At 40.5% G+C, this 144,179-nt stretch overlaps 1 protein-coding gene across 3 annotated transcripts; it reads left to right on the top strand.

Moving 5' to 3' along the window:
• Nucleotides 1-35,983: 35,983 nt before the first annotated feature.
• Nucleotides 35,984-96,941, top strand: Eva1a (eva-1 homolog A, regulator of programmed cell death). 3 transcript variants are annotated; one of them, XM_027943832.3, is made up of 5 exons: nt 36,336-36,617; nt 61,053-61,138; nt 61,593-61,655; nt 68,125-68,295; nt 95,661-96,941. In XM_027943832.3, exons 4-5 carry the CDS (start codon nt 68,196-68,198, stop codon nt 96,032-96,034), a joined length of 474 nt encoding a protein of 157 aa, XP_027799633.1. In that variant the 5' UTR covers nt 36,336-36,617; nt 61,053-61,138; nt 61,593-61,655; nt 68,125-68,195; the 3' UTR covers nt 96,035-96,941. The 3 variants fall into 3 exon arrangements, with proteins under 3 accessions (XP_027799632.1, XP_027799633.1, XP_071457347.1); XM_027943831.3 differs by lacking the exons at nt 36,336-36,617; nt 61,593-61,655 and adding an exon at nt 35,984-36,041; XM_071601246.1 differs by lacking the exon at nt 61,593-61,655.
• The last annotated feature ends 47,238 nt before the right edge of the window (nt 96,942-144,179 follow it).

Raw genomic sequence — 144,179 nt, 5'->3', positions numbered from 1 at the left:
ACTTCCTTTTCAAGCACATTATTCAAGAACAGCTCCTGCTCAAAATGCACAAAATTTATGAGAAGATTAAGAGCTTGCTGCTTTGTTAAGCCACTAAGCTTTGGGATGGTTTGCTGTGCAGCAATAGATAACCAGAATAAGGGGCAGGTTGTAGGTATTCTTTTGTTGGTATTTGCTGACTCCACTCAAGTCACTGATCAGAAGACTCAGGGGTCTATGAAGTTTGAAAGGCTGGTGTATTATCCTATATGAGGATTTCTAGATGTCTGAATGTTGTCAGCAAAAGTCACTAAACCTGATGATCACAGGAATCTTTGGGGTGTAAGAATCAGGTTCTTTTTTCCCCTTCAGTCAACCAATTTTCTCTGATTCCCTGACACCAACTGGGTGTCCAATAACTCAATCCAGTTCTGACACTAACTCATAGTTAGCATCAGACTCCACGGATTTGACAACTTAGTCCCATAAAATTGCTGCACACATAAAGTAGATGGCACACTTCAGGTGCTATCGCCACTATGAAATCCCCAGGACACCAGTCTTTTTGTCAACTTTGCTACAAAGACAGGATTCCCAAAATCCCTCTTCCACTCAAGGATTATTGAACGATTAGAACAATTTATATAACTCAGAAAGTTGTATACTGAAGTTTATTATAAAAGATACAAATGAACAGCTGGATGAAAGAGTAGCCCCCAAATTTGGAAGGGTCTTGAGCCCTGTCTCCATGAAGTTTGGGGTGCACCACACCCTCAGTTCATGGATGTTTGCCAAATTGGAAGTTTTTAGAACTCCATCATGTAGAAAGATTATGGAGGCTTAATTGTTTAGGCACAATTGATTAAGTCATTGACCATTGGTGATCTCCAGGCCCTCTCCTCTCCCTGGAGGTCTAAAGGTAGTGCTGAAAATTTCAATCCTCTAATCATTTGGTTGGTTCCTTGGACTGAGTTCCCCTGGAAGCTGTCTAGGGGCTCACCAAGACTCATCTCATTAGCGTAAATTCAGGTAGGTTTGACACAAGCTTGTTATGAAAAACAAAAGACATTCCTATCACACCCATCACTCAGCTCATGAGTTTTGGAAGTTGTGTGCCAAGAACTGGGGATAAGGATCAAATATTTATTTATTTTATATTATGTTACAGGGAATTAAGTATACAGATTCTTGGGACCTATCCCAAATGTATATTGAGTTAGAATTTTCCATAGTGAGACCCAGACATTTCTTCTTTTTAAAGCTTCCCAGGTGAATCTGATGATCAGCCAGTTTTGGAAACTACTAATCACAAAGCATTTGTGAACAATTGGGGGACACATGCCAGCATGACCTACAGGCACATATTGTCCTAAATTAGACCATACTGGAATCTTTTCAAATCTTCAGATTCCTGGGTGGGATGAGTTATTTCTACTCCCTGGTTCAGCCAACCTAGGGCCTCAGGTTCTCATCAGACAGGCCCTTCATTTCACGTGTTGTTGAACTGTGATCCTTGGTATAAATGTCTCTGATGCCCGTGGACCAAGCTAACCTGGCAGTTCTTAGTGTTATTTGCCAACTATCTACAAATATCTACTTCTTTTGGGAAGTATTTTAGAAGATGGCATTGTTATCATAAGAAATCACCACTCTGTGTGTGTTATTGTTCCTGAAGTCCTTCCAGTGACTACAAATATCTTCTTGGCACATGGTAGGATTGCATTTTCTGGACCCTTGTGACGGAGGGGAGAGAGAGACCATATAAATAGCTCTAGTCAATGAATAGAAGGGATATGTGTCATTTATGGGCCAGAATATTTTATTATGAATGCACAACCCTCCAGAATTCTCTTTCTTTGCATCTGCATTATGAGTAAAAACGTTCTAGATGGTGGGATGTGGGTTCCTGAGCCACTCCAATGTCTAGGCACTCTTTGCTGACCTACAATGGATGTGTGGTGTCAGCAATAAAGGGATTTTTATTGTTTGAAGACACTGAGATTTGGGGGATGTTTGTTACTGTAGCACAGTCTAGTCTAGAATGACTGATGTAGTCAGAAGTTGTAGGCTTCACTCTGAAGCCTCCTTTCTCTTCTTTATCTTCTGGGTTTAAGGCATTCCCCTTTACCAATTTGAATTTTTATTTTTTTCTACTTCAGTGACTTGCTAACCACAAAGTTCTGTCTCCATTCTTGCATGAACAAACACTTTCCCCTCCAGTAAGTTTATTAGGGGCCTGTCAGTATTTTCAGAACAACCAGTAAGGAGGAGAACATGATGTTATCAGTTGAATGATAATAGCCTTTGTTTTCCTATCACATGGGACTCTGATAATTTTGAAGCCAGGGCATAAACTAACAAAGAAAATTCTACTTAACAACATTTAAAACACTGAAAAGGCTGTCTTTTAAGGTACATTTCACAATTTTTCAGAAAAGCCAGTGGTATGAGATAATCTCTCTGTCCATGAATGAGCATGGTTTCCCTACACTAAGTAAAGGTGTGATACACATTCATATGCTACATAACAATATTTCATTAAAAACCAGACTGCATTGGCTGGACATGTAGCTCAGTGATAAAGTACTTGTCTAGCATGAGCAAGGCCCTGGATTCAATTTCCAGTACTGTAAAAAGAAAGAAAGAAAAGAAAAGTTAACATATACAATGATGGTCCCATAATATTATAATGGAGCTGAAAATTTTCTGCCTAAAGATCAAATTTTATTGGCTGTCAGTCATATAAAGTACAGAATATACAATTATGGATAGTATGTAATACTTGATAATAATAAACAACTATGTTAATGGTTTATGTATTTACTGTACTTTTTATTGTTATTTTAGACTGTACTCCTTCTGCTTATTTTTTTTTTTTAAAGTTAACTGCAAAACAGCCCCTTGCAATTCCCTGAGGAAGTATCACAAGAAATCACCACTCTGTGTGTGTTATTGTCCCTGAAGTCCTTCCAGTGAGACAAGAAGTAGAGAACAGTGACATTGATGATTCTGATGTCATGTAGGCCTAGACTAATGTGTATTTGTGCCTTAGTTTTTAACAACAACAACAACAACAAAAAAGGTTAAAAATAAGGTATACCATATAGCCTAGGTGTGTAGCAGGCTACACTATCTAGGTTTGTGTAATTACACTCTATGATATTTACACAATGACAAAATTGCCTGACACCATTTCTCAGAATATATCCCCATCGATAAGTAATAAATGCATGAAAAAGTCAGTGGTGTGTGATAATCTATCTGTGGAATGAATGTGGTTTTCCTACACTATACCTATGTGTGTGTGTGTGTGTGTGTATACATATGTATGTGTATATGTGTGTACACACATATGTGTATTTATATATATATATATATATATATATATATATATATATATATATATATATTTTTACATATTTACATTTTTAGAGATAGTTTTCCTCTCATATTTTAGTAGAGATTTGATCCTTCTGGTAACGAAAGGGGAGGCACTTCCTTGTCTCCTAAGCCAGCATGCTGGGCTGCACCTTTGCAGCTGCAACTTGTCACTGATTATTATTCTTTTTCTTGAGGGGAGAACATAAACTGGAGTGGCTGCTTTCTTTCATCTGTTTTTTTGCAAAAAGAGTCATCAGTGTTTCCTGTGCTGGTATCCTGGGTGGTGAGTTTTCTTTATTCATTTAGCAGATAATTAGATTCCCCACTAGATCAATAGCTTAATTTGGTTTCAGAATTTAAAAGATTTTACCTTTTGTACAAGTAATGTGTATATATTTTGATTATAAATAATTCACATATTGCAAATAATGCCCAAATCATTCTCATCTCTAGGGTAAATTGTTATTATCAATTACATGTGTATTCCGTCAAAAATTTATGTACATACATATATTCTTCTAAAATTATATATATTTTTAATATATGAAATTTATTATGTGAATCATTCTGGAAAAGTGCTTTTTTACTTAATAACATACCTTATGAAACTTTCTATATCATTATTTTTTCTGTTTATTTTATGTAATATGAATATGCCATAGAATTTAATAATTTCCCTGTGAATAGATATTGTGGTTATTTCTTTCTTTTATTTTTTTGTACTGGGGATTGAACTCAGGGGCACTCAACCACTGAGCCACATCCCCAGTCCTACTTTGTATTTTATTTAGAGACAGGGTCTCACTGAGTTGCTTAGCATCTTGCCATTGCTGAGGCTGGCTTTGAACTGGAGATCCTCCTGCCTCAGCCTCCCCAACTGCTGGTATTACAGGCATGCCCCACTGTATTAGGTGACATTATGGTTATTTCTAAGATTTTTGTAATTGAAAAAAAAAATGCCCAAAATATCTTTACATATGTCATTATTTTCTAGAATTAATACAGGAAAATGGAATGGATTTGTCAAGAATCTGAAACTTTTAAAGATACTCTCCAATCTCCCTTCAAAGTGGCTGAGACCATTGCCCCTTATTGTGCCATCATTTTATATTAAGAAAAGTTTATCTCAAAGGCAAAAATATTTCATTTAAATTTGCACTTTTCCAATTAGTATAGATCTTGAGTTATTTGTTTTTCATTTTTATTTATTTATTATCATTATTATTGTTATTTATAGTACTGGAGATTGAACCCAGGAATGCTCTACCACTGAGCTAGATCTCCACCCTTTTTATTTTTTAATTTGAGACAGGCTCTTGCTAAGTTGCTGATGATGGCCTCAAACTTTTAATCCTCCTGCCTCAGCATCCCAAGTGGCTGGAATTACCAGTGTGCACCACCAGGCCAGCTAAACTGTTTATCTTCTGTACATTACTGCTTTAAAATCTTCTTTCATTTTCTTCTTCTTTTTTTAAAAATATTTTTTAGTTGTTGATGGACCTGTGTTTTATTTGCTTATTTATATGTGGTGCTAGGAATCGAATTCGGTGCCTCACACGTATGAGGCAAGCGCTCTACCGCTGAGCTACAACTCCAGCCCTTCTTCCATTTTCTTATTGCATTGTTTGCTCTCCTCCTCTTTCTTTTCCTCCTCCTTCCTCCTCTTCCTTTCCTTTCTTTCATGTAACAGGTATTTATTTCATTAATTTTGGAGGCTCAAGATCAGGTTTCCAGCATGGTTGGATTCTGGTGAGGGCCTTCCTCCTGGCTTGTAGATGGCTGCTTTCTCATTTTCTCACTGTCTTCTCATTGGAGTTCTTTACATATTCATCATAACTATTTTCTCTGAGTCTCTCTCTCTCTCTCTCTCTCTCTCTGTATCTCTCTCTCTCTCTCTCTTTCTCTCTCTCTCAGTACTGGAGATTGAATCCAGGTTTTCACCGGTGCTAGGTAAGTGCTCTGCCAGTATGTTATATGTCCAGCCCTGATTATATCTCTTTCAACTTTGTTTCATGGTTGTTTTTCTGCTTTGCCTCAATACTGTTGTTTCCCATTAGTAAGATTCTTCTGTTCTTTGAGCTTAGGAGTTTAAGCTTTGTAATGGTATTAGCTTTCCTGAACCATTTCATGATTTGTGATTGTGAGTGACGCTTTTTGTTTTTCCTTCTTAACTGTTATGCATATATTACCGGCTTGCAAGCATGCGTAGAATAAGGTAACAGGCAGGAGAGAGAGACATTCCATGCTCCAGAGCTTGTACTACAGTGTGCATAGTGAGGCCAGCTATATTACTTAGTTAGATTCTTAGCATGAGGACTACTCATATTTGCAGGAGGTGGTCAGTAGCCCAAGGGCAACAGACTGCTCTGTTGACAAACTCATTGCTCATATCTAAGTATAGACAGCTTTGTTGCTCTGTACCTGATCCAAGTGGTGAGGGTAGAAGGGTGGAAAGATGGGAAGGAGGAAGGTGAAGGATTCCACACATCTGGTGGATTTTATTATGGGACCCTGAATAGTGACCCGTTAGTGCTTTTGGGGTCCCTGGCTCCTACAGACTCTCTCCCGAGAGACTGTGCCCTGATTTTGCTTCACATTTTGTAGGTGCTTTTTCCTGTACGCATTGTGTTGTGGTGTTCTTCTTTAGTTTAAACCTATCTATGTCAATGTTTTAATGATTTTTCCTGAATTCTGGTCCACTGAGGGTACATTTTCCAGAATAAGCTATCCTTTCTGAGAATTTGGAGTGATGTGACAGGTTGCCATGTATGATGTCAGCCATTTACAAAAAAAAAAAAATTTTTTTTCGGTGCTGGATATTGACCTAGGGCTTCTTTAGAGCTAGACAATACTTTCCCATTGAGCTACACCCCTAGCCAGTCATCTTGAACCTAATCTTACCTAATTTATATTGCACTCTTCACTCTGATCCTTCCAAAATGTTAAATGTTCTTCTGAGCAAGAGGAGCAGAGAGCAATTGGAGGGTTTGTCTCATTAATGTCAATATTCTCATCTAGGCATAGTTTTGTTGCATGATTATTTAATTAAGCTAAAATAGGTAAGTATAAGGAAGAAACTGGACAAGGTAAAAAATAAAATCTATCTTCAAATTAATCTCTGGCAGCAGTATTGTCTACTGGAATTTCCCCGAAGGCCCTATCCTGACTTATGAGCCACAGGTGTCAATTGTGTTTGAATATAATTTACATATTTATATCCAAGTTGATTTTCAAGTCACAACACTTCTACAGCTACCACTCACTATTGAATCCTCTGGGAACAAAACTGTCCTCTAACAAACCTGGCTGAGCTAAGTGGAAACAAACAGATTATAAATCACACAGAGCGGCCTTGGCTTGTGGCTTGTGGCTCAGGGGCAATATTTTTCTAAGTTGCTCATGCCCATGACAAATATGTGCCCTTGCAACTTCTTGCCTAGACCTTGCTGCAGGTGGGCAGGGGAATTCCTGCTAATGAACTTGGGCCTTGGCAAGTAACCTTTAATTTCTCCTTTCTCTTTTACCTACTTCAAGGAGTCCAGCCTCTCTGTTTTCTGATCCCATCTATGTGAATGGGAAAGGATCAAAAAGATCAACTTGATATCTCAGTGAGTGAGTTTCAACCACTGTTTTATTTGATCCTGGGGGTTATACCTGCTGGGCTTTGCACTCCACCCCAGTAACATACACTACATAAGAAAAGCTTGGTTCACATGCTCAAGATGAGCAACTACAATGAAAAGAACTGACATTTACATTTACATCAACAGAGAAGATGGGTGACCCCAGCTTCCATTAATCTTCTATCCACAAATTTTCTCCTGTGCATGTTAGGTAACATTTTTCTATGTAATCAGACAGAAAACATGAGCAGCGCTGACTTTCCTTCACCATCACCAGAATGAGGGACACTATAATAACTTGAAATAGAAAAGAAAGAAGTCAGAGGAAGTTGTTGAACTTTGTTCTCAGGTCAAGGCTTTTAGGAAATGAACATACCTTTGGAGAACTCATTTATCAGGTTCTTGATGACTCAGAGAGTCATATCTTTAATGAGGTGACAAGACATGTGAACACATTAACCTTGAAACTATTGGAAGGAAAGTCAAGAGGACCTCTAATTTATTGACAAATGTGGAGATATTCAAATTCAAGCTGGGCATATTTTTCTTTATGGAACTTCTCCTAGTTCACTGTGAATACCGATTTGTGGAAATTTTAGGTATTTGGTAGAAATGAAGCCACAGTCATTTTTTTACATCAGAAAAGAGTCCTATTTTTTTTTAATGTGTCTGAATCATTCTTTTAAACTTCAATAGCTGCTGTAGGATGGAAATCACAGAATATTCAAAACAGCCAAAGAGTATCACTAACAGTGTGGATGTTTGGGTTAAAAGTGTATTGTATCCACCAGGAAGAAGTCACAATTCTGGAGTTTGGGGACAAGGATCTGCATATCCTAGACTAAACTGTGAGTGTATGCCACAGTTTTGATAATAACTTTAGCTTATTGATATGAATTCCATAACTAAAAGGACCAAAGTTGAACCAAGACTAGTACTAGGCCTGTAAATGTTTTGTAAAAGCAACAGTTAGTGAAATGTGTTTTGATTTGCTTTGTTATTGGAACTAAAAAAAATATTCCATATAGTTCATGAATACAAACACTAAAACTTAATATACAGTGTACACACATATGTAGTCCATGACTGGAAAAAAACGACATGCCCTGCTTGATGAAGTGCTTTGGAATGTTTCTGACTCTTGGCTGGTCTCTGTCACAGGATCAGGATTCCTAAATGCCAACGACTGTCTTGCAAGATGGGCACCAGTGTTGCTATCATTTGGCCAAACCAGAGCTCACCAATCCCCAGGCTACATGGGATGGTTCTCTCTCTGTCACCTGTGTGCAGAGGTTCCGTTTTTCATCCACATTCTGTAAGGAATCCTCCTGAGGAAGGAATTCCAAGCAAAGGCTCTTTGATAACTGCACACTTACATTTCGTGTTCTGTGTTTTGCCTGTGGCATGACAGCTTTGACTTGAATTTTTCTCTCCTCTGTACTTGACGGTTGCATAAAGCATTTTTGGGTAATGAGACTTAAAATCTTTGCTCTGGATAAATGCCATCCTTAACTATGTGCTTTTCAGCTTGGATTATTGCCACACCTATTTTATGAACATTTGTTTGCACCACAATGCAATTTTGGTTTATTGTCCAAGGTCAGGGACAAATTCTAACCCCTCCCCCACTGGTTTTGTTTTCTGTACTTGTGTACAGTACACTCGTCTCCAGCTGAGATGTCTTTGGCACACTTGTCTTGCTGGCCTTCTTGCCTCCAAGCCACTGCTTAGAAGCACAAAGACAGTTTCTTTCAAGCTCTAATGGATTTAGCCATAGTCCATATTCGTTAAAAAAAAAAAAAAATCCTTATGAGTTCTTGGATGTTATGCAATCTTTTGATTTTCATTCTCAGTCTTTTAACAACCTATAGTCAGTCAAAGCCTAGGGGAGAAAAGAAGAGATTTTGACCTTTAAACTGTTTATGTAATGAAACTAACTCACATCTTTTTATGGATTTTTTTAATTATAAAAGTAATATGAGCTTATTAGAAAGCAGTAGACATAGAGAAAAAGAAAATCTATAGAAAATGCATATTAGGGCTGTGGATGTGTCTCAGTAGTTAAACGCCTGTGGGTTCAATCTCTGGTTCCAAGAAAAAAAGAAAAGAAAATGCGTATTAGTTTCAAATACCACTTTTTTTTCCCTTAACCTTTTTCTTCATTCACTTATGTAGCATAGCAGCTCAGAATGATATTTAGCTTTTAAATTTCACACTATATTCTAAGTTTTTCATCATGTTAATATTAATTTGTAAGTAGGTGCAATAGTTTTGAGACATTTAATCATAGATGTGTTCCATAATTTAACAACTCTTAAACTGTTGATCATTTTTAGTTTCCAGATTTTCATTGGTATACATAGTGATATAATGAATCTTTATATATACGACTTTAAAATATATTTAAAATTATTATCCTATACTGGTGGTTTGTCATCCAAAACTCCAGAAGTCTCACCAACCTAAAGTTCAGATATTTAAAGGAGAAAAACAGAAATACAAATATACATCTTACATAACCATGATACAATGATACACTTACTAAAACTAAGAAATCGACACTAGTTGCATACATAGACTAAAGCAGACTTTTTTCAGATTTTCTCACTTTTTTGCTGATGACTTTTTCAGTTCTAGGATGCAATCAAGAATACTATATTACATTTAGGATTCAACTTTTAGAATACAATGACTAGTAGTTGATTCAGAATGATAGCTGAATGACATGGTTTGGGGATCTTATTTTGCTACCAAAAATGTCTTTTTCTTACTTCAATTCATAGAAGGCAGCCTTATTGTGGGTACATTTCTTTTTCTTTCTTTCTTTTTTTGGAACCAGAGATTGAACCCAGGGTGCTTACCTACTGAGCCACATCCCTATCCCTTTTAATATTTTATTTAGAGACAGTCTTTTTTTTTTTTAAGTTGCAGATGGACAAAATACCTGCATTTTGCTTATTTATTTATTTTTATGTGATGCTGAGGATTGAACCCAGTGCCTCACACATGTGAGGCAAGCACTCTACCACTGAGCTACAGCCCCAGCCCTAGAGACAGCATCTTGCTAAGTTCCTTAGAGCCTCACTAAGGAGCTTGCTGAGGCTGGCTTTGAACTTGTAATTCTCCTGCCTCAGCTTCCTGAGATGCTGGGATTACAGGCATGAGCCACTAAACCCAGCTGTGGGTGCATTCTTGAGTCACAGTTTCTTCCCTGCTTTTCTCTTTAAGTATTTTAGTGTAATTATCAAGTTCTGCATACATTTCTTTTTCTTTAGTTTCTAAGTCCCCTGAGTTTTCTCCCTATGATCCGGTTCCTCATGTGATCTGGCTCTTTGTGTGATGTTTGGCGGACCATAACAATTCTGATTTCTTGCAGTCTGGTAGACCCTCACTGGTGGTTGTTGCTAGAACTGGACACCACACTCCTGAAGTCTCACCGACACAGAGCACATTAGAATTTCCACTACCTCGTCCACATCTGGCTTCCATCTTCAACACTTGGCTTTGAGACGTGGTCGTCCTGACTCTAGTAACCCTTGAGCAGCTGTATCTCTCTTTACTCGCATGAATGCTTATTTGAATAAAATTCCTTAATCTACTCTGTCTTAACCCATGCATTCCCCAAGGGAGGGAGTAGGGAAAAAATCTTGGACATTACAATGGTTTGTGGCTCTCCCAGGCTCAGTCTTACCCAATAAAACCTTAGCCCTGAGAGAAATTGAATATTTTAATTTTTAATTAAATACTTTATTTCTTGAGGGGAAATTACATCTAATTAAAATTTTATCCTTAAGGGAGGTGATAATGAAAGTTATATAGTTATTATCTTCAATAAAATACAGATTGTTCTGATCTCACAAGATAATTTTAATTTTATGGGGACTTAAATGTGTATATCACTATGAATTGATTCAACAATAATCATATTAAACAGGCAGTACCTTGGTCACAAACACTTTGGTCACTCTCAAGATTGACATAGTTCAGTATGATTATTCAGAATTAAAGATTTTTCCTCATAGACACCATGATATTATTTAGATATATGATATAATGAAAGAGTCTGCCAAATGCTTCAATTAAATACAGACAGATTAGGATGAAAGGTATTTGTCTCATTTATTTATTTTTCTTATAAAATTTCATAACCAAATGAAATTACAAATAAACTTATTCAGGAACAATCATTAACAAATCTTTCCCAGTCTCTAACGAGCATTGAATATTGCTTATAAATCATCACTATTATCTTTTATTGAGCGATTGGTATGTACAGATTCAATGCCAAATACCTTTCATCCAATTATCCCTTTTAATTTTTTTTCTTTTGGGGGGGTAGTGCTGGGGATTGAACATAAGGCTGTGTGCATGCTAGGCAAGCACTCCACCAACTGAGCGATACCCCCAGCCCATCCCTTTTAATCTTCATAAAAAAAATCATATGAAGTAGCCTTAATATCTGCATTTTACAGAACTGGAAACTGAGGCTCAAAGAAGTTAAGTAAATTGTCAGGATTATTCTTGTCTGAGACAGTGACACTGTCCTTTAAAACCAGCCTACTCAAAAAGTCCATGTGCTTAATTACTACAAACACTACCTCTCACTTATTTCCATTTTCATCTTCACTAATACATTCTAGACTGCATCTGCTTGAACTCCTAGGATCCACTTTCATTATTTTTCTGGAGAATTATTGATTATTTTCTGCACATTCTTTCAGCCAACTGGCATGGCACAGATTTGGGCATGGAGAATTAATGTCACTTAATTGTTATTAGTTACCACTGCCAGCACCATTAGAATTAGAATTTAGTATAGAAAGAGTTTGAAAACAATCCAGATTACATAATGAAGTCCCTTTGGGCTGAGCATTTGCTAGAATTAAAAAAAAAAAAAAAAAAAGAACCTTCTATGGATCCTGAGCCTAAAGGAATTCAGCCAGTTTCAGCCAGTTTCAGAGTTAGCATGGCCAAAAATTTTTTGAAGCACTTAACTCTCTCCTGTATGCCCTGTTGAGGTTTTCCGAAGTCTTGTATTTGGGTTCACCTGGTATGTCTATGAAGAAGGCTCTGGAGGCAAGAAGATTCCTAAAAGCAGTTGACAGCATTTACTGTGGCTCTCACAGGACTTGGGGCCCTCTGACTGGCTCAGGGCCACTAACTCCACTATGGCTGTTTTCTCTCTGAAAAACTAGGGATTCTAGGTAAGTCCAACCTCAGTATTTGGTGCTAATCTTTTTGACTCTTAGCATTTCTTTCTTTCTTTTTTTTTTTTTTTTGCAGTACTGAGAATTGAACTCAGGGTACACTCAACCTCTGAGATAAAATCTTTTTTCTTTTTCTGTGTCTGACACAGGGTCTTGAGGCTGGCCTCGACCTTGTGAACATCTGTTTTAGCCTCCTGAGTGGCTGGGATTATAGGTATGTGCTACTGTGCCCAGATGTACATCTTCAAACATGAGAAAATATTAAATGTTTTGTGGGATTCCCATGTTCTCATAGAAAGGGCAGTAACTCTTTGGGAAAGAAAGCAAAGGAACTACAGAGAACAAAGGTCAATGTACACATTGTATAACGGTCTTCATCTGTTGGGGCACTATAACAAAGCATCATAGAAACTGGTAGCTTATAAAGAACAGAAACTTATTTCTCACAGTTAGGGGGTTGGGAAGTCCAAAATTAAGGTACTGGCAGATTTATTGTCTTGTGAAAGTCCTCTTCCTAGTTCTCACCATGTCCTCATGTAGTGAAAGGGATAGGAGGATCTCTTGAGTGTTTTTTTTTTTAATTTTTGTTGTTTTTGTTTTGCAATATCAGGGATTAAACCAATATGTACTCTACCACTGAACTACATCTCCAGCCCCCCGCCCCCACCGTGCTCCAGTCACTCTTTTTGAGATAAGCTTTCACTAAATTGCTGAGGCTTGCCTTGGACTTATGGTCCTCATGCCTCAGCCTCTTGAGTTGCTGGAATAACAGGTATGTGTGGCACCACCCAGATTGGAGGGTCTTTTATAGGAGCACTGTATTCGTAAACTTGCCAACACAGTGAAGAAATACCAGAGTTAACCAACGTAAAAGGAGGAAAAGCTTATTTGGGCTCAGAATTTTGGAGGTTTCATTCCAAGGTAGTTTGACTCTGTTGCTTTGGGCCTGCAGTAGCACAGTACATCATGGCAGGAGCACTTGATGGAGAAGGGCTGTTCATGTCATGGGGGCTAGGAAGCAAAGAGAGAGAGATGAAGGGGCCAGACTCCAAATATTCCCTTCAAGGGTACACCCCTAGTGACCTCACTTCCTCCCACGAGGTCCTGTGTCCTAATGGTTCCAAGACCTCTCAATAGCACCATGGATGGGGGACCAAGCCTTCAACACATGGGCTTCTGGGGGACCCACCAGATCCAACCTACAGCAGGCACTAATTTATTCCTGAGAGCTCAGCCCTCATTACCTAATTTCCTCCCAAAGTTTGCAACTCCAAATATCTCACATTGGGGGTTAGGCTTTGGCACGTGACTTTGGGGGCAACATAAACATTCAGTCTATAACACCAACTCTTAAGAATTAGTGAATGACAACATTTTATCACGCTTGCTTTTTCTTTTCTTTTTTTTCTTTTTGGTATCAGGGATTGAACCCAGGGGTGCTTAACCACTGAGCCACATCTCCAGCCCCTTTTAAAAATTTTATTTAGAGACAGGATCTTACTGAATTGCTTAGGGCCTCACTAATTTGCTGAGGCTGGCTTTGAACTTGCAATCCTCCTTCCTCAGCCTTGTGAGCTGCTGGGATTACGGGTGTGTGTGCCACCATGCCTGGCTTCATATTTTTCTTTAAGAGGAATTACAATAAAGCTGAGTTTTGTTTTGCTCACCTCCCAATTCCATTCACCTCCTTCTTTTCCTGATAGCAAGAATGATCATGAATATGTCATGTCAAGGTATAAATACACATATACTATATGTGTAAAACAATACTAAATTGTCTTTTGTAAAATTGTATAAATGGTATCCTATGGTACACATACATATGTTTCATGTTTTTGTAACTTTTCCACCCACCCAACATTTCATTGATGACATTCATTTTTTTTGTTATGCAAAAAATACAATTCAGTCATTTAAATTATTATGGTATTCTATCATACCTACATAGCAATATTTATCTGCTTTCTTTAGGATTTGCCTTTGGGATATCTTCAATGTTATGATTCCAAACAGAGCTGAAATGAACATTGCTCTGCTTTCTAATGTACAGTGCAGGACTTCCTCTGAAGCATTAACCTGGGCTTGGAATTTCTGACTTGCCAACTTCCAGGTTCCATTTATTATGAATGGGTCTCCAAGGTGATTGAGCAAATCATGCTTCTATTGGCAGTGTTTGACAATTCCTGTTTTCCCCCATCCTGGCCAACAGAAATATGTCAGACTTTCAGCTTTGTCTTGTTGAGAAATGTTAAATGAAAGCTGTGTTGTTTTCCTGTTACTAGTATTTTCTTATGGTAATAATCCATTTATGTACTGTGCACATAAAGAAGAAAAACTGCTCGACCCCTCTATTTTTTTTATTGCATTGATTTTTTCTTATTTTGTGGAATGAAGTATTTTCTGCATATAAATCCTTTATTGTTTAAATATGTTGAAACTGTCTTCCTAGTTTTTTTTTATCCTTTAAAAAAACACAAAGGTTTTAAACAGTGGCCTTTGTTATACAGAATTTTAGTTTTAATATAGACAAACTAAGTATTATAATGTCTGTTTTTTGTGTCTTGTTTAGGAGTTCCTTTCTTTTCCAAAGTCATATAGATACTTATTTTAAAAAAATGACTTAGCTGGGTGCAATAGTGCACACCAGTTATCCCAGGAACTCAGGAGGCTGAGACAGGAGGATCGCAAGTTTGAGGGCAGTCTTTGCAATTTAGGGAGATCCCACGTCAAAGTGAAAAATAGAAAAGTGCTGGGAGACAAAGCTCAGTAGTAGAGCACCCATGGATTCAAATTTCAGTACTGTAAAAGCAAACAAAAATTTGAAAAATTAGCTGGCCACAGTGACACACCCCTGTAATCCCAATAACTCAGGAAACTGAGTCAGGAGAAATAAAAGTTTGAGGCCAGCCTCAGCAACGAAGCAACTCAAAATAAAAAAATAAATCATATAAAGGGCTAGGGATGTTGCTCAGTAGTAAAGTGCTTCTGGGTTCAATCCTCAGTATCCCCCCCAATAAAATTTTAATTTTAAAATTTAATCTTTTAATAAAAAGATTAAATTTTAAAATTAAAATATTTCTTTAAAATGGAGTGAGATGATGATCTAGTGGTATTTTTCATCTGTGGGAACTTGCATATGGGAATCAAGTAGCTTTAGTTCCATTTATTAAATACTCTGTCTTTATCCTAATAATTTATATTGTCTTATCTGCTTTATACCAACGACTCTTCCATACTTGAGCTGCATTTGGTTTCTTTATTCCATCCATTTGTTCATCCATCTCTGGGTTGTTGCTGTTGTACTTGCTTACTGTCCTCCTGTTTTACTTTATAGTAAGACTGTATCACTTTTACTTCGAATTCCTTGTTTTTGTTCTTTTTCAGAATTGTCTTGACTACAACTTTTGTTTTCCCTTAAGCAACTTAAATCCATTCGTCTATTTCAAAAAAGTGCCTCTTGGAATTTTGATTAGAATAACATATAATGTATAGGTTAATTTGATAAGAATATTGTGCCAAATATCTTCCATTTCCTCCTTCAAACTCTCCTTTTCTATTTTAATCTCTTCTCTGGACAACTGACCTTCACTCAGTTATTTTTCTACACCTCAGTTTCCTGATCTATAACACGAAGAGTGCAAGAGTACCATCACAGAATTGTTATGAGGAATTCATATACTTAGCACATAGTAAATCCTATGTAATAGGCTATTAAATAAGTGAATACATTATCTAACAGGCTCAAAATGATATCTATTAAAAGTAAGGGAATTGGGCTGGATGAGGGGTAATATGCCTATAATCCCAGCAGCTCAGGAGGCTGAGGCAGGAGGATTGCAAGTTCAAAGTCAACCTCAGAACTTTAGTAAGGACTTAATTAAGTAACTTAGTGAAACCCTGTCTCAATTAAAAAAAAAATGGTATCTTAGGGTGGTTTTGATTTGCATTTCTCTGACTGCTAGAGATGGTGAGCATTTTTTCATGTACTTGTTGATTGATTGTATGTCCTCCTCTGAGAAGTGTCTGTTCAGGTCCTTGGCCCATTTGTTGACTGGGTTATTTGTTATCTTATTGTTTAATTTTTTGAGTTCTTTGTATACTCTGGATATTAGGGCTCTATCTGAAGTGTGAGGAGTAAAAATTTGTTCCCATGATGTAGGCTCCCTATTTACCTCTCTTATTGTTTCTCTTGCTGAGAAAAAACTTTTTAGTTTAAGTAAGTCCCATTTGTTGATTCTTGTTATTAACTCTTGTGCTATGGGTGTCCTATTAAGGAATTTGGAGCCCGACCCCACAATATGTAGATCGGAGCCAACTTTTTCTTCTATCAGACGCAATAAAAAAAAAATAATAAAAAAAAAGAGCTGGAGATGTGGCTTCGTGGTTACATGCCCCTTGGTTAAATCCCCAATACACACACAAAAAAAGTACAAGGAATTGTGAAACAAAATATTTTATTTTTTATTTGATTTGATTGATTTTTTTTTTTTTGAGTCTTAGCAGCTTATTTAATCTCTACTTTCCAGCTGGGGCCAAGGGGTCAGAGCAGTTTGACCAATACCCCCCTCCCCCACCCCACCCCATGACTAGACCTTGTGGGCATAGAAAAGCAGATTGGTAATCATCAGGAGAGTGGGGAATGAGAGTGTCTTCCCTGCCTGTCAGGGCTGGCTGGCACTGTCCTGATCACAGCTGCCCTGGTCTTGACTCTCCCCATGGTTCTACATGCAGAAGCTGAGTAAATGTAAATGTGTAATCACATTAAAGAGATTTTTTTTCAAAACCTATTTAAATTTAATAATAAATGCTGCATACATTGACAGCTAATTATGTATCCCACTCCTTGCAAGATTCTGGGTACACGCAATTTCAGTTAATCCTTGCTTGAGCAATTTGAGGCCAGATACTTCACTTATCCCATTTGTACAGATAAGGAAAATAGGCCCAGAATGACTCAGTGATTTGCACAAGGCTATGCAATTGTTGAGAGGTGGATGCAGGGTTTGAACTCTGTGCAGTATGACTGAGAAATCATCATATGAAACTACCAGACTGCTGCCTCTCCCCTGAACCTGAAGGAAGTCTCATGAGATAAAGTCTTTTTTTAATTTGCATTTGAATCAGATGGGGTATAATTTCTCATTTTTCTGAGTGTACAGGTTGCAGAATCACATTGGTCATACCATCACAAGGAATTGTGAAACAAAATATTTTAAATGTGAATCCTGAATATGCAAAAAATCTTAACATGGAGAAGAGTATCATAAATATTGGAAATGTCAATATGTTTTCTGAAATTTAAAATACAAATCAATATATGACATAAACTGTGCATCGGAAATTCTTCAGGGATAATTGGTGAGTTGGGATATACTGTAGCATGGTAGGAATCACAGAAAGCTCTAAAAAGCTCTGATGGTTAATTTTAGGTGTCACCTTGGCTGGATTTAAGGAATACTAGAGAACTGGTAAATTATCACTTCTAGTGTTATCTGTTAGGATGTTTCCAGAGAAGATTGGCATGTAAGTTGGTGGACTGAGTGGGGAAGATCTGCCTTTAATGTGGGTGGGCACTATCCAATCAGCTGCCCCTCCAAGAACAAAAATAGAGAAGGGAAGGTGAATCCCCCCCCCCCCCCCCGCCCGCCCCACTCCCTCCTACAGAAGGCCTTGCATGGAACTTCTCAGCCCCCATAATTCTGGGAGCCAATTCCCTTAATAAATCTTGTCTTATCTGTCTTTCTCTCTGTCTCCTGTTGTTCTGTCTTTCTGGAGAAACTCAATTAATGCAAGAATTAAAGAGAACAATATGGATGAGATAACATGGAAGGCAAACAAAAATGCTCCAATACAAATTGAATAGGGAATATGAAGTTAAAAAAAATAAGGAAACAACATACAACAATAACAACAACAACAAGATAATAAAGCAATCATAACAAAATGTCAGAACTAAAGGAAAACGTGAGTGTTATGACTTCAGAACATACAGAATGTCGAGTAGGATGAAATGAACTCAGAAATAGACATACTAATGGAATCTGTGGAACCTGAAAGAGATTCTTAAAAGTCGATAGAAAATAGAACAATTAGACTGGCAAAATATATTTCATTAATAGCTATAGATGCCAGAAGACATAGAATAATATCTTTGAAGTTAAGAAGGAATATCATTGTAAACCTAGAATTCTATGCCCAAATTTTCAATGCAAGGGTGGGGATAAAATAATTTGTGAAATAAAAAAAATTTCAAGAGTTCATGTTTTATAGACTCTTTTTTTTTTGGTACCAGGGTTTTAACCCAGGGGCGCAAACCACTGAGAACCACATCCTCAGCTCTTTTTAATATTTTACTTAGAGACAGGGTCTTGCTGAGTTGCTTAGAGCCTTGCTAAGTTGCTGAAGCTGGCTTTGAACTAGTGATCGTCCTGCCTCAGCCTCCTGAGCCGCTGTGATTTCAAGCTGGGGCCACAGCGCCTGGCTTTTATAGAAAAAAGTGTTACTAAAGGATGTGCCTTAGTAAGAAGGGACGTAAATCCACAAGGAAGGAATGGGACGTAAGAAACAAGGAGCAAAATATCAGTAAAATATGTTGGCAAATCTAATGAAACAATTTAGGGAAGGAGTTTTAAAAATGAAACTAATGTAAGAAAATGGTAGATTTTAGTGAGGAGATAATACCTGTACGACCTTTATCTTCTCTAGGCTGGGAATGGGTGACAATTACTTGGACAGGGCATAGGGTAGGGACACCCTTTTGATAACAATAGCCCTAACCAATAGTTTCAGCTTTTAGTAGTCTTCTTTCCAGGAGAGAGCACAGATCTAACCTCCTGTCTGTAAAAGGTGCTTCTGTATACCATCACCCTCCAGGACTTGAAATCCCTAAAGGAACAGAATTCCATCTGCTCATTTCTGGAACCATAGTTTCATAGCTTCAACCCCTGTTCATTACTTTCTCACTCATGGAAGTGTTTATTTTGTCTGGGATTATGCTGTATCTTATTCATATTTTTTCCACAGTTTTTTTTTTTTTTTTTTTTTTTTACTGTCTTTGAAGAAGGGAGAATTTCAAGCCAAAATGCATAGTACAATGCATGTTTCATTGGAGGGAGTTTCATTGAAAACTTCCTCAAATCTGAGCTGGATTACCCAGGCTCAGCTCACCATCACCACCACCTGCTTCCATTGGCTTCCTGCATCACCAAGCAGAGGTCAGGAATGATATTTTCAGAACCTTCTTATCTCTGTGATCCCAGATTAGCATTTCTATGAGAGGTATTTGCCTGAGTGTGGAAAGCAGAGGAGAGTGCAAGAGGCCACACTGTCTGAGAGCATTTGCTGGCAGAGGCAGAAGGCAGACGGATACAAGGCTCTTAGCACTTTGGGGTATGTACTCTCATGTGAATGACCCTCTTTGGTACTGCAGGCAGCTGAGATAGCCAACAGTGGCCTCTTGAGAATCTCTTACTCCAGAGCAGCTGGCTAAAGTAGGAGGGTAGGAGTTTCTAATACTTGAAACAGCTTCTAAGTGAGTGCTACAAAACTTCTTTTGTTGGTGATGCAGGCTGGGATCCTCACAAATGGCCTCTTTGACCTTTGTTCCCTACCCTTACAGACACATATAAAATAGTCAAATATCCTACTTTCACGTCTACAATACTTGGAGTAGATTTAAAAACCTCCAGGGTGGTCTCAATCAGGACTGGGAATGTAGCTCAGTGGTGGAGCATTTGCCTAGCATGTGCAAGGCCCTGGGTTCAATCCCCAATATTGTTTTCTCCTGATGCATATGACTGTGGAGTTCCCTTCCACATACGGGGTGGGCCTGTATAACCCATGAAATGAAGTGGAAGGTTTGGTGTGTGATTTCTGAGGCTATCTTTTAAAAGGCACTGTGGCTTCTGCCTTTTTCAGAATGCTTGCTTTGGGGGAAGCCAGTTGTTAAGCCATAAGAACACTGAGATGGCCCGCAGGAGAGGCACACCTGATGAAGACTGGCGGCTCCCACCAACTAGCACCAATCGCTAGCCATGTGAGTGAGCTACCTTGGAGCGGACCTGCAATTCTAGGCAAGTCTTCAGATGACTTAAGACCCAACCAACATCTGACTACAGCCTCCTGAGAGGTCCCAAGCTAGTTGAGCCTCTCCCAAATTACTGATCCACAGAAACCATGACAGATAATAAATGATTATTGTTATAAGCCACTAAATCTGGCGGGCAGGGAGAGGTTGTGCAGAAATGGATGATTAATACATTTTTACATTCACAGATAAATTTTCCCTTCTTATTTGTCCCAAGTTGTTTTATTTATGGACCCATATCGTCACCGAACAGTGAGAATTAAACCCATTGACATTTACTCACCTGGAATTATCTGACAAGCCCAGGCAGCGTGGTTTTTCAAGCTGATTGCCAATTTCCAACTGGAAGAGTTATTTGGATCTCCTATGATTATCAGCATGCCCTTTTCCTTGTTCTTACACAAAGAAGATGGCAGGTTAAAGAGTGGTCAGAATGTACTCGGTTTGATTCCCCTTTGTACTCTTTTTCTGGCTGTATAATCTTGACCAAATTTCTAAAACTTTTCTAGAATTTAGTTTTCTTGCCTATTAAATGTGAATAATAGTATCTACCTCACAGGTTTATAAGCAGGTAAAGATTTAAAAGTATGTAAAAACTTACAACCTTGTGTCTGGCACATAAGTCATCACTTATTAATGTCTTCTATAATGATTAGGATGATAATAAATACAGAACTTGGCTTTCAGTGCCTTTGACAAATCCTTTCCTGCTTTAAATACCTATTATATTAAATACCACTCCCCAAATTTGTATCAAACAGCAAGGGCCTTTTTATTATCTCTCCCAATTCTGTGAGTTCACCATGATCAGCTGGGTGTTCTGCTTCACATGGTGTCAAATCGGCCTGTGTTATCTGGGGACTTGACTGGGTTGGGATCTGCAAGACATGGTTACATGTTGCAAGGACTGGTCTGATTACTATCTGTTGACTGGGAGCTCAGTTGGGGGCTGGCATTTGTTTATTTATTTATTTGGTTCCTGGGATTGAACTCAGGAGCACTCAACCACTGAGCCATAACCCCAACCTTATTTTGTATTTTATTTAGAGACAGGGTCTCCCTGAGTTGCTTAGCACCTTGATTTTGCTGAGGCTGGCTTTGAACTCGCCATCCTCCTACCTCAGCCTCCTGAGCCACTGGAATTACAGGCATGTGCCACCGTGCCCGGTGGATTTAATTAATTTATTTTTTTTAAATGGGGTTTCTCTGTGTGGTCCATTCAGGTCTTGAACTCCTGAGCTGAAGTGATCCTCCCACCTTAGCACCCCCAGTATCTGGGACTATAGGCTTGCACCACTGCATCTGGCTAGTTCGCGTGGGCTTTTGAACCGAGGGTCTAGAGATGGCTTTTCTATGTGGCTTGGGTCTCTCACAGCATGGTGACTAGGTTCTAAGAGGCAGCACCTAAACAACAAAAGTTCCAAAAAGTGGGAAGTAAAAGGTACTGATTCCCTTAAAAAGGCTAGATCTGAAACTGGCCTCTCTGGTTTGAGTGTGTCCCCCAAATACATATACTGGAAACTTAATCTCTAAATTCATATGTTAATGGTATTCAAAGGAGGGGCCTTTAGAAAGTAATTGTGAGATTTATGGGACATAGGCTATACTCTCAAGAGTGGATTAATCCATTCCTGGATTAGTGGATTAATGGGTTATCAGTGGTGTGGCTTTGTTACAAAAGTCAGTTTGTCTCGGTCTTTCACCACCGTGATATATTCTCTGCGCTGTGACCCAGTAGGAAGGCCCTCACCAGATGCTGAGCAGATGTCGTGCCTTGCTCTTGGATTTCCCAGCATGCAGAACCATGAGCTAAATAAACCTCTATTATTTATAAATTATCCAGTCTGTGAAATTCAGTTAAAAACAAAGGAAAACAGAAAATTGGAACCTGGAGTAGACCATTGCAATCAGGGTACCTGAAAATGTGGAAGTGGCTTTGATGGGCAGAGATTGGGAGAGAAAACGAGGTATGGCCCAGAGACTTATTTGCCAAAGAGATGAGCACAGATAAAGGGGGCCAGGTGGCATTTCTTAACACAATGAGCAAAAGGCCCCCAGGGTATCTTGGACATCTCCGAAGCTGCCCCTTCCATCACAGATTCAGAAAATGTTAAGATCTTAGGGACAAAAAGGTCTTGCTGCTCTGAACTGCCTTGAGTGTCTGCTCCCCACCCATGTTCCAGCTGTGGCTAAAGTAGACCCAGGTGCAGCTCAACTCACTGCTCTGGAAAGTACAAGCTGTAAACCTTGGCAGGATCGCACCACACCGTGGTTCAAGCAGGTCCATGTGTGGTTCATGCCTCTGCTCCAGAGGGCACAAGCAATGAGCCTTGGCAATGTCCACATGGTGCTAATCCTGCAGGCATGCAGGACACACGGGCTGTGGGGTCACGGCAGCTTCCACTGTGATTTCAAAGGATGTCCTGAACAGTCTGGGGGGGCCAGGCAGAAAACTTCCATAGAGGTGAAGTCATCAGAGACAGCCTCTACTAGGGAAATGCCCATGTGAAAAGAGGGTCCAAGTTGCTGCTGAATGTCCCCACCAGGAAAGTGTTTAATGGAACATCAGGGGCAGGACAAACACTGAGTTCCCAGCAGTATAGAGCAACCAGCATGCAATACCAGTGGGGACAGCTGTCACGAGACTCTGAATGGAGAGAGCTGAAGTGTGGGCTGAGCCTTGCACAGCCATAAGGGTGGGACTGCCAAAGCTTTGGGGCCCCTGATCCCCATACCAGTGTGTCCAGGAAGCAGGACACAGAGTCAAGAAAGATTATTCTGGAGCTTTAAGGATTAACATGGTTTCCTCTGTTGGGTTTTGGACTTATGTGGGGCCTGTCACTCCTTTCTTTTTGCTTATTTTTCCTTTCTGGAACTGGAATGTCTATCCCATGTGTTTTGGAAGTAGCTAACTTGTTTGATTTTACAGTCTCATGGTTGGAGTGCATTTGCTGAAGGCATACTTTGAGTGGCACTCAGATCTAATTCAGATGAGACTGGACTTTGGAGTTTTAAATTGGTGCTGAAACAAGTTCCAACTTTTGAGACTATTGGCATGGAATAAATGCCTTTTGCATGTGAGGACATTAACTTTGGGGGCCAGGGCTGGAATGCTATGGTTTGAGTGTGTCCCCCAAATTTATGTGTTAGGAACATTCATATGTTAATGGTATTTGGAGGAGGGATCTTAGGGAGGTGACTGGGTCATAAGGGCTCTGTTCTAATGAATGGATTAATTCATTAATAGAGCAATATATTAATGAATTGTTGGGTTTTCATGGAACTGGTTCTGTTACAAAAGCCAGTTTGATTCTGTCTTATCATATGATACCTTTCACCATGAATGATTCTTCTTCTTTCTTTTTTAATTGCAACACTAGGGATTGAACATGGAACCTCAAACATGCTAGGCTAGTGTTCTCCAAATAAGCTACATCCCCATTCCTTTAATTTTCCCCCCTTTTTTTTTCCTTGCAGTGCAGGGTTGGGGGAGAGAAAAGGGAGAGACACAGATTAAGACAGGGTGAGGGAACCTTTTAAATTTTTCTTTTGAGACAGGGTCTCACTAGGTTGTGAGGCTGTCTTGGAACTTGCTGTCCTCCAGCCTCCGTCTCTTGAGTAGTTGGGATTGCAGGCATGTTCTACTATTTCTGGCCCCTTAACTATTCTTTATAAATGACCCAACCTTTAGTATTTAGTTCTACAAAAGAAAATGGGCTAAGACATTGACATAGTATCACATCTGCTGCATTTTATTTGCCTTGGATGGATTCAAGGATAGAAGCACACTCTATCTCACAATGAAGAAGGGGTGACAAAAAATTTACCACCATCTTTAAACCCACCCCATTTTCCAATTTCCTTTCTAGAATCTCCCCCCCCCCATCCTCTAAGGGGTTTCTATTTAAGTCAGATAATTCTATGAGCTCTCCCCAAATATACCTAGTTGTTCCTCTTCTCTCTGTCCCAGAGAATGCCCAACCCTCATAAAGCTTTTCCTCAGATGCCCCTATCCTCTGGGAGATCCCCAAACTGTCAGAACTGGCCATCATCCATCAAAGTCTCATGTGTAGTTTTATGACATCACATGTGCCTGTCATTTGGCCCTTTCCAGGTTTGAATCTTCCTTTTGAACATCATTTCCCACGGAGTGGGTTTTATACTTCGTGGCTTCATGCCTAAGCTTGGTATAAGATTTTCCCTTAATCACTGCTGGGTATTCTCTGAGCTGAATGATATGCCGTGGGGGGAGGTAGTGGTGGAAGGGAACTGACATTTATTGAACACTTGGGGTCAAGCGTGATGCCAAGTGTTTAGGCCTCCATCATCTCATGTGTTCTTCATGATCATCCTATAAAATTGGTGTTATTATTATTCCCAGATGACAGATGAGGAAGCCGAGTACTTAACTTGCCTTACTGAGAACTACCACTCAGTGGAGGACCAGAATCGAATTCAGGTCTGTCTGATGTCAAGGCCCTTATATCTTTCCTTGCATTGCCCTGCCCACAGCTTCCTGGAAATGACACTCTCTGGGAAAAGAAGAAACTGTGTTAGTAACTGCAGACTGTGGTTTCTAAAGCACTTGAACCATAAAGCCTCCTGGCGAGGGCATCCTCTCGTGAGCCCCCGCTGCGTGCAGGCATGGACTTCGCCTGGGACCAAAGCTAAACATTAACTCGCTCAAACTTTGCCTTTTCTTTCTTATTTTCCAACTCCCATGACTCCCGGTGGCTTTGGTCAAATAGACGCTATCCATTATTATTCCATCTTAAACAGCTTCCGGGCATCATGACAGCATGTTTGGAAACACTGTGGCATATTTGTGGTGATTAAACTTCACTGAAACATCTGGATTCCCGGCTTCCACAGGCCTGGTGGCTCCAGCACCACCCGGGAGCCCCCACTTAGGCCTTTATTTGAGGAATCTCAAGCGAGTGCTTGTGGCTCTTTCTCCCCAGCCTCAGAGGGGACAGAAATCGCTGCCCAGGCATTTCCAGAGGGTTTCGAGGGGATCAAAGAGAGAAAAGCAAACACGGAGGAAAAATGCGCTATTTATTCTTGGAACAAAGTTACATTGGCAGCCTTCTCCTCTCCAGTAATACTTGTTTTCCTGAAAGGATTACACTTGCGTTGGCTTCCTCCCTCGGGATTTAGCTGCCACTCAGCTCATGACCTGTAACTCCGATCTCCCGCCCTCTCCCAACCATGCTTTCAGTTTTCTCATAGGCTGGGCAAAAATTAAAGAGATTAAAATCACCCATGGGAGAAAGTGGGTTAGCGCAGCTGCTGTGAATGCCCTGCGTCAGCAACCCAGGTCAGCAGCTCGGATAAACTCGGCCATGTGAGCCGCCTTCCTGTGCCATAGATCGGGCATCCTGGGCCTTTCAGCCTCTCTCTGAGCAAGACATGAGGAGGGCGGGGCTGAGTGAGGAAGGATGCCCGGTGGAGATATCTTTTTTTCTTTCTCTCTCTCTTTTTTTTTTTTTTTTTTGGTCTGGGGATGGAACCCAGGGGCACTTTACCACTGAGCTAAATCCCCAACCCTTTTAATTTTTCTATTTTGTGATAGGGTCTCACTAGGTTGCCTAGGCTGGCCTCCAACGTGTGATCCTCCTCCCTCAGCCTCCTGAGTAGTTGGGGGAGACCAGGATTGTGCCACTACTCCCAGCGTCCTAGAGGTGTATTTAGAAAAACAATTCTATGTAGGTTCTTTATGGGCATTTCTGCTTTTAAATAAATAGTTAAATTCATGGATGGTTGTATGGCAGAATAATTTTCTGAGATATCTGAGTTTTGTTCTCTTGGCTATAGTTTTTCTTCTTTCTCCAGGAGGTAGCAAGTGCTTTGTGTTCCTCATCTTTCTGTGAGAGTTTTTGTTGAAGGGCTGAAAACAGACTTTCTAGTAGGAGAAGGATTCCTCTTCCGATCTGTGTTTTGGCTGGCTGCATTCATTGAGGGGAATTCTGCTGCTCTGGGCTGAGGTGGGAGGGAGGCTTTGCATTTCTAAGGATGCACAGCCTGAGGAGAGACTAGGAAAGTTCCCTAAAAATGGAAGTGTGGCATCAATGACAGTGTCCATGAAGTGTGACTACCTGGACTTTGCCTTCCCATGGCACCCTCCCCGGGGGCTGCTGGGAGAGATGAGAGGTAGAGGTGGGGTAGAGCAAGCTAAACATGAAGGACTGTGGCCTTGAGGACCCCTGTGGAAAAAATATCTAGGTTCGATCCTCAGGTGAACTTGCCTCGTGGTTCCATGCAGGCTTGGACAATAAGCTGGATGTGGTGTCCATGTAGACATGAATCTGGAGAGCTTTCTGTGCATGTTCTATATCCTGCCAGTCACCAGGGGCCTCCACTTGACCCTGGGGAGGGGATATGCTCCAATAAAGACTGAAATTACAGCGAGTAGAGCGCCCTGAGCAAATTAAATTCAATTTAGAGAAACAAATGTGATGTTTCTTGCACCCTGATTATGTATCAGGTGCTGTACTAAACTCTGGGGACAGAAAGATAAAGAAGCACAGAGCTCAGATCTGGGTGAGGCGACATAGCACAGAGCTCTACGATGGATATCAGCCACTGAAGACCTAGAAAGGATCCCTGCTGCTGCCTCTATTGGGGGGCAGAGAAGACTTCCTGGAATTGTTCACCTTGTTCTGAGATGATCTGGAATTCTTCAGAGAAGTACGGGGGCAGGGGGGTGGGGTGGAGTCGAGAACATACTGTACCAAGGTACAGAGTGTGAAATGGCATTACGTGTTGGGGAAACTGTACAGAGGCTGACGTGGCTGAAGCATAAGACAGGTTGTTACTGAGTGGATACAGAGGCAGGTAGGAGCCAGCCCTCTGCATTCTATGCTAAGGAGTCTTCACTTGACCCTGGAGATATTTTAATGATCAAACAGATGCATTTGTTATGAGTCAAAGTCAGTGCAAGAAGGTTGCAAAGGAGGAATGATCTCAGAGGTGGGAGGGGATCTCAGAAATGGGGAAATGCAGAAGTGAAGGGAGGAGAGCGTTAAGAAGGCTGAGAGCACCACAGATAAATGCAGACAAATGGAAACACAGACACAGAGACAGCCACTGATGACTTAATGAAGGCAGTTCCAGGCGGGACAAAAATTAGACTACCATGAGCTAAGGATCCAATGAGGATTCAGAAAGTGGTGGTGGATAGGGAAGACATCTATTTGTCTGAGAAGTTTTGTTATGGAAAAAAAATAAAGATGCAAAAAATATCTAAAAATATGAAAAGTCTATGCAATAATTTATTAACATATTTTATTTGTTTGATTTTTATTATATAGACAATTTATAACTGTATAGATGGAGACCTTGTGGTTAATGAGCATGATGTGGGATAGTTAAGCTAATTAACATATCCATCACTTCAAATGCTTATCATTTTTCATGATGAAAACACTTGAAATTTACTCTTAGCAATTTCAAGTATACAACACACTGTTATTAACTATATTCACCATGATGAGCAATAGAAGCGGAAAAAACTCCTTATTCCTCCTGAGAGTTTGTACCCCATTCTCCCCCCACAGGACTCTGTAGCCACCATTCTAATATCTGACTTGGTGCTCTTCGCTGTTTTATTAGATTTCACACGTAAGACAGGCTGTGCAGTTCTTGTCTTTCTCTGTATGGCTTTTTCCACTTAGCTTATGATTCTCTAATTTCCTTCATGTTCTTAGTAATAACAGAATTTATTTCTTTTTTTAAGGCTGAATAGTATTCTGTGGTCCAGCTTTTCTTTATCCATTCATCTGCTGGTGGACACTTAGGTTGATTCTGTATCATGGCTATTGTGCACAATGCTGCAGTCTACATGGGAGGGAAGACATATTTTGACAAATTGGTTTCAAATCTTTTGGGTAAATACCCAGAAGGAGGATTGCTGGAGCATATGTTAATTCTATTTGTAGTTTTTTTTTTTTTTTTTTCCAGGAACTTCCATGCAGTTGGCTGTAGTGACATTTAACATGTTTTAAATGATGGGGGATGAGGGGTTCAGGCATGTTCAAAGCTGAGGGCAAGGAGACAGTGGAATGATTAAAGATGAGGAAGGAGGAAGTGAAGCTGAGGAAGAAAGGTCTGGCAAGCAGGGACTTGAAGCACAGAGAAGACCCCAACCTGAATCCCATGTGCCCAGGGGACTTGAAGTCACTCATCCGTGTGAAAGCTCTGTTGCCCTGCACAGCTCATTACAAGTAGATCCTGTGCTGCCAGGGAGTAAACCATTAAAAATAAATCAATGACTCACCAATTATATACTATAGACATATTAATCAGATTTGATAATTTAAAGGATTCCTAGGAGGGACACTTTGGTGAAGTAAATGAATCAGCCTTTTATTTATTATCTGATCTTTGGGGTAAAAATGGGAGTTCATAACCCACTTGAATCTAATGTATGAAATATGAAATGTCAAGAGCTTAGTAATGTTTTGAACAACCAATAAAAAAAAATGATCTTAGGATCAAAATCTCAGATTCCTTGTTTACATCGTCAGTAGGTCCCTAAGTTGGTCTGATGCATCCACAGAGGAGGCTCACCAGCTACAGATTGCAGGTGCTCCTTTAGGAATGGAAATCACCCCAATTTGGACATTGCTAACCAGTTAGTTTGATTAGATTTTACACACCTGTGCCTAGGGACAGTCTGCTGTAGCACTTGCTACCGCAAATTTTATGAATCCGAAATGTATGCACTGTGGGGTTTTCAGAATCCCACACAGTCATCTGTTCTGGTAAAGTCTGCACTCCTACAGGAAATCAAGAGGTTTGGGATGATTTGTCTTGAGCTGTGTATGCCCATTTATCTTTCAGACCAAGATTTTGCAGAGTTATGGGAACTAATTCTGAGGAATTTGGGAGAATTGCAAGTAATCTTATCATGCAAAACTGAAATAGAGCTCAGTTTTCAGATCAGTTATGCTGTCAGGTTGAGCTGCTTTGATTTAAATTTATACTTTATTCCAAACTCTAGCACCTCCTTTTGTTCTAAATGCATAGCTCTCTGTATAAGATGGGCAGCTTTTTGATAGGGCATGGGACTAAAGTGTAGCAGGGTATCTCAATTTTATGAGTCAATGGTATTTCCAACTTAAAATAGACATAGATATTTATCTTATTGACAACTTTATGGACCATGTATATTATGACTAGGGATCTAGCTTGCATATTCTTAAAGAAGTATTAGCAATTTCTCTAGGCATGCTAAATAGTTTCATTGTCTCATTTTTTGTAATTGAAACCTCTCTTTTTTATGGTAGCTTCCTGTTGGTTAGGAAGGGACTGCTTTACAAAGATGATTTATTAATGTTAAGTTTCTGCTTATTTAACCTTGTTAGCCAAGATGAAGAAAGTAGAGGGGCTGTCAACCCTGGGCACTAGAATTTCCTTATAAAAAACATGGAGGGAAAGAAAAGAAGAACATTTTATATTAAGCTAGGTTTATGGTTTAACTGGCGAAATGTTTTGATTTAAAACCTATCATTAATCAGAAATAATGTTGTACTGGGCAGCAACTGGATAGAGAAATATTTTGATTTCTACTCTATTACTCCAAGCAAGAAGATAAAGTGATTGAACCAAGAGTATTCAGATCTCTCCTCCTCTGATTGGCAAATAATTCAATGAGATAAGCCTGCACTTTGTAATAGAGCAGATAAAGTCAATGCTTAATTCATGTTTTCTTCTCACAATTTCATCCTTTTGGGCAAGATTTTTTTTGGGGGGGTGGGTACCAGGGATTGAATTCAGGGCACTCAACCACTGAGCCACATCCCCAGCCCTATTTTGTATTTTATTTAGAGACAGGGTCTCACTGAGTGGCTTAGCAGCTTGCTGTTGCTGAGGCTGGCTTTGAACTTGCAGTCCTTCTGCCTCAGCCTACCAAGCTGCTGGGATTACAAGCATGTGCCACTTCGCCTGGAGGAAGATTACTTTTTAAGAACGGTAGGGAATGTGATTAGGGCACTGTGGGGGTGTAGCCGTGAAGTCTGTATTCCCGGGAACTTTTAGTCCTATTAAAAGTTGTCTTTGACAACTGAATGATGTTCCTGGAAAGAAAGATGAAGTCTGGAGGATGTAGTTTTTATAATTTGGTTATCTCCACCTCAGAGAAGGTACAACTGTAAATGTTGATTTATCTGGTGATTAAAGGCATCAGACTTTATGAAAATTTGGTGGAAGTTTGGATGTAAATAAGGGGTGCTGTGTTCTTTGACCTCTGGTGTCTGGGAGGTGTTAGTAACCAACACTATCAAATGACCAGCTTTAACTCAGAACACTGTCATGGGATGAATGAATTTAAAGGCCACTAGCTAATGACCATCCAGGGACCTTAACAGAAATCCCAATCCTTTGCCGGGGATGTAATGACATAAATGAATCAATTGGTTAAAAATGAAAGAGGTGGAGAAAGAGAGAGAAAGGAAGGAGGTGAGAAAGGTCAGTTGTTCTGCTGTCCTCAAACTAACATTTTAAACAAGTGTACATTTTCTTTTCAAGATCACTTTGGCTAAGATGAATAGATATGAAACTACCGTAGGGCAAAGCATTAAAAAAAATTCTTGGCCTCTTGATTTTTCCTAAAGTGACATCATTAATGGTGACACATTGGTGTCTCTGTCTGCACATCCATTAGCTTCTCATTGGGCCATGAGGCAATTTCCTTTGTCCCTCATTATTTAGTTTACATGACTGCCTTGCTCCTGCACTCCTGGAGATCATTTACTACTTCTGGAACTAATAAGAGCTGGAAGTTTGAAGGTTTCTTCTAAATAGCAGTGCCATAGTAGAAGCAGGCGTGGATTCTGGTTTCAATCATTTGTACTTTCTTAGGGTGGAACCAGATTCCCTACCCTTGACTATGTGGGGATGACTTTACTCTGACTTTAAAGCAGAGGTTAAGTCTAGGGATTTTTGTCCATTTGGCATTGTTTCTTTTTTGGATTGGGGATTGAATCCAAGGGTGCTTTACCACTAAGCTACATTTCCTCAGTCCTTCGGATTTTTTACTTTGAGACAGGATCTCACCAAGTAGCTGAGGCTGGCCTGGAACTAGCGATCCTCCTGCCTCAGCTTCCCTAGTAGCTGTGATTACAGGGATGCTCCACCGCACCCTGCTGGCATTGCTTAATATGCCTTGGATAGGGGAGTGATTTTGGTGTTTTCCTTTTCCTGATGACTTTTGGAAACAACCCATTCCTAGACTGAACTCCTTACTGGTTTATAATCTCTATCTGTGAGGACTCAGGTTTTTTCTCTGCATTTCATACAAAAGTGGTTCTGCATCCTGACTACATGCATGAATTACCTGTAAAGCATTAAAAAAATAAATATAAAAATAAAAAAGTTCTACCCTAGAGATTCTGACTCAGTTGTTCTGGTCTGGAACTCATCCTGCAATCTGAGTACACTTCCCAGGTGAGATCGGGTGTAATATGCAGCAAGGTTACCTACGGTATCTAGGACAGTTCTCTGTGAAGGGCAGGCAGTTTCCAGGAAGTGACAGAAATGTTGAATTGCACTGATAAATAAATGTGCTACACGGTTCTGGGGTGAGGACATTTCTGGACATATCTCAGTGTAGGCATCTTGGGGTCCCTGCAGCAGCTCATCATTTTTGGGTGATTCATGATCGTCTAAAGGTCTCACCCTAATTCAGCTGGAGCTCTGCTCATTTTGTGTGTGTGTGTGTGTGTGTGAGTGTGATTCACCTTTGGATTTTAGACCACAGTTTGCTCATCAGTAAAATGATGATAAAGTCTGGGGTTGTGCTTTTGTTTAAAGCAAAAACTAGCAAAAATTTGCCCCAGTGGGCTGATGTCAAATCATCAAATTGCTGTAATGGAAACACAGATGGAAGTTTGGAAATAGAAGCAGCAGAATTGTGGCTGGGGTCATGTCTAACAGTAGTTAATCAACAGGGCCCATGATGACATGGACGTAGTGATCCTCCCATTAGCTCTTATCTTCATGATATTTGAGCCTCTGAGGGAAAGCCACAGCCTACTCTCACTGAGTTTTGAACTACCATGCTTTCTCTGTATGAACTTAAGGGGCCCATGGGTCTAGATGTTCTCCATGGGTTGGCCTGTATGACGGATGGTGGTTCCCTGCTCTGATCACCAGTGACTTGAGAGCCCTATGGACTCTGCAGGGAAGTCCAGCCTATTGGCACCAACTTTCCACATCAGCAAGGCTGCTGCTCACTCTGAGAGCCCAGATCACAGCCCTGAGCCTGGACCCAGGCATGGATCCTGAGCTGTGGATCCTGGTTTCCTGCCATGAACCCCTTTCAGTTCCCCACTTCTGGTTAGAACCATAGCTGCACACTGCGCACACGGACCCCTCCTCTGCTCTGCCTGTGTTATCCTGTGCATTCCTACTCATCTTCTGTTCCCTGCCTGCCTCTGCCCTTAAGGCCATCCCAGCAAACCCTGCAAGACCTGGTTGAGCGGCTTCATAAGGCAGCCACTAAGCATCTGCCCTGTTCTAGCATAGGGGCTTAGTGTCCCTTCCTCCTGTCTAATCTGAAGTCTTATCTATTTATTTTTTTTATTTTTTGTAATTCTGAGGATTGAACTCACTATGCTTTATTGCTGAGCTACATTTTCAGTCCCTTTTATTCTTTATTTTGAGACAGGGTCTCATTAAGTTGCCCAGGCTGGCCTCCAACTTGTGATCCTCCTGCCTCAGCCTCCTGAATAGCTAGAATTACAGGTGTGTGCCTCCATACCTGGTTTAACTGGGAGTTTTAATCGGTATTTAATTCTCTAATGTCATTCCTCTAGGGATGGAAATTAGGTGGCTGCTTCTTTATGACAGTTGTGCTATCATGGAAGTACCACACCTATTATCTTGGGATAGATCACCCCAGTGTTTTCAGTTTTTCTTAGTCTGTGGGTTATCTCCTCTGATCTTTTCTCAGACAACATGTTGTGGAGCTGCCACACCAGCTTAATAAAAAAAGCAATCAAGGGAGCTTTCTTTTACAGGTGAGGAAATAGGTTACTGAGAGTTCTAATGACCTATAACCATAATAAGTGAATTTCAATGAGGATTCTTCCTCCCTGGAAGGAGGTGGGAAGGGTGGTGGTGAATGAAGTCAATGGTGGCAGCAGACTGTACTTAAGAAATTTGGGCTTTAGGAAGAAAGGTTCACCTCATGTTTCAGTGTTATTTATAAAATGAGAGAGAACAAGAGTAATTACCCAAAAAGATGCTTTGTGAAAATGAAAAGATATATATGAAAAGGTCTAGTACAGGGCTTGGTAATTGAGACTCTCCATAAAGGCAGAGGTACATGCACGCGCGCACCCCCCCGCCCAGGAAGTGGGTAGCTTTGAGGAGTTTTCTTTTTTTAAAAAAATATATTTTTAAATTTCCATTATGATTTCCTCTTTGACTAGTGTTTTTCAATTTTTATGTATTTATTTTTGTGATGCTGGAGATCAGACCCAGAGCCTCATGCATGCCTGACAAACACTTTACCACCAAGCTACATCCCCAGTTCCTGAGGGGATCTTCCTCCAAGACTCAGTCATAGCCCACAGGTCCTCTGACTTAGCTTCTGCAAGCATCTGCCTGTGTAGGATCCTGGAGCAGTCACTCCTTTCAAGATTTGTTTCCATGCCTGCTCTGGAGAATGATGTGTAGGAGCCCTAAGGAGGCTCTCTGGTCAGCAACAGATGCACCGATGTTCTGCTCCACAACAGAGGCAGGGGCTACCCTATATGGAAGCTCTAGTTCTTTCATACCTGTTATTCCTAAAAGGTGCTGAAGTTCAGAAGTTCAACAGCATTTGCTTCATTTTAACAAAATAAGGCAATGTTTATAAAGTAGGATGCTCAGGGGCTGGGGGTTTGGCTCAGTGGTATAATGCTTGCCTAGCATGCACAGGGCCCTGGGTTCAAATCCCAGCACTGCTAAAATAAATAAATAAATAAATAAATAAACAAACAATACTGAGCCCAATGGCTGATGTGTACTGTTTAACATATATTGCCAGTTCTTAGAAGTCAGAGTAATTTTACATCTAAAGCTAGACTGGGTCTGAGTGCTTCCAGGATCCTTTCTCCAGCTTGTGGGGAGGAAATGAACAGAACCAGTGGTCACTAGAACTTAGTCTAGAGCCCAATGGCCCCCTAGCAATTCTATATTCACCCACTGGCAACTATGCCATATTCATTCATTCATTCATTCATCATACATTTACTGAGCACCAGTTGTGTGTGGCCCTATGCTCAGTGCACAAATCTCTAAACTCTGATACTGGTGCTTGTTGTGTCCTGGGCTGGCAAACATAGCATTATGTCAGGAAACCTGACTCTGGCCGCTGCCTCTCCAGCTGCCTGCTGATAAAGTTGGTGAGTTAGGGAGTGCTCTGCTGATGGCACTTTGCATGCCGGGCTATGGAATTTGGAGTCAGTCAAGTGTGTGTTCTTTTTACAGATAAGGAAAGGGCATCTGAGGGAGAAGGGCTTACCCAAGTTCATGATAGTAATTTAGTGATTGTCTGAGGCTAGAACCTGGTTCCTTGATTTGTCTGTCTCTTCATGAGAGCAGGATAACTTGTATTTTCGCTTTCATTTAAACGGGTACTGTTTTCCTTTCAAGTCAAGGTGTCAAGTTAAATGGAGTAGCTCTTGAGTAGTCTAGTTGCTTCTCAACTCTGTATTAGATCACCTGAAGAGCATTTCCAAAATACTGATATGGGAGCCCCACTCCAGACTAATTAAGTATTTGTGTGGGTGGAGCTGGGGGTTCTTAGTGGTTTTAAAAGTTTCCCAGGTGTTTTTAATATAAAGCCAGGGAATGAAGGTCTATAGTCAGTGGTCTAGAGAAAAATGTTTCCAAATTGTAAGGCATACTTGAATCCTTGAATCACTTGGAAATTTTGTTAGAATGCAGATTCTGATTCAGTAGATCAAGGAAGTCCTGAGAATCTCCATTTCTAGTAAGTTTTCAGTGTTCTATTAATACTGTCTGTTCCTGGACCACACTTCCAGTAGCAGGTCCAGTTGGTGCCGAGATTTTGGTCAACCACTTGGGACTTGTTACTCCACCCAGGGTCCTGGGAGTCACTTCTCTCCTGCTCTCTTTCAATCTCTCCACATCTCCACCCCATACAGTCCTTCTTCATCAGATATGGGATTCTACTGTACTGCCCTCCTTAGCTCCTATCCTTTCTTGATGGACTCGTCCTACAGTATTTTTCCCTGTTCCTCAAGATCACTCACTACCTCGGCTCTGTCCTTTGCTGGACTGCCTCCTGATGGGGCTCTTTCCCTCTTGCCTCTGCCCAGTCTATTTTCACTCAGCAGAAAGCTCACCCACTCCCCGACCCATGACAGCATCCGTGGGGATCTCATCTTCCCTGCATTTGTGACCTGTGATGATTGTCTAGGAACAGGATGCCCTCCCTCTGGTTTCGGTTCTGCATTTCCAACACCGGAGCTCGGCCCCATCAGATTCTTAATAAATACTTGTCGAATTTAACGAATAAAACCTCAAACCTGAGTGAGCAAGGCCAAAGGCTTCAGCTGCTCTCTTTCCCATAAAAATGAGCATTCCTTCGAGATTATGCATCAGGCTTTAAACTCTTCACTCGGGGAAAAAAATACAGTTGATCAAATTTAACAAAGTAAGTGGCTATTTCCTGTCTGAGTTGGGTATTTTAATACGGTTCAAAGCAGGCGACAGGACAGAAATGGGAGGATGGATGCTGGCAAGAGCTTGGAGGTCTGCTTCCAAAACTGGGCTTGTTACAGAAGGGGGAACGGCTGGGAAGTTCGGGACAGGGTGGGGACAGCCGCTGGGGAGTCTCTTGGCTTTGGAGACTGTCGGAAGCGCGGGGAAGCAGGCAGGAGTTGGGAACGCAAACTAACTTGGCGCGGAGGGAGGCGCCGCGCGCCGCTGCCGTTCAGGTTTCTTGTCTTGCGAGATCCCACATGGGCCGCTGGCTTGGGGAAGGGGGCGGGGGAGAGGGAGGGCAGGTCCAGAGCCAAGGGGATGGAGGAGGGGAGAGATCGAAGGAAATGAGACAACCTTTTCCTCCCACGGACTCGGGCTCCTGCAGCGTTTGCGGGGCTCAGCACAGTTGTCCGTGAGCCCCGAGGCCCGGACTCCGTGTGCCCAGCTCAGGCCCGACCCGTGCGGGTGGCCGGGATTTCTCTCCGAGGCTCCGGTGCCAACCCAAACCCGAGCGGCGCTTTGTCGCGCGTCCTTTCCTCGGTGTTCGGCTCCGGGTGCCCCGGCTCAGCCCCCGAGCGCCGGGAGTGCAGCCCCCGGAAGTGCGCGCCTGCGGTCCTGGCAAAGGTAAGCGGCGCCCCAGAGCGCGCCCAGGGCGCAGGGGTGCCGGGCTTTCCCAGCGGGCCCCGGCTTCTCCCGAGCGCCCCCTCTTCGGAAACACCCAGAACACTTAGGACCTGAAACTGCTGCTTTGTTCTCGAACCCCTGCCCAGGTGTTGTATGTAGGCTGAGTCCCCCAGGGATCACTTGCTTCCTAGCATTTTCTTTTTCTTTTTCCTCCTCTTCCTACGATTACCCTGTTGCTCCCTTTGCTCCATACGTTTCTTTTTCGATATCAAACAACTCTTTGCTCCCCATCTCTGCAGCCTGGCTTCGGACTCCTGGTCCTTTCCAAATCTGGGCGCCTCTGTCGTCCGCCTCCAGGAGCAAGGCTGAGCCACCCGCTCCGCGACAGTGACTGGCTTTGACCTGGGGCCTGCCCGGGGTTTACCTGCATGAAATTTAAGTGTCGCCAAGTTGAACTATTTACCTGGCTTGTTTTGGAGGCACCCAGCTCCTGGCGCGCATTGGGCGCACCCCCACCCACCGACCCTGAAATCAGAGTGGATTGCGGAGTAAAAAGGCTGTTGGCGCCCCCTAAAGCCTCAATGGGATGATCTGCTAGTGGAGAGGGGTGCAGTCAGCTCCACACCGCTAATCTGCGGGTGAGGGGGTCTCACCTACTCGGGGGTGCCCTCGATATGGGGCTCTATGGAACGCGGAGGTAAAGGAAAGGTTCAGAAGGAGGGGACAGGATCGATCATGTAGCTCTAACTTTCCATTTTGCTCTAACTGCCTGAGCTCTCACATCAAGCCTATGAATAGGGTCTCCTATTCCTATTTACAAATAGGCGAAATGAAATGCAGTGAGATTAAGTAATCGCCCAGGGCCACACAGTTTGGAAAGGGCCCAGCCAGGATTTGGATCCCAGATCGTCTGTGCTGTACACAAAACCTAGTCCAGCGGTAGAGGGTTCCTCTGTACCGTCTGAGCGGCCTCCTGCTTGCTCAGACCACGGGGGACCAGGCTTTTCCCTTTTTGAACAAGTATGTCTTGATGTTTTTTGTTCAAACTCAAACATCCTTGCAATTGAGTGGCCAGCTGAATCTGTCTCATCCCTTCCTTCCCTGCCATCCAGCCTGTCACCAAATCTATAATTCTGCCACAGAAGGCTGGCTCAGGACAGGTCCTGGAGCCAGACCACCAGCCTTTGAATCCCAGCAGATGCTGATGCCTTCCTTCCTGTACTTTTTGTAACTGAATTTTCTCATCGGTAAAGTTGGGATGATAGGGTTTAAAGCAATTGTTTCAACTAGGGTTTTGATTTGCCCCTCAAGAGACATCTGGTAATGAATGTCTGGAGACCATTTTAACCATAAAGTGGGGAGGATGCTATTCACATGGGGTGGGGAGAGATCAGGGGATGCTGCTAAGTATTCCATGTTGCAAAGGACAGCCCATCACCCCTCAAGGAAGAATTGTCTGTTCCAAAATATTAATAGTGTGGGTTGAGAAACCCTAGCTTAATGTATTAGGTCACAGAGTGCCATTATTTCCAGCTCTCATCCTTTCATCTGTTCCTGTTGGTCTGATCATACCAGTCTCTGTCCTCCTGTCTCCCCTCATTCCAGAACCAGAATTTGTTGCTAAGCCAAATCAGAACATACTACTCTATTGCCTCATACTTTTTTCTGTTCATTTGTTTTGCTTTATTTACTTTAAGAAAATTTTCAATATTTTTATTGATGCATTATAATCATACACAATAGTGGAATTCATTATTACATATTCATACATGCACACAATGTAACAATATAATTTGGTCAATATCTTTCCTCAGTATTTTCTTTTCCCTTCTTACATCTCTCCCCCTATCCTTTACTAGTCTCCCTTTAATTTTTATGAGATCCCCCACCTTTCTTTTTTCCTCTCTAGCTTCTGCATAGAAGAGAAAATATACAATCCTTGACTTTCTGAGTTTGGCTTATTTTGTCTAAACTAATGCTCTCAAGTTCCCTTCATTTTCTTGCAAATGACATAATTTCATTCTTCTTTGTACTGGCTTATATTCTTGTTGGTCAGAAAGAACATGGATTGGCAGGTGTTTTTCAAGCATTAAAGGTGACTCCTCTGTCCAGGTTTGAAAATCATCGTCTTTACAAAATAAAATATAACCTTTGACTTTGTACACATGGCTCTTTGAAATTAGCCAGCCCTCCCACCCTCACTTCTGCCACTTTCTCTGAGCTTCTGCCATATCTCCTAACTCACTGCTCTTTTGGCCTTACTTTCTGGACTGTTCCTTTTTCTCCTTGATTGGCAAATTCTTTACCATTCTTTGAGACTAGAACTCAAGTCTCCTTCTGGATGATGCTTTCTAAGACAATTCTGTTGCTCCCTGCTGCTCCACCCATTCCACCATATCATTCAATAACTCTCTTATCGTGTGTACTCCACCATGTAGAGATCTCTTGCTTAGCTCTCAACTGGTCTTTATATACCTTGAACCTTGCATAGTGCTGTGTTCCCTGTTGGGGGACAGGGAGCACACTTTCAGGCTTTGGGGTCCATTTGCCTGCATTCATTTCCCAGCTCTGTCACTTGTTAACTCTGTGACCTTGAGCAAGTTAACTCAGTCTTTCAAAGGTTTATTGGTAAAATTTGAAGAAATATTCTGCCTTCTCTGTAGACTACTATAACTAACTAATGGGATCATAATTGCTCATGTTGGTACTAAGTGCCTACTCTGTGGTTTAAGTTTAGCATTTTATGAGTTTTTACTCAATCCTTAAATGTCTCTTTAAAATTAGTATTGATATTGTCCTATTGGAAAAGAAATGGAGACACTGAGAAGCTAAGTAGCTTGTCCACCATCATACAATTCATTAATGGTGGGGTCAGGATTTGCATAGACACCTGGATTATAGAACACTCACTCTTAACATTGTTTAGGTAAAGGACTTAACCCAGTGCTGGGAGTATAGTAAGCATTTGGTACATGTGAGCTGAGGTTTGTTGAGTGCATTAATGAGAGCCTGAGTTCGCTGGGTTTTCGTCTATATCACACTTGTGATCTAAGGCTACATATATAACTCCTGTTCCTTTCCTCTCCTTGCCGCCCTCACAGCCACAGAGGGGCAGGGCATTGAAGTAGTCTGTCACAGGCTGGGCCAGCACCACTGACCTCAATGCTAAATGAAGCCTATGTGTGCTTAGTCAGAGCTAGAACAGCATTATCTCTTTGGGGGTAGAGGTGGAGTCAACACCCCTGCTTGGAGGAGAGAGGTGTGGACATGGGTCAGGAACTTCATGACCCTGATTTTGTCTTTACCAAGCATGTGTCCTTTACAGTGTACATCAATTAAAGATGGTGAAGCCAATCAGTGAGTGGGGGTGGATGAATAAGCCCCCCAGCTGTCTCATCTTGTGCTTAATTAGATGCAAGAGAACAGCTTTTCACCAAGTATTAGGAGGAATGTTGATGTATTCAAGGTAAAACTTGTTCAAGGGATTTAATGACCCATATGGGGTATTGGAGAACCAGGTTTGGACCCTGAGTGAGTTATATGTGACACTGGATACTAGGTTACAGCTGATCACTTCACTAACTTAATCTTATTTTCCTAAAAGCAGTCTTGGCTTTGAAAGCTGAGCCCCCTCCTTGCTATTCCCTGGGCCACTTGCTCTGTAGACTAGGCTGCCTTGCACAGATACCTGCACATCTGTGCACTCTTTCTCTGCAGCTGTCTCACACAGCTGTAATTCCTCTGAATTTGCTTGCTTTTGCAGATTTTCCCCCCACACTTCAGTGGGTTGAGGTCACCTGGTATATGCAAGGACTCACAGTTTTGTTATAGACAGTGGAAAGACTCCAGTAAGGACTTTGTGTGTGAATATGTGTGTGTGTGAAGATGTGTGTGTGTGCGTGTGTGTGTGTGTGTGCGCACACGGGCGCATGCACTGGTGAATGAACCTAGGAGCACTTAAACACTGAGTTACCTCCCTTTTTATTTTTTATTTTGAGACAGGATCTCAGTAAATTGCTGAGGGCCTCACTAAGTTGCTGAGGCTGGCCTCGAATTTGGAGTCCTGCCTCAGCCTCCTGAGTTGCTGAGTTTGCAGGCGTGCACTACGGCACTGGCAGGGCCACTTTGAAGGGTGGAAAAGGGTGAAAACTTGTCCACGGATACATCTGAGGTTCTGCAGATGCCCGGTGTAGCATTGCCTTTCCCTTCAGGCCTCATACTCACTGTCTCCTGGAATTATCCCCTCCCCTTGGTCACCAGCTGGCCAATCTGAAAAACAAATTCCCCCAGGATGGTAGTGACTGGAGTGAAAGATCCAAAACCTTTGGGCATCACTTGTCTATACACTGAGATTTTTTACAGTGTAGCTCAGAAAATGAACTGGTCACAGGTGACGGGGTGGGAGTATCAGGCTTGGTGCCTGGTCTGCAGGCCTCTGATGTCACACCTTGTTGGCTGCCAACTTGAGTGGCTCCACTTAACTGACCAGTAGGCACATTTCTGATGAAAGCTGACTCCTGGTTCCAGGGAGATATCTTTGGCCCTTTTTTAGGTCTTGAGCTATGTTCTCTGTGAAACATATCTGCTGTTTGACTTGATGTGAAATCCTATTTGGTACAGGAAGGGGTATTTTGGTCTCAGGCTAGAGTGCTGGTAGAATCTTGAGGTGTTAGCATGACTTGATATACAGTACAAACAATAGCTCTGCGCTGGATGCCTGCGACCATGAAGACCTACCTGGTCCATGTCATCAAGGTCACAGTCCATGACATTCAATGGGCATGTGAACAGTTATCAGAAGGTCTTCAGTAGAGTGACAGACCTGAGCAGAGACCTGGGAGCACAAAGGAACCAGCTATCAGTCTGCTGGAGGAATCCAGAATGCCATCGCAAGAGGCTGTTTGAGCTGGGCCTTAATGCATAAGTAGGAGCTTGCTGGGTTTTGAATGGCTGGTGGTCAAAGGGTGTAACAGACAAGAAACAGTATGCGTGGAGGAGAAAAGTCCAGAAAGGGACTGGCAGAGGTTTAGGTATATTGGGGACTGGAAGGCTGGAGGTGTGTCTGGGGAGGTGACTTGGACCATTCAGTAGTTCAAGAGTCTGTTCTTGCCCTGTTGGGAGACAGTGGAGGGGACATTTACAGCTCAGGTGTGTTGAGCTCTCTGCGTCGCGCCTCTGCCTCCGGTCTCTGCTGGTCTTGTTTCCTCATAGGGCTGTGGGGCCAGAGTCCAGGGGCCGGGAGGGACACTGTCTTCAGTAAGCAGAGAAGCCACAGTCAAAACAAAACTGTGGTTGTGGGTGGTGGTTTTGTTTCCTTTTCAAAGCCCTGGCTGATGAACTATGCGGATAGCCCCTCCAGGGAGCAGGCTTTGGAACAATGACGTTTGGAGCATGGAAAAGCCTGTATAAATTGCTAAGAAATTGCTGACTTTCTCCAGATTTAGAGAGGAAGAGAGGCCAACAGGGAGGGAGAAAAGAAGTGGGGAGGCGGGGGAGAGAAAGAAAGACAGGGAGAGGTAGAGGGAGAGGAGGAAGAGAGATTCTGTTTTACATAAAATTCAGCCTGTGATCCAGCTGATCAGATGCTATCAGGACTGACATATTTCCTAGGAATTGTGTTCGCATTGCAGTTCTTCTTTGAACTTAAAACCTTTTTGCAGGCACTTTCATTACATGAATTCCCCACAGATGATAGGTATCCGGGGTTGTTGATTGGATAATTGATGTGACATCACTCTGTTCACAGTGATCCTCAGGCACATAGGAGATGCTTTGTGATAGATGAGTGAATGAATGTGTTAGCATGGAAGTCCCAGTCACCAGCTTCAAGATACAGCCTGCGTGTGGAGATAGACAAGAGACAGACAGACAGTACAGCACAGCGCCCTAGGGCCATGGGGAGAAGATTCAGATGGGTGCAGAAGAAGGCCTAGTCCAGCCAGGGATCAGGAATGGAGGCAGAGAGAAGGGTGCTGTCTTCTGGGGACCAACTCCCCCAGAGAATGTGATCTAATGGGTAGTTCCTAGTGGTCAATTATAATAGTGGCACTTGAGGTGGATGCCAAGGGCTTCCGGTGCCTTTGTTGGATTGATCCTTTAAGAAGGAAAGAGGGACAGACCCACAGCTAAAAGGCAGACCCAGAATCAGAACCAGTCACTGATTCTGAGTCTTTCACCACTGCCCTGGGCAGTCTTGGGGTAAGGTATGATCATCAAAGATGCTTTTAGAAAAGCTGTTTTCTAGACACCCAGGTCAAGGAGTTTGGGCTGCTGTGGTCAGGGCAGGGGCAGCCACTTCCTCCTTTATTCTCTCCCCTACCTGATGTCTAGGGGCAGTTAGAAGCTCTCCACTCTGGGGCTCTGTGACTTCTCTTCCTCCACTCACCCCGTCTTTGATCACCAGGGCGGCCTGCACTTTGTCCTCCACGTTGAGAGGAGGAGGAAATGCTCAGAAGAGAAGCTGCCATAAACTTGCCAGGAAACAGGGTTTTTCAGAACACCTGCTGTGGGCAAAGTGCCCCCCTCCCGCCCTGTACCTTCCTGCTTGTCACTAAGAAGGACAGTGGCTACAGGGAACAGACTTCAGGGGAGCTGATTCTTGCATGGACACCTGGGATCACGAGGGCTTCCTACACCACCGTCTTTCCTGGGCACACACATGACCTCATGACCTCATCTAATCCTTATTACCTTCCCAAAGCTCCACTTGCAAATACTACACAGCATGGCTCTCTGTCCCTTTGCTGGCTCATCTCATGAGGACAGAGCTCCCCACAGCAGCCCAAAGAAGGGGTGGGTGGGGTCTCTTACTGGCAGACACACGGATTACTTTCCTGAGGTCCCCTTTTGGGCATGCTCTCTGGCTGACCAACCTCTGACAGTGGCTCCTTTGCTGATCCCTGAGATGTGACGGTGAACCTGTGGATGGGTGCACGGAACATCGGGAGGGAGTCTGCACTGCCACTTGCCGGCTGTGAGGACTTGATCCCTCAATCTCTCACTAAGTCTGCCACAAGGGGCAGGAGTGGTTGGCCTGTGCATTCCCCAGCATTCCACCCTCAGAGCCTTAGGAAAGTTCAGGGTGAGGAGTGTCCCTGAGGGGACCCTTTGTACTCGCAGCTCAATGTTTGCTAACACCCCCAGCTGCCAGGCATAGTTCTAGGCCCTTGGGGACACAGAGATGAACAAGGAGTTTTTTTACCCAAGGAGTTTAGCGATTCAGTGCAGAAGGACAAAGGGATTGGAGATGGTGCTTCAACAATGTTTTTCTGCTCATCTTTCTCACCAAAATAATTTATTTGAAAGGATAGCGTGTATCTTAATGATTCCTGAAATACCACAGTCTACCGTGAACTCTGACATATAATAGGTGCCCAACCAAAGAACACTATCCTAGTCCATTTTCTGTTGCTATGACTGAATACCAGAGGCTGGGTATTTTATAAAGAAAAGAGGTTTATTTAGTTGATGGTTCTAAAAGCCCCCAGCTTGGCCTCTCGTGATGGTCTTCTGCTGGATCAGGACATGATAGAGAGAGAGCATGGGGGAGACAGCAAGCTTGACAATTCAGGTCTCCCTTCCCTTTCTTATAAAGCCACTAATGCAATCGTAGGAGTCCCACCCTCATGACTCATCTAATCCTTATTATCAACCCCCCACACCTGCAAATACTTTTAACTTGTGACTTTAGGGATTTAGTTTCCAACACATGAATTCTGGGGACATACCCAAATCATTGCAGTTGATCTGCCCTAAAATGCAGTACTAGAGGCAATCCCAGAATGCCATTGAGTGTTCCAAAGAGGGACCCCTAAACTCATGGACAGCAGGTGGGTGTAAGAGGACATGAATTGAGGAGATGCTGACATCCAGGCTGATGAGAGGGAAGGAAAGTAGGCAGAGGGACTGGGGAGATTGGGTGGCCAGGTGAGTGGACAGAGTATACTTCAAGAAAGGAAGTAGGTAGGAGTGGTTGGACATAAGGTAGGTGAATCCATAAAGGGGCAAATTAAGCCCAGCAGGAGGGGCCTTGCTACAGACTCTACTCTGGAGGCCGTGGGGAGCTACTGCAGGATTTCACACAGAGGAGAGACTGGGTCAGAATTTCATTGTAATAATAGGCCTATCTGGCAATAGAGTAGACACCAACGAAGAAAAACGACAATCAGGATACCACGGTGGCATAGGTGGCAGAAGCAGCCTGGGGTCTGGAGCCAGACATGCCTCAGTCTACTTCTCTGCCCCTTAGTATCTCTTTACAACTTGCTGTGTAGTATGCTTCTCTGAGCCTCTGTCTTCTCTGAGAACAGGGTCTCTAATTCTTTTCTTATGGATGGTTTGGCTGTTGGTCAGGGTCATACTGGGTGTAAGATGTGAAATATCTATGACATATCCATAATGGCCCATGATATTAGTGGCCAGCATTATTTTTAGTAATTAAAACGTTACTTACTATCATCCAGGTGAGAAACAATGAAGTTCTAAATAATAGACACTGGCAATCAGGGTGGAGAATCGGGCACCCACTCAAGAAATACTTGGGCAATAAAGTCACTCAATTTGGTGACTGATTGGCTGGGGGAGTAAGGGAGGGGCAGGAATCTAAGATGACTATAGTATTTTGGCCTGTGCAGCTCACAGTTAGGATAGTGGAGCTATTCATTAGGAGAGGTGATGGAGGAGGAGGTGGGGGAGGAGAAGGAAGCGTTTGTAGGAGAGGATGATGAGCTCAGTCTCAGACATGCTGAGTTTGAAGCATTCAGGAGAGCCAGAGAGAGATGTCTATGGGCAGATGGTTTTGTAGATTTTGATGTTCCGAGGAGTAGTCATGAAGAAGATTCGTGAGCAAACTTAACAAAGAGGTAGGGGTGTCATGATGTAGATCAGTCTATGAAGGAGAGTCATGGAATGTGGTTAGAGGAATTATAATGGCTAATGCTTATTAAGTGTTCTGAATACTTTATGTACAACCATCTCTCACCAATAATTGCCAGGGAGGACTACTGTTATTTTACAGCTGAATGAACTAAGGCACAGAGATGGTAACTTGCCTATGATACACAGCTACCAACATTGGACCTAGAATTATTGCCAGGAGGTCAGGATCTAGAGTCTGTGCTGGCCTCCTTTGAGAGCTGAGGGTCCTGGGGTCCTATGCTGTTCTCTGGAAAGGAGAGGACCTAGTAAAAGCATGAAGGGGACATGGAGAGAGGCAGGGGGAAATGGGAGATTGGAGTGTGGAAGAAGAGTACTCAGGAGGGAGAGGTTAACAGCATCATGTCATGCGCTGTCCCTATGAACTGGAACGTCCATAGATCTGGGAATTAGGAAGTTCTTGATGACTTGGTAAGGGGAATTTGAGAGATGAATTGGGCTCACAGACAAATAAGTGTAAGGTGAGACAGTGGAGATACTAATCTTAGGCAATTATTTCCAGAGCTCCGCTATAGAAGTTAGAAGAGAGAGAAGACAATGGCTAGATGTGTTAGGTAGAGGCAGGTTTTTAGAGGATATCTGCACAAGTTGACACGGAGAGGGACCAGCCTGAGGAGGCCCTGCAGAGTGGCCACAAATGCTCTATTCACACTGGGAAAAGTATCTCCATGTTCGCCTTTCCTTTCCACATTTTTAATATTTCTTCCTATGATCTGGATGGCTACCGTGTTGAGAGTTGGATATCACTGAAGAAGACCTGGACAGCATTTCAGATCTTTGGCCACATATAGGTGGTGCAGAGGAACTGTCTTTCGCAATGCCCAGTGGTGAATCATTACTTGTTCAATCCAGATATGATCAAATTCATGTATAGCCTGTCATTCACTGAATTTGCCTTTGAAAGAGTATCTGAGACAACAGTGTGCTTGGGCTCCATGTCCCGCTGGGGAATTGGTGTCTGCTCTGAAGACAGTGGGAAGGTAAGAATGATAGACTGATGGTGGGAGGCCGTGGCAGGGGGGAAGAGGACCCAAAGCACAGTGAGGGTGTGGGGAGGGGACACCAGCTTTGGACTGGACACAGGATGACTAATCCTTTGAGCAAACAGAAAGGTGGTTGAAGACAAAGGCAAATCTGTGGGAGGAAACAGGGTGGCTTATCTTGTAGGAAATGGAAGATATATTATAAGGAGTTTTGATTGAAACGACCCTGGATGATTTTACTGCTGCCATTTAAATTCTTACTGATGGGAAAGACTGGCATTCTCTTTTGAATGCTTTGAAACCAGGTTTAGAGAATGCAGATCTAACAGGCTCTGAGACAATATATTTATCTAGGAGCAAAGACAATCTCTGTGTTTTTGGATATCTAGGATTTTTTAATTCAGACACAGGCAGATACCACAGAGGGTTAATAGCTTGACTTAAGAAATTCAGCTTTGTGGTGGTTCGTGGCACCAACATCCCTGAGGCTTGGGGCTAGATTTAGGGTTTGGCTGCCAACTTCATAAAGTTGCCTTGGTTGAAATGGCATCTTTGCTCTTCTTGGAAACATCTCAGTGAAATGCAAACACCTTCACAGAGGGCCTTTTATGGTGATGCTCTCCCAAAGAGCCACTGTCCTGAATTAGAAAGGCCACACAGGAAATGGCCTCAGGATATTTGTGTGTGTGTATGTGTGTGTGTGCGTGCATACATGCGTGTATGCATATGCACGCAGGTACACACACACAGAGTTTTCATATGTAGCAACAATTTAGATGAGTTATTGCTAAATCTTGAGCCTTCAGGTATCAGGAAAAGTAACAGACCATCTTTCAAGAGTCACATTTTAAGCTTGGCGGTTCCCTGGATCTTGGAGGACACTGTGGGAGGCAAGGAAGGACATTCCTTGCCAAGCCTCTCCCCACCTCTTCCCAGCCAGGTTGATTACTGAGATGTGGGCATGCTCAGAGTGCCTTTGGCTGAGTGTGCATGTGATGGACAGACAAGGCTTTCTCCTTATGGACAGAGAGAGGGAGCTGAAGGTGTCTTGTTGAACTTTTCCTTGGTAGACAAGTAGATTATCTGAGATACCCTATGGCTCAGCACACATGTGTACTCCATGAAGATATATGATCCTGTGCGTGACTATTCCAATTCTACCAGGTATGGGTTTCCTATCATGGTTAAGGTCTATGTACATGTTCCACACTGATTACAAGAAAGAGTCAGCGGGCTGTCTCCATATTTCAAAAATCCTTATTTAAGCTATCAATGATGCTTGTGCCAATCCAATCTTTTGGACTGTAGGATGCCAGAAGAGTCTAGGAGATAGTAGGCAGTGTGCCGAGAAATTTGATTTCTTAAGAAAAAAAAAATTTTTTTTTTTTGGTCATTCAGTGAATTATTTATTCTAACAATTTGAACAACTGCTGTGTGGCTGGTTCTAGGCTGGGCAATGGTAAAGTAATAGTGATTCTGATTGTCTTAGTTCTTGCTTTCTTGAAACTCACCATTATTAGAGGACAGACATTAGAGAAATAAATACACAGATAAATACATAGAAACATACTTTGGTAAGTGCTATGGTAGGTAAGAACAGGGTGGTCTAGGAGGGAATGAGAGAAGACATTTTTGATTGGGTGTGACTTGGGAAGGGGATAGATATGTGGACCCCTAGAATTCTATACAATATGCTGTTTATTGGTGGGGTATTGCATTGTTTTAAAAGAGCTAAAAAGAGGAAGTGACCCTGGGATAGGGCTGAGAAAGCAGTTCTGGAAGGCTTTAGAAAGAAAGGGACATTTAAAAACAAACTTGAAGAATAGGTAGAATTTTTCTGTGTGGAAAAGAAAGTAGTGGTATTTTCAGTCAAGGGAACATGGTGTATTTAAAGAGGACAAAGGATGAGTGACAGTAGTTGAGCCAGGCCAGCTAACACAGTTAATAGGTTTTCTTTTAGAAGCAAGTCACTGGAGGGAGTGACAAGTTACTAAGGGGCCAGCAAATGGTTTTCTGGAAGGGACCAGAAAGTACATATTCTAAGCTTTGTAGGTCAAAATGCAATTTTTGTCACAACTACTCAGCTCTGTCACTACAGTGTCCAAAATGCCTTGGACAATATGTAAATGAGTAAACCTGGCTATATTCCAACAAAAAATTTACACCGAAATAAGCAGTGGGCTGGATTTACCCATGAGCTGTAGTTGACCATCCTCTGCTCTAGAATGACAATTCTGGTGACTTGGTGAAGGTTGGATTAGAAGGCAGGGAGAACATGGAGGTAGGGAGGACAATTAGGAGCTAGTGCTTTAATTCAGAGCAGCTGAGGCAGGGGACAGTGGGGAGAAATGGTTTGTAACATGCTCCAAGAACTGATCCTTCCAGTGAAGGAAAAATATTATGGACATCGTGGGCATGGGACTCAGAAAAACGCACACCTCCTATGAGGTCACCTGATAGTCACCAGACATTGTGCTTGGTCATTACCTGGATTTTCTCATTGTTTGGCATAATTTTTAACATTTCTTAGGAATGTGAAGTTGTGTTCCCCTTTGGTAACAACCTCCATCCCCTAACAAGATACCTAGCTGCCTCCTCAGAGAATGGCTGGGTGAATGAGTTCTGTGCTCCCAGCTCTGCTACTGCTTTCCACGCAGAACTTTTCCTTTGTCCCCCACCCCTGCCATCATGTCTGGTCACCACTTTTACTCTGCCCCAAGTCCAGAGACGTCGCTGCTCATTACATTCTTTCCATCGTGCCTACCTTTCAGCTGTGCTGGCCCTAGTGGTCAGCAGCCACGTTTGGCTACCCTGACTATCTTCTCCTTGTTCTGCTTGCTTGTCTGTAGGAAGATGGTTCTCCTAGGAAGGCCAATCTTCTTCAATGGCCTTCCCTGTTTCTCCACTCCCAAAATTTCCCCCTGTCCCATTTCCAAAAGCAAGGGACACACTATTTCTGCTTCACTGATGAATTCAATAAGCATTTTTTTCTTTTTGAATTTGTTCTAATTATTTATACATGATAGTAGAATGCATTTTGACACGTTGCACAAAAATGGAGCACAACTTCTCCTTCCTCTGGCTAAACATGGTGTAGAGTTCAACAAGCATTTCTTTTAGCCTGAGCACATCACTCTTATCTAGTTTCTACCTTTTAGCTCAGATGATCTGTTTCTTTTACCCTCTCTTGCTTAGTGTATTGGGTTTCTCCCATATAGTAAACAGTACAGTGATTTTCAAATGTTTTTTATCATTAAAACTCTTTAAATGAATTATCATATGGAATAGTAGTGAGTAGAGGGAAGACACATTTTTATTATCTATATAGTTTATTTGATAATTCTGGTTACATAATGCCGCAGTCTGGCTGGGCACAATTCACGAGCCACTTGTCAAGCAGGAACGAACTTTATTTTTAGAACGCACCCGACACCACTTGAGCTCTCCAGGAATTCCCTCAGAGCCCAACTGCCACCACCAGCTCTTCTGGGGAGCCTCTCAACCCCAACTCCTCCGGCTCTTGAGGCCAATTGCCTGGGTCGCGTGGGTGGAGCCAAAAGAGTCCCCCAATGAGCAGCTCCGTGGTCTGAAAGGGCGGGGAAACAGCCCAATGAGCATCACTGCAGAGGAGCCAATCAGCTGGAAGTTTGCTGGGGCCACTTCGGCTGTGGCTCTCAACATCTCCCCTTCTCTGTTTAATTAAACAACAAGCATGTGGCTTAGGGACCATGCCTGTCTTAGGTTGTCCAATAGTACATATGGTCCTTACCCATCATTGGATGAGCTGACCTCAAGGCATCAGCCTCCTGTCTTAGGTTGGTACCATTTGCAATTGGATCTTACCCATCATTGACTACTGGTCCAGCATACAGCCACACCTGTGGATAGGTCTTTGTACCAGTGGGGGGGTGAGGTTCTTTGCCTCACCTCTGTTGGCCCCCAAATTTTAGCTGAACGACCGTCACAAGCAGAAGGGAGGAGGATACACCAAGCCAATTGATGGCTCCTTTTGGAAAAATTGTACCACCGATGACACCATCAGCAAAAATACCCCAACACTACCACAAGTCGCTGCACCAACAGATAGTTCACAATGCATACAAGTGATACATAGTCGAGACAAGTTCTGCAAGCAGTTCAGTGATAGCTATTGCAGAAGCTGTAGATTGGTTTTATCTTTGTCTTCACTGGCACTGGGATGAAGATAGGAATTCTGGCAATAATGGCTAAAGAAAAAATTATGTAACATTCCAGCAGGCACTAAAAGAAAACAATTTTTTGAACAATTTACATTATCCTGAACAGAATTATTAAATATAATGAAAAGGAAAGGTGAAAGTAAGCAAACAGATCTGTTAACCTCCTTTTTTGTTCACATGTTAAAACAATCCTCAACACCTGTTTACCCAATTTAAATTAAACCATTTAAATCACGTGAATAAGAAAAAAATATTTGGATCCATTTTTTTTCATGAGCGCTCGTCAACATACAGCTCATTAATGAGAATGTTATGATAAATATGAAAATTTGAAATCAAGGATCTGGGATGATCACTGCAATCTCTTAGCATTTCATTCTCAAATGCACCTTTGGGTATTCTATTGGCTGTACCACCTGGGCAAGGTTGTGACAACTAGACATTGGAAGTGACAATATTTTTAAGCATGTTATCTTGCAGATTCAGGCTATTCTGATTTCAATGAACCACAGAAACTTGAAAGAGAAATATAGGAAAATTTGGTTTTCATCTTGACTCACTAACACTATGTAACAGTTGTTTGCATTCCTTAATTTTAAGGATCTAACTTGAAGAAATAGATGAACAGGTTCTTCCACTAATTGGTGTCTTCCATTTGGCAGAAAATACTTCCCAAAGTTATGTCATTATGAGATGTTATTATGACATGAAGTTTTTGTTTCCAGAAACTTCAGTGCCTGTTGCTCTACAGTAGTCACTTAAAGCCTTTTAACATGACAAAAATGCTTAATTTGGCATGTTGAACCTAAACTTTGGTTGTTCAGTTTTTATCATTGACAGACACTTCATTGGTCACAGGAGAAGACCTAATAACAGAGTAGCCTTACATTGCTGAGTTGGTCTTGTTTAGCTTTGTAAAGGTCTGCCAAGCAGATTACAACAGGCATTGAACCTACCAATCATATTTATAATGATGCAGCCAATTATGTGGTCACTTATTACAATATGGTTTACCATTATGTCTTTATAAGACTGTGCACTCAGTGGAAGTCACTGGGCATTGCCAGACATTTTAACTGAACGTGACACCTGGAAGCCAGGGTTCTTGCTTGTACAGTTTTACAGCATGAAAGGGCTTGCATGGCTCTACATTGTTAAAAGACATTTTGGAATTATGGATTTCCTAATTAATGACATGTCTATATGTGTTCAAACGTATTCCTGGTTTTGGCAGAAGCACCTCGATTCTGAAGTGGGCGTAAGCATATTCACCTGAGGCTTGTAAATCAATGGAATCTATAATTGTTCACATTTTGTTTGTGTGTTTGTTCATTTGTTTCTTTTCTGTGGCTGGGGATTGAACCAAGAGCACTGTGCATTCTAAGTGCACACTCTAATACTAAGCTACTCCAGCCCTTTATTATGCACATTTGGTATATCATACTTGAGTGTATCTATTTACAGTTTCCAAATATTTTTGAAGTGTAATTTGAGTCTAATGTTTGCAGAACCTTTGAAAGAAATAGGTGGATCTCATTGTATTGGAGAAAGCTATAAGACAGTTGTGGTCTCAAGTGGGACATTTGGCCGGGCTGGTTTGGAATGGCCTGCCTGTTGCCATGGGATGAATATCTGTCTGTCTAGCTCAGGGCTTTTCACCAATTCCCAGGTGCTCAGCAGCTTGTCAGGTCTGAATTGACTTGAAATTGGCACAGACCAGGTCCTGAGGGGCTGTGGGTATAACTCCCTCTGGTGAGAAAGGATCAGGAAGGTCTCAGGTGCAAGCTGCATGTCTACCCAAGAATCCACACAGTTCCCTCCTGCCAGGGAGGTTAGCACAGCCCCTGCCTAGTCATCCCTTTCCTCCAGCTCCCGTGGAGGGGGAGCTGTCTGGGCTTCCAGACTCCCTGTAGTCCATCTTTTTGAGCCCCCTGTTGACTTCCTAGTTACTCCTGGGCTTATGCTCTGGTTTTCGTTATGGTAATGGCCTTACAAGTCACTTTTGGTACTGCATAGAAAAGAATCAGATGACCAGGAATGTTTCTTGTTTCCATTTTCATTTTCTTTATTGAGCATTTTTTTTTTCTGTGAGTTCTCCACATCTGCAGGAGCCTCAGGTATACTGGACCTAGAAGGCCCAGGAGAGCAGACTGACGCCTTTGCTCAAGGATGCTGGTTAGGGATAAAATGGCATCTGGTGGGACATCTTTTTGAATGTCCTAAATTAAGGATCCATATATCTGCCATCATGTCCTGCTCTACTGTGCAATTCTAGAGGGAAATGTCATGGGGGGCTTGGTCAGGATTATTCAGGCTCATATTTGGGGTGACTGTAATTCTTTTCACATTCAGTGTGGTAAAAATGTTGTGATGGTCTTCCACTTCATGCAGTTATTGCCTGCCAGTCTCCACCATGGTTTCTTTGTTCTCCAACAGACACTTGCATGGTGCTCTCAAAGTTCCATTCATAGGTCTTTTCTCCCCACCTCTCCCAGTAGGTCCAGCCCCCCTTAGTGCCCAGGCTTATTGACTTGAGGCAGTAAATACTTCAGTAGGTCCCCTGTCATGGGCATAGATCTTAGGACATCAGTCCTAATGAGCCCACCGAGGGCTGATTGCAGGACCTTGCTGCCTATCTTAAATCCATGTGGTCCACTTACAGGACCAGTTTTTGATTGTTTTTGGAGACATGTTCCTTTTCTGAGGTTCCGCCTTATGTAGGCCTTCTGGGGACAGAAACTCCTTCCCCCAGGCTGGTATTATGTCCCCAATGTCCATGGACAGACCCCAGAGGCTGGAAGCTTGTCTTTAAAATAACTTCCTGGGTTAACTATCTGCTTCATCAACCTAGGGGACACTTTGTAACTTGTGGTCATTGATCATTTTCAAGTCCCATAGGGTTGGCTCAACTCTTCTGTCTGCAAGGCCTAGTGCCCAGTTCCTGTCTTGTTCTCAGGGTTGAGCCTTGGCCCTCTCCTCACACCCACCAGTGGCTCCTGGGAAGTGTGAGGTGTCCTGCAGGGGTTCAACACTCCCTATACCTTCCATTCTTTGGGTCCTTGGATGAATGCATCTTGCATCCTGCCTTTCAGGTTTTGAACATTCCTTTGGATTCTCATCTCTCTGGATTCTCATCCCTCTGTCATATCCTGGTTGTAGAGACCCATGACTGGACACTTGACCTGCATGCACACTGGAAGTCTTTGGGTTGCTGGTGTTGGTGTCTCCCATGTTGGTTGTTTTGGCTGCTAGTTGTAGTTTGATTTCGACAGTGTCAGCATTCAGTTCCATGGGAGCTTCCTTTGAATTTATGGTTTGGGGACTTCAGAAATGAACTAAAACTGGAGTGAGGGCTGGGAGCATCCAGGGCCTCCACCACTGATTTATTCAAACAGCTTCAATCACTTTCTTCTTATTCTGAAAACTTCACATAATTAAAATCATTCCCAGCCAAACACTAAATAAATTTTGCACATGCTGCTTGAATTACGGTGCAATCTTATCCCTGTGTGGCTTTCTCAGAGATTAATATTTCACTAAAACCATCCCTCTGGGTAGGCTGAAGCCAGCAGCTGTGGAAACTCAGCATTTGCTTTGTACAATGAAACTTTAGGACAGGGCTGCTTTTTACATTTTTTTGGATATGCTGCTCATTTGGAAAAATGTAAGCACTCTTGGCAAAGTCCATGTGGCATGAGCCCCAGCTTGTGTTTCTATCTGTTCAGATATAAAATGATGAGAAAATGCGGTTCTAAGTGCAATCACATAACACTGGCACATAAAAATTATAATTATCCTGTATTAAGAACTGCTTTGGCTTGGATGTGGTTTGTCCCCAAGGGTTCGTGTGGTGGAGGCTTGGTCTTCAGTGTGGCGATGTGGGAGGTCATGGAACCTTGAAGAGGTGGGGATTCATGGGAAGGCCTTGGGTCATTGGGGGTGGGCCCTTGGAAAGGATTCACATGGTTCTCTTGGGACTTCAGTTTGTCCCCAGCTGCCCTTTGGCTTCTTGTCTTCCTGTCTGCCCACGTGAACTCTCCCTCTTGCACATTGCCCAGTCTTTCTTGTGCCATCTACCATGAGGTGGTGCAGCCAAGGAGGCCTTTGCCAGGGTTGGTGCCATGCTGTTTGGAATTTCAGTCTCCAAAACTGTGAACATCAGTTACTATGATTTTTCTTCTTTAGTCTTATTAATATGACAAATTATATCAACTTATTTTTGAATACTGAACAAGTCTTGCATCCAGAGAATAAGGCTCACATAGTCATCTTCTAAAAATGTCACAAGAAAAAAAATAATTTTTTATTGATTATTGAAGTCTATTTGCTGATCCTATGTTAATGATTTTTTTTTTTTTGGTACCAAGTATTGAACTTAGGGGTGCTTAACCACTGAACCACATCCCCAGCCTTTTAAAAAATATTTTATTTAGAGTCAGGGTCTCACTAAATGGCTAAGGGCCTTGCTAATTTGCTGAGGCTGGCTTTGAACTTGTGGTCCTCCTGCCTGGGCCTCCTGAGCTGCTGGGATTACTGGTGTGTGCCACTGCACCTGGCTAAGAACTTTTTATATCTATATTCTTGAGGATTTTAAGTCTTCTGTTTTTTGTTTTGTTTTGTTTTGTTGCTGTATTGGGGCCTTATACATGCTAGATAAGCACTGAGCTGCACCCCAGCCCGTTTGTGTACTATCCTTGCCTGGGATTAGTATCAGGGTCATACCAGCTTCATGAAATGAATGGGTAAGTATTCCCTTCTCTTTGATTTTCTGGAAGACATTGTGTAGTATTTGTATTAAGTCTTTAAGCATTTGATAAAATTTTCCAGTGAAATGATCCAGGTCTGGAGATTTTTTTTTTGGAGGGGGGAAAATGGTAAATTTTTAAGTTTCAAATTATGTTTATTACTTAACAGTTAAAGTGCTATTTAAATTATCTCTGCCATCATGGGTAAATTGTGGTAGTGTGTTTCTTAAGGAACTGGTTCATTTTGTTTAAATTATCAAATATAGTGTGTAGAGTTTTTCTTGTATTTCTTTTTTATCCTTTTGATATCTTCAGGGTCTATAAGTGATGTCCCTGTTTTATTCCTGTTATTGGTAATTTTGTTTTTATTCCTGTTTTTGTCAGTCTTGCTAGAGGTTTATGAATTGAATCTAGTAGTTTTCTGTTATGACATCTATTTTATCTGTTATTAATTTTTACATAATATAACATTTTCATTTTGCCCATATTATTATATTTGAAGTTAGTTCCTTAAAGACTACGTATAGTTGGGTCATGTTTTTTGATCTACTTTGCCAATAGTTATCTTTAATTGGTATATTTAGATCATTTACATTTAATGTAATTATTATTTATTCAGGCTTAAGTTTGTCATTTTCTTTTTTTCCTCTGTGGGATTTTTTTTTTTTAGTTTTGGTTTTAGTCTTTCTCTGTTTTCTCTTTTCTTACCTGTATCACTTAACATTTGTTTTAGAATTTCTTTTTTATTTATCTATAGTGATTTCCAATGTGTGTCTTTGTCTAGTTTTCTTGGTGGTTGCTCTAGGTATTTCAATATGTGTGTGTAGCACAGTCTTCTGGTGTCATTTCACCAGTCTGAGTGAAATATGAGAAACCTTACCCCATCTATGTCTCTCTGCCTTCCTCCATTTATAACTTATATTATCTTAGGTATTTTCTTTATATTCATTTAGAATCATATCAGGAGCATCAAAGTTTTTCTTTGACTGTTCAATACAATTTAGAAAACTGATAACACAAATTTCAGATCTTTTGTCCTGATTCTGTAGGTCTCTAAGATTTTGTTAATTTTTTTTCCTAGTCTGTTTTCTCTCCATTGCTCAATTGAGTAGTGTTGTCTTTCAGATCACTGATTCTCTTCTCTGACTTCTCCATTATGCCATGGAGTTTGTCTACTGAGTGTTTTATTTTGGTTACTATATTTTAAATTCTATAATTTTATTTTTTCTTTATATCTTCTATTTCTTGTCTGAGACTTTTTCTTTCTTTGTTGAGGCTTTCAATTTTTTTTTCATCTGTTTCAAAGATCTTCACAATTGATCAGTGAAGCATTTTTATTAATGGGCATTTAAAAATCTTTGTCAGATAATTTTATCTTCTGTTGTCTTGGTGTTGGCTTCTATTAATTGGCTCCTTATTATTGCTTGATGAGGATGGGAATTCTGTATCCTAGTGGTCTCCTCTGATGTGGGGCTTGTGACAACACTGATGGTGATGAGAATACTGAGTCTCCACAAGGCCTCCTCTGATACCCAGCAAGGAAGGGGAGGGGCACCTAGTTATTTCTGGGTTGGGGTGTACTGTGGTTTAAATGTGTACTCCAATGTCTGTGTATTGGAAACTTGATTCCCCAATGCAGCAATGTTGGGAGATAGGGCTTAATAAGAGGTGATTAGGTTGTGAGGACTCCGCCCTCATGAATGGATGGTTGTTACTGCATGAATGGGTTAGTACCTGAGTGAGTGGACTTGCTATAAGAGCAAGTTTAGTCTGCCCCTTGCTCTCACTCTCACCCTCTCTTGCCCTTTTGGCTTCTGCCATGGGATGAAAACAGCAAAAAGTCCCTCACCAGATGCTGGCACCTTGATATTGCTCTTTTTAGCATCAAGAACTGTGAGACAACTAAATTTATTCATTATAAATTAGATGATCTGTGGTATTCTGTTATAGGTACACAAAATGGACAAAGACAGGATGGGGGTCTGAGCTTTCCATCTGGTCTCCATTGGTACTACCAGCAAGGGTGGCTCATTAACAACTGTCGTGGATGAAAGGCTCATCTCCCAACTTGGTCTTCTCTGACATCAATATGGCAGAGATGTGGGGGATTCTTTTTATATAGTTTCTTAAGGGTAGAAGTCTAGACTCCTCACTCAGACTTTGCTGGTGTGGGTGTTGTCACAGTTTTTTTTCCTGTGGTGTTTGGCTAGAGCAAAGTAGTTGTCTAAAAGCTTCCTGTCATGTTAGACTGCTCCTTTCCTGGTCTTTTGGCTAAAGAGAGCAGGTATTTGTTGGGTATCTTTTGGCTTATCTGTAACTGTTGGGTTTACTTTCTGGGTTGCTAGCTTCTTTAGTTACTCTATACCCTTGGTTTTTGGTGCTCATTATTCTTTACCTGGACTAGTTAACCTCTCTATGGAGTCTTTATGGATTTTTCCCATTGCTACTCATTATTGTATTTCATTACTCTTTCCAAACCTTCCCTATATAAGTTAACTTACATTGCTTTTATGTTTTATTTTGTTTCCATTGTATGTAGCTAGATTGCAAATCTCTATTGCTGGTCACATTTATTCTCTTCTAGATTCATTCAAAGGATATTCTAAATCTGTTGGTAGCATCTAAACAAATGTGTTTTTTCTTTCTTTTTTTTTTTTTTTGAACTCTCAGATGTTCTAGCATAGCTTTTTTTTTTTTTGTGTGTGTGTGTGTGTTCATACATGTTATTAGGGTGATGATGTCTAATTCATTCCACCATCTTTCCTACCCCCATGTCTCCTCCCTTCCTCTCCCTCCCCTTTGCCCTATCTAAAGTTCCTCTATTCCTCCCATGCTCCCCTGAATCCCCATTATGAATCAGCATCCTTATACCAGCATCTTCATATCAGAGATAAATAAACGGTTTTCAGTAGGGCTTAGTAAATATTTATTTACAAGCAGTGTTGGCCTTGGATATGATGGTATCTATCTGCAGGATAAAAGGCATGATAGGGTAGGCGAGCCATTCCTAACATTGGGTGACTTATTCCTAATACTGACCTCTGCCCAATCCTTTGTGAAGTTTCCAGGCATTGGGACTCCCATGGTCTGTGATCTTCATGTGTGTTTTGTCTGGGCCAAAGTAGGTCCAAACCCTGGTTCTGTAATTCAGCTGTTAGGCTCAAATCAAGACAGAGGTCTTGTTGGTGTCTTATAAAAATGCCACTGATGGTTCAGAAACTGTTGGTTCTGTTTTAAAGCCTGTTTCTGGCAGTATAAACCCCACATATTTTGACTCCCATCATGTGACACAATTTCTTTCAAAGCAGTTATGTGCCAGGTACTGTGCTAGCCACCATGAATGGGGAAGGATGAGACACAAGATCCCACACAGCAGGAGGTCACGGTCTCCATCCTGGAGCAATCGTTAGAGGTATAGCCTTGATTCCTTTACTACGGCCACTTTATCAATGATACTTTGGTAGATAGGCTGGTTATGAAGCCAACTTTTGCAGGCCGAGAACTGAATGATAGAAGCAATGAAATGAAGAAGTGTGAGTTTCTACATGTTTGGCTTTTCTAGATGTTTGGCTTTGAAGGGAAGGAGAGTGGGTGACAAGGAACTATAGGGGAGGTGAGCAAAGGGAAGATCATGTAAGGGTGGAGGCAATTAAATGAGTTTATAGTAGATAATGTCAGATTGAAAGATTGAGAGAGTGACTGGGAAAGAACAAGAAAGTATTTGAGAGTGAAAAATATACATACACCCATACAAATACACATACACATGTATACATGCGTGTACTCACATATGTACATATGTTGTATATATGCTTGGAAGACAGAGAGAGGGGAGGATGGAGAAATGAGTTTGCAAAAAGAGGAGGCATTTGGTCCTTTTTCTCTGGGGAATGGGAACACTGAGAGTGAGATTCAGGAATACATGTAGACTCTCTTAGCAACATCAAGGCCTTTGAATGGTGGATTTCATAATCTCAACCTTTGCTGTGATACAAGGACAAATGATTTTTTTTCAGAAGCACCTAGGTGGTGGGCAGGAGAGCAGGCAGGTGAGGACTGGAGTGGTTTGCGAATTAGACCTTGTAGGTAGGGAGGGCAGCAGAAGGGTCCTGGCGAGTACAGAGCATAGTACAGTTGAGTAGCCAGGCTGTGTGGACGACAGGTGAGCCCAAGATGAGGATGATAAACTGGATGAGCATAAAGAAACTTCGGAGAAGTTGCAGAGCACTGACCTTGATTCAGCGCATGGAGAAGAAGGATAAAGGTGCTGATTGAAAAGTGGGATTTCTGAGTGTGAGTCATTCATCCAGCCTTCACTGAGCATTAGCTCAGCACAGTTACTGTGGGAGGCTCTGGGAGCAGAGAGAAATTAAGACATGGTCCCTGCCCTTAAAGGGTTCCCAGCTCCAGCCTCAGAGCTAAAAACCTTTCTAGGTGATGTCAGGGTCCAGAATATGTCCCTGGAATTGATGTGCTGTGGTGCGTCGAAGGACAAATTGTGGGAACAAAGGAAGCCCCAGTGACTGGCAGGCTACCATGGTGGATATATCATCTGCAGGTGCTTATCAGTACTAGAGAGAAAATTGGAGTTTCTTTCTGCTCAGCCATTTCTCTGGGGTCATGTGTATCCCCTCCCCAGCCTGTATGTGGGAGCTGTTTTTCCTTTGGAGTCTTTGCCCTCAGACTCTCAGTGACTGCCCTTGATGGTTTTCATCAGTGAAGAATCACATGTCAAGGCCCTCAGAGCCTGCTTCTGCACTTAGGTGCATGAGTTGTAAAGAACTACCAATCTTCTGCCTCCAGTTTCCTTTTCTTGCTTGCTTTTAATTTCTTGTCTTAGGAGGGCACGACAAATTCTCGGTGGAGCCCAAGCAGCTGAGATTAGTATCTGAAGAGACATAAACAGGCAGGAGTCAGATGCTGCCAGAGCTGGTAGAATGTGGTGGTGATGAATATGTTGTGTAAGTGGAGCAGGGAGTGTTCATGCTCCTGAGCTCTGTGACTGATTCATTCCCCCTACACACTCCTAAATGAAGCTGGTGACAGAAAGAAGCTTCCCCAGCTGGACTGAATGGAGGCCTTCAGGATCGAAGCAACGGGCTGTGGGAATACACACATCAGCATTTATAGGTTTCCAGTACTCACAGAGCTGCAGGGGTCTGCATTTCATGGTTCACCTGGGCATGCTGTTTGGGAACCAAATTCCCTCCCTTCCTGTTCCAGAGAGATCAACCTCCAAATTTTGCTGATGAAGGGCCAGAAGCATTCTTCTTTAGCTGTTGAATGGCTTTTGGCTGATGAGAGGGAAGAGGAAGCACATGTCTTTGATCTTCTACCTCTTGTTTCCTTTCTGCAGTGACCTTGGGAGGTTGGCTTCCCTGGGCGTCTAATCCACATTCCAGATTAAACTTTGGCAATGGCCTTTCTCCTTTGAGGAAATGCTGCCCATCTCTCCAGGGATTAAGACACACACCACCAAAACTTCTCTCTTGGGTTCATGTCAACAGCTGGTTTACAGTATGATGTGATCTTCTAGATATGTGATGGCTTTGTGTCACCTCTTTTTTCTTACAGAGTCTGAGAAGTCAACTGGTACCATCCACATTTAGATCCTTTACTGGCTGAAACTAACATCAACAGGGATGATCTGCTCCTACCAGGTACTTCTTTGTTCCTGACAGCACACCATTCCCCTGGTAGTTAAAGCAATAATGAGATTACTACCCCCTGAGTGCTATGTAGTGAGATAGTCACCTGCATGGGGCTCACACATCAGGGGATGCTCACTGCTGCTACTGAAACATAAGATGAAATATACTCTCTCCAGGTACGTTTCATTTTATACTTTGCCATTTAGACATTACATTCAGTATAGACGGGTGGACTCAAGGCTTCAGAGAATATAAATCTGCAGCAATGGGAATGAGGTTACCTTTGAAACGAAAGCCAGTAAGAACAACACACCATGCATCCAATTAGCCATTCAATCTAAGGGGAAGTGTTTACAAGACAAAGTTTATTGTATCTTCATCAAGAGAGCAGCATGTGGTCAGGAAGACAAGATTCTTGGATGTAAGTGATAGAAAGAAGCTGTTTCTTTCAATTGTGCTGCAGTTCATCAGTAAGGAGGTGAAGAAACTTTGGGCCATGGGTGAAGGAAACCTGTTGTAGAATAAGGTAAGTCTTGGTTGCTGCTGTCTAGAGAGTGCACTGTGATGCTGGTTCCTAGAGTGTTCATTAGAAATGTTTTTTTCTTAGAATGGTGTGGGAATAATACAATGGGTTATTACTGGGAGAAAGCCTTCGCTTTGAAAATATATGGCTTAGTTATAATTCTACTCCTGCCAACATAGTCCCCAGCATTGACATGTCCTGAGGAGGACCTAATCAGATCTTGTGCCAGGTGGCCTTCCAGTTTAATTAATGAGCCAGTGTTGGGCTGGGGCTGTAGCTCAGTGGTAGAGCGCTTACCTAGCATGCGTGAGGCACTGGTTCGATCCTCAGCACCACACAAAAATAAACAAATAAAATGAGCCAGTGTTGGTTGATGATGCATTCTTTGGAGGACTTTGCTATTGTGACCCAGAGCCTGCTCACTTTTGGTCACTGGGAACATTGCTGATCCAGAGTTTGGAGCTGTACTGCTCTGGTCAAGGCAGTAGGAGTTGCTAAGCAGCCCCTGTTGGCCACCCTTTTCACTGTGTTGGTGATGCACATAAGAAACATAAGCCCTGAGAATTACTTAGGCTGGTCAATAAAGTAGGGATATTTCTTCTAGAGCAGGTTTCTCATCATTGGTGCTATGAACGCTTTGGATCAGGGGCCTGTTCTGTGTATTGTGGGATATTTAGTAGCATCCCTAACTCCTATTCTGTGGATCAATCTCCCACTCAGACACACAGTAGCTGTGACAACCTAAAAGATCTCCAGGTACTGTCAAATGTCCTCTGGGAGGCAAAACAGCCCCAGGGTTGAGAACTACTGTTCTAGAGCCAACCAGTGACCAGAAGCTTCCTGGAGGAACTGAGGATAATGTTGGACTTGGCAGTATGTGTGTGCTTCGCGCTCCTTACCTTTATGTTGGTAAGAGATGCAGAGATGTTTTAATTACGGGGTAAATTGCCAACGGGAAGTGTCTAGAGCTACCTGGAGCAGGTCCCTCTCTATTGAGGGAGGGCTCAGAGAGAAGGATTTGGGAGTAGAATTTGGCTCTAGGGTTCATCACTTCTGTAACACCACAAACCTGTCTCATGCGCAGCTGCCCTTAAAACTCCCCTCTGCTGCGTGTCCTTTCCTCTGGCCCCTGCTCTCACTAGGGTACTCTGTAAATGCTGAGAGCTGAGCTATATGCCAGGTTAGTAAGGACAAGCCCTCCCATCTCTGATGAGAATGATAAAGAAGGCACTAAGTGAAACTCACTGGGATTTCTGCTACTGTGTGGCATCATAGTGCTCAGGCTGAAGGGGTCACAAAGGTCCTGTAGAGCAGTACTTCCCAAACTCTCCTGGGCCTCTTAGGAGATTTTTGATCCAGTGAGTCTGGGATGCTGCCCAGGATTATGCAGATTGAACAAATGACCAAGTAACATGGATACTGCTGATCCTTGGATCATATTTTGAGCAGTAAGAATCCAGGCCAGGCATCTGCAAATTATGCTGTGGGCCAAAATGAGACCACTGTCTATTTTGTAAATAAGGTTTTATTGCATAGTCACACTCATTCATTGACATCATTGCTTCTCTACTGCTTGGCAAAATTGAGTAATTGTGACAGAGACTTCAAGGACCTTCAAAGCCTAACTAGTTGCCCTCAGCCCTTTATGGAAAAGAGGTGCTGACTTCTGCTTTCGGCTGTCTTGAACCATGTGGACCATGGTGGCTCTTCCAAGGAGGCTGCCCTTTAGGATGGGTCATCCTGAAGTGGTCTTTCCTTAGCCTTGATCTGCCTTTGTGGCCCCTCTTCCTCTTGCCCCTGGTTCCTGCAACTCTCTACATTGGTATCTGAGGCTTGGAGACTTGGGGGGAAACTCTGCACCACAGTGAGGGTCTAGCTTACATGTGGTCCTCTCATAGTCCTGAGGGAGTGCTGCTTGGTGGCCCAAACAGAATCAGACCTGTCAGACCTGCCCTCAAAGATTTAGGCATACAGACCTCGTGCCTAACTGCTCTTTTTATTCATCTGTCCTTTCGTCCTGCCAGCCAGCATTTCTTGAGACCCTCTTTTCATCAGGCATCATATTAGGTACTTGGTATGTGTCACCTCTTCAGCTTAGGTGACAAACATGTCAATTGGCAGTTCCAATTGTACTATTATAGATACGATAGGAGAAGAATATTTGGATACTTGATAGCCAAAGAGAGGCATTTAGGGAGCTCAGAGAGAGCTTCATTGTGGTAGACCTTTTTTGGATCATGAATTTGTAGTACATTTTACACAAATACGTTTTTCCACCTATTAATATGATGGTTTTTTTTTTCGGCTAATCTATAAAAGTGATGGGTTACTCCTACTTACTACCCAATTTCTTAATGTAAGATTTTTACTTAGAATGAAACCATATTCATAATGTGATGTGAGTTAGAATTTTATGTACTTCAACTTTAATACCACTAAAAAATAATTCTGCTGTCATTCCTATTAACTGGAAACCAAAACTTGACTGTAGGATTCACTACAAGAAGTAATCTTCAAAATTCACTGTCATACCTAACACCTTATTATAGTAATTATTAATAATTATTAAGTTAAAATTATTAATTATTAATAATTACTAATTTTAAATTGTGAGAGGATTTATATAAAATTTGCCATCTTACCTTGCTTTTATGTGTATAGTTCAGTGAATTAAGTTTATTCAGATTATTTTACAACCATCACCACCATTCCAACTCTTTTTTTTTTTTTTCCCCCATTCTTCTTCTTCTTGGTATTGGGATTGAACCCAGGGGTGCTTTACTTAAAATAAAAAATATTTTTTTTTTTATTTTGAGAGAGGATCTTGCTAAGTTGCTTAGGGCTTTATTAAATTGTTGAGGCTGGTCTTGAACTTATGATCCTCCTGCCTCAGCCTTTGGAGTTGCTGGGATTACAGGTATGCACCACCATTCCTGGCTCTAGAACTTTTTTCACTTTGTACCCTGTACCCCCATAATAATAACTCTTTTTGCCCACTTCCCCTGCTCCCTGACAACCACTATTTCACTTTCTATCCTTATGAATTTGGCTACTGCAGATTACTCATATGTGTGGAATCATGAAGTACTTTTCTTTTTGTGACTGGCTTATTTCACTCAGCATAATGTTTTCAAAGTTCATCTCTGATGTAGCATGACTTTCTTTCCCACTTAAGGCTGTGAATACTGCATTATATGTATGCCCCACATTTGGTTTATCTATTCCTCTGTAAATGGACACTTGAATGCTTCCATCTTTGGGCTATTGTGAGTAATACGACTCTGGACATTGTTTACAAAGTCTATTCACATCTCTGTTTTCATTTCTTTTGGGTATATACACAGAAATGGAATTACTGAGTCATATGATAATTCTATTTTAAACTTTTTGAAGAATCACCACTTTATTTTCCATAATAGCTACCCAGTTTTACTCCCCTCCCCTCCCAGCAAAAGTATACAAGAGTTTCCATTTCTCTATACCTACCATTTCTCTACATGGTTAGTAATGTTGAACATCTTTTCATGTGCTTATTGACTATTTATATATTTATGCAAAATTTTCTGTTCAAGTCCTTTGCCAATTATTTAATAGAGTTTTTTTTTGGTTGTAAAGTTATAGGAGTTTTTAAAAATATATAATGGGTATATATTATATTATATATTATATATAATATAATATATAGCATGGGTTGCCTTTCATGCTATTTTGTCATTTGATGCACAGAATTTTTTTTTTAATTTTATTTTTTTGTCCTGGGATTGAATCCAGGGAAACTTTGCCACTGAGTTACACCCCCAGCCCTTTTTAATTTTTTTTATTTTGAGACAAGATCTTGCTAAGTTGCTTAGGTTCTCACTAAATTACTGAGGTTGGCCTCAAACTTGCAATTCTCTTATCTCAGCCTCCCAAGTCTCTGAGATTACAGGCATGTGCCACTGTGCCCAGCTTGCTGCACAGAAGTTTTTAATTTTAATGGAGTACAATTTACCTATGTTTACTTTTGTTGCCTGTGTTTGGGTGTCATATCCAAGAAATCATTTTGAAATTCACTTCCTGCTCAATCTCACACCTACTCTTACCATGAGCGTCATCTTTCCACAGTACAAATATGATCATATCATTCCATGGCTTCCTCCCTATTTTCTTCAAAGAGTTTTATGAAAGTTTTAGCTGCTACATTAAGCTCTTTGATCCATTTTTAGTTCATTTTTTTTTTATTGTGGTGTGAGGTTAAGAGTTCAAGTTCATTCTTTTGCATATGGCTATCCAGTTTTCCTAACACTGCTGAAAACCTGGTCTTTCCCCATTGAATGGTCTTGGTACTCTTGTTGAAAATCATTTGAACATACATGTATAGGTTTATTTGTGCAATTCTGTTCCATTGGTCTCCATGTCTGTTTTGTACCAACCCCACACTGTTTTGATTACTGTAAAATTTTGAAATCAGGAAGAGTGAGACTTTCAACTTTGTTCTTTTGTTTTATTAAGAAGATTTTTCAAGATTGTTTTGGCTCTTTGGGGTTCCTTGAGATTTAGATGAATTTTAATGTGAAGTTTTCTGTTTCTGCCAAAAAATCAGTGGGATTTTGAGGTTTCCATAGAATGTTTGAATTCTCTCTTGAAGGAAACATTTGCTAGACAGATGAGGGGAAGAGGGGCATTTTAGGCAAAAGGAAGAGTATGATTGAACACATGAGCGATTAAAAAAAAAAGCTTGGTGCAGATGGGAAATTGAAAATCATCTGGAATTTTCTGAGCTTTAAGCAAGCTAGTTTCTCTGTGTCTACATGTGTCTGAGTTGGGTAGGAGATAAATTAGGAGCTAAGGCGGGTGTCAGATATTATGGAAGTGGATATTATGTTAAGAAGCTTAGTGGAGATGAGTTGAAAGGTTGTGCTCTGGAATGATGTGATCATATTTGTACTGTGGAAAGATGACACTCATGGTGAGAGTGGGTGTGAGATTGAGCAGGAAGAAGACATCAGCAAAACAAAGACAAGGTAGGAGACTGCTGAACACTTCCAGGCATGAAGAGGTGAGATCTGCACTATGTACCATTGGGGGCGGGGGGTGGGGGGACAGGCAGGAGGGACTGGATCTGAAACAGCCTTGTCTCACTGCACCTGGAGACAGAGTGTAGTCACTTCATTCTCTTCCTGGATCCTGGGGTCCTCACACCTGCTGAACTCAGGCTGGTATTTCTAACCCTCCACCTGTACCATCCGATTACCACCTCTTAGGAATTCAGAAGGCTGTTGAAGGAGACCCTACGCTGCCCCCCGGGCTCAGGAGGTCTCTCAACAGTAGCCAGACCCTTCTCAGAGTCCTTGAAGCTCCCATTCTTCATCCTGCCACTCAGGGGCTCCCAGATTTTTGTGGTTGTTTCTGTTGATCTGAGTTTTGTTTTATTTTTCCCTGAAGCCTGCTGGCACTTACCAGAGTGACAGTTGTCTTTTCTGTTGTAACCTACTCCCATCCATCTGTGGAATTTCAGCTCTCCAGGCCATTTCAGTGTGGCCCAAGTTACTGACCCCTGTGATCCACTGAGAGCCCAAGTTTCTTCCCTGGCCTCTCTGTTCCTCTGCTCACCCTGTAACTCAGTTCCCTGGCCTCAGCTCACAGCAGCCTTAAATGCAAGTACCAGGGTCCTTACCATTTCTCTCCCTCCATCTTTAGGGGCTTTTCTGGACGTGTTTGCCTAGTGAACTAGGTAATGACTATGCTGGGTCTGAGGACCATGATGGGGAAGGGATGTGCTCCTGCAGCCAGAGGCAGCATCACTGGACCCTGAGATCTCTGTCCTGGTTCTGACTCCTAGAGGGATAGTTCTGTCAGTGGATGGTCTGTGCATGTCTGTGGATGGCCCAACACAGGCACAGGCGGAATCATGGAGTTGGGGTCAGGGAGCAGGCTGAGCTCTTAAATTCTCAGGAATATTTTAGAACTCAAATGACTTTTGCAGCTCTGGGATAGCCAGCTCTGGCCCACTGCCAAGGGTACACAGTTTTTGACCTGAGGGATAAGGCAAACTGATCAAGGTACACAAGTGTCAGTGCAGGCTCCAGCAGGGGAAGAAGAGGAGTAGAGCAAACTGTGGCTTGGGGTTACAGTGCAGGGATTAAGGTGATGGAGATTTGAACCCAATGGACAGTTCCTCAAAGGTGAACCAGGGAGAATACAATAAAGAGTACTCGGACAGGGAAGAGAGATGTGCTAAAGTGGGAAGTAATGAGATGGGGAAGAGAGAGGAGAAAGGCTGGGGAAAACAGATATAAAGAATTACTGCATCCTTGAAAACCAAGAAGCTCGCTTGAACAAAGAGGACAAAACCCTGGGTCATTGTGGCTCCCTGGCTGGGAAAGTTGGCTGCATTGAGGAGATGGCTCTTTGTTCTTGAGCCTAAGCTACTTGGAACACAGTCCCTAGAAAGCCGAATGTACCTCATCCCTCACTTTATGTTTCTAAACAGAAGAGAAGAGAAAGAGTGTGGCCCCGTTGATTCAGCTGCAGCATCTCCGGGAAGTCTCTGCTGGATGCAGCATGAAGCTCCCCTTCAGCCACAGCACCGAGCCCGTGATCGCGGAGCACATGGAGATGGCTCTGCTCAGCAACATCCTGGCAGCCTATTCCTTTGTCTCAGGTGGGTGCCTGTTCTCTACGGGGTCAGGGCTGAGGCCTAGGTACTGGTCCAGGGCTATTTCCTGGGTGACCATCTCTGATCTTATACTAGGAGAAAAATGCGATGGAACTGTATGTAGCAAAGGCTCTGCCTCTGCTGAGTTTTGAAATGAAAGGTCTTCCTGTTAGAAGTGAAGATTGGCATTTTCTAATTTGGTGGATGAAGGGTTGGTTCTAGGAGCTTTATTTTGCTGGAAATATTTAATTTCCTTTCAGCAGAAGCGAGTGAAGTAGCCTGGGGCCTATTGTTGACTCCTGTCATTGTGCATCAACTCTGATGAGGAAAGAGGCTTTGAGTAACTTAGCCTGGTGATTTCTATGCAGTTCTCAGCCATACAGAGGTGTGTGTGTGTGTGTGTGTGTGTGTGTGTGTGTTTCATATTTGGGGGCTGCCTGAGGTGTTTGGGAGAGAGGGAGACAGAAGGTAAGTCCAGAAGCATCCAATATTTCCTCTTTCTTGGTGCAAAATTCACTCCTTAGGAAGATGGCCATCTCCTCCAGATCATTTCTGGACACCTGATACTGTTCATATACAAGGAATGAGTTTCTAATTTTTTTACGAGTCTGCCTTTGTTTTGTTTTTCCTGACATTTCTGGATGTTGTATGAAAAGGAAGGGACTGGGGTACTGATAAAATTTCCTTTGGGAAATTTCCTTTGGGTTTTACTTTCTGATTCTCTAGCCAGAGTTTACACATGGTGACCTGAGTTAAAGTGTAAGACCTGACATTTCTATTTACAGTGGCAAATCTGAACCAAAGGAAATTTGGTAAAGGAAGTCCATGGCTTCTCTTTGTGAGAGGATTGTGGATGACGTGGAACCTGACTACAGAAAGGGGGACTTCTCAGAGTTTACCTAGCTGGCTCCTTTGTGTTTGGCAAGATGAAATATGGAGTTTGCATGTGACTCACATCCAGGGTTTTGTGTTCTTGGCTCAGTGAAGCCCAGGCCATTGGTCACCTCCTAACCCTACTTACAGAAGACTGCTGTCTCCTTCCCTGGTCACCCACACATAAGAGGAATTTCACTTTTTCTCTTTCTTCAAGGATTTATTGGGGAGAGAGGACACTGGAGATAGAATAGAGATGTTTAAAATTCTGACATCATGTTTTCATAAGCAATTGGAAGGTAATCTCCTGACTCTACAGTGAAGATGTCCTCTAAATGAAGTAGCGGTGTGTTAGAAAGAGGGCCTGGATTTTCTAAGGTCCCAAGTTAGCTGTTGCAAAAAAAAAAAATTGTCTCTGGTGAGAGCAAACAGACTACTGGACTTTGGAGTTCAGTTCAGCACAGGAGGTACTTGGCACTTTTCCATTTTGGTCAGCATGACCCTGAGTTGTGACCATTGAATGTGGTAACTCATTGAATGGTCTGGTGTTTACTGTGTATCTTGTGATTTTTGTCAAGGATGAAAGGGTACATGGTACTGTTTTTCTATTCCCTCTAACTTTCTGTCTTTACATCCCATCTTCTGGAATGAAATGCTGTTTGTGATGCAAGAAGACAGTGCTGCTTTTAAGTGTAGGTTAAGATTAAATAAAGAGAATGCAGGGAGGCCTGGGGATATAGCTCAGGGACAGAGCCCTTGCCTAGCATATACAAAGTCCTGGGTTCAATTCCCAGCGACACAAAGAGAAAAAAGAAAAAAATAGTCTGAAACTTTAGAATATGCAACAACAAACCCCTCTATTACATATAATTTTAGTATACTAATATTTTTTAAAAAAATAAAGAGAATGCAAGAAAATGGAAAGTAGAATGTCTAAAATGAAATTTGTTAGATCCAGTAAATATACTTGACTGTCAACTTGACTGGATTGAGAGATGCCTAGAAAATGAGTAAAGCACAGTTCTAGATGTGTCTGTGGAGGGTTCTTCCAGAGAGGGTTGGCATGTGGGTTAGAGAAGTGAGTGGGGAGACCAGCCCTGAATATGAACAGCACCATCCAATAGGATGGGGGCCTGGAAGGAACAAAAGAGTTGCATAAAGGGAAGCTCTCAGACAGGCACGCTCCACTCTTCTTGAGCAGGTACATTTCTTAATGTTGCCATTGGTTGTGGACATCAGACTCCAGATTCACCAGCCTTTGAATGCAGACTTTCACCAGCCACTCCCCAGGGGGCTTCCAGGACTTTAGCCTCAGAATGGGGACACATGATTGGCATCTCTTTTTCTGAAGCTTCTAGCTTCTTGGATTGAGAAAGAGCTGCTTTCCCTGATTCTCTTGCCTGCAGACAGCCACTGGGGAACTATTCAGCTCTGACAGTGTAAGCCAATCTAATAAATTCCCTCTTATAATTACACACACACACACACACACACATGCATTTTCTGCTGGTTTTGTTCCTCTGGAGAATCCTACTGCAAGTTGCTTCTTGTCCTATTCATGTGGTCTGTTACTTTAACAAAACACTAGCTAATACACATGACTACCTCATTCCTTTGTCCAGCTTCTAATTAAACCAGTAGATGAAACCCTGAGTGAATCCTGATCACTTTCTCTCTCTACGTGTGTGTGTGTGTGTTCATTCTGTGTTTGGGGCCACTGTCTGAGGGGTCGGTAGTCTTCTGGGAGACAGGAACACTGAAGGTATGTGAGTCTGGAAGGGTCTGATGTTTGTCCCTTCTAAAGTTGACTGTTTAGGAAGATGGCTGACTTTCTCCTCAAGACCATTTCTGGAGATTGATACTCTTTATATTAAAGGAGACATCTAAAAATACATGGAAATGCTGCATGATTTGCAAGAGCAAACTACTCCTGTGCTACTTGAGTGAGTTTCAAATTTTTGATGGATGGCTCTTGTTTTGTTTTTCCTGATGTTTCTGAATGTTGTTTGGAAAGGAAGGGACTAGGTTCTGATTAGATTTCCTTTGGGGAAGGGCTAGTTTTACTTTCTAAATCTCTATGCAGGGTTGATATGTGGATACCCATTCTCCCTCTGCAACCAAGTTACCAAGCACTGCTGCTGTTTGTAGGTGAAAGCCAGTAGAAATGCATGTTCTCCCATCTCAGCAGAGCCTTTCACATAGTGCTTTAGTTTTTCCATTGATTCTGGATACCTCTTACCCTTGTCCCTTGAAACAGTCATTTCAAATCATGGCTATTCCAATAATTAAACTTTTCTGCTTACCAAAATGCTCACTTAAGATAAATGACAAGTGACAAACTTATTTTTTACGCTTAAGAAAAAAATGTAGCATTAATGATTAAAGGTTAAAGTCCATAACATATAAGGAGCTCTTACAAATTGGTAACAGTGTTACTAAAGAAAAGGTGGCGAAGGACAACAATTAGCAGTTTGCAAAAGGAAAACTGGAAAAAGACAAATTGCGAATAAAATGTAAACAGTTTAAATTCTAGCAAATAAATGGAAAATGTTAAAAAATGCAATTTACATTTTTATTTATACAATTCTTAAAGATCTGCATGGTTAAGTATATAACAGTTTGGAGAAAGTGTGGGAAAATGAGTACTTGAATATAGTGCTTATGGAATTGTAAATTGCTATAATCTCTTTAGAGTTTTTAGAGAAAGGTTTTCTCTAAAATCTTTCTCTTTTCTAGAGAAATATTTGGCAAAATCTTTCTCTTTTCTAGAGAAAGATTTGGCAATATCTATCAAAAGCCCTAAATATGCAAATGTACATTTACATATATATGACATATATTTTTTATACACACCTATATATATATATATAATATTACATTTTAGTCAGCAGTCCCACTATTAGGAATTTTTTCTTCCAAGGAAATAATCAGGCAGAAATATTACCATGAGGACAAACCACTGAGCCACATCCTCATCCCTTTTTATTTTTTATTTTGAGACAGGGTCTCAAAGTTGCTAGCTGCTTAGGGCCTCTGTAAGTTGCTGAATCTGGTCTTGAACTCGTGATCTTCCTGCCTCAGCCTCCTGAATCACTGGGATTACAGATGTGCCTTACTGAGTCTGGCTGAACTAGAAAGATGTCTTATGATGTGCTGTTGAATGGATAAAACCTGTTACCACAGAGCATATGCTCTATATAAATATCCCATTTAAATAATCCCATTATTTGTGTATATCCTTATATAAATGTAACCACATTTTATTATAATTTATATCTGGGTGCTAGATATAAGATTGTATGGTTATGTCTCTGTATATTTTTAAATTTCCTTGGCTTAGCTGTATTTTTAAAGTAGTCTATAACTCATTGATATTACTTTACAATAAGTAATGTATTTTATTAGGATATTTTTACTTATATTACACCTACATTAAACAACTAACATTCACTTTTATTTTCTGATGTCTTGAGCTCAATTTTAAATGTCTCAAAAATTACCACTTGGATATACTGTAAGCATTTCAAATTCAACCTGGCCTAGAATGGAATATTTTCCTTCTCTTTAAATATGCTTTTCTTTTTGTGTACTCTTATGGTTTGGATGTGAGGTGTTTCCCCAAAACTCATGTGTGAGATAATACAAGAAGGTTTCCAGGGAAAGTGATTGGGTTATAGCCTTAACCTAATCAGTGAATTAATACCCATGATAGGGATTGACTGAGTGATAACTGAAGTGGTAGGGTGTGGCTAGAGGAGGTGGGACTTGGTATTTGGCTTTAGGGTATATGTTTGTGTCTGGCAAGTGGAGTCTCTTTCTCTGCTTCTTGGTCAACACATGAGCTGCTTCCCTCCGCCACATTCTTTCTCTATGATGTCCTGCCTCACCTTGAACCCAGAGGAATGGAACCTGCTGTCCCTGGACTAAGACCTCTGACACTGTGAGCCCTCAAATAAACTTTTCCTCCTCTGCAGTTGTTCTGATCGGGTCCTTTGGTCATAGCAAAATAGCTGACTAAAACATGTACCTATCGAGGACATCACCTAATCCAGAAATATGATTTTTAACTTTTAATGTGTCTTATTCACTGTCCATATCAATTCATCAAGGGTCATTTCATTCACCCCTCACGGTCCCACATCTCCTCCTTTATTCCCATCATCACTGATTTGGTTCAAGCCCCATCCTTCTTTTGCCTGCATTGCCATAATGGCACCCATGGCCCTCCTGACTCCTATCCTGCTTCTTAGTCCATATTTTCTAACAAAACAATCTTTCTAAACTGCAGATGTGATGATGCAGTGCTTTTCACTTTTTGAATTCCTTGGTGGATCTTCATTACCTCTGGAACAAAATCCAAACACATTTGTGGGGTTTAACTGATAGGATTATTTTTTTAAGCTACAAACAGTAGAAAAACCTCAATTTGTTGGCCTAAGCACATAGGAGGTATCTTACCCACTCATGCTCTCCCCACATGTATTTTGTTTCCTTCCCTCTCAACACTTGGATTAGAGGAGTTCACATTTCCTAACTATTTGCAAAGAAACCCACTGGAGCCAGAATATAATACCTTATAATGAGGATAATAATCTTATTAGCAATAATAACCTCATCAATAACTTCAAGTATAGTTATTAGAAAGAATAAATGGAATAATTATTCATTTTAATTTAATTATATTTGATACTACATTTGCCTGGCTCAATCTTCCATTTTTTAGGTTTTTCCTTAAAAGTCACCTTGTAATGAGTTTGGCCTTTGTTACTCTACTTCCCTCCCTCTGCCAGCACACATCCAACACTTCATGTTTACCTTTCTACTTTTTCTGTTTTCACCTTATTATCATTTAATATACTACATATTTTATTTATTATTAATCTTCCCTACTAAAATATAAAATCCTATGATAAGAGAGATTTTCTTTTTCTTTTTCTTTTTTTGTTTGTTTGTTTGTTACCTGTTCTATAGCCTCAGAATGTAAAATAGTTCCTGTAAGCCATCAGATGCTCAATAAATCAGTGAGCAAACATGTATCAACAACCACAATAGAAAAAGACATCTCAGAGTGGCCCCCTCCATCCAATTTCTAATCTTGAGTTCTTCCTTGGCTTCTATGTATCCTTCTAGAGCTCTTCCCCCCCCCCCCCATTCTTTCTTTTCTTTTCTTTTTTCTTTTTGGTACCAGGGATTGAACTCAGGGGTGCTTAACCACTGACCCACATCCCCAGCCCTTTTTAAAAATATTTCATATAGAGACAGGGTCTTGCTGTGTTGCTTAGGGCCTTGCTAAGTTGCTGAGGCTGGCTTTGAACTCACCATCTTCCTGCCACAGCCTCCCGAGCTGCTGGGATTAAAGGCATGTGCCACTGCATTCAGATCCTTTCAGTTATTTATGCAGATCTAGGAAAATATAAGCACACAGTGACCTCCTTCCCTAACTTGTGCACAGGTAACATATCAAACACACTGGAGCTATTTCAGAGAGGGGCCTTCCTCATTCTTTTGGCCAGCTACATACTATTCCAATGTATAGATGGACCATCCATCCTTTATCCAGGCCTTTTTACCATGGCTAGGAGCAAGTGGTTCAAATCTGTACAACAAACAAAGATGTAATAAATACCATGACTTGTATGTTCAAGTGGATCTGCAGAATAAGTTTCCAAAAATACAATTGCTGGATTAAAATATGTGTAAATTGTTAACAAAAATATCACCAAATTTGGAGAAGTTTCCTCCTTTTATATTTCAAGGGATAATTTGTTGAGGATTGGTATTAGTTTTTCATTAAAGATCTGGTAGAATTCTGAGAATCCATCTGGTCCTGGGCTTTTCTTTTTTGGTAAGCTTTTGATGGCTGCTTTAGTTTCCTTACTTGAAATTATCCTCCTGGTTCAATTTGGGAAGGTAGTAAGTCTCTACAAATTTGTCAGTGTCTTCAAGATTTTCTAGCTTATTGGAGTATAAACTTTCAAAATAGTTTCTGATTGTCCTGTATATTTCAGTTGTGTCTATGGTAATATTTCCTTTTTCATCACAGATTTAAAAAATTTGAGTTTTTTTCTCTCTTTCTTTTGGGAAGCTAGTATCACCCTGATACCAAAACCAGACAAGACATATCAAAGAAAGAAAACTTCAGATCAATAACCTTGATGAACATAGATGCAAAAATTCTTAATGAAATACTGTCAAATCACATACAAAAACACATTGAAAAGAAAGTGCACCATGATCAAGTAGGTTTTATCTCAGGGATGCAAGGTTGGTTTAACATACAGAAATCAATAAATGTAATTCCCCACATAAATAGATTTAAAGACAAGAACCATATGATTATCTCAGTAGATGTGGAAAAAGCATTTGACAAAAAGCACCCATTCATGTTCTGAACACAAGAAAATAATAGGGATAGTAGGAATATACCTCAATGTTGTAAAAACTATGTAGGTTAAATCCAAGATCAACATCATTCTAAACAGAGAAAAATTGACAGCATTCCCTCTAAAAACAGGAAAAAGACAAGGATGCTCACTTTCACCACTTCTATAGTCCTTGGAATTCTAGCCAGAACAACTAGTCAAAAGAAAGAAATTAAAGGGATACAAATAGGAAAAGAAGAGCTCAAACTGTCTCTGTTTGCTGGCATGAACCTATATTTATAAGATCAAAACAACAACAACAACAACAAAAAAAGCCTCCAACAGAAAACTTCTAGAATTTATAAATGAATTCAGCAAAGTAGCAGGATACAAAATCAATTGTGTTCCTATACTCCAAAGATGAATCAGCTGAAAGAGATATCAGGAAAACCTTCCCATTCACAATAGCCTAAAAAAAAAATTTGGGAATCAATCTAATAAAATATGTGAAAGACCTCTATGATGAAACTACAGAGTGCTAAAGAAAGATATATAAAAAAATCTTCTAAGATTTAAGATCTCCCTTGTTCTTTGATAAGCAGAATTAATATTATCAAAATGGCCATACTACTAAAAGTGCTATACAGATTCAATGCAATTCCCATCAAGATTTCAGTAACATTCTTCATAGAAATAGAAAAAGTAGTCATGAAATTCATCTGGTAAATAAGAGGCCAAAGCAATCCTTAGCAAGAAAAGCGAAGCAAGAGGCATCACAATCCCAGACTTTAAATTATTGTACAGAGCTATAGTAACAAAAACAGCATGGTATTGACACCAAAACAGACGAACAATGGAACAGAGTAGAAGACACAGAGACAAACCCATAAAAATAGTTACCTCATACTTGATAGAGGCATTGTAATACACTGGAAAAAAGATTTCCTCTTCAACAAAGGGTGCTGGGAAAACTGGAAATCCATATGTAGTAGAATGAAATTGAACCTCTATCACTCACCCTGCACAAAACTCAAGTAAAAGTGGATCAAAAACTTAGGCGCAGGAACAGACCCTGCTCCTACTAGAAGAAAATGTAGGCCCAACACTTCAACAATGTCAACGACATCAAATATCGGCTTAGGAGTCAACTTCCTTAATAAGACTCCTAAAACTCAAGAAGTAAAATCAATAATCAATAAATGGGATGATATCAAACAAAAAGCTTTACAGCAAAGGAAACAATCAAGAGTGTAAAGAGAGAGCCTACAGAATGGGAGAAAATCTTTGCCATGTGCACGTCAACTTAGCATCAAAACACCAAAATAACCCAATTAATAAATGGGCAAAGGAACTAAACAGACACTTCTCAGAAGAAGAAATACAAATGATCAACAAATATATGAAAAAATGTTCAACATCTTTAGCAATTAGAGAAATGCAAACTAAAACTACACTGAGATTTCATCACACTGCAGTCAGAATGGCAATCATCAAGAATATAAGGAATAATAAATGTTAGTGAGGATGTGAGGACATGTATATATTGCTGGTGGGACTGCAAATTGGTGCAACCACTCTGGAAAGCAGTATGGAGATTGCTTAAAAACTACTAGGAATGGAACCACCATTTGACCCAATTATCCCACTCCTTGTTTTATATTCAAAAGATTTAAAATCAGCATACTATAGTAAGACATTCACATCAATGTTTGTAGCAGCTGAATACATGATATATATGAAACCAACCTAGATGCCCTTAAACAGATGAATGGATAAAGAAATTGTAGTTAAATATATACAATGGAGTATTACTCAGCTATAAAGAAGAATGGATTGATGACATTTGCAAGTAAATGGATAGATCTGGAGATTATCATGATAAGTGAAAGAAGCCACAAAAGTCAAATGTTTTCACTGAAATATGGAAGCTAACCCACAATAAGGGGGTAGAAGGGAAGAATAGATATTCAGTAGATTAGACAAAGGGGATTGAAGAAAAGGGAGGGGGTAGGAAAAGGAAAGATAGTAGAATGAATCCAAAATAATTTTCTTATATAAATACACCATAGTGAATCCCACCATCATATACATCCATAAGAATTGGGTCCTAACTAGATTAAGATATAATACAAATATATCAAAATGAATTCTACTGTCATGTATAACCAAAAAGAACCAGTACAAATAAAAATAAATAAAAAGGAAAGATAACCAATAAAATTTGTTCATAATAAATTCTTAATTTTAAGATAATATAAAAAGTTAAGAAAGTTGCATAGATTAATATTTGCTTAAGGAAGTAGGAAACCCTCTTTACTCTCCTTTTTAATCCTAATACAAGAATATTTCAGTGTGTGTACATGTGTGTATGTGTATGTTAAGGAGTTGATATTCATCATTTTTTGTTTTCATATACATCTATAATGGACATACAGATTTTTAAAAATATATTTTGGTTTCTTTAAGGTACTTTTTAAGGAGCATATATTATCATTCTGTATTTTTTCAAGATTTTAACAAATAAAAATAAATATATCCTTTAAATAATAAACATTTCTTTGAATCTTTTTTCTTTTTTTATTAAATTATTTATTTATTATGATTTGTTATACACGATGGCAGAATGCAATTAATTTCATATTACACATATAAAGCACAATTTTTTAAATTACTGATTGTACACAAAGTGTTTTCACACCATTCATGTCTTCACACATGTACTTAGGGTAATGATGTCTAACTCATTCCACCGTCATTCCTACCCATTTACCCCCTCCCTACCCCTCCCTTCCCTTTGCCCTATCTAAAGTTCCTCCATTTCTCCCATACTCCCCCTACCATAACCATTATGAGTCAGCATCCTCATACCCAAGAAACAGTTGGCCTTTGGTTTTTTGGGATTGGCTTACTTCACTTAGCATTATCTTCTCCAACTCCATCCATTTAACTGCAAATGCCATGATTTTATTTTCTTTTAATGCTGAGTAATGTCCCATTGTGTATATATACCAAAGTTTCCCTAGCCATTCATCTACTGAAGGGCATCTGGGTCAGTTCCACAATTTAGCTATTGTGAATTGTGCTGCTATACACATTGATATGACTGTGTCCATGCAGTATGCTGCTTTTAAGTCCTTTGGGTATAAACTGAGGAGTAGGATAACTGGGTCAGATGGTGGTTCCATTCCAAGTTTTCCAAGGAATCTTCATACTGGTTTCCAGATTGGTGGCACCAATTTGCAGTCCTACCAGCGATGTATGAGTGTGCTCCTCCCCGCCACCCTCACCAACACTTACCTTTGTTTGTATTCTTGATAGTTGCCATTCTGACTGGAGTGAGATGACATCTTAGAGTGGTTTTGATTTGCATTTCTCTAATTGCTAGAGATGTTGAACATTTTTTCATATGTTTGTTGATTGTTGTATATCCTCTTCTGAGAAGTGTCTGTTCAGTTCCTTGACCCATTTGTTGATTGGGTGATTTGTTTTTTGGGTGTTAAGGTTTTTGAGCGCTTTATGTATCCTAGAGATTAGTGCTCTATCTGATGTGTGAGGGGTAAAGATTTGCTCCCGTTTTGTGTGCTCTCTATTCACCTCACTGATTGTTTCTTTTGCTGAGAAGAAGCTTTTTAGTTTGAATCCATCCCATTTATTGATTCTTGGTTTTAATTCTTGAGCTATAGGAGTCTTATGAAGGAAGTTGGGGCCTAATTCAACATGAAGGAGATTTGGGCCTACTTTTTCTTCCATTAGATGCAAGGTTTCTGGTTTAATTCCTAGGTCTTGATCCACTTTGAATTGAGTTTTGTGCATGGTGAGAGATAGAGGTTTAATTTCATTTTGTTACATGTGGATTTCCAGTTTTCCCAGCACCATTTGTTAAAGAGACTATTTTTTTCTCCAATATATGTTTTTGGCACCTTTGTCTAATCTAAAATAACTGTAATTATGTGGGTTAGTCTCTGTGTATTCTATTCTGTACCATTAGTCTACAGGTCTCTTTTTGTGCCAATACTATGCTGTTTTTGTTACTTTTGCTCTGTAGTATAGTTTAAGGTTGGGGATAGTAATGCCACCAGCTTCACTCTTCTTACTAAGGATTCCTTTGGCTATTCTGGGTCTATTATTTTTCCAGATGAGTTTCATGCTTGCTTTTTCAATTTGTATGAGCAATGTCATTGGGTTTTGATTGGAATTGCATTGAATCTGTATAGTGCTTTTGGTAGTATGGTCATTTTGACAATATTAATTCTGCCTATCCAAGAACAAGGTAGATCTTTCCATCTTCTTAGGTCTTCTTTAATTTCTTTCTTTAGTGTGCTGTACTTTTTATTGTAGAGATCTTTCACCTCTTTCATTAAGTTTATTCCCAAGTATTTTATTTTTTGAGCTATAGTAAATAGGGTGATTTTCCTAGTTTCTCTTTCTACGGATTTGTCACTGATGTACAGAAATGCCTTTGATTTATGGGTGTTGATTTTATATCCAGCTACTTTGCTGACTTAATTTATTAGTTCTAGGAGATTTATGGTGGAATTTTTTTGGGTCTTCTAGGTATAGAATCATACTGTCTGCAAATAGTGATAATTTGAGTTCTTCTTTTCCTATCCATATCCTTTTAATTTTTTCTTTCATATGTCTAGCTAGAGTTTCAAGAACTGTGTTAAATAGAAATGGTGAAAGAGGGCATCCCTGTCATGTTGCAGTTTTTAGAGGGAAGGTTTTCAATTTTCTCCATTTAGAATAATGTTGGCCTGGGGCTTACCGCAGATAGCCTTTACAATGTTGAGGTCCTGATATTCCTAGTTTTTCTAGTGTTTGAACATGAAGAGATGCTGTATTCTATCAAATGCCTTCTCTGCATCTATTGAGATAATCATATGATTTTTATCTTTGAGTCTATTGGTGTGATGAATTACATTTATTGATTTCCAGATGTTGAACCAACCTTGCATCCCTGGGATGAATCTTACTTGATCATGGTGCATTATCTTTTTGATATGTTTTTGTATTCGATTTGCCAGAATTTTATTGAGAATTTTTGCATCTATATTCATTAGAGATATTGGTCTGAAGTTTCTTTCTTTGTCTGATTTTAGAATCAGGGTGATATTGGCCTCATAGAATGTGTTTGGAAGTGTTCCCTCTTTTTCTATTTCATGAAATAGTTTGAGAAGTATTGGTGTTAGTTCTTGTAGATCTCAGCTGTGTATCCATATGGTCCTGGGCTTTTCTTGGTTGGTATGCTTCTGATGGCGTCTTTTATTTCCTCGTTTGAAATTGATCTGTTTAAATCATGTATATCATCCTGATTTAGTTTTGGCATTTCATATGTCTCTAGAAATTTGTCAATGCCTTCAATATTTTCTATTTTATTGGAGTACAAATTTTCAAGATAATTTCTAAATTATCATCTGTATTTCTGTAGTGTCCATTCTGATATTTCTGTTTTCATCATGGATGTTAATAATTTGAGTTTTCTCTCTCTTTCTCTTCATTAGCATGGCTAATGGTTTATCAATTTTATTTATTTTTTTTTTCAAAGAACCAACTTTTTGGTTTTGTCAATTTTTAAAATTGTTTCTTTTGTTTCAATTTCATTGATTTCAGCTCTGATTTTAGGTTGGGATAAAATATACTCCTGCTTGTCTACGTAAACAATCAGGAGTTTCCATCCTCATATCAAATAAAGTAGACTTCAAGCCAAAGTTAATCAAAAGGTATGGAGATGGACATTTCACTACTGCTTAAGGGAACCATACATCATCAAGACATAACAGTTATAAATATATATGCCCCAAACAATGGAGCATCTACATTCATCAATCAAACTCTTCTCAAGTTCAAGAGTCAAATAGACCACAACACAATAATTCTGGGTGACTTTAATACACCTCTTTTACCACTGGATAGATCTTCCAAACAAAAGCTAAACAAAGAAACTATGGAACTCAGTAATATAATCAATAACTTAGACTTATATGCAGAGTATATTATCCATCAACAAGTGAATACACTTTCTTCTCAGCAGTGCATGGATCCTTTTCTAAAATAGACCATATATTATGCCACAAAGCAAATCTTAGTAAATACAGAAAAGTAGAGATACTACCCTATAAAGGCCTAGAGAATAAATATTTTCAGCTTTGTGAATCAGAATCTTTTAAACTCAACTCTGTTGCAGCATAAGAGCAGACCAGATGATGCATAAATGACTGGATGTAGCTGTGTTGCAGTAAAATAAGAACAGTGGGCGGCCAGATTTGGCTTGTGATAATCCCTGTTTTAAGTGAGCCTCTTTTCATATGTTGAAGAGTCATTTGTATTTCTTTTTCTGTGAAAAGTTGATAACTTTTGTGTATTTTCTTTATTGATGGTCTTTTTCTTAATGTTCTTTCTTGGTGGGGTGTATGTGTGTGTGTGTGTGTGTGTGTGTGTGTGTGTGTGTGTGTGGGTTGGTGTGTATGTGTGGTGCAGGGATTGAACCCAGATGTGCTCTACTACTGAGCCACATCCCCAGCCCTTTTTCACTTTTTGTTTTGAGACAGGTTCTCACTAAGTTTTTTAGGGCCTTGCTAAGTTACTAAGGCTGGCTTTGAACTTGCGATCCTCCTGCACTAGCCTCCCAAGTCTCAAGACTACAGGTGTACACCGCCATGTCCAGCTTTCTAGGTTCTTTTTATCCATTAACATTTTGTCTCTGGCACATATTATAATTTTTTTTTCTGATTTGCCATTTGTCTTTGACAATTATTTTTCAATGCAAAAGTTTGGAGGACTATTTGTTTATTCATTTTTTTGTTTGTTTGTTTTCATTTAACTGATATTCTCTGCATGTGTAACTGCAAGCATAGCTGTGCCCACCACATAGGAGCTGGCCCGAATTCAAATCACTTTTCTTATAAGCTTGGTGTAAGGGAGGCCTAGCTAGCTCTCCATCATAAAATTGATGTTAGTCTCAAATTTGGACATTTGAGAAAGTACCCTCATTTCTGTCATTTCTCTTTTATTATTTCCTCTATATTGTGAATCATGTTAGGTTTGAAGACCTTTGTGTTCTTAGCCCCTACACAGTGCCCAAGGCATTGCAGACTCACAGTAATTTGTGGAATAAATATATTTTATTAAATATACAGTTTGAAAAATTTTTAACATTGGAATATCCCCAATGTTAAATGTTATATGGTTTTGTGAAAGAGAGTTTGGTGAAAGTAGTGCTGTCATACATGGCTGATGGAATATTAATGTACCACTTTTGAAGGATCACACCTTTGACAATGTGTATTAAAAACTATAATAATGTATATCCTGTTTGACACAGAGATTCCTTTTTGAGAATTCATCATAAGGAAATAAACAACAAATGAGCAAAAAGGAAGTAGTATTAAACATAAAAAAAGGAAGTAGTATTAAACCAAAAAAGTAGTATTTTAAAAAAAAGTAGTATTAAACAACAAATGAGCAAAAAGGAAGTAGTATTAAACATCATTATATTTTTTTCAACAACTTAAGCATCCAAAGGTAGGAAACCATTTTTTCAAACTGTGGTATATTTACTGGGTGGAATACCATGTAGCCATTATTGGTGTGATTGGAGAAATACTATGGAGTGATATAAATAATGTTGTGCATTGTATGAAATATATATCCAGAGAAAAAGTTCTAAATTATATATATACCCTGATTATAATCAAGTAAATATGTACATTTTTATATAACAGGGAAAGAACAGAAGAAAATTCACTTAATATTACCTGCAATTCTGGATAAAAAAGAAAATTCACTTCACTGTCCTACATATTATATAGTTATATCTAGTTGCATATTATGGTGATTTTGTCGCTTTTTTCCATTCCCTTCTTTTTAATGTTATATCATATGTATATGTAAATATATACACACATATCCACATATATAAATATACATACATCTCTACATAGACATATATCCACATGTATTAAATTTATTAACTGAACTTCTAGAAATTTTATATTCTTTATTTAGTTTAATAAATATTTTTGAGATACATACCATGAGCAACGCACTCCACTGGATGTTCTGAGAATCCAAAGTGATTCATTTGGATTCAATTTTCTCTTAATCATTTGGGAAAGATAATAGTTACATCACCAATTATAATATAACTACATAAAGTGTTGCTTAGATTGAAGGAGCTAATTAATCACATACTCTTCTTTCTTTTCAAACTTAAGGACCTAGAAAAGCATCGGAAGAACAGCATGTCAACTTCAGCAGTGACAAAGCTGGATTAGAGAACATGTCAGAGTCACAGAGTATGTTAGTCAGCCTTCCATCACTGTGACAAAAATACCTAAGATAATCAACTTAAAAAGAGGAAAGATTTATTTTAGCTCATGGTTTCAGCCCATGATTGCTTGACCCTGTAGCTTTGGGCTTGTGGCAGCACAGTAGATCATGGTGGGAACACATGGCACAGGAGGTCTGTTCACCTAGGGGTGGTTAGGAAGCAAAGAGAGAGGGAGGAAGGGGCTGCTGTTCCAGTATTCTCTTCAAGGGCACCCTCTCAGGGACCTAAATTCCTCCCACTAGGCCCCACCTCTTAAAGTTCCACCACCTCTCAATAGCACCACAGACTGGTGACCAAGCCCTGACACATGGGAATTTGGGGGACACTCATATAAAGCATAGTGCATGATAGCTATTGAATGACAGGAATTTCCCAGTGTAGGGGAGAAAAATGAGTGGGTAGCATGAGGGTTAGGGAAATGGAGACTTCCTCGTGGGATATTTATTGCTTATGTAGTAAGGACAAGAAAATGAAGAGGGTGAAATGAAAGGATGGCTGACCTGTAGGGACAGAAATTCTCCACTACTTCTTCCTGGGAAGGAACAATTCAGTAAGGGGAGGAAGAGAGGACACAAGCTCTAGTAGGAATCTTCCCTCTCCTAAGGAGTGGGTCAGAATTCCATAGAGACATCCTTATAATCTCTTAAGTGTTTAGAGAAGAGGTTATGCTAAGTACTCCCTGGTTCCACACAAGCCCTGTTATTCTCTTTAAAGCCCACTTAAAAACTTAATCTCTTCTACTCAAAGGATTAGAAACTTTGGGGTCAACAAGAAAGCCCAGGTTACCCTTGCACAGATACCAGTGGACACAGCCTGGGCTGACTGTTGCTCTCCACTCCAGCAGAGCCTGCTGGGCATAATGTGACCTCCAAGGGTGCAAATGAAATTAGCCCCAGGACCTCCACATAGGGCCTCTTCCTGTCCATGAAAACAATGACCCTGCAGGAAACAAGATATAGCAATACATTTATTTTTATTTATTAGGGGAAAACAACCGACAATAGCCCTCCCCACTCTGCTTCCTGGGTAATTAACAGCTGTCTGGATCTGGTCAATACCAGGGTGGATCATTGGCCAAGAGGAAGTGACCTGGAGCAGCAAGTATTGGAGGAAAGAACAAAACAATCACCAGAGAGTTACAGTTCTGGTTTATGCAGGAAAATGATGTAGAAGCGCAATGCAAATTTTATCAGCTATGAAAATCTGCCCTGAGGCATCAGCTTAGGACCCAGTGAGATCCAGGAAACTCCCTTGCCCCTTGCCCGGATTGGTTGCTTTTACTGGGCTTCTCTGGGAGTCTGTGTCTGGGATGCTGTATGTAGAGGATGTTTCTGATCTGTGGGGACAGGTAAGCTAGAATGAGAATAGCAATTTCCAAAATGGAGTTCAGAAATGCTCTCCGAAATCAGGCTTATGTAACACGTGGGGTGAGGGCCGGGTGTGAAAGCAAGAATTATTTGTGGTTTTTTTTTATTTTTTTATTTTTAGTATCAAAATACTTGGCTTATCCTGGTGAAAGCATGGATGTACCTCATCCCAGTTTTATCTTTTAAACAAGACTAACAATACTTACCTGCTCTTTTCGATTGTGGTAATGGTTGCAAGTTGATGACCAGCACAAGGGGATTATCCTGCATCTTGGCAAAGATTCAGTAGATTGTAGCCCTATTTTTGTTCTATCTATCTCTGTTTCTATCAATCATCTATCTTACTTTTCCTTCTCTTCCTTTCTCATCTTCCCCTCCCTTCCTGTGTATTTCCATCTCTTTGTGCATGCATGTATGCCATATGTATATCTGTACATATTTGAACATTCTTGGGTTCCAAAGTTGGGAAAGGGGGCATGAAGAGGAGTGATTCCATTGGTAGCAATTTGGAAAGTAAAGAAGTATCCCAAGCTCTTCTGTTCATCATATAAATAGAATTAAAGAAAAAAAAAATCAGTCATCTCAAGTGACTTCAAGTGACCAGAGAAAGCCTTTGACAAAATTCAGCACCCATTCATCATAAAAACAGTTAGAAACTTAAGATAGAAGGAACCTACCTCAATATCATGAAGGCTATATGTGAAAAACCCAAAGCCGAACTCACTGTAAATGGTGAAAAACTGAAAACAACTCCTTTAAAATCTGGACCAAGACAAGGATATCCACTCCCACCGCTCCTATTTAATATCTAATGATAGATATTCTAGCCAGAGCAATTAGGCAAGAGAAGAAAAAAAAGGACAAAAATAGAACAGGAAAGACCGAATTATTACTGTTTGCAGATAAAATGATTGTATACTTAGAAGATCCAAGAAAACTTCACCAAAAGACTGCTGGAGTTAATAAATTCAGCCAAGAAGCAGGTTACAAATTCAACATACAAAAATTAATAGCTTTCCTATATAACAGTCAATATGCTGAGAAGGAAAACAGTTCCATTCACAATAGCCTCAAAAAAGAAAAAATAAATACCTAGGATTAATCCAACTAAGGAGGTGAAAGACCTCTACAATGAAAACTATAGAACATTGAAGAAAGAAACTGAAGAAGAAATGAGAAGATGGAAAGACTTACTATGTTCATGGATAGGCAGAATTAATATTGTTAAAATGACCATACTATCAAAAGCAATATACCAATTAATGCAATTCCCATTGAATACCAATGACATTCATCATAGAAGTAGAAAAAACAGTCCTAAAGTTAATTTGGAACAACAAAAGACCCAGAATATCCAAAGTAATTCTAAGTTAAAAAAGCAATGCTGGAGGCATCATAATACCTGACTTCAAATTATACTACAGAGCTATGGTAACAAAAACTGCATAGTATGGACATAAAACAGACACATAGATCAATGATACAGAATAGAAGAACCAAAGACAAACCCACACATCTACAGTCATCTGGTTCTTGACAAAGGTGCCCAAAACATACATTGGAGAATAGACAGACTTTTAAACATGTTGTGCTGGAAAAACTGGTTATCCATATGTAAGAAAATGAAACTAGACTCTTATCTCTCATCTTGCACAAAAATCAATTCAAAATGGACTAAAGACCTAGGAATTAGACAAGAAAATTTGCAACTCTTAGAAGAAAACATAGGGTCAATACTTAAGCATACCGGCACAGGCAAAGACTTTCTCCATAGGAACCCTAAGGCTCAGCAAATAACGCCAAGAGTTAATAGATGGGATGGCATCAAATCAAAAAGCTTCTGCATGTCAAGAAAACAATTCAGAATATGATGAGACAGCTTACAGAATGGGAGAAAAATCTTTGCTAGCTACTCTTCTGAGAGAGAGCATTAATGTCTAGAATTTATAAAGAACTTGAAAAACTTAACACCAAAAAGCAAAAAACAAATAATTAATAAATCAGAATTTAAAGATTTTTATAGTTATACATAGTGGTTGGGTTCCTCCCAGTAAACTTATACATACATGAAAATAAATTTTAATTCATGATCCCCCTGCTTTACCCTCCTCTCCTCCCTCTCCTTTCAGGATTATTTTAAATTCTTCTTTTCCTAGAGGAGAATTTTCTCAATAAACTCTTGTTAATTTTTTAAAAAATATTTTTATTTGATTTAGTTGTATATGGACACAATACCTTTCTTTTATTTATTTTATGTGGTGCTGAGGATCGAACCCAGGGCCTCGCATGTGCTAGGCGAGTGCTCTACCACTGAGCCACAACCCCAGCCCATCTTGTTAATTTTTTTAACACTCATTATGAAATAATTCTTTGTAGAATTCTAAGAAAACTCCTGTAGAATGTTCTGTAATGCTAAAAGGGGTATTAAGTGTTCATGGAGTTCCAGGCATGTCACTTTGAGCAGAACTACGCTAATGTAAGAGAGAGGGCTCTATTTTATTGAATCTTAATTATTCGTGGGGGAAAAAAAAAAGACCCAGGAGGGTCCACATCCTGGCATTCCAACAAAGGAATCAGTAATGAATCTGAAGATGGTATGTTTTGGGTTCAAGAGTGGACAGTGAGACCCTTGGCTTGTCTGCAGTAAAGGCTTTTATGAAGGAGTTTGGGATATGGTCATGGGAGACTGGAATTTTGAGGGCTTTAACAAAGATTAATTTTGGGGAATGGGGGGGGTAAGCCATATAAATGGGAGAACAGTTAAAAATGTGTCATTGATATCTATCTTCAAAATATAATGGAGGAATGAGGAACTAGAATCCAGTTGTCAAGCTGGGAAGCTGCTGGAGTCACCCAGCTGTCATGGAAATGGCAGTGAGAATGGAAGGGTTGGGTGAGACTCATTAATTCAGGGAATGGAAGCAAACAAGGGAGTCAAAGAGGTCCTGGGCCTTGGGCATAGGTGACTGGTGGACTGAGGGGACACCTCAGGCAGAAAGGTAACAATTGAAAGGAGAAAGGGGCAGAGGACAGGTAGAAGGAAAGAGAACCTGGATGGTTGGAGGTAAAAGGAGAGGAATTTCATGTGGGATGTGTTTTGTATGAGGTTGGAAGTTACAAAGGAGTTTTTAACATAAAAATTAAAATTTATCAGAAGTACATCTCTTGAGATGGATGAGTCCCCCATTATTTTATTTATTTGTGGGTAAAGATCACTCATTAAAAAAGTGAGGCATGATTCAGTCAAAATTCTATTCTAGTTTTCATTTTTCATCGATATGGTTGTTGAGAAAGTTTGTTCACATAAATACATAGATAGGAACAGAAGGAGTTTTATTATAATGACATCACTCAAGTCTTTGAATTAAATTTATGTTGTATGCCAAAAATCAGAGTGATCTGTCATCAAAAATTATTTGTAATGAGCTATCTGCTGACAACTTGATTAGGCCTTCTGTTTGTTGAAAAGTAAGAATGGAAACAAAGTTGGAAAGGGATGTATTGCCCAGTCATTGGAGGCTTTTGCCTCCTGTTTTTTTTTTTTTTTTTAAATATATTGGGGATTGAACCTGGGGGCACTTTACCACTGAGCTACATCTTCAGCCCTTATTGTTGTTGTTGTTGTTATTATTATTATTATGGTACTGGGGATTGAACTCAGGGACACTCAAGCACTGAGCCCCCCAGCCCTATTTTGTATTTTATTTAGAGACAGGGTCTCACTGAGTTGCTTATTGCTGAGCTAGCTTTGGACTCACAATCCTTCTGTCTCAGCCTCCCAAGCTGCTGGGTCCTTATTATTTTTTATTTTGAGATGGGGTCTTACTAAGTTGCTGAGGCTGGCCTCAAACTAACGATCCTCCCACCTCAGTCTCCTCGGTCACTGGAATTACAGGCATGTACCACTGGGCCCAGCTTCCTTCCTGACTCTGACATTAATATTTTGAGTTATTTTCCTTGGTGGCCACTTTGGTACTTCGGGGTGGCACACTGTGATAAGGTTCAGGGTGTGGGAGCCAGTCTTGCCTTTTGTGCAACGGGGGAAGGGCACATTGAGAAGGGTGGGATGGGAGAAGGGCCACAGTGGAGGTGTGCACAGCGGAGGTGTGGAACTGGTAAGCACATCCCTCCTCAACGAGTGCTTTCTCAGGTGGGTCATGTAGAGGAAAGAACCGTGGAAGTGTCCAGTGAAGGTCTGACAATTAATTTCTTCCAAACCATCCAGCCTGTTTGCCTCTTAGTACATGTTTGCACTGTGAAAACTGCTAATCTAGAGAAAAGCCCAGAGCAGTGAGGTAAAGCTTAGGCCATTTCAGACTCACAGAGACTTAGGCAGGGTCAGTGGCCTAATGGGGCTGTGGACACGTGGACAGAGGAAGGACTCTGGGTTCCCTGACCAGCTGTCGCTACAGGAACAATGACCTTATTCCAGCCTGACGCAGCTGGTGGCAGAAAATCAATTCTGTTTGCAGTTGGGGTGCAGATTTCTGAGGCAGAGTCAAGCCTGTTTTAGAGCAAAGGGGCTCCAAGAGAACTTTGGACAACTCAGACAAGCCAAGAAATGGCTCCCGGAGAAGGTTTTGTCTTAACAAACAACAGAACTGATTTTTCTAGAAAATAGATTTTTTTTTTTTTTACTTTGCTTTGTCCAAGTGGATTTTACTTTTGAATTCTCACTGGGACTAGGTCTTAGGAAACCCACCTTGGACTGAACTTTTCTTCCTGGTTTGGTTTTTCATTCCCTGTGTCCACTGACTTTTCACCTGCTCTGCGTTCACTGAGCCTGCCCAGCGTGCCACAAGCACACAGGTTTTCAGTCAGACACACTTGATTCCAGTTATGTTTTATCCTGTGCCTGTTTCTCCTATCAGACTTGGAGGTTCCCATGAGGTTGGAGATGACTAAGGTCATTTGACTAATGAAGGAGAGAGACCTCCTCTTACTTTATAAAAGAAAGACAAATCATTGTCTCTCCTTACCCCATTATGGGAGGCCAAGTCCCAGTCTTTTATTTGTCCTAAGACATGTCCTGTGTATTCTAAGGGCTTAAGAATTTCCAAGATTGCTCCAGGATCTAGAGGAGACTCAGGCCCATTCCGACCCGTCATCAGATAGTACGTTGTTTTACACTTCGTGCATGTTAATTGGGATCCTGCCGACATGAGCTAATCATAGATAAATGCAGATTGGTGTGAAGTTCATAGGCTGTCCAGGTCACTGTTTCCTCAGGGAAACTATAAACCTAAGGGTAAAAGTGGTGCCTTCTCTGTGGTCTCAAAATGAACATGTGCTGGTCAGTTTTGCAAGCACTGATTGTCCCAACACTCCTGTGTGATAGATCCACATCAGCATTGATACCGATTCCACAAAAGCATCAGGAAATGATGAGAAGATAATAGACTCCCAAACTGGACAGATTTGGATTGGTTTGCTTGGTTCTTTTTAATTGTCACAAGGCATCTAGAAGTCACACCACCTCTTCTTGCTCCTTTTATTTCATCAAAGACAACCAAAAAGGAAGAAAGCAGGTTGGGAAAGGCAGGAAGAAGGAGATGAAATAAGAAAAAGAGACTATTTTAAAACCCGGGGGGGGGGGGGGGGGATGATGTCATGGGTTGCATGAAATTATAGGAACGTATTTGGATACTTTATGTAGGTTCTAGAAAATCAGAGACTTAAATATCATTTCCTGCCTTTGCCAAGCATCCATTTCTGGTGGAGACACAGATGTAAACAACTGGTGGAAAATTAGGCAGTTGGCTATTTGTGATGGCGGCAGACAGTGTTGGAGTGACTAGTCCCAGGAAGTGAAGGAGTCTGTGAGGTGTTTTGTGAGCTTGTGGATGAGGTGGAGACCTCGAGGCTAAACACAGGATAAGTAGGTTAAGTCACATCTACTGAAGACCACCAGGCCCCCTATATATTTCAGTTTCACATTCACCATTCACCAGGCTAGTTAGTGTCTTTTTCCAGGTCCTAGTCTTATTCAGTATTTTTGCATTATCTTGGGTGGGGAGTTAGGCAAATTCATTTCAGAGGCCACTGGTTGGCTTTGAGAGATCATTTTAGATGACAATATCAAAATTGGTTTTAAAAAATCTCTCAACACTCTGGAACCAGAGAGAAACTAAGTGGAGTTTTTGTATTTGAATAAAAAGAATCCTAATGGGCAAGGTATTTTTTTTTTTTAATGGAGAAATAAAATTTAATGCCATCACCTTTTTTCAAGGCTTACATGGTTTACTCAACAGTAAGTGCAGTACGTGAGAGTATCTCAATTGGTAGTAAAGTTACAGTTTAGGGCTGTATAATTGGAAATACAGTATTTATAGAGGGAGGATTTATGGTTCTCTTTATTTTCTATGCTGGAATATTATGATGTTTAGAGAGTGACAATGATATCAACCAATGGTATTTGAAACCTAGCTATATGCTAGTTGTTGCCATAGAAAAGAGGAATTTAAGATTCTATAATTTGTTCCAAGCCTTGTATACTTCCCCACACATATGTGGTTTTTCACACCTCTGTGCCTTTGTTCATGCTCTTCTCTCTGCCTGGGATACTTTTCCCCATCTTCAAATGGCTAGCCCACCTCAGCCTTCAACTCTCAGTTCAGTAACTTTCTTTCTAGGACCCCCATATCACATCTTGGCTTCTCCACTGCCTCTGTGTTTCCAGAGCTCCCACCTCCCATTTCTATTATAGTTCTTCATTTTTATAATGGAACAGGGTGGATTTGGATCCCTGCTGCATTGTTTGTACCCTAAGGCTGGTGCTCACTGGGTTCTCTGCATTTGTGGATATTATATTAGCTGGTAGAATTCAGTTTCAGGTTACTTCACTATGCTTTTCTCCTATTTGTTGATTATTTTATCCACTAGTCTTGTTTTTTTTTTTTTGTTTTGTTTTGTTTTCTTCTCCATTCTACTCTTTGTTCTTATTATTTCTATCTATACACATTGCCATCATTTCAAAGGGGATTTCAGAGGGAGTAAGGAATTATTAACACATGGGTTCACATGCTGTATTTGGACTTTTATTTGATACAGTTTAGAATACATAAAACTTCAAAATGCCTAAGCTCTTTGATGTAGCTGTTCCATTTCTAGATAACTAACCTATAGAAATAATTCTGCATCGACAATAAAGAGATATGTATAAGGATATAAAGACAGTGACTGTTGCATTGATCCTAATTGTGAAAAATTAGAAACAATTCATATGCTACAATAAGAAAAGGAGTAACTTCAATAAGCTTATACTACAAAACAGTATGTAGTAATAATAATAATAAAAAGCTATTGATGGACATGAAGTCCAGTGAATAGAATAAAAGACAGAGATAAATCCATAAATTTATATCTCTGATATTTAACAAAGGTGCCAAAAATTTATCTTGGAGAAGAAAAAAAACAGCCTTTAAAAAAACAAATGGTCCTGGGAACACTGGATATACAGAAAAATGAAATTTTTCAGCCTGCACAAAACTCAAATCAAAATGGATCAAAGACCTAGAAATTGGACCAGAAAACTTACAATTGCTAAAAGAAAACATAGAGTCAACCCTCCATCATATAGGTACTGGCACAGACTTCCTTAACATGACACCCAAAGCACAAGAAGTAAACCAGGAATCAATAAGTGGGATGCCAGAAATAAAAAGCTTCTGCACAGCAAAGGGAATGATTGAGAGCATGAAGAAAGAGCCTACAGAATGAGAGAAAATCTTGGCCAGCTACCCCTCTGATAGGGGATTAATATCCAGAATATACAAAGGACTCAAAAAAATTAACATCAAAACCCAAATAACCCAATCAATAAACAAGCGAAAGAACTAAATAGAAACTTCTCAATGAAAGAAATACAACAGGCCAACAAATACATGAAAAAATGCTGAACATCTCTATCAATCAGGGAAATGAAAATCAAAACTACACTAGGATTTCATCTCCAATCAGAAGGGTAATTATCAAAAGTACAAACAGCAGTAAATGCAGGTGAGTTGTAGGCAGAAAGGAACACTTGTAGATTGTTGGTGGCACTGCAGACTAGTACAACCACTCTGGAAAGCAGTATGGAGATTCCTCAAAAAATTAAGGATGCTGGGCTGGGATTGGGACCCAGGTTCAATCCTCAGCACCACATAAAAATAAAGGCATTGTGTTGTGTCCATCTACACCTAAAAAAATAAACATTAAAAAAAAATTAAGGATGTAACCACCATATGACTCAGCTGTCCCACTCCTGGGTATTTTCCCAAAAGATCTAAAATCAACATACTACAATGACAGCCCCATCAATGTTTATAGCAGCACAATTGATAATAGCTAAATTATGGAATTAACCCAGGTGCCACCAATAGATGAATGGATTAAAAAACTGTCATTCATATATATGCACACACACACACACACATACATGGAGAGAGAGAGAGAGACAGAGATACACAGAGAGAGAGAGATATACACAAAAAAAATGTAGTTCTACTCAGCCATTAAAAAGAATGAAAATATGGCATTTGTCAGTAAATGGGTGGAAATGGAGAATATCATTTTAAGTGAAAATAGCCAAACTCAGAAGCTCAAAGGTCAAATATTTTCTCTCATATGCAGAAGCTATAGTAAAATAAAGGAAAGGGGGAGGGAAAATAGAATAGAATAGAATAGAAAAATTACATAAAGGAACAACCAAATTCCAATTAATAGATGAATGAAAGGAAGTTGAGTAGAGTAGAGGAAGGAGAAGAAGAGAGGAAAAGGAGGACAGGAGGGGAAATGGGGAGGAAAAAGGGAGGGTATCATGAACCAAATCGATTTCCATGCGTATATGGATTTGTCGGGATGAACCCACTGCTATATATAATAACCATAAAGCTCTAATTTAAAAACTTTTGTTTACCTAAACACACAGATCTGGAAATCATTCTAAGAAATATTATTATATTTAAAAAGCAAAAATGCATCTTCTGTGATCCTACTTGTATTATTTAGAACCACAAAAGGAAACCTATTTTGATTCATACTTACAAGTGAATGTGGAATATGGAAATTTAATTTGTTGATGTCCAGTGTGAGTCTACCAGCTTGACCATGGCTTGTCCTGTGACACGGGACAGGCATGTTCCCATGTTCTCCCTTGTGCCTACAGAGGGACAGTTGCTTACCTAAGGGCTGTCTTCCTATTGAGCATATCTTACAGAGGTCACCACTGGGCCTGCTAAGCGTATTGCTCATCACAGAATAATTACATTCTTCTCTCACCAAGGAAGCTCTCAGATTCTTACTCTTTTTTGTTTTTCAATTTACTTGATGAGATCATTCCTAAATGCCTAAGCTGATTGTAAATGTGTGATTGACTGCATACGTTATCTACTGCTATGTACAAACTTAACTTACCTAAAACTTAGTGACTTAAAATGATACATACTTTATCTCTCAGTTTCTGTGGTTCAGGAACCTGAGTATGGCTTAGCTAGATTCTTTGGTTCAACGTCTCCTATAAAATTCCTGCAAGGCGAGGCTTGTGGTCACTGTAAGGCTTGACCTATGGATGGTTCCCTGCCAAGTTCACCCACCTAGCTGTTGGCACCATTCAGTACCTTGAAAAATATTGGCTGAAGGCCACCCTTAGTTCCTTGACACTTGGGCTTCTCTGCTCACAGCCTTATACAACCTAATCTTAGAACCAGCTTTTACCATATTCTATTTCTTATAAGTCAGTCACTGAGTCCAGCCCCTAGGGAACAGCTACTGGCTACCCAATGGCATGAGTACCAGGAAGTGGGGCATCTCAAAATCTGCCCATCACAGTGATGAAAAGGTAATTTAGAAGGTTTCACAAGTAAATTCATGAGCAAAATTTACTTTTGTACAGTTAAAAAGAGCTTTTAGAAAGAGACATCTCTTAAACACATGGCACCTAAGCACAGTTGTTGTATATAGTAGGTATTAAAATAGTTTTGCTTTTAACTTTTTTTTTTTTTTGTACTGGGGACTGAGCTCAGGGTCATTTGACCACTGAGCCATATCCCCAGTCCTATATTGTATTTTATTTAGAGACAGGGTCTCACTGAGTTGCTTAGCAACTCGATTTTGCTGAGGCTGGCTTTGGACCCAAGATCCTCCTGTCTCAGCCTCCCCAGCTGCTGGGATTATAGGCTTGCGCCATTGCGCCAGGCTTTTTAAAACTTTTTATTCTGAAATAATTTCAAAATCAGAGTTGAAAGTAGAATAAAATAATCCCATATATCCTTTATCCTTTCTAGATTCACCATTTGTCAATAGTAATATTGGGACTACACTAATAGATTTGTCATGTTTAAAGGCAGTATTGGTAACCAGCAAGGCTTGGGGCCAGGTGAGAGGTTTGGGGCAGGAGTCCCATCTATTCTCTGCACGTGAAGCTGTGGTTTCTCAAATGTTTTCTTCTTCTTCCTCCAGAAAACCCTGAGCGAGCAGCTCTGTACTTTGTCTCTGGCGTGTGCATCGGGCTGGTCCTGACCCTGGCTGCCTTGGTGATGAGGATCTCTTGCCATACAGACTGCCAGCGGCGCCCCAAGAGGAAGTTCCTGCAAGACCGAGAGAGCAGCAGTGACAGCAGCGACAGCGAGGATGGCAGCTCGGACACCGCCTCTGACCTCTCGGTGCGGAGACACCGCCGCTTTGAGAGGACTTTGAACAAGAACGTGTTCACCTCTGCGGAGGAGCTGGAGCGTGCCCAGAGGCTGGAGGAACGCGAGCGCATCATCAGGGAGATTTGGATGAACGGCCAGCCCGAGGTGCCCGGCACCCGGAGCCTGAACCGCTACTACTAGGGGGAGCAGCCGGGACCCCCAAAACCTCTTGAAGCCACCTGGAAGGGAGGGGGTCTACAGGAATGGTGGTGGGCACAGGGAACTGAACCCAGCTCTGCTAACCATTGGCAGCAGAGAAAAGCCCGGATGTGCCTGCCCATTTTTCTAGCCAGGAGGACTGGTTTCTCCATTTGACTCTTTATCTATGGAGAACCAGAAGAATCAAGTTTGCTCATCCATTTCCAGGTCTTGGAATGGTGCTGAAACACCCTCTCCAACAATGTGGATGGAGATTTGAGAAACAGGACTATGGTTTCTCTTGATTTCTGAGGATCTCAGAAGTTTCTACAGACTTGATTGCTATGTTATTCCTTTACAAAAGGAAAGATTCTGATAGCAAGAGAGCTGGAGATATCAGGGTGCATATAACCCCCAAAAATGCAGTTTTCTAAGTGACTCCATGCTGTGGAGCTGATTCTGATTCAGAGAGCATGATCCATGCTTATTATTTAAGGCTGAATTTTTAAAATCTTGAGTTGCAATGGCAACCTCTATCCATTTTAACTGACACCTCAGGGATTAAAATCCTATTTTTTAGTATAGTTCCCACCTCATTCATGAAAATGAATAGAATTATTGTATTATGGGGGGGTGTGTCAGTGAACTAGCAAATGCCAACCTCAAAGGATGAAGGGTTTTTATTTTAAATAGTTTATAAAAATATATATTGACATGCATATTTGAAAATGCTGCATAAGGATTAAAGTTGTGTGACCTCCTCCCCCTTGGAAAGAAGATTTAGCATGATTTTAAACATGTTGTTTTAAAAAATGTTTGGATTCCTATGAAAAGAATGGAAATGGGAGCTGAGGATGGAAGTCAAAGTTAGGATGGGATCAAAAAATAAATGTTACATAAAATCTTTTGATTCATGCCTGTCTCTGTGGTGACACTTAGCTTTAATGACAGCCTTCTATGTGGGTGGGTGTGGACTTTTGCAAGGCCCCACATGGATTAGAATGGAGAAATTGTCCCTGTGGGATTATGGACATTTCACTTTTTGTAGGCTATGTGTTGTGGTTGTATATTAGTGTTCTCTAAAGGAAAAGCACCAACAGGAGGTATGATTATAAAAACGGGATTCATTAGATTGGCTTACACAACCAGAAGCTGCATAGTGCACAGTGATCATCTGCAGGCTGGGGAGCTGGAGGTACCAGTAGCTATGCAGTTCAAGATGCTGAAGTCTCAGAACAAGAGGGATCAACAGGGCTACCCCAGTCTGAGACTTTCTGGAAATTTCCTGGACAATCACTGGTAGAGTCTACTTTTGAAGAGTGAAGAAGCGAGTCTGATCTCCTCAGGCAATCACAGCAGAAATCAAGAACCCACTGAAGAAGTAGCAAGCTTGCATCTGTTGCTGCTTCCTTGTTCTTCCAATTTTTATTCCATCCAAGCCTCCAACCTATTGGACAGTGCTGCCCACACTTAGGGAGGGTCTCCACTCCAGTTTGTTATCCCTCATGTCAATCATTCCTAGACACACCCTCATTGACACACCTGAAGCTTCTTAATCTTTGGCATCTCTTAATCCAATCAAGTAGGTAATTCAAATTAACCATTATGGTTTGCAGTATAGTTGTTTATTATTAGAGGAACAGAAGACTTATCTAAGGTTGGAAATAAGGCTGTGGCTCCAGGTGGAGAGAGAAAGTTGATGGGGAAGGAAGAGGAAAGACTGTACCATATTTAGTAATGGGTCACAGAGAAGGAAGCAATATCTGGTAGACAGATGAACAGGATCCATGTCTGTCTGTAAGCTCCCTTCTCTTGCTGTGGAGTAGGTTCCTTGGTCAGCCTATCTGGATGCTCCAGAGCCTTGCTAACTGGGAGGATCTCTACTGCCCCTGTCAGCATGCCTAAGAGGATTGTCAGGAGACTTCCCCCAAGGGGTCTCTATTCCTTTAGCAATCCACTCTCAGTTATAGGGCTTGGAGGGCTGTCTTAATGACAGTCATAATCTTTGGTTGCCAAGAAGATGATACAGTTTGCTTCAAACCCTGGGGGACTCACCTGATAATAGCATTTTGGTTGGCCTTATTTTGTCCATTAACAGTGCCCAAAATCTTCAGTCAGTATCTCTGATCAGGATTCTCACCCTTCCATTTTTTTGTCTTTAGCAATAGTCACAGGAATCATCACCTTTTCTTGGGCTTTTGACTAACATCATTTATCTTGGTCTCTGCCTCTTAGGAAAGTAGAATAGTCAGGAGGTACTTTGATCTCCAGGATTAATCCAGTTGCAGGGAGGGATTATGACCTTTGCTAGGCAGGGGCTATAGTAGGGGCAAAGAACTTTGGGGCATTTGTCTTTTTCTATTATTCTGATATCTTTCTACCAAGTCTATGATGTTCTTATTTTTAGGGTGCTGAGGACATTTATCTAAGGCTCACAGTACACTAGGTAACAGTGTCACTGGCTGCTTCCCTTCCATATAACAAGGATACCAGCAACCTTCTCTATCTTGACTCACCCACTTTCACATTTTAGCTTTATCACTCCACTCCTGGTGCCAGTTTCTGTATAAGATTTGCAACCAAAAGATGCCCAACTTAAGAGCATATTCTTTTAACCTTGAACCACAAACTTGTTTCACAAAACTTGAAGAGCAGAATTGTATTTGGCTTTAGGGAGGACTGGGTCCAGGGGCTCAGATGCTATCAAAGGTTGCTCTTTTCAGCTCTCATCTTCTCTCTCCTACTGGTCTTATTTTCTTCTACTGCAAATGAAACTGTCCCTCACTTGTACCAGTATAGTGCATTTTGAATTGTTTGCTACTCTCCAAGCTTCCACACAGCTCACAGGTTGCATGTATGAGTGTTTGGTACAATTTCACATTTTTTTTTTTAAGCTCAGAAGTCAGCAGAGACAGAGATAGTATGGAAAGGATGCTTTTGGTGCAATTTCTCTGCTTTTCCAAAATTCCACAGAGAAGCACTAGCTGACAAAAGTCTGAGAAAACTTTAGGAAGTGTAAGTTGTCTCAAGAGCTTAGGAAATTCTCTTAAGGTATGAGAAATGACCCCCACCCCACCCCCCAACTTCCCTGAGGACCCTCTTCCTGAACTGTGGTCTTTGTCAACTCATGGTGCATCAACTGAACCACTGCCATGTGGCAGGGGACACACTGTAGACACTTCCAGATTTATATCATCCCAATGCAAGAACACAAGAGGAAAGTAACACTTTTCTCCATGGTGTGGAATGTGAAATCACAGGGAAGGACTAGCATGTACAGTGTCCATCCATGGACCAGTCATGGTGGCCAAGAAGATAGGCCTGGCTAAGAAGAGTGGAGACAGGACACTGAGGATGCTCAGTAGCCACTACACCACTCTATCCTGACTTTTTTGCACTTCCTACTATCTCTTTTGATACTTACATTTAATTTTTCTTTATGTTCTGCATTCTCTTTCTCATCCCCTTCAATATGGGACTATCCTTTTAACCTTGAACCACTGATCTTCTTACTCCACACATCCTGAGGCATCCCATGTATTGCAGTGACTCTACAAACCACCTACATGCTGATGACTTGAAATTTTCTTTTATTTTGTCAAAGTTTCAGGTTAATGGTCCACTGGCCTTCAACCCCAAGTGACAGTTTGTCTCACAGGAGATATTTGGTAATGTCAGGAAGGCATTCTGGTTTTTGCTCCAGGGTGGGTGGGATGCTAGGAGTTTAGTGGCTAGAGAAAGGGATGCTAGTAAACATTATGCAATGCAGAATTCAGCCTTCCAGTCATTTCCACCAATGTCCCAGAAATGAGTGATGAAATCTTCAGTCCCCAGCCATATCCTCTTCCCAATCAAAGCCCCAGAAGTTGAAGTCCTGTCCAAGGTCTCAGATCACAGAATCCATGAGCATAATAAATTGGTGGTGATTTTATGTCACTAAAGTTTTGAGGTGGTTTGTTGCACAATAAACTATGGGGAAACTCCTTAGTGTGGTTTAAACGCCCCTTACAAACTCATGCTGAAATCTAATTGTCATTGCAACAGTGTTGAGAAGTGGGAACTTGAAGAGGTCATGAAGGCTCTGTACCAATGAATGGGTTAATAACCTTATTCTGGTAGTATGTTCTTGATAAAATGAATGAGTCCAGCTCACATTTTCTTTCTTGCAAGTGGTCAACTTTCTGCCATGTTATGATGCGGCAAGAAGATGCTCACCAGATGCAGACTCTCAGTCTTGGACTTCCCATCCGTTAGAATCACAAGTCAAATAGACCTCTGTTTATACTTCACCAATAGCATGCTATTCTGATATAACAGCAGAAAATGAACTAAGATGATCCCTAAACCTCATTCACCTTGTCTGGGACCTACTAACTCTACCCACATTTCCTGTCAGTTAATGACGAAGCAAGTTACAGGACCAAGTCAGAAGGCTGAGACCATTCAAGGCACCTCCATTTCTCTGAGTCTTTATAGAAAACTAATGAGTAATGAGCAAACATTCCCAATCTTTAAGTCATGCATTGTGGTGACTAATCTTGGTTGTCAACTTGACTGAATTGAGAGATGCCTAGAAAATTGATAAAGCACAATTTCTCAGTGTGTCTGTGAGGGTGTTTCCAGAGATGATTGGCACATGGTTCAGCAAACTGAATGGGGAAGACCTCCTCTGAATGTGCTCTTAATGTGAGCCTGGAGAAAACAAAAAAATCAAACAAGGGGAAATCTTGTGCACACAACTGACTCTTCTTGAGCAGTGAGCTTTTGCTGCTGCCATCACCTGTGGACATCAGACTCCAGATTCTTCAGCCTTTGAATGAAGATTCACAGCAATAACTTTCCAGGGAGCTTATAGGGCTTCAGCCTCAGACTGGGGCTGTATCATTGGTTCTTTTCGTCCTGAGTTTCCAGCTTCTTGGATGGAGTAGCTACCAGTTTCCCTCCTCTCCAGCCTGAAGACAGCCATTGTGAGACTGTTCAGCCTCTGATACTATAAGCCAATCTAATAAATCCCCTCTTTTGTATATGCATATACATAAATATACATATATGTATATACACACACATATATACATACATGTATACATACACTTGTGTGTATGATTATTGGTTTTGTTCCTTTGGAGAACACTGATACATGCACATCTCTTGCATTTATCCTTACTACTCTTACCACACATTGTTGTGAAATTGTTTACCTGTGCCTCATGGTGGGAAATCTGTCTTATTCTTCTTGAGTCCCCAGAGTGATGCACAGAGCTTATCACATCATATACTTTAAAAAATCATTTACTGAATTGCAGCAAAAACTGTAATGTATTCTCCTAACCCTATTTCCTCAATCTCCAAAGCACATAGATGACTCCGTTTTCTATTTACCCCTGTGGTTAGTTGTGGCCATATGACAAAGTCTCGCCCAGTGGAGTGTAGCCCACCTGATTAACATTTGCCATTTCTATTGCTTGGCTTATAAAATCTTCCACAGGATCCTCAACCTTCTCTTTCTCTCTCTGCTTGCTGGAGGCAGAAAATCTGGCAAAGAATTCTGAGGCCCTAGAGAATAATGGAGCCAAAAAATACATTAAAATAGAGGGAGTCTGGGCTTCTGAGGGACAACACAGAAGGCCACTTGTGGACTAGGAACATCCACATTGTACATAATGTGAGGAGAAGTTGATGAGTAATCTTTGAATCTAGAACTGGTAGGGCTCTTGAAGTCAAGTTTCCAACTCCTTATCTTTAAACAGATTTACTCCTAAGTCATTGCTCATGAGTAAAATTGAACCTAAAGCTTCAGAGGGAATTATACAGATCAGGATAACCCACAGGGATATGGCCTGGTCCAGAGATGTCTTGGGAGGCTTCCTGATAGAGGAAACACAAGTCCTGAGTCTTAAGAACGGGTAGAAGAGTGGGAGACAGAGAATGACCCTCTTGCTTTTGTAATCATTTTCTTTTACTACTTTTATGGTCTTATACTTCAGTTGCAGTTACCTTGTGCCCATGAAGGATTTTCATCCATCTCTCTTTACAATAATTCACAGTAGATTCAAAGTTTGACTTGCTCTTTGCCTTTCCTCTTTTTGTGCTAAATATTTTCTAATTCATTTATATGTTACTCAGGTACATCTTCCTTTTTATGCTAATAATATTTGTTTACACGTATGCATATCTTAAATTCTGCTTTGTTGAAGTAAAGTGTGTCAGGCAGTACCTCCCCCCATTCCTGTCACCACATCTGTCAGAAAAGCTTCAGCATCACACTTATCAGAGTGGCAGTTCTGAGCAGCTAAACTTGCTTCTCTTAATCTGCTCTGGGCAGAGCAAACTTAGCCTCTTTTCCAATGTCTTTTCTCATCTCAATCTATGTTGTGATTACACAAATTGAAAAAATGGCCTTCCTTTAAAAATTGTGGTCAAAGGGGGTTAATCTTCTAATTGTTTTCCAGCCCAAATCAGGAAATCCAAATCTTTATAGATCAGGATTCATTATTTCCTTGATCTAAATATTGGATTTAACATTTAAAAACCAGCACCAAGTGGATCAGCCTTCATGGTGTCAGATGGAATTTCTAGGTCTTGAAATTTTGCATTCATGGTCTCACTTTTTCACTAGTTATAGACTTAAAAACTTATTTATTGTTTTAAGTTCAAAAGACATGAATTTCTTTTCTATCCAGATAGTCAAATGTTTCCATTGTATCCCCACCATTTCTTGAATATTCCCTCTATATGTGATTCTCTGCACGTGTCTTTGTGACCTAGACTCTTGACCCCTGACAACTGTACTGAATGCTGTTCACCTCTGCTTTCTTATTGTGAATACAGGACCTGTTTCATAATAGCATCTCCTTAAATATATTTTTGTTCATTTGTCTGTTTCATGAATTTCTTTTTGTTTTTGGTTTAGGCAGGGCTGGCCTCAAACTCTTGGGCTTATGTGATCTTCCTACCTCAGCCTCCTGAATAGCTGGGACTACACGTGTGTGCCATTGCACCAGCTAGATTTTTTTTTTTAAATTAATAATGCAGTGAATAAAGTCTTAGAGAATGGGAAATAGAGCCTGTTGCAGTGTGCTGTTCCATAGAGTTCCAAATCTTGATTGTGGCCAAGATATCTTATTTATGAACATCTATCTTATGTGTCTTTCTATCTCCTTCAACTTCAGAGTCTCTCCCATCTTCCTCTACAGAAGCTGAGATGTGACTGTGGGGTGGAGCTTTCAGTGCATTTTGGAATTTCAACTCAATATGGAGAGTCTTAAAAAATGCTTGCAGGTTTAGAAGCCACGCATGTTTCTTTGTGAACTACTTTGACTGTTCTTAACCTCACTGATGATCAGTTTTCAAGTCCTTCAAGGGTTGAACAAATAAAATGAAACTTTTAAAACTTAACCCCTGGGAATGCCTCTTGTGTCTCCAAAATTGTCACATCCTGTGTCCCTTATTACTTCTGCTTTCAAGACCACTTGGGCCTCATTCATCTGGTCTGAGACACTTGACCCCCAGACACATTTTTATCCTTTTTATAGGACAAACCATTATTCAGCCCTTGAGAGAAGGAAGTATTATATGAAGGTCTTTTTTTTTTTCCCTTAGCCATCTGTTCCGTTTTGGTTTTCTTTCAGTATTAGGCCAGACTTGGGTCTACCGGTGGTGACAGTGAAGTTAAAAATGACCTTGGCTTCCAGTTCTCATTTGAAAAACACAAGGTACCTCTGAGGCTCTAAGAAGAAAGATTTCTCTGGGCCTGAGGCCAGAGCACATATTAGGGAGCCCATTCAGACACAGAATTGTAAAGCCAGCTCCATATAAGCAAAAAAATACCATGTGATTAAAATTTTTCCTTTTGGTGCTAAAAACCTGCGTTTGTAGCTTTAGTCTCTAGTCTTTTCATAAAGAGTTTCGGATGCCATGTACATATTTGGTGTCCATTATGACATCAAATCTGGCATATGTTTTGGGGAAAAAATATTGGCCAATAAGGCAGTATCTGGATTTGTTTTTGTTTGTATTAGGGATTGAACGCAGGCGCACTTCACCACTTACTACATTTCAAACTCTTTTTTTAAGTGTTAAGACAGGGTCTCACTAAGTTGCTTAGGGCATCACTAAATTGTTGAGGCTGGCCTTAACTTGTGATCTTCCTGCCTCAGTCTCCCCAGCCTCTGGGATTAGAAGTGTGTGCCACTATGCCCAGCAGTATCTGGATATTCTCGAGTGAATTTCTTGAATGAGAAGGGTGCATTTGTGAATCAAGGACTTTTGATAGAAAGGGAATGTGAAAGCAAAAACACTTCCTCTTTTCCACTTTATTCTCACTTCATAGGGTTAGACTTCTGTATATCCAGGACCCAGGAGACTATTCCTACTGTTTTTTTCCCAGTGGATGATTTCTCTTCTTTGTGTACTAAAGTGATCAAGACATCCTTAAGTGATAGAGGTAAAATAAAGCAAAAGAGAGAGTTGCTACAGTCAAGCTGGGTAGAATGGAGAGATAAAAGTGAGAGAAAGTTCAGAGTGTAGAACATACAAGCCAATCACAGAATGGTGGTTTTAGAAGGCACTTGGTAAAGACATCCAAGGAAAAGCTCCCTTGTAAAGTCAGTTGCATGGAGAACTGCAAAGTGGAGAGTAGCCAAATGTCAAAGGGAAGTAGATGACTAAAGGACCTGGTTGCATTAGCCAGCCTTGGGTTCCAAATGACCTCCACCTAGGTATCTAATGGGAACCTAATGACATCTTCTTTTGCAGAAGAATAGGAGAAGAGGGCCTTTAAAAATTATAAAAATGCATTTTTATGTTGGCTATATAAACCATGTGATTTTCTTCCCAACTAGGGTGTTTATTTCCACCTACCTCTTAAGTTCAGATGAATTTTCCTCTCTCCAAACAAGAATCTGTCCACTTATTATATCTTCTATAATTTCACACATTGTCATTGCCAACTAGTTATTTGTTGCAGTTACAGGGTTTAGAATTCAAAATTATGTCTTTAATTCCAGAAACTGTTCGCTAAACGAAGACAGATCTTTTAAGACAATATTTCTCAAATGTTGTTCTGCAGAACACCATCTACCATCCCCTGAACTCCTCAGATCCATAGAACAAAGTTTAGAGACTGCTTTCCAAAACCATTAAAAGTTGAAATTTGGAGTGAGTTCCTACTTGTGTTTAAAGTCTTGAAAGAGATTCCAGCACACAGAATTCCTGAAGTTTTCTTGGTACATGCTTTCAAGTTACTTATGAACAATAGGCATATAAATGCATAATGACCCAAAGCTACTTTTGGAAATTGTGTCCAAGTACTCAAATAGTTTTTGAACTTTGTGCACCAAATTACATGTGGGTACAGTGACCCAGATGTCCCTTTTCCCAAGATGTATGTAGCCACCATCACCATCTTTCTAGATGATGGAAACCATCAGTCCGACCTCTTTAAGGACCAGGAAAGCAGTGGGTGCTGCCAAAGTCCTCTTTGATATGCAGAATGATAATTTTGCTGTAAAAGTGTAAAGGGTTGCGGGTTTGTTGGTGTTCCCTGATTGAATATGAAATAGAAGTTTGAGAATCAATCTTGACCTTTTGCAAATGAAAAGGCAGGCAATTTATTAATTGAGCTTCACTGCTCTCATGCACTCAATGCTTAAAGGACTTAGGCTGGTAACTTCTTGTTTTATTGCTCACCTCCTCCACTGTATTCTAAGTTCTATGAAATCAATTACTTTATCTTACTCAGCATTCCTAGTACCATGCCTGAGTAGGTGCTCAGTAAACATGTGCTGAATGAATGATTTAATGTTCAATTTTTGCTTACAAAAGCTCTTTGGAAATTTGGAGGCAATTTTGGAGGTGTTGTTATTGCTGTAGAAAGTAGCAATACCAGTTGCAAAGTTTTGAATTATTTTTTGAAAGGCTATTTGAAGTTGCTAATGGAGTAAAACTGTCTTCTTTTGGTGAAAATAAGCAAATATGTAAGCAGTTATACCTGAACATTCTATTGTTGAACATGAGAGTAAACCTATGAAAAAAAATGTTTAAAAAGCACTCTTTTTATTCACTCCAAGACCCTTTGGTATAGATTCTGGAATTTCTACTGGCGTAACTTTGATAAGTATTTACTGAGTGCTCATTGTACCAGAAGGATCAGGACCCCTACCTCCATCTTCCAGAGGAGATAAGAAAGTATACAATGGCTATTTTGCAATGTATAATACTATGAGACAAAGACTGAGAGCTATAAAGAACTAGAACTTCCAGTGATGAAGAGAAAACTGGCATCTAGGGAAAATAGCCACAGAGCTGCTTCCATTTCCCGAAAGTATTCAATATTGGGGAAAAAAATGAAGACCCAATGATACAAAAATGGCTAAGTAAATACACATTTACAGTAACTTTAGATGAGCAATAGTGTCCTATTCAAATCAGATACCAGTGCCAATGGAGGATAAGCTAAAATTCTATATCTAGGCAGAGAGTCCTACCTTGTCCTCTTAAAACTGTTTTAAGATGCATGACCCTACAAATCACTACCTCAAAGATCACCAGTGACTTCCAGCGGCCACTCCAATGTCAGTCTTCACTCTACTTGACCTCTACTTAATCTCAAGGATCATTTCTTTTTCTCTCTCCAGTTGCCTGTCTCTGTACCTGTAACTAGGCGTTATCCTGCTTTTTGTTCTCTCCTATTCATTCTCTTGAGAATCTCAGTCACTTCTAGAAACTTAATATCACTTTCTTTCATGTCGTTGAGGCCCCCTTATGTATCCCTAGTTAAAAGTTCTCTCCTGAGCTCCAGTCCACTGAGATTACATTCTGGAACTTGAAACTCTCATGTATGTTCAAAGGCAAACACATCATCAATGTATTTACCAGAGTCTTCTTGATTGAAATGACAGAAATACAATTTTAACTGGCTTAAGTAGGGGGAGTGGCATATATTTTCCTGTATAAGCAGAGGCCTGAGCTAGATCCAAAGACTCAAACAGGATCAGGACCCCTACCACAGTCTTCCAGGGAGATAAGAAAGCATATATAATGGCTGTTTTGCATGTATGATGTGATGAGACAAAGACTGAGAGCTACAAAGAACTAGAACTTTCAGTTATAGAGGGAAAACTGGCATCTAGAGAAAATAGCCACAAAGCTGCCTCCATCTCCCTGAAGTGTTCAATATTAATTTAATTGTCATGAAATTAAACCTTCCCTCCCTTTTCCTTCTCTCTCTTTTTTCTTCTCTCCCCACCCTGTCTCTTTTAATTGTGTGTGTGTGTGTGTGTGTGTGTGTGTGTGTGTGTGTATGGTGACCTATTCAGTCTCCATTTCATAGCCCCCATAAGTACCAGGCTTGCCTTCACTGGCTTAGTCAACCTAAAGAGAAGACACAAAGTGTCTTTTCCAGTAGTTCCATAAAAATCTCACAGTTGCATTTCACAGGGCTAATGTGGGACACTGACTATCCTGTAACTTATGATGTGACTGAAATGTGGGGAAAGGGCTGATTATTGAAGTCCCAAGTCCTTGGAAACTGTGGATAAGTTTCAATCAATAAGCTGAGAGTGAGACACTTAGTCCTGTATAGAAAAATTGAGCAAAAAGGGATAGTGTGCAGAATAGTCAAAAGCAACAGATGTTAACAATCCATACCCCGCCAAAACAGCCCCATGGACCCATTTGTTTCTGTTAAACAAGATTTAAATTTAAAAACATTAAGTAAACTATATTCTTCAAGTGTTACTGGTTTTACTTCTATAATTTTAATGCTATCATAAATATAAATATTTCAGACTTCAACTTTCAGAGCCATTTTTGGTGATAGCCTCCTCTCCCTTGTTCCTCAACAACATTTGATCTTGAATGAACCCATTGCAAAAGCCTTCTACCTAAATCCTGGTACATCAGACACTATGCTTTCCAACCCAGAGGAGTTTTTGTGAGGCACAGTGCTGACCACATTCTGATTCATAAATCTTCCTTGCCTTAAGGATCAATGACCACTCTTTTTAGCCAATTCTTAAAGCTCAACCCACCAGAAATTAGCATCAATATACCTTTCCCACCACGCCTGTAAATATCCCCAAGTCTCTAGCTGGTAGGAACTAATCACTGTCCACCCTGGAAGCTCTCTCTGATGTTTCCTACAGACAGGATGCACTGTTGCTAACTTCTCTGTCAGTGTCCTCCCTGTTCTTTGGGGCTCAACTCCAGGAACTCTTTAATACCCTGTCTATCACCCCACTCAATAAATAAATGAGAAAAAGAAAATTGGAGGATGAGCATAGTTTTTACTTATGACAATGGATTTTATCAAGGCAAACCTGCTGCATATAGTGTGTTTCAGGTTGAAAGCAGAATACCTGCATGTCATAATATTACACACAATTTAAGACTGGTAGTTAGGACTGACTGATCAACCTAGGCAGCTGCAGAGCCCTGTGTCTATCCCATGAACTGTTCAGAAATTGAATTAGAAACTCAAAATGTACAAAGTAAACTTCACCAAAGAATGGAAACAATCTTGTATGTATGACAAGAGAAGGGAAAGAGACAATCAATTGTACATCATGAGGCACTTAAATAATAATGGATAAAATCTGTTTCTTAGATTCATTCTCTATTTTACACTTTCCTCTTTGCTTTGGAAAAGAAAGAAATTGTAGGATTAGGATGGAAAGTAGCGTAATCATACATATTAATATCAGGTGAATATTTTAAGTGACGGCCTGGAGCTCTGAGTGGAGGGTGGGAAGGCTTTGGAAAAGAATCAATTCTTTAATTATTGATTATTGACATCAGCTGTGGGCAAGGAAAGGCGGAAGGATCTCTCATTTCATTTGAGTCTCCTTGGAGGGGGCTTTCCTGGTCATTTTATCCCAGATTATTTTCTCCAAAAGTTTTTCTCCAAAACACATCGCATGATCCAACATTACATCATGTATGCATGTTTTATTGTCTGTCTCCTTTTGCTGGCATGTAAGCTCCACAAGGGATTCACTGTTGTATTCCGAGCTCCAGAACAAAGCCTCCTCAGCAAACGTTTATAGAAGGATCCAATGAATGGCTCTTATGCTGTGTGTTAGATAAACCAGGCTAAGCTAACGTTCCTCTTTGCTACTGGAGAACTCAGAGATAGTCACATGTCTCTCAGGGTTTTTAAAAGGAAAACAACGACATCAACAAAACCAGAACTGTCTTTTAGTTTGGGGAAAGGAGGGCAGAATCCCTATAACCCGTGTGTAAAGTACTGACAACCATTGAAAACTAAGTTTTAGGAGCAGAGGAACAAGCCTGCCTCCCCTTTCCTCCCTTGGTCAGAGGCTGGATTTGGAACAAGATGCTGGGACCACCCACAGAGCAAAGGCTTTGGGACAACATCTGTGTGCGTTCTAAGCTGGCTCTTCCACCATGATGGAAGAGCTGCTTAAAAGAAACAGCCACAATCTTGAGAGAGAGTGAGAGCAATGAATCATAACATTGTGGTGACAACTAATTTAAGATTCAAAGGGTTTGGGACTCACAAGTGTCAAACAGCAGGATGAGCGATGCTGGGCTTGGGAGACAGCTGTGAATGAGTGAGCACACCTTTACCAAGGAGCAGAAAAGAAATAAGACAAAGGGGAAGACCTTGGCTGAGTTGATTTCAGTACTCAAGGTTTGGGGGCAGGGTCAGAATCTCTGAGCTATGTGCCCCATCAACCAAATGTTCAACTTTCCTGGGGAATTGGTTGTGGGAAAAAAGGAACACTAATTCTACTCAGGTGAAGTACATGCTATGGTGACATGCTAAGATCTGGGAGACATCAGAGTTAGGGAAGAATAATGAACATGAAGCTTTAGGGGTCAGGGCAGGAGCAGGCTAGCAAGTGGAAATCAAGGAGAAGATGAAGGGGATGGAGAGGCTGCATAGGAGTGTTGGTGACCACAGTGGATAGCAACAAAGATTATCATGGAGGATGGGGAAAGGCCACTCTCTGGCATTGGGACTGCAGAAAGGGGGAGAGTCAAAGGATTGATTGGTGGGAGAAAGAGGACACGTGGTTTTTTTTTTTAATAATAATTTATATCTGTTTAAAACTTCCCTCAAATTTATGGCAGTTCTGAAGAATAAAAACAATTGCACTGCAGCTATTAAAATAGATTTTTTTTTCTTTTTCTTCCCTTTTTTTTAAACCAAGAAGGTTATAGGAAACAAACTGACTCAATGCCTAGGAAAATCTTGTTCTTTTAACTGGATATCGACTTTAGCTCCCTAGTAGCCATGGAGAAAAACAGAGGAGACTTTTGTTATCCAGCAGTCCAAAGAAGGAAATCAGCAGGATTAAATCCAACTTTTCTTCTTAATTCAAAAATAAAGAGAACTGAATCTGTCCATAGAAAGAAATGGGGAACCACACTGGTAGGGTAGTTGTAAACATATGTTCAAAGGGGAATGTGATGGGTGGGGGTGTCTGGGCCACACAAACCCTGCTGTCTGGGTCTCTTTCTCCTTCTGAAGCTGACTCATTTCTGGCTGCCACATTTTTCACCCACTGTCTGTCTGTCTTCTTTCCACTGGTCTAGCTGCTGTGCACCATGGTGTGTAAACCTCAGTACACACCCCTTTTGTCATGCTTTCTGGCTTTTACTGCACATACTGGAAAAGGCTATACCTACTGGGAAAGATTTTTGTCCTGTGCTAAGATGAAACATGAATCATTCCAGACTTCCACCCTCACCTTCCTGTTCCATGGGCAGTCTATTGCTCTTCTATATACCATTTTGTCCCCCTTCGATCCCAAGAGTGGATCTCAGCCTGCCTTTCACCTTCCTGTACTCTGAGAGACTGGGGGCTCCCACATGTCTGTAGTAGGGGTAAAGAGCTACACCTGAGCAATCTGCACCTGAGCAATAAAGACAGGGGTGTCTGAATTCTCCCTTTCTTCAGGGATCTCCTGAGTCACACCCACAAATCCTGATATCATTCTCACCACATTTTCTCATGATACTTTGTCATAATTGCTTGTGTAATCTGACAACCTGCCTGCCAAGTACCAGAAGCCGTATACCCAGAGGGCCCCCTGGTGTCTGCCTGTTTTGCTGCAGCATCCCCAGCATGTAGTCCACAGAGTAAGCATGCAAAAAAGTATTTTATTTACTTAACAAATATCTATTAAGCAACTACCATACATCCAGGAAAACAGACAAATTCCTTTGTTCTTGTAGACCTTACTTTCTCAAGGGTTTTGAAAGTGAATGACTGAAGATCACGGAGGAAATAAGGAGCAATCAATGAAGAATGAGAGGGGACAGGACATTCCAGAAGTGATTCTCAAACTAGAATGTGTCCGGGAGCACTTCAGGGAGGTCGGGAAACATGAGGTATGGGGCAGGGTCTCCATCCTGTGGGTGGTCCTCAGACCACACTTGGAGAAACTTCCCTTCAACAAACCATACCTGGGCTCCTGCTGAGGGAAGCTTGGGAGGAAAATATTGATGAATGGTGTCAGGTTTCATGTTCAGGTCAAAAAAAGAATATATTGAGTTGTGAAACAGTTAAAAAGTAAAACAAAAGCACATACTCTGTCTTTTATTAAAAGGGAAAAAGGCTTTGGCTGCCTTTTGCCTTAAACCACCACAGAAACGCCTGTGCCAAGGAATTAGCCAACACCTGGAGCACACCCCCGACTCCTGCCGGCATAAATATCTGGATATCAGACAGGCCTCTGGAGATCAAGGAAGAGGGCTGCACCATACTTTATGGGGAGGCCCAAGGTTCATACCAGTTTCTGGTTCAAATCTTTTGCTTTCTGTCTTCACAAGAATGACAGTAGGGACAAAGACAACCTATTTCACCTCTTGCTCCCATTTTTTTGAAACTTGAGGTGTGTGGGTGGGTGGCCTGAAGGCACCATTTTCTCCAGGCTTTCTCTACCCCACACAAATTCATTGTCTCTCCTTCAATCCCCCTGGAAAAGAACACACATTGGAAATGAAGGATAGAGTCACTTCCCTTGGCCCTAACCAGTCCTTGCCTGGGCATGCAAAGACCTAACGGTAGCACCCCTGAACTCTGCCTGAACCAGCCAGGGAGTACCTGTTCCTAGAGTCTCACAGGGATGCTCATAATGCAAGCTTTCTGGTGGCTTCTCCCTGGCCTCTCAATCTCCCACATGCTCTCTAATGTCTTTCTTCTTCTACTTCCAAGGTGCTGTGCTTTGAATGGGGCACTTTCAAATTCCAGGTATTGCCATGTGGTATTAGGAGATGGACCCAATAAGAGGCCATGAGAGACTCTCCTTCATTTATGGGATTAAGGCCATTATAAAAGAGGCTTCAGTGAGACTTTGGCTGGCTTCCCCTTCTGCAGTCCACCAGATGAGGACACAGCCCTCCAGATGATGCAGTCCTTACCAGACAATGGACAGAACCTGCTGGCACGTTGATCTTGGACTTCCTAACCTCCAGAACCGTGGGAAAATGTTTCAGTTCTTTGTAAATTACCAGTCTTGGGGATTCTCTTAGGATATACAAACGGGCTAAGACAGAAGCTTTCTACCAAGCCCCTTGGAAGCCCTGTTATAAGAAAAAAACACTAATCATTCCCCCCTTTCCCTGAATGTTTCCTCCACATCCTGTTATAAGGGAAATCCGACATCTTGCAAAGTGCCATTTCTCCCTCTGGGCTCCTCCTTCCTCCAAGTCACACAACACTTAGGACCTGGTGGGGTCTTCTTTCACCAAGTTCCTTGTTGCTACTTCAAAACTATTCTCCATCTTGTGAAAGAGCTCTGTCTTAGGTGTCTGCTCTCTGGCTATGCACTGGTCTGGAGAAACTCAACATCCTCTTTGTTCCTTTTGCTAACTGAAACAAAAGTTCCCCAAGTGTGCAGACTGGTGCTTCTACAAACCCCTGCTCACCAGTGCTATCCCATAATCTTTTTATCCACGACTGACTAGACTCTCTCAGCTGACTTCCCTCCTTGCCACCCCATTCTCATTATTTCAAGCTTTTATTAGATTGACTACATGGGTCACGGTGCCTCCTCCCTTCACTCTCTGTTGGCGGGTCTATGTTCTATGTCTGAGGTTGAGGTAGGGCCCTGGAGACTAGCAGGAGACAGTAAACAGTAAAGCTCAGAAGTCAAGAGCAGCCAGAATTATGAACTTGGACTTCTCCACTTCTTGACTCTGCAGCTCTGGACAATTTTGTTTTTTTTCCTCTGTGCTTCAGCCTCTTGCTGTAAAATGAGATGATAACCCTTTGTAAGGCTATTATACTAGAAGGTCAAATGAGTTAATGCACAGAGGAACAAAAACAGGGTAATATGTGACACAAACCCAAGAAATGTTGCTTTTTGCTTTCCAGGAGTGCAGGCTTCCAAATACAGACCCTTCCAGATGGAAGGTGGAGATAGCTCATATTTTCTGAATGCCAGGATGCTTTATTAGTATCTGTATTATGGGAACAGGCAAGGTGGCATCTCAAATCCAGTTCAAAGGAAATTTAAATAAAACTTCATGTAGTTTATTCTTACATGATTTTTTCCCCTAGTTCGGTTCTTTTCCATCATAGTAACAACTCAGATCCCTTAACAAGTCAAAGAGGCATTTTTAGGAAAAATGGAACTGTGTCTACAAATGTAACCTTTGCCCTGATTTATATCTGTTCACCCTCAGGGGATTAATTTTGGCACTTTGGGTCATACAAACTAGGGGGCTCAGGAGCTGAGGCAGGAGGATTGCAAGTTCAAGGACAGTTTGGGCAATTTATCAAAACTCTGTCTCAAACGATTAAAAGGGCTAGGGATATAGTTCAGTCCCCAGCACACTAGGGGACTGGGTCAACACTAGGAATTCCACCAGGTAGATACAGGAGATTCTAACTTATCCATAACAAGGGGATTTCTTTTGCAATGCCCAGAAAATACCAATATTAGGAAAATACTCTCAAGTCACGAGAGATCATGTGCCTGTCAAACCATCACAGAGTCTCCATTCTAAATGGCAGAGGGCTGCACCTCAGGGTAGGTATGAACTAACTACTGCATGAGTTTTCCCTCTGAGTTTAGTATCTAGTCTGGCTCATCTTGACCCCATCTCGTTGGGTTAGGATTATTACCTCTTCTAACATCTTACATACATCCTTCTGTTAAGTTATAGTCCAGAGCATTAGAAAGTTCCAGGTAACAATTCTCTTTTCTATCCACAAGGGTTTTGAATACCATATGTGAGAACCACTGGAAAGGTTTTGATAGCACGTGGTTTGCTCCTTCCAGGTGCAGTAGGACAGAACACCAGCAAACAACTTTCGGGGAGTCTTGCCCACTGAGGGTAATCCTGACTTGCTCAGGACTTCCCTAGTTTTACTACTGACACGCCTCAGTGCCAGGCATACTGAAGAGTCAGTCACTTTACATCTAGGAACTCTTGTAAAAATGATTACAAATCCCCTCCTGTCTACAGCGCCTCTCCAGACATTATCTTTTCATTGTTCTGGGTGAGGGTGGACATTAATGTCATTTAAAAGGCCCTCTCCAGGTGGTTCTGATAGTCAATGAAAGTTGAAAACCACCCCTGTAAGATAATCACCTTGTATCAGGCCAGTGACAAAAGGATTCTATTAGGACATGACAAGAGATATAATTTTGTGAAATTTGTTGGCCTGACCCCAGTTTTTTCAGAGGCCTTTGAGATATGAAGGTACTTATGGTTTAATATTCTTCCAGTCCTCAAAAGATAAAATAAAAAGAGCCAAACAAGGAAATGAGAAGATCCAACTGGATCAAATCTCTAAAATCAACAGTTACACTAATGTCGCACTTAGTTTCCCAGACAATGAGATGTGAGCAATATCGAAGAGCCTGTGTATTTTATCCAATTATTGTTCCTCAAGAATCCAATGCCAATGGATTAATTCAAACTGAAGAGGCATTGCCCAGACTCAGCTGGTGCCCAGTGACCTGCACCCTTTATTGCACACGGCCTCAGAGTCACATTCCCAATTACATGCCACAGTAAATCCAGCAACCCTGGCCCCAAATCAAGGATGCATTTCAAGGAGGAAAAAAAAATAAAAAACAAAATAACAACTTAAAACCCAACCAAAAAAATATTATTTAGAATTTCTTACCAGTCATGGTTGGCACATGCTTGTGATCCCAAAGGCTCAGGAGCTGAGGCAAGAGGATTGAAAGTTCAAGGACAGTTTGGGCAATTTAGCAAGAGTCTGTCTCAAAAGATTAAAAGGGTTGGGGATGTAGTTCAGTGGTAAAGTACCCTTGGGTTCAGTCCCCAGCACACACACAAAAAATCATCCTGTAGTATTTCTTAATATATTTTACTGCAGATTGAGATCGTTTTCTCTAATTTTCTGTCCACCCTCTTAGGAAGAAAACCAGTGTTATGGTTTGGATATGGGTTGTCTCCCAAAATCTCATGTATGAGGAAATGCAAAAAGGTTCAGAGGAGAAATGATTGGGTTTTAATAGTCTTAAACAGATCAATGAATTAAACTCTGATGAGATTAACTGAGTGGTAACTGGTGGCAGGTGGGGTGTGGCTGGAAGTAAGTAGTTCATTAGGGGTGTGGCTACAGGGGATATACTTTGTTTCTGGAGAGTGGGGTCTCTCTCTGTCTCTTGTCTCTGTCTCTGTCTCTTTCTGCTTTCTGTTCATCATGCGAGCTGGCTCCCGCTGCCATACTCTTCCACCATGATGTTATGCCTCACCTTGGGCCCGAGGAATGGAGCCTGCCTTCTATGGACTGAGACCTCTGAAACTATGAGCCCTAAATAAACCTTTCCTCCTCTACAATTGTTCTTGTTGGGTCTTTTAGTTACAGCAACAGAAAAGCTGACTAAAACACCCAGTAAAAACCAGCATGAGGTCTCAGGAAGGGACATGCATTTTGGCATGCCTTATCCAAAGAGTAGGAACTTTCTGGCATCCAGTTTAGTCAATAACCAGAGCTATAGTTTCACATGAGAGTTTGGGCCAGGTCACTAATCCAGCATTCCTAACTAACATAGACATTTCATTGTCAAGCTGCTAAAAGGGATGCTGGAAAGCATGCTCCAAATCCTGGATCCCAACCTTTGTTTTTTAATCTCAGTAGCAGATACCCATCCACTCTGACCCAGTCAAGAGAAGGGACTGACTGCAAGCTGCATATAAGGCTAGAAAATCATTAAGTTAAGGCATTCACTTAATGGTAGTATTGCTGCTCTTTTGAATTTCTCCCATGTCTAGCTCTTCACTCCTCTAATGAGCCCCCTAGCTTCATCAGATCAAGCCCTGTATCCGTACCCATAGGTTGCCTCATTATGCACAAGAAAGTGCGTTATGGCTGGGGAAACTCATCCTTGATCTTCCAAACTCGGGCACTTTTGAAAGTGAAAGGGGAAACTATTAACAACCACAGCAGGCAACAGGAATAAATTGGGACTGTCTGTGAGCAAACCAAGATGTATATTGATCCCAAGGAAAAGACGACAGCCGTCTTTTCCTTGAAATCTGTTCATTAGTAACAAAATCTGTCTGAAACTTCCTTCTCTCCCATCCACTACAAAAGCTTTGCCATTCTGGTTTTTGGTTGAAGGTTTATGACCATACAAATAACTCTGTTTTCCTTTTAAATCCTCTTTATTACAATCTATTTCATTTACACTGAAAGTACACAGAATTACATTACAAATAATAAAGGGCCCTATTATATATATAGAAGATGCAGATAGAACTCCTTGTATTTCTTCCCCACTTTCCATCTCTCTTTCTCACTAGAAATCACCACACTGAATTTATCATTCCTTTGCAGGTTTTTACACTCATCACATATGCATAAATCCATCAATGTCTTGTGTTGTTCTTGCTTTAAAACAGTATATATAATTCAGCACAGTGGCACATGCCTGTAGTCCCAGCAGTTTGGGAGGCTGAGATAAGAGGATCTTGAGTTCAAAGCCAGTCTCAGCAATTTAGCAAGGCCCTCAGCAACTTAGCAAGGCCCTGTCTCTAAATAAAATATTAAAAAGGGCTGGGGATGTAACTCAGTGATTAAGCACCCCTGTGTTCAATCCCTGATAACAAAACAAAAAACAAAAATAAAACAAAACTGTATGTATCATTTTGAATTTGTCTTTTCTCATTATCATTGTTTTTAGAGATTTATCCACAGTAGTTTATCCATACTGGTATCGATGTATTCTAGTTCATTACCGTACTGCACAAAAGTCCTTTCTAGTAGACAACTTAGTTATCTATTCTACTCATAAACATTTATGTTTATCTGACTTTTTGCTGTTATTAGCAATGCTGATATGAACATCTTTTATATACCTTGTTTTGGAATATAAATGAAATGTTCTTTGGGGTATATTCTTAGAAGTTGAATTTGGGGCAGATGCTGCTGCATGCTGAGAGCCATAGCCAAGTAGGAATGATGCATGGCAATTTCTTTGTCAGCCTACCCAATGTTGCTTAGAGGGAGGACTCTCCATTGTGGAAATGGGCTTGCCTTGGACCCAGGTCATTTGCAGTGACATTGCATGAATGTTTGAGAAAGGTGACCCTGCTCAAGGACCAGGGCAGATCCGGGTTTAGGGCGGTTCCAGGTTTAGGGTGTGGATCCTGCTGGGAATAGGGCGTATCCTGCTGCCTCAGGCACCCGCTCCTTGAGTTCCCGTTGAGTTCTCGCGGGATTCAGAGAGTATTTGGGATGCAGAGCCCGGTGGAGGTGTGGATTTTCCCAGAACGTGTGTGTAGGGTGCTGGTGACAGTTTGGGAATAAAGAATTGCTGTTTGAATCTACAAGGCTGTGAGTGGCTCGTGATTTTGTGCCCAGCCAGACTGCGGCAATTGGTGGCCTGGATGGGGAATGTCTGAAGCTTGGAGGTAAGTGAAATTGCTCGCCCCTGAGGGAAGGCGAGAGAATGGGTGACCATTTCAAAAAACAATGTGTTCTTGTTTTGATTTATTTTGTTTTTGTTTCAAGCTGCCTATCCCTAGAAATTTCTCAGGCAAAGTGGGAAAAATGGTTGGCTCAAGGTTTGAAGTTTGTCGGCCCTGAGGAAGAGAAAATTGATACAACGATTTTTTATTCTGTTTTTGTTTCATTCAGTTTCGGTTTTGTTTTGTGCTATCTTATTGGGTTGTGTTACCTTTATAGTAGATTAGAAATTAGTAAAAAACAAACCGAAAGAGTGTTAAGTGAATTGTTAGAGGTTCAGACCATGGAGAAAGACATTTTAGATCAAGCAAAAGAGAAGGTCTCTCGAGCTAGTCAGACAGAGGAAGAAAATTTAAAGGAAAAGGGGCTATTAGGAAAAAGTCTACAACAGGAGGCTGCTACTAACTCCGTTCTATCACCAGAGGGCATAATTCAACCAACAGCTCCACCCATGGAGATAGCTGAGTGGCCCTCAACCCCCGTAGTTGATAGATGGGATCCTGAGACAGGACCTCAAAGATTAGCATGCCCTGTACTTGAGCAGACAGGAGGGCAGCGAATTCACCGTGCTTTAGATTTCAAAACAGTGAGCAGTTAAAGGAGGCTGTAACAACCTATGGTCCCCAAGCACCCTTCACGGTAAGCATGGTCGAATCCATTACCAACTTGGACATGACGCCAGCAGATTGGGCTAGCATGTGTAAATCTGTGCTAAATGGAGGACAATATTTGTTATGGAAGGTTGCCAATGAGGAATTTTGCACGGAGACAGCTAGGCGAAATGCAGCAGCCGGTTACCCTCAAAGAAATCTAGATATATTGTTAGGAAAAGGACCTTATGAGGGTCAACGGGAACAAATTGAATATGATCCTGCTATATATGCACAAATTGCTGCAGACACAGTTAGGGCATGGAAGACTTTACAAGGACATGGAGATTTACAAGGTCAGCTATCTAAGGTAATACAGAGAGCTAATGAACCTTACGCTGAATTTGTAGATAGGCTTATTTAAACAGCTGCCAGAATTTTGGGGGATACAGAACAAGCAATGCCATTAATAAAACAACTGGCTTATGACCAAGCAAATCGTTGCTGCAGAGAGGTTATTAGACCATGGAAACATGAAGATTTAAACACATATATTAAATTATGTAGAGACATTAATGAACAAGGGCAAGTCTTGGCAGCTGCAATACAACAGGCTTTAGATGCCAGGCCAAAAACATGCTACAATTGTGAACAAACAGGACATTTTAAGGAATTGCCCCATAGGAAAAGGGTTTAACAAAACTAGATATCAAAGGAATAGAATACTGGGTATTTGCCCATGATGCCGTAGAGGGAGACATTGGGCTAATGAATGCCATTCTCAAACCACCATAGAGGGTACTCCCTTATTAAAAAATTGACAAGGACCAGGTATTTACCCACGATATCGTGGAGAAAGGCATCAGGCTTCATTGCCATAAAACGGACTAGGGGGCCCAATGCTCCGGGGCCAACAACCACAAATATATGGGGCAGTGGAGGAACCCAGCAACACCATCAGGGTAGTGCCCAGGACACATTGTCCATTAAATCCCTCATCAGACAAACCAGAGGGAGCGCAGGGTTGGACATCTGCGCCTCTGCCAGAGCAGTACTAACTCCAGAGATGGGAGTTCAAATCATTCCCACAGGAGTAAAAGGACCTCTTCCCCAAGGAACAGTAGGCTTATTATTGGGACGCAGTTCTTCTGCACTAAAAGGACTTATGATAAGTCCTGGGGTAATTGATCCCGATTATGTAGGTGAAATAAAAATTATAGCTAGTTCTCCAAGAGGTATATCAGTAATTTCACCGGGAGATAGAATAGCACAGTTGTTAATAATACCCAGCCTACATGATAAATTTTCTAGTCATAGTGTAGAAAGAGGTTCCAGGGGATTAGGCTCCAGAGGTGTAGATTGGGCTATGCTGTCTTTAAATTTAGATTCTCACCCAATGCTAAAACTAAATATTCAAGGACATGAGTTTAATGGGCTACTGGACACAGGTGCTGACCTTAGCATCATATCTCGTCAAGAATGGCCAAAACATTGGCCATTACAACAAGCCACTCAAATGCTTCGAGGCCTAGGAGTGGCGACTAATCCCCATAGAAGTTCAATGGTATTAGATTGGAAGGATCCCGAAGGATGTGAAGGAACTATACAACCATATGTATTGGATCATCTTCCTATAAATTTATGGGGACGAGATGTCCTAGATCAATTAGGTTTGACGTTAACAAATAACATCAATCCTAATGCGCCCACTACTAGGGCTAGACAAGGTTTTAGGAAAGAAAAAAGATTAGGAGAACAAGAACAAGGTATAGCAGCAACAATTCAAATAGATCAAGGAATAAATAGACATGGATTGGGTTTTCAGAAAGGGCCACTGAGACAATCAAAATTACTTGGAAATCAGAAAGACCAGTGTGGGTTCCTCAGTGGCCCCTGACTAAAGAAAAGATACAAGTAGCAAATGACCTGGTCAAACAACAATTAGCGAAAGGACATATACAACCTTCCATATCTCCCCATAATACTCCCATTTTTGTCATCAAAAAGAAATCTGGTAAATGGAGATTATTGCAAGATTTAAGAGCCATTAATAATGAGATGGTTATTATGGGACCTGCTCAATCAGGGATTCCTCAATTGTCTGCTTTGCCAAAAACCTGGCATGTTTTAGCTATAGATATTAAAGATTGTTTTTTTTTTTTTCAATTCCAATTCATCCCGAGGATAGTCCATGTTTTGCATTTACTATCCCTGCATTAAATCATGAAGGTCCTGATCAGAGATATGAATGGAAAGTACTCCCTTAAGGGATGGCTAACAGCCCAACTATGTGTCAAATTTATGTTAACAAAGCAATCCAGCCACTTAGAAATCAAAATCCTGAACTACAAATATTTCACTATATGGATGATGTATTATTAGCACATAAAGATAAAAAACACATTGCTGGAATGTTATGCCACACTTACAGACTTATTAAAAAATTATAATCTAGAGATATCAATAGATAAAGTACAATTAAATTTTCCAATTAATTATTTAGGAGTTCTATTATCCTCAACCATGGTCCGTCCACCAAAAATTCAAATATGAGTAGATCAACTCAAATCACTTAATGACTTTCAAAAGTTATTGGGAGACATAAATTGGATAAGGCCTTATCTAGGCATACCAACAGGAGAGTTGGGACCTTTATTTGATATTCTAAAAGGTCCATCAGATCCAAATTCACCCCGCATGTTAACTCCTAAAGCAAGAAAGGCATTAAAAATTATTGAAACATATATGGAAAATATGCATTTGGATAGAATTGATATAAGTTTGCCTTTATTATTTATTGTACTACCAACAAAAATTATTCCTACAGGAGTATTTTGGCAAGAAGGTCCATTATTGTGGATACATTTATCTTATTCTCCTAACACTATTCTTACTAGGTATCCTGAGGCTGTAGGACAATTAATATTCAAAGGAATAAAAGCAGCAAAGGGAGTGTTTGGAATTTCTCCCAATAAAATTATTACTCCATATACTATGGATCAAATTGATGAGTTAGCTAATGAGTTACATACTTGGGCAATAATCATGTGTAAATCTAATGTTTCATTTGATAATCACTTACCATCTAATCCTTTGTTGTCTTTTTGGTCTAAGCATCCTGTAGTTTTTCCAAAAATGACAAGAAAAACCCCTATCATGAATGCTCCAAATATATTCACTGATGGATCAAATAATGGTACAGCAGCAATAGTTACACCTGATCAAACTTTTACATTTTTAGTACCCAATCAGCTCAAAAGGTAGGGCTTAATGCAGTATTACAAGCTTTTGTGATGTTGAAAGATTCTGTATTTAATTTATTTTCCAATAGTCAGTATATAGTTAATGCTATAGTATCCCTTGAAGATGCTGGTAGGATTTCCCCTTCCTCTACTGTTTTCTCTTTGTTTTCCACTATACAAAGTCTATTCTGGGACAGAAAAGATCCATTCTTTATAGGACATATGAGGGCACATACAGGATTGCCTGGAGCCCTTAGTTTGGGCAATGATTTAGCAAATAAAACTACACATGACATACATATTTTCTCTATGCTAGAAGAAGTAACAAATTTTCATAAAAGGTTCCACGTTAATGATAATGCTTTACAAAAGTGTTTTAAAATAACAAGGAACAAGCCAGACATATAATAAAACAATGTCAAAATTGTGTGACCTTTTTAACCACAAGTTAATCTTGGAGTCAATCCTAGAGGACTGACACCTAACCATATTTGGCAGATGGATGTCACACACTTGCCAGAATTTGGAAAATTAAAATATTTGCATGTTACAGTTGATACTTCTTCTGGATTTTTGATTCGCTCCCTTCATGCCGGAGAAAAAACTAAAGATATTATAGCTCATTGTTTACAAAATTTTGCCACTGTGGGCATTCCAAAACAGTTAAAAACAGATAATGGTCCTGGCTATACCTCTACCTCTTTTAAACAATTTTGCTCATCATTTGGTATTACTCATATAACAGGAATCCCATACATGGCATAGTTGAAAGAGCTCATCAAACTATTAAAACGTACTTATCGAAGCAAAAAGAGGGAATTGGAAAGGGGTATATATCCCCCAAAGATAAACTTAAAATAACGTTTTTTATGCTAAACTTTTTAAATTTGGATTCATCAGGACTTAGTGCTGTGGAAAGGCATATGTATCCAAAAAATGTACATAAGCCTAAGGTACTTTGGAAAGATATTCTAACAGGACAATGGAAAGGTCCTGACCCAGTAATTGTCTGGAGTTGGGGTTCTGTTTGTGTGTTTCCACAGGGAGAACAGCAGCCAATTTGGATTCCAGAGAGACTAACCAAAGCAATTTCTACAGACCAAAAAGAAGATGATTTGACTCAAATCCATAACAGCTGATATCCAGAGCTCCAGCTAGGCTATACTTACATCTGTGACAGTGATTAACCAGGATGCTTTTTTCAATATCTATTTTATTATTGCATTTTTCCACATCATAAAGTTCTATTTTATTTTTTGAGCGCATACAGACCTAGGTTAATGTTTTTCTGATCAGTTTTATTTTTTGACTGTGGAGTTTTTAAACATTGCAATGGAGATTTCACCTAGGTAAAGCTACAAGGCCTTTACTATTGTCTTATGTGCTGTATGTTATGTGTGCACACTTCTATTTTGTGTTGTATGTCTGTATGTGCGTATGTCCGTATTTCATATATGAGGAGCGCTCATGAAAAAATGGATCCGAATTTTTTTTTTATTCACGTGATTTAAATGGTTTAATTTAAATTAGGCAAACAGCTGTTAAGGATTGTTTTTAAAGGTGGTTAACAGATCTGTTTGTTTACTTTCACCTTTCCTTTTCATTATATTTAATAATTCTGTTCAGGATAATGTCTCTTTAGCATCATTGTCAGAATTCCTATCTTCATCCCAGTGCCGGTGAAGACAAAGATAAAACCAAACTAAAGCTTCTATGATAGCTATCACAGTAAACTGTATAAACTGATGCATCAATGAATAATAACTCAACAAGTAATGCTCAATCAAGGAGTCGATTTACTTTGGGAGGAAATGGACATATTGATAGATTCCTCTGCTTTGAACTGCTTGCAGAACTTGCCTGGACTATGCATCACTTGTATGCATTGTGAACTATCTGTTGGTGCAACGAATTGTGGTAGTGCTGGCATATCTTTGCTGATGGTGTCACCAGTGATGCAATTTTTCCAAAGGAGCTGTCAATTGGCTTGGTGTCGTGGCATTTCTGTATCCTCCTCCCTTCTGCTAGTGATGGTCTAACATTTGGGGGCCAACAGAGGTGAGGAATAGAACCTCACCCCCCCCACTGGCACCAAGGCCAAATTTGGGGGCCAACAGAGGTGAGGCAAAGAACCTCACTCCCCCACTGGTGCAAAGGCCAAATTTGGGGGCCAACAGAGGTGAGGCAAAGAACGTCACCCCCCCACTGGTGCATAGGCCTATCCACAAGTATGGCTGTATGCTGGACCGGTAGTCAGTGATGGGTATGATCCAATTGCAGTGGTATCAACCTAAGACAGGAGGCTGACGCCTAGGGGTCAGTTCACCCGATCACGGGTAAGAACCATATGTTGAATTGGACAACCTAACAGGCACGGTCCCTAAGCCACATTGCTTGTTGTTTAATTAATCAGAAGAGGGGAGATGCTGAGAGCCATAGCCAAGTAGGAATGACACATGGCAATTTCCTTGTCAGCCTACCCAATGTTGCTTAGAGGGAGGACTCTCCATTGTGGAAATGGGCTTGCCTTGGACCCAGGTCATTTGCAGTGACATTGCATGAATGTTTGAGAAAGGTGACCCTGCTCAAGGACCAGGGCAGATCCGGGTTTAGGGCAGTTCCAGGTTTAGGGTGTGGATCCTGCTGGGAATAGGGCAGTTCCAGGTTTAAGGTGGATTCTGCTGGGAATAGGGCGTATCCTGCTGCCTCAGGCACCCGCTCCTTGAGTTCCCGTTGAGTTCTCGCGGGATTCAGAGAGTATTTGGGATGCAGAGCCCGGTGGAGGTGTGGATTTTCCCAGAACGTGCGTGTAGAGTGCTGGTGAGAGTTTGGGAATAAAGAATTGCTGTTTGAATCTACAAGGCTGTGAGAGGCTCGTGATTTTGTGTCCAGCCAGACTGCGGCAGCTGCACAACTGGAAATCTCATCTCTGGGCATGGTCTCGGTTGCCTCAGTGATCTCAGACACTACTTAAAACACTACCTCTGTGGTATCTGCCGCTGAACCAGAAATCTCCTGTCAATCAACTCCCACCTGCACCACGAGCACAATTGCTGCTGCCTCTGATTCTGCTGCTGCCAGCCTGAGGTCGCCTAGAAGTCTTCTTTCTGGGTGCTGCTGCCACAGAAGACAACCGCTGCCCTGGATGTAACTGAAGCTTACACTGCTGATGACCCCTGGAGATCACCTGGTGATGCTGCCCCCACAGCTGCAGCTGCCCCTGCCTCTGATGCTGACTTGCTACCTGCTGCCAACAACCACTGCTACTACCACTGCTACCACGGCCTAGAGGACTAGTTTGGGTGAGACGCCAGGTTTGGTTGCACATGGCTGAATCCATTTTGGGACACCAGCCAAGACCAGGTGCCAGTAGGTTTACCACCACAAGAGCCTTGTCTAGGGACTCCAGCTGGGACCTGCGGGTCTAATTTGGGGGTGCCTGCAGGTTTGGAGGAGCCTGGCGTCTTCCTACTGAGAGTGCTGGTGGCCCTTGCCCTGCTGCAGCATCTTAGGGTTGCTCCTTTGCATGGTCTCTCTGTAATAGGAGCAGCATTGAGATCTTGGGACTGCAACATGGCTGAGTGTGAGGTATCTGAAGCCCAGATTGGTGAGATAGAGACTTGGTTTGTGAAGGCTGATCTGGCTTTGGTGATCCTGAGAGATGTCAGAGACAGGGCTGAAAATCTGTTGAACACTGACAGAGACAGTTCAACTTTCCAGCAAGATTTATTTTATTTTTTGATTCACTAATCTCCCTACCATATTTGGAACAGGATGTTTTTTTATGCATCAGTGCGTGGAGGACAATGACATATGAATGGTGTTTTGCATTTTTGTCATATTCTTATGTCTTTAATTTTTTTTTCTCTTTGTTCATATTCTTCCTCTTTCTTGTCTATTTTCTTTCCAACTTTTCTCCAACCAACAGCCAATCTCTGTCATCTCCTCTTTCACTTTTCCTGTGAATTTTTACTTCTAGCTTTGCTTTTCCTCCTTCACGAATATCACATACTACACTGCCTCTGTTCTCTCATCCACCATTTGAAATGGTAAACCATTTTAACAAATTTTCTGTTTGTACTATAGAACTCATCATTTTGGTTTAATATGAGAAAGCAATAGATGCCTTAGTGGGAGCTATTAGATTAAGGCTACATATTCTGTACACTGGATGTTGTTGATATTGGTCTCACCATTAAAGGTGAAGCACTGGAAACCTTCAGGAACACTATAGGTCTATAGGGTAGAATTTATCCTGCCTTAGATTAATACTTTTAGATGGGAAAACACACTAACAACATGTAAAAAAAAAAACAAGGGAAAAAAGCATCCCAAACAAACCAGATGTTTCAACAGAAGCCACTGATAACTCAGTAGAAGAAATGTCCAAGAAGGAGTTCAGATTGTACATAAATTGATATGTGAAGTAAAGGATAGTATAAGAAGTGAAATCAAAGAAAAAATATAGGAAGTGAAAGACCACTTCAAGAAAGAGTTAAGAAATTGGGGGAAAAACAAACAAACAAGCAGAAATCCTCGAAATGAAGGAATCAGTAAACCAAATTATAAATTCAATAGAAAGCATCACCAACAGACTAGACCACTAGTTCTAAAAAATAGAACCTCAGACAATGAAGACAAAAACATATAATCTTGAAGGTAAAATTGACCATGCAGAGAAGATGGTAAGAACCCATCAACAGAACATCCAAGAATTATGGGATATCATGAAAAGACCAAATTTAAGAATTATCAGAATAAATGAAGGAGCAGAGATACAAACCAAAGGAATGCACAATCTTTTCAATGATATAATGGCAGGAAAATTCCCAAACCTAAAGAATGGAATGGAAAACCAAATACAAGAGGCTTACAGGACCCCAAATGTGCAAAATTACAGCAGACCCACACCAAGACACATTATAATGAGAATGACTAACACATAGAATAAAGATAAAATCTTAAAGGCTGTGAGAGGAAAAAATCAAATTATGTATAGGGGAAACCAATTCGGATTTCAACTGATTCCTCAAATTTAGGAGGTCCTGGAATAATATATTTCAAGCTCTGAAAGAAAACAGATGCCAACCAAGAATTTTATATCCAGCAAAATTAAGTTTTGGATTTGAAGATGAAATTAAAACCTTCCATGATAAACAAAAATTAAAAGAATTCACACTAGAAAGCCTACACTACAAAGCATTCTCAACAAAATATTCTATGAGGATGAAGTAAAAAAAAAAGTGAAAACCAGCAAAGGGAGGATCTACATTAAAGGGTCATTCAACCAAATGAGGAATTAAAACAAATCAAAAACCAGAAATAAATAAAAATGTCAAGGAATAGAAATCATACCTCAATAATAACCTTGAATGTTAATGGCCTAAACTCATTAATCAAAAGACATAGGTTGGCAGGCAGATTGGATTAAAAAACAAGACCCAACAATATGCTGTCTTCAAGAGATTCACTTCATGGGCAAAGACATTCATAGGCTGAGGGTGAAAGGATGGGAAAAACTTATGACTCATATGAACCTTGTAAAGAAGCAGGGGTTTTCCATTCTCATCTCAGATAAAGTAGATTTCAAACCAAAGTTAATCAGAAGAGACAAAGAAGGACATTTCATACTTCTTAAGGAAAGTATATATAAGCAGGATGTAACAACTATAAATATTTATGTCCCAAACAATGGAGCATCTTATGTACATCAAACAAACCCTTCTCAATTTCAAGAGTCAAATAAACCACAATACAATAATACTGGGTGACTTTAACACACCTCTCTCACTACTGGACCGATCTTCTAAACAAAAACTAAATAAGGAAACTATAGAACTAAATATTAAAATCAATAATTTTATCTTTAAGAAAGAAAAGCCCAGGACCAGATGGATTCTCAGCCAAGTTCTACAAGACTCTCCAAGAAGAATTAACACCAATACTCCTCAAAGTATTCCACGAAACAGAAAAGGAGGGAACCCTTCCAAGCTCATTATATGAGGATAATATCACCCTGATACCAAAATCAGACAAAGACACATCAAGAAAAGAAAACTTCAGGCCAATATCTATGATGAACATAGATGCAAAAATTCTCAATAAAATTCTGTCAGATCACATACAAAAACATATTAAAAAGATAGTGCACCATGACCAAGTGGGGTTCATCCCAGGGATGCAGGGTTGGTTCAACATATGGAAAATCAATAAACCTAATTCACCATACTAATAGACTTAAAAACAAGAATCATATGATCATCTCAATAGATGCAGACAAAGCATTTGACAAAATACAGCATGCCTTCATGTTCAAAACACTAGAAAAACTAGGAATAGTAGGAACACACCTCAACATTGTAAAAGCTATATATGCTAAACTCAAGGCTAGCATCATTTTAAATGGAGAAAAATTGAAAGCATTCCCTATAAAAATCGGAACAAGATAAGGATGTCCTCTTTCACTACTTCTATTCAACATCATCCTTGAAACTCTAGCCAGAGTGATTAGACAGACGAAAAAAATTAAAGGGATACAAATAGGTAAAGAAGAACTCAAACTATCACTATTTGCTGATGACATGCTTCTATACATAGAAGATCCAAAAAATTCCACCAGAAAACTTCTAGAACTAATAAATGAATTTATCAAAGTAGCAGGATATAAAATCAACACCCATAAATCAAACGCATTCCTATATATCAGCGATGAATCCACTGAAAGAGAAATTAGGAAAACTACCCCATTCATAATAGCCTAAAAAAAACCCTGGGAATCAATCTAACAAAAGAGGTGAAAGACCTCTACAATGAAAACTACAGAACACTAAAGAAATAAATTGGAGAAAACCTCAGAAGATGAAAAGATCTCCTATTTTCTGCATAGGCAGAATTAATATTGTCAAAATGGCCATATTACCAAAAGCATTATACAGATTTAATGCAATTCCTATTTAAATCCCAATGACATTCTTCCTAGAAATAGAAAAAGCAATCATAAAATGTATTTGGAAAAATAAGAGACCCAGATAACTAAAGTAATCCTTAGCAAGAAAAGTGAAGCAGGAGGCATCACAATACCAGAACTTAAACTATACTACAGAGCTATAGTAACAAAAATGGCATGGTATTGGCACCAACATAGACTTATAGACCAATGGTACAGAATAGAGGACACAGAGACAAACCCACATAATTATGGTTATGTCATACTACACAAAAGTGTCAAAAACATTCACTGGAAAAAAGATAGCCTATTGAACAAATGGTGCTGGCAAAACTGGAAATCCATATGTAGCAAAATGAAATTAAGCCTCTATCTCTCACCCTACACAAAAATCAACTCAAAGTGGATCAAAGACTTAGGCACGAGAACAGAGACCCTGCCTATAGAAGAAAAAATAGACCCTAATCTTCACCATGTCGGCCTAGGTTCTGACTTCCTTAACAAGACTCCTAAAGCACAAGAAATAAAAACAAAGAATCAATATATGCGATGGATTCAAATTAAAAAACTTCTTCTCAGCAAAGGAAACAATAAATACCACGAGGAGAGCACCTACAGATTTGGAGAAAATCTTTAACACATGCACCTCCAATAAAGCATTAATCTCTAGGATATATAAAGAACTCAAAAAACTCAACACCAAAAAAAAAATAAGCCAATCAATAAATGGGCTAAGGAACATAACAGAGACTTCACAGAAGAATAAATACAATAAATCAACAAATATATGAAAAAGTGTTCAACATCTCTAGCAACTAGAGAAATGCAAATCAAAACTACACTAAGATTTCATCTCACTACTGTCAGAATGGCAATCATCAAGAATATAGCAACAAAAAATGTTGGCGAGGATGTGGGGAAAAAGGTACACTCATATATTTCTAATGGAACTGCAAATTGGTTAAACCACTATAGAAAGCACTATCGACATTCCTCAGAAAACTTGGAATGGAACCACCATTTGACCCAGCTAACCCACTCGTCAGTCTATACCCAAAGAACTTTAAAACAGCATACTACAGGGACACAGCCACATCAATGTTTATAGCAGCTCAATTCACTATAGCTAGACTATGGAACCAATCTAGGTGTCCCTCAATAGATGAATGGATAAAGAAAATGTGTATAAACTCAATGGAATATTACTCATCTTTAAGGAAGAGTGAAATTATGGCATTCGCCAGTAAATGGATGGAGTTGGAGGATATCATGCTAAGCAAAATAAGCCAATCCCACAAAACCAAAGGCTGAATGTTTTCTCTAATATGCGATGCTAATTCACAATAAGGCAGGGGGCACTAGAGAAGGATAGGGTTACCTCAGATTAGGTAAAGGGAAGTGATGGGAGGGGAGGGGAGGGAATGTAGGGATAGGAAAGATAGTAGAATGAAACAGACATTATTACTGTATGTATATATGTGACTGCATGACCAATATGATTCTGTAACATGTACACTTGGAAAGATGAGAAATTATATCCCATCTATGAATGATATATCAAAGTGCATAAATGCATTCTATTGTCATGTATAACTAATTAAAACAAATTTAAAAATAAGAAAAAAGGAAGAAAAATAAATTGAATTCAGGGTTGTTGTGTGTTTGCCTCTTCAATTTTACCAAATGTTACTATACTTTCTCTAAAATGACTGTAGTTTACATTTTCAACATTCACAAAAGAAAGTTTTCCCTAGTCCCCCTGTTTCCTGCCAACACTTAATTTTATCAACTATTTTAATCTTGTCACTCTGGTATATGAAATAACACATTGTTATTTTAAATTGCATTTCCCTGTTTACTAGTGAGTTGAGCCTCTTTTTACATATTTATTAGCCATCTCGTGTTTCACACATTCATATTCTTTGCCCTTTCCCCCCATTGATTTGTTTTGTTCTGACTGATTTGTGGTAGTTATTTACAAATTTTGGATACAATATTTTGTTGGCTATGTGCTTTGTAAATCTCCCAGTCTGTGGTCTGAATTTTAATTTTGTTCATGGTATCTCTTGTTGAATGTAAGTTTTTTATTTTGGAGGAGCCAGATTTATCAGTCTTTCCCCTAGGGTTCCTGCTTTCTTGGGTCATAATGAAGAAATCCTACCTTACTCTGAAACCAAGAAGATATTATTCTATATTTACTTCTAAAAGTTGTAAAATTTTCTTCTTCATACTTTACTCATCTTAGAACTGATTGATGAAATGAGATAAAGATATAATTTTAACTTTTCCCTAGGATTGTCACAGGATCATTTACTAAAAGTCCAGGCTTCTTTGTAGCACTCTCCAGGTTCATGTGTGTCCCTTATGTGCTGCTTATACTTTTATTTTTATTCCATTAACCTATTTGTCTATTCTTGCATCATTATCACAGTCTTAATTAGATAGCTTTACAATGAGCTTTGAAATATGGTAAATAAGTTTCCTTTTTTTTTTTTTTTTTCAAAATTGTCTTAGTTGTTCTTGGTACTGGTCTTTTCTTTCCTTTTATTTTTTTTAATACCATGGATTGAACCCAGGGGTGCTTTACCACTGTACTACATCCCAAACCCTTTTAATTTTTAATTTTGAGAAAAGATCTCACTAAGTTGCTTACAGACTTGTTAAATTAGAGCTGACCTTGAACTTGTGATTCTCCTGCCTCAGACTCCCAAGCTGCTGGAATTGCAGGCATGCACCCCTGTTCCTAGTGATAGTGGCCCCTTCTTTATTCAACATGCTGAAAATAAACACAGAAGCAAAAGTGCCTCCATCAGGTCCTCCACATTGTAGGATTTCCACTTTTTCTTTTTTTCAGGAAACTTAAAGGATTGCTTGTGATCCATCACCTCTGACACACAGATCAAGGGAGAGAGCTGGTATCAGTTCATAGGACAAACTGATTTCTCTTCCTCCTCCTTCCCTCTAAGAATCAAACTCAGGACCTCATGCATGCTAGGTAAGCGCTCTGCCACTGAATACATACATACACCTCCTAGCCCAATAATCTTGTTTTGGTCTGTTTTGCTCTTTCTTTTTGAGGAAAAATAATGCAAAAAGCAATTCTATTGTTTTCTTCTCAAACTTTAGTACAAAAACAATACTTTCCTAGTATGCCAGTCACATTTTGAAGACATCTTGAATCAATGAATGGTAAGCTTTTAAAATAAAAGATTCCTCACCGAAGCCTGTGACTGAATCACAACTCTCTGGTGGTACAGACTGAAAATTTTTATTTTTAATAACTACCCTGGATAATTCTGTTTTACTTCTAGATTAAGAACCATAAGGCCAGTTAATTTAGTTTACCAAAATGTCTCATTATTCTAGGTGTGAAAGTAGACTTTCCGGCCCTAGGTGGCGCTCAGGCTTCTCCCTCCTGGTTCTTATGTCTTCACCCCTTCAGATTTCAAGGAGATGGAGCCAGGCACACCAAGGCCCCAGATACCTGCCTGCCTGCCTGTGTGCTGAGAATGGTTTGTAATTTGAAATGATCAAAAATAATCAAAAGAAGAATATATTCTCTAACACATGAACATTACAGAAATTCAAATTTCAGTGTTCATAAATGGAAGTTTTTTAAAAAAATATTTTTACTTGTAGATGGACACAATACATTTATTTTGTTTATCTGTTTGTTTTTTATGTGGTGCTGAGAATTGAACCCAGTACCTCATGAGTGCTAGGCAAGTGCTCTACCACTGAGTTACAACCTCAGCCCATAAATGAAGTTTTATACCAGTTCATTTATGTGTTAGCCATGGGTGCTTTAGCGCTAGGATAGCAGAGTTCAGTAGCTACAATGAAGAGCTAATGATCTGAAAAACCTGAACTATTTACTATATGATCCTTTGTAGAAATAGTTAGGCAATCCTTGGCCTAGAGTGGTCAGCAAGGAGGTTATTAGGCTGTGAAGGAAGAGATGGCATTTTCATAGAGACCCTCAGTCTCAGCAGTGAGTTCTTTCCTGTGATTCTCTGGCACTTTCTCAAGTTCTTCAACAAGGACCTTGGGGCTCTGAAGACCTGGGATCAGAGCCACTTTAAAATCTTTTCAGTGCCTGACCTTTTCAACTTTCAATTTAAATTTTACTAAAATGTACTACATCCCTAATAAATGCAATTTATATGCAACTTTAAGAGTTGCAATACAGTTTTCTATTTGGCCAAATGTTACATCTTACAGATACTGAAAAAAGATATATTGTTTAGAGAGGGGTCCTGGCTTAGAGATCAGAATCAAGGACTCAGGAAACAGTTGCTTAAATTCAAATCCTGACCTTACCATTTACCAGCAGAGAAATTAGCTACCTTGTGCCTCAGTTTCCCAAGCTGTAATGTGGAGATGGAAATAACAGTATCAGAGCTATGCTGAAGAGCAAATGAGTTGGTGTAAGAGAAGCTCTTAGAACAGATCCTGGGTCACACCAAATACTGCCCAGGCATTTTTTCCCCCTAATTTAGCATCTGTACAGTTTGTTGTTCTTTGGTACCAGGGATTGAACCCAGGCTTGTTTAACCACTGAGCCATATCCCAGCCCTTTTTAAAAAAATATTTTATTTTGAGACAGGGTCTCACTGTGTTGCTTAGGTCCTTGCTTAGTTGCTGAGGCTGGCTTTGAACTCATGATCCTCCTGCCTCAGCCTCCTAAGCCATTGGGAGCCTACACAGGTTTTTTTATCTGTTTGTTTTGAATTTTTATGTGGTGCTGAGGATTGAACCCAGTGCCTCACATATGCTTGGCAAGCACTCAACCACTGAGCTACAACCCCATCCCCTCCTATCCAGTTTTTTATTTTGTCTTCATAAGCCCTTGAAGAGTCCAGTAAGCCTCAAGCACTGTGTCTGTAGCCCCGACAGTGTAGACAAGCTCTGTTCCACCTTTGTGGGTGCATTGATCTCTTTGCTATTCTGGGGCATGATTTCCTTGAACATCCTCCTTTATGGCTCACTTGTATTTGGCATCAGAGAAGCAAGACCTAGAAGGCTGAAATGAGGGCTTAAACCCTTTGGAGGAAAGGACTAGGAAAACACTAGCCTTAATTCTAAACCTTAGCTTGGGACACATTGAGGTTAGCTTAATTCATCCGGAAACTGTGTTAAAGAAATCTTATGGTTGGAGTAGAAAGAGCCTGTATTTACTTGGGTCCCTCCTTTAAACTGGATGTGGTGTTCTGTAGGTCGTGCCTGTTCAGAAACCCAGGTTCTGGTTAGACATTATCACTATAAATCGTTTTGGGGGGTGTGTGTGTGTGTGTTTGCACAGGATATATCCTACAGCAAAATAATGTGATTGACCATTACCGTTCCTGTAGGTAGAAATCTATATCTCACTAGTTTGGACTGCTTATGAGATCCTGGGTCCTTCTGTAGCCATTCTGCCCCAGACTGGGCTGGCTATGTGTTACTGTCTTTCTGTGACCCAGGCAGTTGGGTCCAAAGTGAACTTTGGATGGATCTCTAGGAGCTTCCTTGTTGGGTGATGTTCTACTTTTCTGTTATCTTAGGTGGGCCTCAAGACACTAACACCCCTAGTTGGCATGATTTTCAAACCATTTTTCAAGCTCTTATTCTTTTCTCTAAATCTAGGCATTCCTATGTATTGAGTGTTTTCTTTGTAAGCAGGTAGGAGAACTCCCTCTACTGGACAGACACTGAACTGCTGCCCACCCGAGGATGAAGAAAACTAGTTTTTACATTCTACCTGGAAGAAGAAAATAATTTACTTCTTTGAAGTGAAAAAAGCTTTACAATACAGTTGATCTTTCCCTAGGATGAACTTTCGCCAACCTCGCCCCTTCTCTGCTTTCCTTTGCCAGAGTGGTCAGCTAAGTGTTGCCATGACCCATTGTGGTAATGACCAACATGACACCAGGTGTTCTCATTGCAGTGGTGTGAAAACCTGAGGACCAGGCAGGACTACAGGGCCCTTCACTTGTTTTCCTAATAGAGAAGTTTATTCTAAATCAAATTCAATAACAGATTCAGACTAAGCACAGGTTTGACACAGATGGGTGATCATTTCTGTGGCTTCCTAATGCAGGGTTGTCTTTCTAATGCTTTGTCAGGTGAGAAACTCTGTAGCTTTCCTGCAGCATGTTCTCTCTCCACTGTGACTCTTTTTTACGTCCTTAATTAAAGGCATTGGCCAGACAGTGAAACAGCATATGGACTGAGAGATAGGAACACGTAGGGTATATTGTGACCATTTTCCATCAAGTCAAAGTAACTAGAATATTGGAATACAGAAGATGCTGGAAAGCTGACCTGGGAATAGGTGGAATAGGGCTTTTATTCGAGTCTAGACTTTATCATGACATAAAGGATCATAATCTTGAAAGTCAACAGGGTGCAGGGAGGTATGTAAGTGACTGAAACAGTTGACTGGGGACAGGAAAGAATATGACCTGTCCAAAGGGAGCAACCATGTTTTACTCAGCTGTGACTGCTACATGTGAATGCTTTTTTCCCAAGCAAGTCTGTATTTTTACATTTTGGCAATTAATCAAATAATAATAATAATAATAATAATAATAATAATAATAATAATAATAATCCTCAGCTTAGACCACCTGGTGGGATAGGTTACTGAGCTACTGGAGCAGCCAAGTGGTGGGGACCTGAACTAAGGTGTAGTCAATGAAAACTTACCAATCTCTGCTGTTTTATCTCTGGAGTCATGATTAGCTGATTCGCTCTCTTTATGAAAAAAAAAAAATTGAGAATAAGATTGAGTTTCCAGCCTGACAAAAGACTGTTCAGCATCTCCTCCATATGCCATACCTAACCCTTAGAAATAAGTAAAGCATTTACGACAGACCTCACTTTTGTATGGCTGTACACAGTAAGTGCTTAGTACATGCGAAATAAATTAATGCAAGAATGTTTCATTGCCTCTCAGAAAATACAGCTTTTCAGGTTGGATGAAATCCTGTGCCCTACAATACTGATGACAGATGGCTTTGTGATAGGGCAATAAAATAAAAAACAAGTTACCTCATGACTGACCTAATTATAAGCCAAGTGAGGGTGCTGAAGCACATTATTTTTATGTAGGAAGAAGGAATCGATCCTGAGAAGTTCCAGGATACGATACCTCTGCAAGGCCTCAGGAATAAAGTTTAAGCTTCAGAGTATTAAACACTCTAGTACAAAAGAAGGCAATAAATAATAAATAATGTAAAAGCTTCCATTGTTAGACCCAAGCTGCCTGCAGGAACCCCTTCCTTCATTCACTCACTTCCTATATCTTTATTAAGAAATGGCTCTTTATCAGGCACTGGGGGTACAGCAGTGAAGAAGACATTGCCCTTGCCCTTATAAGAAGATAACAACACAAGATGGAAATGTGCCATAGATAGGTAGGCATAGGGTATTTTGTAAACACTTAGAAGGGCATCTAAACAAGCCTGCAGGATCGGGGCTCATGAAGGTGATTTGTAGAAGCAGTGTCCCTGTTGGGAATCATAGGATAAATGGGAGAAATCCACAAGAAGCTACTTTTTGGTGGGCAGGAGGAAATGGAAATGGGCAGGGGAACGTACCAAGAAAAATAAAGTGTACTCCAGCCCAGGAGGTAAGAGCTAGCCTAGTGTGGCCCCGGAATGAGAGTTGACAGCCTAAAAGGAAAGTAGGGATATGAGGCTGGAGCTATAATTAGATGGTAATCCTGCAGGGCCCTTAAACTGCATTAAGGAGTATGGATGTTATTTTATTTATTTTTGATAATGGGGATTGAACTCAGGGGTGCTTAACCACTGAGCCACATCCCCAGCCCATTTTGTATTCTATTTAGAGACAGGGTCTCACTGAGGCTGGCTTTGAACTTGTGATCCTCGGGCCTCAGCCTTTGGAGCCGCTGGGATTACAGGGGTGCGCCCCCTCCCCTGCTGGATGTTATTTTAAGACAAAGGGAAACTACAGAATTTGAATCAAGAAACTCACCAAGAGACTCACATGATCTCATATTTTAGAAAGGTCACTTTGTGGTAAGAAGGGATCAATTAGGAGCTTGTTGGCGGTAATCCAGGAGAGCCCTGACGCTGAACCTGGAAGAGTAGCAGTGTAGTCAGAGAGTACTGCGCAGGTGCCAAGGTTCTAGGAGGTGAGAGTGCACTCTCCCTCCCGCCCACCCACACTCCTCTAATTCTTTTTTAAAACAATTTGACTCTATAGTCTTCCTAAAACATTCAACTCTTTCTTTTTGCAATCACATTTTATCAGATTATTTAATATTTTGTTATAGTGCATATAAAATAGAATTTATATAAGAAACTAACATTATTGGTAAATACACACCTCAACTAGTGGGACAGGGCATTTACCAAACATCTAGAGCATAGGTCAGAATTTTTATAGAAAGGATGAGAAATATATATATATATATATATATATATATATATATATATATATATATATATATATATATCAGCTGATGAATTGAGACTGTTTAAGACAGCTTATATAATAGAAATTTTATGAATATAAATGCAGCAATATTTCCTTTTAACTTCTAAATTGCAAAATCATCTTTTAAAATAAAATTTCTACCAGTCAGTCTTTCAGATTCGCCATTCTTGTCTTTTTGCTTATTTTAGGAGCAGTAAGGCATAAGCCTTCCTTATTTTCCAAATGAAAAATAGAACTCCATATTACAAGGATGATCTTAATGCTACACCAAGTCTTGGTGGTCAAGCAGAAATTTCATAATCAAAAGGACCTTTGCCTTTTTCATTGTTTCTTAAATTTTTGAAAATCTTCCAAACCTACTCGTATGTAGAGATGGTGATTGGATTGCTGACTTCCTAAGTCATTCCTTTGAGCTTGGAGTCAGGGGCCTCTTTCAGCAGTCTTCATTCATTTTGAGGGCTGTTCATTATCAATGTGGCTTCACCTCTCCACCTCACACTGACCATGAGTATTTTAGAAGAGGTCTTATTTCCCAGTCTCCTAAAAAGTCTCCGGTTTCCTCATCCTGCCTCTCTAAACCTTATTTCTTTTACATAAACTAAAAGAGATAAATCAAGATTATCAGGGCATTGCTATGTTGACAAAATAAAATTCTTGTTCCAAGAATAGGTAATCCTGCTGACTTCCTTCCTCTTTTTGATAGAAAAAAAGAAACCATTTCCCTCTTGAATTCAATATTTCTTCTCTTCCTCTCTTCATGTTCCTCCTTCTCTTGACACCATTATCCTATTATGCATCTGGAATACCAAATTGCAAATGTGAGTAGCATCCTGGTCTCTTTCTTTAAACCTCCCAAGAAATCAATTTTCCCTTCTAAATGTGTCTTCTGGACTTTACCCTCAGTGCTGCTTAATCATCTCACCTGGATTCCAGCTTTGGGCTCCTGATTTACCTCCTTCCCATCAGATTTTACCCAGATGTAATCAAGTCATCCCCGTTGCCACCAGACTGACGTTTCTGAAACACAGATTTGTGTAGGTGTGGCATCTGTCTGTTTAAAACTCCACCCATTTTCTCAGGCCCTTTCAGAGCAGAGCCCAACCTGCTTACCTCCCTCTGCTTGCCTCTTCAGAATGCGTAGGTTTCCCAAATCCACTGCACAATGTAATGCCTCTGTGCACTCTGTGTGTCCCCTCAGTCTAGATGGCTCGTCCCGGGTTGGAAACATGGAAAACTCCTTCTCATCTTTTATTTTTTATTTTTTTTTTAATTTTTTATTGTTGGCTGTTCAAAACATTACATAGTTCTTGATATATCATATTTCACACTTTGATTCAAGTGGGTTATGAGCTCCCATTTTTACCCCATATACAGATTGCAGAATTACATCAGTTACACATCCATTGATTTACATATTGCCATACTAGTGTCTGTTGTGTTCTGCTGCCTTTCCTATCCTCTACTTTTAAAACCATGTTTTATTTTCGCCCCACAAAGCTTCCTCATATCATCTCTAATCTTCACTCCTTCCTTGGTGTCATTTCCTGATTTTGATCTGCCTCTAATTTATGGTACTTATTGGAAAATCTGTTTCCCTGATGTGGCTGTGGACTCCTTAAGTCCTGTAGCTCTCTATTGGTTTCTCAGCAAATGTTGGCTGAACTGAAGAAAATTTTAAAATTTATTATTTTTGGTGTATAAATTAGTAAGCAAATGAATGAACACCCCTAGGGTAGTTCCCTCTTTAATCTTGTGTACTAGTGGGGAGAAGTACAGTCCTGAATAAATGAGAAGCTCTCAAAATTTGGCCCTGGGTGGAATATACATCTTCATGAGGAATAAAATAAATAAGATACCTCAGATATTTGTCATTTGGGGGGAAATGCTCAGTATCACTAATCATTAGGAAAATGCAAATTAAAACTACCTGCTAGAATGGTGTTTAAAAAAAAAAGAGCAAGTATTAGCAAAGATGTGGAGAAAAGGGAACTCTTGCACATTGTTGGTGGGAATTTTTGTTATAACCTTTTGATAGTGGCTTCTCTCCATCAGTACAGTGTCTTTGGGAACAATGCAAGCTCTCATGTGACTCACAGGAGTCTTCCTTTTTGCAACTGTATGATATTCCGTTGTACAAACATATCAGAGTTTATCCATTCACCCACTAATCAGAGGAGAGTTCTAATGCTTGCCTCTTTAGTTGTCAGAAAAAGATGAACTGACATTTCCTTAAGAAACTAAGCATAAAAGTATCATATGACTTAGTCATCTCAGTTCTGGAACTAGATACAGGAACTAAAATTAAAATGTCAAAGAGATTTTGTATTCCCACGTTTATTGCTTCAGTAGTCACAATAGCAAAAGATGGGATCAACCTGAGGGTCCATCAACAGATGAATGGATAAAGAAAATGTGTATGTGTCTGTGCACGCATACACACACATATCTATCTATCTATCTAGCTATCTATGTATATCCACATATATGCAATGGATTACAATTCAGCTTTAAAAAATGAGGGCATCCTGTTATTTGTGTTAACATGTGTTAGAGTCTGTAAACAAGTCAGGATGGCGCCTGGCAAATGTTAGAGTCTGTAAACAAGTCTGGATGGCGCCTGGCAAAATACCAGAGGGAGTGGCTTGTGAAGTAATGCCAGCGAGCCATTAAGTGTGGAGATTCCTTATTGGTTGACTGATGTATCTAGTTTATGTTAATTAAGATAAGCTGTGTGGAATGTATAAATACCTCTGTTGTCCTACAATAAACGGCTCCTACTCCTGCTATATCAATCTACACAAGTTGCTCGTCACCCCCCCGTTATTTTGCTGCAGCCGGACTGCGGCAAACATGGATGAATCTGGAGGTTGTCATGCCAAGAAAAATAAGATGCAGAAAGACAAATACTGCACGATCTCATTTCAGTGTAAAGTCTAAAAAGTTGAACTCATAGAAGTAGAGAGAGAGCAGAATGTTGGTCACCAAGGCTGGGGATCTGGGAAGGGAGGAAATGAGAGTTGATCAAAGAGTACACAGTTTTAAATAGGAGGAACACGTTTTGAGATCTACTTCAAAGTGGACGACTCTAGTCAATAAAAAAGTATTACCTATTTCAAAATAACAGAGTAAGTTTCAGATGTTTCACTATTAAAAAAATGAGGTGACAGAAATGTTAATTAGCTGGGCACGGGGGCACACACTTGTAATCCCAGTGGCTCGGGAGGCTGAGACAGGAGGATCTCCAGTTCAAAGCCAGCCTCAAAAACAGCAAGGTCCTAAGCAACTCAGTGAGACTCTAAGAAAAATACAAAATAGGGCTGGGGATGCGGCTCAGTGGTTGAGTACCCCTGAGTTCAATCCCTGGTATCAAACAAAAATTAGTTTGATTAAATCATTCCACATTGTACACATATATGAAAATATCACACCCCATAAGTGTGTACCACTAAGATTTATCAATCAAATAATATTTTGAAAAGAAAAAAAAAAGGGGTTTTGCACTAGACCCCCGTTACTGCCAACTCTACTCTGGAAGGAAACTTCACTAGCAGGCTAGTGTCATGGAACTTTTCCTGGCATGCTCTGTGGAAACTTCCCCGTAAGGTCAGCTACACTGTGTATGAATGCCACTTAAAAATTTCTTAGATTTAATGAGCATTCATAGCATTATGCAGCAACTGTAGGGAGAAAGACTTCTTAGCAGTGGTTAGGATTTAGTGGGTCAGGCATTAGGAGTGTGGTTTTCAGTCCATGTAGTAAAACCTATATATGTTGAGGGGCATGGGGCTCCCTCAGCACTGTGACTCGCTTAGGTGTCCTTATCAATGACCTGGATTCAAAGGGAAGATCAGAGTCAGGGTTCAATCCCAACTGGGCGCTGGCACCTCCCTTGCAAATCATGTTCTCATCTCTCATTCATTTTTTATTCTTGAAAGGGGAAGGCTTCTTTTTCTTGTTTTCCCACCTAATGCTGTGTTTTGTCATCCAGGGTGTCTTTCCAATGAGTGCTCCATGTAGTAAAACCTATGCAGGTTGAGGTGGCATCATCTGTGATGAGCTATTGTGCTACATGGTGAAGTTACGTCCTCGCACTGGAGTAACTGAGGCACAATTGAACAAGCCACCTCCTACCACATTAGTTAGGATTCTGGATCGCCAGGGAGGCAGCCCAGTTACACTCTTTTTAACATGAAGGGGAAGTCGTCATAAAGAGTGTGAGATCATCTCATAGAATCCAAGAATAAGACTGTAGTTGCCCCTCGGACAATTGGACCCAATAGGACTCTGGCTCATCCCTCAGAGCCTTGCCTCTCTGCATTCTTTGTTTTCTCTAGAAGCCATCTCTACTTTTTATTTGGAAGTGAGAAAGTTTTTATTTTTAAAATAATTTAAAATCTGTATTTTAAAAAGCATATAGTGAAATGATTCTTTGGAAATATTTACAAATATAGTGATTTTCATATGCGTATGGATTTTTTAACCATCACAATGATCAGGATACAGAACAGTTTTCCTGCTCCCCAAACTGCCTTGTGCTGTACCCTTTAGAGTTACACTGTTCCCCCAACGTAACTCCTGGCTGAAATCCCTAAAGCCAAGAAAACAGAACAGAAAAATAAAAACCACTGTTGATCACTCCCCAAGATGTGCCATGGCCTTTGTAGTCTGTCTTTTTTTTCAGACTGCTATACAAACAGAATCACCCTGTTAATAACCTTTGGCTTCTTTCCATCCACAGTGTCTTTAGGAACAACATAAGCTGACATGCAAATCATGTGTGTCTTTTTGTCAGCTGTATGATATTCCACAATTTAGATATACCAAGTGTATCCCTTCACCTCCTGAAGGAGAAGACAGAATTCTAAGGCTTACCTCTTTAGTTACCAGAAAAAGATGAACTGATAAATATGGTTTCCAATGATTAGAAGCTTTGGTGACATACTAGAGACCTAATATGGGTTAGATTGCATTGGAGGAAAAGCTAGACTGTGGGCCTAAGGTGGTAGGATTGTTCCAACTTGGGAGTGTTCACAGCTTCCTGCAGCATCTGTGGCCAGGAGCGTGCAGTCATGTGAGAATGAGGCAGTTGCCATGGAAACTATAAGTATAGAGAGCTTGAGGTGGAAAAAGAATGTCCTGCAACCGAATCCTTGTCAAACCTCTCCCCAGACAGATAAGTCTGAAAGGTATGTTAGTTGCTTTTTTTCTTAAGGTTAATGAAATTCATAATCAGCCACCTTCACTCATAAGGTTTGGAGCTATGCTGCCACTGAATTTGGTAGGAACCATCACATTTCTTCACGTGGTCACAGACAAGGGGAAGTGAGCATGGTGTGACATGCTTAGGTGTCCCTTATCAATGACCTGGATTCAGAGGGAAGATCAGAGTCAGGGTTCAATCCCAGCTGGGCGCTGGCACCTCACTTGCAAATCATGTTCTCATCTCTCATTCATTTTTTTATTCTTGAAAGAGAAAGGCTTTATTTTTTTTTCTTGTTTTCCCACCTAAAGCTGTGCTTTGTCATCAGAGGTGTCTTTCCAATTAGTGCTGCGCTGCCTCCATGAAACCTCGTTCTAGCCAGTGCATAATAATGGCTTCACCTTCTAAGGAGTCACGTCAGGCTTCCACTCAGCTTTGACCGTCGTCATCCACACATCAAACAGAGCGGCCTCTGCTGAAATCCCTGAAGCCAAGAAAACAGAACACAAAAAGAAAAACCACTGTTGATCCCTCCCCAAGATGTGCCACGGCCTTTGTTCTTGGGCAAGGAGGACTGGAGGGGGCGTAACCCCAGGAGGAAGTGCAGCAGGTGGGGCTGAGGCATCCAGTCTCTTCTACCAGAGCTGCGCCCTCTGATCCCTGCTGTTAACAGGACCTCTGAGTAGGTTTTGTTTGAAGAAAGAGTTTTGTGCTGGGGGGAAAAAAATAGCTGACAAGCACTGGGCTACCCAAACAGAGATACAAACATTCCTACCCCTTTGTTCGTCCCAAAGGCTGTTTTTGTTTTTCTTCCAGTAGCTTTTCTTATTTTGAAGTGACTTCTCCAGGATCTGCCTTGTGTAGGACCTAGGTTATTACCTCTTTGTGGTGTATTCAAGAAATATTGTTGTTGTTTTTAGTTTTAAGTCTAAAAAGTAGTTGAATTAGTATCGATGTTCATTGTTTAAAACTTACAGGAAAAGTGTATAAAAGTCATCCACTAATCACACCACTGGAGACCACGCTTTGTGAAATCCAACCAAACACCAAATTTGATCATTGTTCCTTCAAAATACACGGGAAGTCTCTCTGCTTAATTTCATTTCCATTTCTATCACCCTCGTCCAGATCTCTCTTTTTTTTCTTTTTCTTTTTGGTACCAGGGTTTGAACCCAGGGGTGCATAACCAGCCATTTTTTTTTAATTCTTCAGACAAGTTCTTGCTAAGTTGCTTAGGGCCTTGCTACGTTGCTGGGATGGATTCAAATCTGCAATCCTCCTGCCTCAGCCTCCCAAGCCGCTGGGATCAGAGGCATGCACCACGGTGCCTAGCTCTTCATCCAGATTTCTTAATGGGTCCCCCTTTTGTATTGTTGTTCCTTTTCAGTCTATTCTCTTTATAGTAACTAGATTAACCTGTGAAAAATGGAAATTCATTTCATGCTCCTATTTAGAACCTTTGGATGGCTTCAAGGACAAGTAAAACACCCCTCCTATGAGCCACAGGGGCTGCATGCTGTGGCCCTGCGGACCTCATTAGCCCTGTCTTTACCCTCCACCTTCTACGTTCACTCCAAACCTCTACGGATGCCTTTTGCACAGTGTGTCTAGGAAATTCCTCCTGTGCCTGGCGTGGGTTGGCTCCCACCCTGGATTCCAGGGCTAATCCAGATCCTCTTTGGTTTCTTCAGTGAGAATGTGAGAAAGCAGAGATGAAGTACATGGGATCAGGTTGTGCCTCCCCACTTGGTGGTCAGCTAGGACTTTTTTGTGTCCTGACAGTTGCATCTTGAAGACACAGTA

This window comes from Marmota flaviventris, chromosome 14, assembly GCF_047511675.1.
Source record: "Marmota flaviventris isolate mMarFla1 chromosome 14, mMarFla1.hap1, whole genome shotgun sequence".
Lineage (NCBI taxonomy): Eukaryota > Metazoa > Chordata > Mammalia > Rodentia > Sciuridae > Marmota > Marmota flaviventris.
The sequence above is the reverse complement of the archived record's forward strand: the minus strand, read 5'-3'. Positions and strand labels throughout refer to the sequence as shown.

Bases quoted from the DNA above. Each gene is read 5' to 3' on its own strand.
- Eva1a (XM_027943831.3), top strand. From the start codon at position 68,196: ATGAAGCTCCCCTTCAGCCACAGCACCGAGCCCGTGATCGCGGAGCAC. The intron at 68,296-95,660 runs GTGGGTGCCTGT...TTCTTCCTCCAG, and splicing joins AGCCTATTCCTTTGTCTCAG to AAAACCCTGAGCGAGCAGCT.